This window comes from Lissotriton vulgaris, chromosome 6, assembly GCF_964263255.1.
Source record: "Lissotriton vulgaris chromosome 6, aLisVul1.2, whole genome shotgun sequence".
Classification (NCBI taxonomy): Eukaryota; Metazoa; Chordata; class Amphibia; order Caudata; family Salamandridae; genus Lissotriton; species Lissotriton vulgaris.
In genome coordinates, this window is record NC_141694.1 from 612,448,100 (window position 1) to 612,592,278 (window position 144,179).

A 144,179-nucleotide genomic window follows, 5' to 3' on the forward strand; every position below is an offset into this window, starting at 1 on the left:
CACTGCTTGTCGGAATACGGCGCATTGTTTTCCCGACGGGCTTTCCAGGACCTATGCAACCTTGCCGGAATACAGTGCACCGTTGTTCTGCAGACGTGATTTCCATGGCCAACGCAACATTCAAACTTCCTCCCTATGCACCGTACAGACTGCTTAAAGTAACTTCACTGTGTTTATCCCTCTTATACAATTTTTATCCCAGTTACTCCTTTCAACTGAGTCACAGAACTATGGACCCGATGGCTTGTAGACGGAGAGATGCGAGCTGATGGACTGAAATTTGATATTTCCCAAAAACTACTTAACGGATTTACACCATTTAAACAAAAGCGTGCTTTCTGGACCACAACCTTTCTCCCTGCAATTTTGGCGTAATTCCGTTCAGCAGTTTTACCTGTAGCCTTGTCTAAAGTTTCCTATGGAAATTGCATGGAGAAAACAAGTTTTAGGACACCATTTTTTCTCAACCCCCCCTTGATCAATCACCTCCAAACTTTCAAGACAGCAGCTGACCAAGTAAGAGAACTTTCTGGAAAATTCTGTAAAGATTTGTCAAACTATGCTAAAGTTATAAGCACATGAAGAAATGCTTTTCTTATGGAAACGTGGTCCTAACCATAACTACCTACTGGTGACAGCCAGTAGGTAATATATATATATATATATATATATATCGGTAAAAAAGCCACAAGCCGCTCTGATCAGCAAAATTTTGTTTACTTTTTGGCAGAAAGAATACGCATTTCGACCACAGCGCAGTATTAGAATATGAGAGATCATAAGAAAACAATAGCCAGCCAGGGCAAAAATCTGGATCCCAAAGGATACAATGAGTCACAAAGAAAGATAATATTTAATTGAGGTTTCAGTATCTCAGTACTGTTCAAAGTAGATGAGGAGGATTTAGGGTCTAATTACAATCTTGACGGATGGGACACTCGGTCACAATCTGAAGGATATCCTGTCTGCCTTATTGCAATTCCGTTATATCCTATGGAACTCATAATACAGCAGAAGGGATATCTGTCACATTTGTGGTGGACTATCCCATCCACCAACATCATAATCTGGCTCTTTGTTAAAAATAGTCAAACCAAATGTTATTCCTTTTAATTGCTAGAGTATACAAACGCATACAAAAAGTGATGGATGGAATCCTTGAATTAATCTCAGCCACTGGTAATTACACAGGGCTGAATACCAATCCAGGTCAGGCTGGACTGTTCCAATTCAAGCAGAGTCAAGACTTATTTTGATATAGCTGGGTCCAAACTGAGTTGGTATGGTGTGCAAAATAATTATGGATTGCTATGCAGCCCTGAGTAATTTCCAGTGGCTGAGATTAATTCAATCATTCCATCTATCACTTTTTTTTTATACTTTGATGTGTTGTCATGCACTCCGTGTCACTTGAACCAACCTGTACCCTGCATATGAGACCATACCTATGGTGAAACCGATCTTTGGTTGCTTGTGTTCTTGTTCAGGGAAGGTCTGGCTTGGCAGTTTGGGCTGGAATGTTCCCATAAAACAGGGTCAAGAATGATTTGTATATAGCTGGGTCCAAACTGAGGTGGCATGCTGTGCAAAATAATGATGGATTGTGGTGCTGCCCCAAGTAATTACTAGTGGCTGAGATTAATTCAATCATTCCATCCATCACTTTTTTTTATATACTTTGATGTGTCGCCATAAGTGGGATGGGTATGTTCAGACGTGGGTCCCAGGAACACTGTGTCACTGGAACCAAGCTGTACCCAGGTGATGAGTCAATAACTACTGTGAAATCCTTCCTGGGCTGCTTGTGTTCTGGTTCAGGAAAGGCCTGGCTTTGCAGTTTGTGCTGGAATGTTCCCATTGGAACAGGGTCAAGAATGATATGCTTATAGCTGGGTCCAAACTGAGGTGGCAGGCTGTGCAAAATAATGATGGATTGTGGTGCTGCCCGAGTAATTACTAGTGGCTGAGATTAATTCAATCATTCCATCTATCACTTTTTTGTATACTTTGATGTGTCGCCTTAAGTGGGAAGAGTATGCCCAGATGTGGGTCCCATGCTCACTGTGTAGGAGGAGTATGCCCAGATGTGGGACACATGCTCACTGTGTCACTTGAATCAAGCTGTACCCAGTTAATGAGTCCATAACTATGGCACACCTGGTTCTGGTCTTCTTGTATTCTGATTCAGGAAGTACCTGCCTTAGCAGTTCAGGCTGGACTGTTCCCCTTTGACCCGGTCCAGACTGATTTGCACGTAGCTGGGTACAAACTAATGGTGACAAGTGGAAAAATACTGATTGACCGGGATTCAGCCCTCAGTAATTACCAGTGGCTGAGATTAATTCTAGTATTAGATTCATCAATTGTTTGCATATTTTTATTACTAGAGGTATACACGTCAAAGGAATTATATCTAACCTATTTTACACTGTTGGACTTGGCCCTCTCTGCAGGGTCACCCCAAAATGTTTGCCTTCACCCCTCCTGTTTTCAGTGCCCGTTTTTATTGGCTTTTAGCACTCATTGCAGTTTACCACTGCTAACCAGTGGTAAAGTGCAGGTGAGGAGAAGGGTTCCCCATGAGTCAGCCCAGTGGCTCAGGGGAGCTGTGACAGAGGGATCCAACTGAGTTCAGAGAGGCGTAGAAGTGACAAGGGCCATTGCATTAGAAGGCCAATGTTCAAGTTCTATCAACTGAGCAGGGAAGCCTATCAAGGTATTAATTAGTCTACACTGGCTTTTGGCTGGAGTGGGGTCAGTTTGGGCTTGGCCGTCACTCTAGGGTCACCACCAAACATTTTGCCTTCACCCCTCCTATTTTCTTTACCAGTTTTGCTGGCTTTAAGGACTCTGTGCACTTTTTACTTCTAACCAGTGCTAACATGGTTGTGCTCTCTCCTTTAAACATGGTGAAAGTGCCTTACACCCAATTGACCATTTAATTTTTGTGTAAGTCCCTAGTAAAGTGGTACTACAGGTACACTGAGCCAATAAATTAATTGCTACTAGTGGGTCTGCAGCACTAAATGTGCCACCCACTTACGTATCCTTTTAAAACATGTCCCAGGTCTGCCATTACAGTCTGTGTGCAAAGTTTTAAATTGCCACTTCGACTTGGCAAAATAAACCTTTAGTTTATTCACAGGCCGAAACTCCCCAGATAATAATTAGGAGAGGGCAGAATGTTTCATTCCACCTGTAGAATTGGCAGAATGTGGTGACTCCCCGTTACTCTTGTAATGTAGAGTTCCGGCCAATTTCCACCAAACGTGCATGGTGGGATTTTTTCCCACAAGGCTCCAGAAATGTGAGCGGGAGATTGATTGGCCATTCCTTAGCACCATTTTCTAGCACAGGCATTAGCAGGTGGTCGTGAGTGGTGCGGTTAGAGGGTTGCTTCACAAGTAGATTTGCTACTGCTTAACTACGTTTTCTAGTTGACAGCAGCAAAATCAACTCGAACGGCTGTGCGCTGTTATGAGTTTGTGTTGATTTTCCAGCTTTGCTGGTGCTGAATTGCAGTGCAAGTAGCATGATATGCATATTTCTGCCCATTGTCAGAATTCTGCTGAATCTCACTGAGTTTTTAAGGAACTCTATGTTATTCCATGGAGTGAAACTGCACAAGTTCCACCCACCCATGGAATAATCCAGAGTTCCGAAGGGGATGGGAGGTTAGAAGTACAGGATGCACCCTCCCTTCTACAATATCCTCCATAACAAGGTACCCCATAAATTTTGCTGTTCAACCTGGAAATGCGGTTGGATGGACAGTACACAAGTGAAGTGAAACCAACATCATTTGACACAAACATAGTGTTGTTAGGTAGGCCTGCACCACCCTATTGGTGTCATGATACATCATTGGGTCTAAACCTTTTTCTAGACCTGCATCTTCCTTTTTATTAATACATTTAAGTAATCCGTAGGTCTAGGTAAGCTTTTGCTTCAGTAGGTTTTCATCCCCTCAACTAAGAACCCAATTTCTCACATACACTATACTTCAATTTACTTTATAAGAAAATTTATCACAGTTATGCGAGTTTGATATCAATACCTGTAATGCAAAAGCCAGCAAACTATCTACCAGTTTGCCCTTTAAACGACATTTCGACCAAATAGCATAAATACCCCAAAATATATTGAGAAAACAAAAGGTACATACAATTCACAAATCTCAGTAAATATATGCCACATTTCAGACAAAAACCTCTAAAGTTTATGACAAAGGCTGTTAATACACTTTTCAAAATCACCAAGAACTAACTTATCTTCTCACAGAGTATGATTAAAACACTACATATTGAGCTTACCCTGACGCGGTAGAGTTTCTAATTCAATAAGAAAAGGAGTGTGATCCAAAAGCACAATAGCATCAATTACTGCATTAAATGGAGTTTGAGTAAGGACTTTGCTTAGAGAAATCCTAAATTCAGATTTATGAACTGCAAAGTAGAATAAATATTCTCTAATATTAGGATGTAATGTTCTCTATGAATCATTTACTGATCTCCTTGGAGAGATTTCTGTTCAAAATTTCCTGCTTTGCATTTGGGACACATTTAACTGTGGAAAAAGAATCCATGAAAGGGTCAAATATATATTAACAATCACCCTAAATAAATGTATCCAATACCTCATAATTTTAAATGAAACTCTTCACCTAGAAGGAGGTATCTGCAGATTAGAACCATAAACATTTAAAATGCATAATGTGATATACTCAACCCTGAGATAAGTCAAGACCCACCTACACCAAGACTCCTTTTCATGTGATAATACATCCACTTTGAAGCTGTTATGACATAAGATTGGTACACCAGCTACCCCTCTAATACACCTTATTACATAGTGAAAACGGAAAACAGAAAAATCAACAAGAATATTAACGGAAAGAATAGACTGAGAGAAAAAACTAAAAAATGAAGAATAAACATGAGGGGTAACAAGTTGGGCATCACAAAAAATTGGTAACCTACTCACAAGCCTGCAACTGTAGAAAAGAAAGTGAACCAACTATTAATGAAAACAGTGGTGAAATACCAGTGAAAGAAACAATGAAGTATACAAAAAATTACAATAAATAAAAAGCATGTAGACACCATGTCAGAATAATCCACATAGGCTAAGAATTACTCGAAGAATAAAGCACTGGCAAAGTCAATTGGTTTGGCATTAGCCACCAACCTTTTGGCTTTGGCAATTCATGTATTGTTGTGTCAAGGTTTTTCAAAAATGTTATTGTCGGGAAAGCTACTTGGCCTCATACGTCATATAAAAACATTGACTAGAGGCAAAAATATTTTTTATCTCAATAAAGCACACATTACAATAGTAGGCCCAGGCATCGAAGGGAACTACTTTGTCTGTGGAAGTGCTCCTTCTAACTGTGCAGCATACCCTTATTGACAAATAAATCAGCCAATGACTCAGTGCCCAATGCTGTGCACTGGAGTAGATGGAAGAAAAATGTGAATGACACAACAATAGACTAATAGATGAAGCCTGGCTGAAACCCCCAATAACTAACTATACAATAGGCAACGTTTTACTAGATTCAAATTGTCTTGGTTAACACCAGACCTAAAAAAGCCAATTGGTCTAGCATCAGCTGCCGGTCTTATGTATTTGATAACATTTTTGTGTCTGGAAAGATAGAGAGACAGTCAGGCAGGCAGGCAGGCAGGCAGGCAGGCAGACAGACAGACAGACAGACAGACAGACAGACAGACAGACAGATAGATAGACAGACAGACAGACAGACAGATAGATAGATAGATAGATAGATAGATAGATAGATAGATAGATAGATAGATAGATAGATAGATAGATAGATAGATAGATAGATAGATAGATAGATAGATATCCAACAAGATATCAAGTTGTAAAAATAGATAGACACACGGGTAGACAGACAGGTAGATGAATAGGTAGCTAGAGAGACAGATAGATGGGTAGATAGATACACAGAAAGGCAGGTAGACAGGTAGAAAGACAGGTAGATAGGTACATAGATTTGATTTGATATTGTTTTTTTTAGAGTTCAGCAATACCGGAAGGTTTCCTGGCACTGCAGACTTCTAAGAGGAAAAAAACTAAAAAATGAGAAAGCCACAGGAGAATTAAAACAAATGAGTTTTCAAAACTTTGCGGAACTTAAGTGTTGTACCAAACAGATGGCAAGAGGATTAGAGTTCCAGGCATTTGCTGTAATCACAGAGAAGGAACGACCTTCAACATGTGCTCTCAGAAACCTTCGGACATATACCAGTAGAGCAGTTGTCTGGGAGGAATATACCTTGTGAAATTGAAGATATGTAGTTCCTGTGTGTGGTTGGATGGACTGCCTTATGACAGAAACAGAGGCATTTTTTTCAGTGAGGAGCTACTGCAGTGAGTTAAGATACATCACAATGCTACCAAGTTTAGGAATATTCACGACTAATCCGGCTCCTGCATTTTGGATGACTTTTAGCCTATAAGATAAGTAGAGGGGAGTGCCATAAATAAGACATTGCAGTAAGTTGTTGTCTAAAATCGGTGGGGGGTGATGGGTAAGACTTTTTTAGTGTTTTGATAAGTAAACAGGAGGAAGTAAGTTTTTCGAATATAAGCTTCAAAGACAAATTGACATAAAAAAATGACTCCTAATTACATATATCAGTAGTGGAACAGGGTTAGCCCCCAAAGAATGGGGCTACCAGGATGAGGACCAGAAGGCAGAGTTTCCAAATACCAAAACCGCAGTTTTCCCTGAATTGAGTCAGAGTGAGTTGGGGTTAATCCACTCAGCAATAGCAACTATGCAAGATTTAAATTTGTATTTATTTATTTAAGGTTTTATAGAGCGCGAACCAGACCCGTGAGGGTATCAGAGCGCTTTACAGGTATACCAGAGGCACAGGAAGGGAGGATGTCAAGGGATACAAGAGTTATGTACATTATGTAGGAAAAAACCAAGCAGTCTCAACTTCGAGATACATTTTGTGATAAAAACAGGTAGAGTTAATATGCAGGTAGAGTTATTAAACAAGAGAGTAGGTAGGCTCAGCTCCTGGATGGGAAGCCCAGAGGGCCGGGAGGTATCATCCAGGAAAGTCAAGGATAAAGCCATCATGGCGGGTGGTGCAAGGTCGTAGAGTAGATTGAAATGCGGTCGTTAGCCAACAAATCTGCCCATAAGGAAAATGTTGTTCTCCTTTTTGAAGCGTGCAAAAGATGACAGCCTTCTGATGGTGGGCAGGAGAGAGTTCCATATTCTTGGAGCGGCCCCAGAGAAGGCCTGGTTGTATGTTTTCTTTTGCCGGAAACAAGCTGGTTGGAAGAGAAGGTCTCTGGCAGACCGTGAGTTTCTGATCCCTCCAGATATTACGAGTTTCTGGGCAAGGTAAGCAGGGGAATTAGAGTATTAATCCTTGTGAGTAATGCAGGCCAACTTAAGTTGGATTCTGGCCTCGAGAAGAAGCCAATTCAGGGCTTTCAGGTGGAGGGAGATGTGGTCGAATTTCCTAGAACCGGTTAGGAGTCTGGTGGCGGCATTGAGACATGCTTTCAGTGGGGCCAGAGAGTTTTTAGGAAGACCTGCAAGAGTAGAGCAGCCGTATTCTAGTCTAGAGATGACTAGTGCCTGGGTGTGACATTTTTAGGTCGGTAGGGTCGAGGAAGGGTTTCAAGTTTCTTAGGTAACTCAGGTGAAATCTGGCAGCTTTGACCATTGAATTGATATGGCCAGGCATGTTCAAGCTGCCGTCTAGAGTTATTCCCAGGGATTTAGCAGAGTCCACAATGGTAGGAGAGCAGTTTAGTGCTGTGATGGCCTTGATCCATTCTTGGATGTCTGGATTAGTTTTGGGTGGGGAGATAAGAAGAAACTCATTTATTTTTGCGTTAAGTTTGAGCTGGTTAAAGGTGAGCCAGTGGACAGTCAGCTTTAAGGCCTCATTCAGGGAGAGAATGTCCTTAGGAGACGAGATATTTATGTAGATCTGTGTGTTGTCAGCATACATGTGGTAGGCAATATTGGCAGTGCGTAGCACCTCTGCGAGAGGTTCCAAGTAAAGATTGAAGAGGGTGGGGGACAGGGTTGAGCCTCAAGGAACTCCCACCGTGATAGGGGAGGGAGCGGATAAGTTGCCGTTAATTAGGATTCTCTGTGTGCGATTCTGGAGGAAGGACCTGAACCATTCAAGAACGGTGCCATCCAAACCCATCCTGAGTTTGAGGCGTTCAAGGAGTGTTTTGTGGTTGACCATATCGAAGGCCGAAGATAGATCTAGGAGGATCAGGAGACAGGTATTTCCTTGGTCCAGAGGTAGAAGAGCATCATCCACAATGTGGAGGAGGGTGGTTTCGGTGCCGTGTCCATGTCTGAGCCCGGATTGGAAGTTGTCAAATAAGTGGAAGTTAGAGATGTGTAAGCTCAGCTGCTGTTGCACAATTTTTTCCAGAACTTTGGCTAGGAGTGGGATGTTGGATATAGGTCTATAGTTGTCAAGAGAGGAAGGGTCCAGCATGTTTTTTTTAAAAATGGGGGCGACTAGGCCAGCTTTGAGAGAGTCAGGTATCGATCCCTGTAGGAGGGAGGCGTTGATTATTGCAGTCCAGGAAGGGATGATAGCCTGAGTGGTGGTGGCTAGGCAGTTAGAGGGGAGAGGATTATTGAAGTGATTGTTTGGGTTTAGGGAGGAAAGAATTTTTGAGATGGAGTGGTCGTCATAGACTTTGAAGCTGGACCAATGGTCATGATTTTTTGGGGATGCCTGAGAGGGCAGCGCAGAGGGAGCCAACAGAATTAGGAAGAGAGTTGGGGATTCAAGTTTGTTTCCTAAGGCAGAGATTATGTTGCAGAAGTAGGATGAGAATTCTTTGCAAGAAATTAGCGATTTAGGGCTTTCTTTAGAGGTTTTTGCTAGTTTGTTGGATTGTTTTTTGTCCAAGTCGAATAATTTGCGAGGTCTATTTTTGGCGGTATCTAGTTCTGTTGTGAAGAACTCTTTTTTACAGTTGAGGATTTTCCTATTGTAGGCATTTCTGGCCTGTCAGAGAAGTTTTAGGTGGACTGCTGACGGGTGCTGTTTCCAGTTGCGTTTTGTCTGCCGAAGGGATCTCCTCTCCTTGTTGAGGTATTCATTGAACCAGGGATTCCGGTCTTTAGTCTGGGTTCTTTTGAGCTTGAGCGGAGCGAGGTCATGAAGAATGTTGGCTATGGTAGAGGAGTTATGTTCAGTGAGGCTGCGGACCGAGGTGAGATGAGTGCGGGAGGGAGGTCACATCACAGCACGCAGCCAATTGTCCGTGATCTAGGTTCTTGGTGTCTCTAACCCATCGTTTGGGGATTACGGGTTGTGGTGTCCATGTCTTTTGGGTACCGGGCAGAAGGCAGGAAATAGGGTGGTGGTCGGACCAGTCACATGGGTCTATAGAGATAAGACTTGGAAGTCTGATCTATCTTCCATGTCAAGTATCACCATGCAAGCATAGAACTGGAAGCTGAAGGATGAAATTAGGGATGCCACACAGAGGTTGAATAGGGTCAGACTAAGAGCAGTCCCCTGGGGAATTCTCCAACCTTGGACCATGAAGGATGACCAATGTGGGCCAAGTAAAGCCGCCTGTGAGCTAGAGCTCAATAAGGAGCTAAACCAATCAAGAACCATACCTTGCACACCAGCTAGGCAAAGCCTATCAAGCAAAATCTTATGAGAGACCACATAGAAGTCCACTGAGGGATTGAATAGAATGAGGGTCACGAAGCCTACCGAATCCTGTATCATTTGGATGAAATTGCTTGTGACAAACAACACAGTCTCTGTCCTGAATGTGAGTCTAAAGCCGTATTGGAAAATATAGATAGACAGGATGAAAAAATTGAAACTTACGCACAAAACCTAACTTCCACCTTCTCAAGCACTCCCCCTCCAGTAAAAGTCTTTAGCTATCTTCCCAGGTATCAAGTACGCTCCTTGCTGTAATATCATGATTTAGCTTTCTTTAGCCTGCTTTTCATTGTGTATTTTGGACAACATAGCTGTATTTTAGTTGCTTCCTGTTGAAGTGTTGAGGTATTTCAGTGCAACTTGCTGATGCTATTAGTGCTTCTAAGAGACATTAAATAGTTTTGAGGTGTCCCTATACTGAATTTCCCTTCACAATAGGGTTTTTCAATGGTTTTGGACTTATTGGAAGAACCAACAATTACAATACTTGTTGTGAAGATGTCCACACATCCGATTTGAAGTAAAAGATTTATTGTGGAATAACAACCCCAGCCAAAGGCGTTCAACCAGATCTAGCAGTTCTCTCCCTTCTCTGCCTGGACATTCTATAATACATCATAGATACCTTACCACGGTTCTACTACGAAGGAGGCAGAGAAAGGACAACAGTCAAATAACATTCCAGCTAAATAACATGCTAAATACCATTCAAATGTATTAAAACACAACACATCTTTCCCCTTAACAAAACAAAGAAAAATAACATTCTAATTACATTTAAACAACACATTACCCCCTAAAAAAAACTACACAGAAAAGCATTAGGACATATGATACAAGAAATATCAGAGAAGAAATCTTTGACAGAAAGAAAACTGCTAAAGAAAACTTTGGGTACAAAACAAACTGAATTAATCACAAATAAAATCTTGTAATTTGTTTGGCCTCCTTATTCTCCTTCCAATTTGACGTCCATGGAAAGCAGAAAGAAAATTACCTTGGAAGTTGATGGTACATGACCATCCTCCACAAAACAGCATGAAAATGAGGAGATGAAACAACTGTTATGTCCTTGTTCCACGCTATGATATAATGCATTACTATGATTCAGTGTTCCTTTACAACACTGACAATGAGGTGTTGAGGAGCCACGAACCTACGCATGATTTTGACATCAGCTTAAGGATTTTTTTTTATGTATTACGCTTTGCTTTGTCTGCTAGGATTGTGAGCAGAGTCAACAACTGCTGCGGAATTGGACACGCTTCGAGGTATTTCGGACATTTCATCGAAGAAGACAGCACAACTTTATTGGTGAGCAGCATGGCTTTTACATTCTTATATTAAGCTTTACAGCACAATTTGGCTTTACCATTCAAAGTTGGAACTCTCCTGAGTTCAAACGATTGTTGCCCAGTAATGCGCCTTATTCGATTCGGCTGGCTCAGAGCTTGCGAACTGCTTCACTCGTGCAAAGTTCTAGTGTCGTCTTTCTTGACACACCTCCTCAAGCATCATCACGCTCTTTACGGAAGTCACTCTACATGACCTCTCACAGCGGCCATCTTGGTTTCCTAATTACCAGCATTGGAGCATTGAGGCAATTTTAAAAGTGTTTGTCTGCAATTGTTTACATTTCTACGAGCATTTCCTTCAGTTCTTCAGTTAAAACGTATTTATTAAAATTGCCTAGCTGCTTCTTTTGGGTAAGCCTTTCTTTGCACTTTTTTTATTTTTTATTACACGTTGCTCAGTGTGGTGAAGTTAGGACACTGAACTACTCCTTAGGGTGAAGTGCGGACACTGATTAAGTCCACACATCATGAGCTGCCAAAGCTACAACATCAACCCCCCCTCAAGAATTTTGGATTTCAGATATTGAACCTTCATTGAAATGGCTGGAATGTAAAGCTTATTTTACTAATTACATAGAAGCTTTCGATGAAGCTGGCAAAATGATTGCTGCACAGAAGAAAAGACTGCTTTTACATTCTTTGTGACCCATAGGTTTAAAAGTATTTAATGAAATGACAAAACCTAATATTCCAGGTGATTTAAATGTGTATGCCTTGGCTCTTATTCACCTTGGCAATTACTTCACATCCAAGTTTTGTATTGGTATAACAAGGTTCAAATTTTTTTCCAGGAAACAGAAAAAAACTGAAACGGTTGACCAGTATGTTTCTGATCTTAAAAGATTAGCATTGAATTGTACATTTGGTGTCATACAAGACTATTTAATCAGAGACCAGGTAGTGATGCATACTTGTAACCCTGTAATGCAGGTCAGACTCAGGGTTAATGGCGATGCACCTTTGGGTGATATTCTTGCTGTTGTGAGTAAAGCAGAAGTTTCCAGTAGGTGTGCAAATGTTCTCAAACAGATCACAATGTTACCGAGGTTGTGGGTATGAGAAAAAGAAATCTTTCACTACCACCAAAGATAGTGCTAATGCTAAATTTCAACCCAATTGCTACAGATGTGGCAGTTTGGAACACTTAGCCTACAGTAAAAATTGTCTTCCTATTAAATACAAATGTAGTAATTGTGGCATCAAAGGCCATTTTGCTAAGGTCTGCAAGAAAAAAAGGACCAATGTTAGGTTTGTGAACAGTACTGATAAAACCGAGAGAGTGATGAAAATGCGGGTGATGTAAACAGTTTAGGTATGAATGTTCATAACAACTTGGCTCTCAATATTTTTAATGAGACGTACAGGAACAAACCAGTATGTTGGATGGAGAATGGGGGAGTGGAGATAAAAATCTATGCTGACTCATGCTCTCCATATAATATTAATAATGAAGAGCTTTGTGATCTTCTTTTGTACAAAAAGTAAGTAGCCAGTTATTGGAACCTGATATACACCCTGAAGTGTATGGGGGTGAGACTATTGATCTTTTAGGTGATCGTGGGTTTTCTTTCAAGTTCAAGGGGCATGAAAGCAGAGGCAAATTATATATTGCTAAAAATGGTCCACCAGTGTTAGGGTGGTTTGACCAAAAACAACTACATATATTCCTTGACCTCACCAGCAAGGAATAGGTCTTGGTAGTGGATGAGGATAGCACTGTTGTTGTCAATATCCTTAAACAATTTCCCAAGTTTTCAGCAAGGTGTTAGGAAACCTTCAAGGGTTTGAACACAAAAGTATTCTTAAACATGATGCTGTCCCAAAGGTACACAAATGTCGTAACATTCCCATACTGGTGAGAGATTAAAGTTCCAAAGAGTTAGGCAAACTGGTTACAGCATACATTATTGAGCGTATTGAAGAACCTGAATGGGTTTCTCCCATTGTAGTTGCCAGACTGAGCAACGGTAAGATTAGGGTCTGTGTTGATTTGAGACAATTAATCTGCAATATTGTAGTGGATAAGTTTCCATTACCAAAATTAAATGAGATGGTAACATGTTTAAACAATGCAAATGGTTTGCTACAGTGGACCTTTTGTCTGCTTATCATCAGATCTCTTTGTCTCCAGAATCCATGAAACTCACCACTTTCATCACCCTAATCAGGTGTTTCCTATTCAAATGCATGCCATTTGGACTAGCTTTGGCTGCTGCTGTGTTTCAAAAGTTAATGTTTCAACTCTTTAGCAAAGAGCATGGTGCCACCTTCTTTCAAGATGGCATTTTTGTTTTTGGTGCTGATGAGAAGGAACATGCTTTAAGAAAGGTCCTCAGCATTTTGGAGAACAAAGGGCTTACTGTGGAGCAAATTTGCACAAAGAAGCGTTACTTACCTGGAACAGGTTATTGATGAGTCGGTGTTAAACCCAAACCTACCCTTGTATCGGCTATTTCAGAAGCTCCTGTTCCCACTTGAAGAGTATGACGTCCGATCATTCTTAGGAATGGGAGAATTTTGTTCAAAGTACGTACCTAACTTTGCTGAAAAAACTTTTAACATTCGCCAATTACTCAAAAAGAATTGCACTTTTGTTTAGTCCTTGGCATGTGACAGTGATTTTAAGGTCATTAAGCTGGCTATTGCCAATGCAACTGCACTTTGCAGTTTCTACCCTGCTTTAAACAGTGTAATTACCACTGACGCCAGTAACAAGGGATTAGACGCTGTATTATCGCAGATGGACAATCAAGGGAAAAAGAATATAATTGCCTATGCTTCAAGATCACTGTCTCCTTGTGAGGATAAATACCCCATTATTGAAATTTTTAAATCTTTCATTTGGGGGAAAATTTGTACACTTCGTTGGGATCATAAGCCCTTAGTCAAAATCCTAACTACGTAAGGTGCATTACTGCTTCTGCAAAGTTAGTTAGAATTTCCATGCGCGTGCAACATTTTGTTTACAAGGTCATTTATATGCCAGGAAAAAACAATGTAGTAGCAGATTTTCTTTCTAGGGTGCCTGTAATGCTTGAAAAGTGTGAGGATGGTGAATGGAATGAATTGCAGGTAGCCCTAATCCATGATCATGGGTTCTCTGCCATTGGCAAAGATGAGTGGATTGCTGAGTACACAAAGGATCCTTGCCTTCAATCTGTAATTTCACATGTTTTGCATGATTGGCCAAAAAAAATAACTTTTGGATTTCTCCATTAGACCCTTTTGGGAAGTAAGGTCAGAATTAACTGGGTGGAGGGTACTCTATTGAGAGGTGAAAGAGTAGTTCCTCCTGAGAATTTGTGCAAATGCATTGTTGAGTTATGTCACAAAGGCCACAACTCATCAGGACCAAATCAATCATCAAGAGACTGTTCTGGTGGCAAGGAATGAATTCCCAAGTTGTAAAAATTGTACAAGATTACATTTCTTGTTCCACACCTGACAAGCCATTACGAACCTTTCGCCCACCGATGAGTGATGGTTTGTTGCCTAAGAACACTTGGGAAACTATTGCTGTGGACATTTTGTGTACAATGGTGAGTCTCATAACTGTCTTTTGGTTCTTATTGATTTGTTCTCTAGATGGCCTGTGGTCTAAGTTGTCAACAATAGCTGTTACAGACTCTGTTTTAGAATTTGTGGATGAGGTTTTTGTTTCTGAAGGTATACCTTGTACTATTCTAAGTGACAATGGCTTACAATTTTTATCATTTAAAGTTAAAGCTTATTCTAAAAAGTTAGGTTTTTATCCATAAAACTACTTCTCTCTATAAACCTAGCGGAAACAGAATGGTGGAGAATTTAATAGAGTCCTCAAGGTACATTCAATTTGCACTTAAGAGTAACCACGATTGGTTCATTCAATTGGCAACACTTTTTGGGCTTCCATGTCACATGCAACAATGCCACAGGTGTTTCTCCTTTTATGTTAATAAGAGGTAAAAAACCAAGGTCCAAGTTTACCCCAACTTGGCTTTTTCCTCCCTGTACAGAATTTTGGTCCACTAGGGAGGAACGAGATTGTGTGGAATGAATGCACAACAAGAGTAATATGTATTATGATGGTAAACATGGCGTTAAAAATCAGTAAATTAATATAGGTGACTGGGTGCCAATCAAGAAACCTACATGGGTACCTAAAGGAGAAAGTCAATATTTTGAACCAGAAAAAGTGGTTAAGGTTCTTCTCAATGCTGTAAGAGTGAAAAGTGGCAAAGTATGGAATTTAAACAGAGTTGCTAAAAGGAAAGCCCCAGTTGCTGATCATAATGTTGATTATGATTGGATGTCAGAATAACTTAGCAGTGGTGTTACGGAGGGTGTGAATAATCCTTCTGCCCCATCAAGTTCAAATGAATGTGATGTGGAGTCTGATTTGATTACAGTTTCTACCTGTGGAAATGTTGTTGAAATTCATAACCACAAGAGCCTCCTTCCAGTGTAAAGGGTGAGAATAATTCTCTCGATAAGGAAAAGGATGGCTCCGCCGTGGTCGAAAGATTATATTGTCAGTAACATGTAATATGTTAAAACTTGCCTCCTAGTTTTTCTTTCTTTTGTTTGTTTTCTTTTTTTTGTGTGTTATCATTCCTTTCACCATATTCACCTCCTTTAGAAGAAAGGGGGATGTGTTATGTCCTTGTTCCACGCTATGATGTAATGCATTGAATGCCAGAATATAGTGTATGTTATATGGAATGTTTGTGTTCAATTACTTGGGCAGTTACTTGTAGCTTACTGGAGCTGTGGGTCATGCTTTTTACTTGCTCCTCAACTCAATAAAGGAAATTACTTCATTACCATGATTCAGTGTTCCTTTACAACAACAACTTTTAAACCTTCCTCAAGGAAGGCACCATATGCATATTGTTGTTGTGGTTGATGTGTCACATTATCAGAGAAATTATCAAGCAACCAATTGGAGTTTAAAACGTTGGCTGTACTTTGACGCTCTTAATTTAGTATCACCAATCTTACTTTTATGTAAGGAAATCTGCCCCGTGTGCCAAATGTTGCCATCCCTCAATTTCACTGAGTTACTGAAGACTTTTTCAACTTGTAAAGGGATAGTGAATCTACCTCCAGTTCTCCCACATATTCCAGGTTTTTTACTCTCACCCAATCCCCAATGTGAAGAACCACATCCTTGCACTTATGCTTTTCATCATATTATGACTTACATTTGCCTTTAGCTCCAAGCACCTGTTTTTTAACTACTAAAGGATTTATTTTATCTTCTCCATGCTCACCCCCGAGGGAGTAACAAAGGTCAGACCTTGCCCTTAGGCGGGTGCGACAATAGGTCTCCGCAGTACATGATCCATTTTGTAATGTTTTGCAGTTTTTACGAGGTACCGAGGAGCCTTTTATAATCCCACTTTGAAAATCCCTACATTTTAATCAAGTACGTCTTGCTTTTACATTTTGAGCCCTCCTCTCAGGGTCCACGTTATGGTACATCCTGAGCTTTTTAAAGGCGGGAGTTAGGCTCAGATGGATCAAGCTGTGATTAGAACTCTATGTTTATCAGGTTGCTAGATCTTTTTTTATACTTTTTAACTTATAATATGTGTGAGATATTTGTATGTTATCTGTTGACTGCTTATATTATTTAATTGGGGGCATTTCCTTTCATTCCTCTTCTTTTTTTTATTGTACTGTCCTACTTGCGACTTTTATGGTTTTTATCTGCAAAGCTGAATAAAGTTTATGGTGATGATGAACTACTAAAGGAATCAACTCATCTTCTTTGTACACTTCATCCAATCAATATTATCTTTATTATATGGAGTTCTTCCACTCATGACTTCAAAAGGGCTGAAACCACTCATGGTGTGATCCTGTATGACCGCACAGTTTTCCAGATATCTGTTATCCAGCTAACACCAGCTTCTTTAGCTAACTGTATAGTGTTTTGAGGACTCTATTAAAGCGCTCGACAGTGCCATTACCAGCTAAATGGTAAATAAACGTCAATTTGTGAACAATACCATTTCTACTAAAAATTCCTTGAAAACCTCTGAACAGAATTGAGGTCAGTTGTCTGTAAGAGCACTGGCAGGAATACCCTCTCTCAAGAACAATTTTTCTAAAAAGGCTATCACGGCATCAGCACCCACCTTGTTGACCACTTCAATCTAATGCCACTTACAAATATGATCCACAAACACTATTGCATATTTCAGTTATGATCCAAACTGAATAGGCCCTAATATGCCTAGACTTAACTTTTTACATGGCATGTCAGGACACTTAAGGGGACACAGGGGTGGTTTCAAGGTAATTAAGGTTTCTCTGAATTAATGCATAAAGTGCATTCTCTCGCAAAAAGAACAAGTGATGGACAGAATGCACAACAATGTCATACATTCACCCCAGTACAGAGATCTGGGCCTAAACCATTTGTTTTTTTGCTCACCATGCCATTCCATTTTTGTATCTAGACATATACAAATCAGTCTTGACCCTGCGACCAATGAGAACAGTCCAGCCCGAACTACTAGGCCAGGTCCTCCCTGGTCTGGAAACAAGCATCGTAGGACCGCTTTCAGCCCTCATCAGCCAGGATAGATTTACTCCATTGGCATGGAGATCACGGGACCCACGTATGGGCAAAACCGTCCCACTTGGGGTGACAAATGCAAAAAGAACAATTGATGGACAGAATGCAGAACAAAGACACAAATAAAGTGCATTCTGTCACCATCCTTTCTATCTGTAAATCTATGCCTGGCCGCTAGCATAATAATTTCATTCTGGATTTGGTTTTGGTAATCCCTAAATGGCATTCATGGCAAATATCCAACAACCTATCTTTTTAACCTTCAGGAGGAATCATTCTCCCGTCATGCATCAACATATCATTTTCAACAGTCAATTATTGTCTCAGCTCCCAATATGAACGCAACTCTTTCTCAATTTCATTCTTGATGGGCCACCCAATTAAGATGTAAACAAGTTTTTGTAAAATACCATCTTTTTTGGTACCTTCCACCCACTCACATTCTTGTATACCACCATTCGTAACCTCAGCAACGCACCAGTCATCACAGCTACAATCTGGTTCATTAACCAAAGGTAACAGTGACCTGATTAAAAAATCAGCAATTCTATTTTTAACTCTTGGTACATAACACACGTCCTAATTGAAATCGAATAATCTTATTGATGAATGTGCCAAACTTGGAGAAGCTCTCAGGAATCCTTCCATGGTTAAAACCTTTGTAAGAGCTTTATGGCACTGCGTAGCATGAACCTAGACCCCCACACAAAGGCTCTAAAATGCTTTAAACCCCAAACGCAGGCAAGGGCCTCTTTTTCTATAACTGAGTGCCTCTTCTCCGTTGGAGTGATAGCACTGGAAGCAAACGCAATAGTCAGTTAATTGCCTTTGGCATCAACTTGAGTGAGGACAGCTCCTAATCCCTTCCAGCTGGCATCAGTTGTCACAATGCTCCTTAATGCAGGATCAAAACCTTTAAGTGCAGGTGAGGTGCAAATGCAATCTTTGATTACATAAAAGGCAGTTTTACATTCTTCTGACCACAGAAAGTGAGATTTGATCTCAATTAACTGTCTTAAGGGAAATATTTTGCTTGAAAAATGCATGACATACTTGCCATAATATGCTACCATTCCCCAAAAAAACCTCACCTCGTCTTTATTTGATGGTTCAAGTGCCTTCTTGATCGCATCAACTATAGATGTTTTGGGATCAATACGTCTTCCACTCACTTTGTGTACCAAAGAAGTGACAGATTTATAAGCAAACTTGCACTTAGCTAGATGAGCTGTCAACTCATTTTCATGTAGTAAACCTAAAGCATCCTTTAGAATCATATTGTGTTCCTCCTTGGATTTCCCTATAAACAAGATGTCATCTTTGAAAAATACAACCTTCTTTTAATCCTTAAAGATCTTAAACATCAGTCTCTGAAACATCACAGCAGCAGATGCTAACCCAAATGTTACCCTTACGAACTGAAAAGAACTGAAAGGAGTAGTAAAAGCAGTCAATCTTCTACTTTCAGGAAACAAGGGCACCTGGTGGTAGGCTGATGTATAAGATCAATGGTGGAAAACCACTGAGCACCTTTAGCAGCAAGAATTTTGTTAATCCTTGGTAAAGGAAATGGATCTCCAAAGATATTTTTATTTAAATCTCCCAAATCTACACAGAGCCTAAGCTTCCCATTGACTCGTCTCGCGATAACCAAGGGTGAAATCCAGTCAGAGGATTCTATAGGCTCAATGATTCCAGCATCTAATAGCTTATCAATGTCTTTTGAAACATCTTCCCTAATGGAAATAGGAATGTTCCTAGCTTTGTGAATACGTGAAACAGCATTTTCTTTAAGGATAAAGGGATGTTGGAAACCCTTCAGTTCCCCCCTCACATCAGAAAACACAGAAGGAAAATTCTTGAGAATGTCATCGACCTCTTTCTTGTCATTGTGTAACGAGAGTACTGGCTCAGGGCTATTGGGATTCAAGATTATACCTAACTCCCCTTGGTACCACCATCCAAAAACCAAAGGACCAAATTTGGTTACGTACAATTTGCATTCAGCATTACGATCTTTAAACTGAATCATCAACTTCCTGCAGCCAAATAATGGAATAGGTTCACCAGGTAAATTCAGATTGTCACCTAAAATGGTCTTACATTTCTTATCTCACACTGTTTTGTTGATAATTGTGTATGGAGAACCTGAGTCAGCAATAACACATAATAAAATGCCACCAATGTAAATCTCACATTTAGTTTTTTCTTGCACTTTGTATATCCAAAACTGGAGAGTCAGAATTAGAGTCAGAATAAGACTCGAGCCCTGACAAAAGCCCAGGACTTATTTAGGCCAGGTAAGAAGGGCTGAAACATGTTGGTGCTGAATTTTGGGTCATAGGAACATCACATCCTAATTCCTGTTTGTATATATTTTAACCTTCCCTTCCACTCCACTATTAAAGAATTCTTTAGGAGAAGGTGAGGAATTTTATCTTTAATGGTACACCATCATACACAATATCTTTAAATACTCCCTGAAATAGGGTTGAGCTCACCCCGACCTTTAGGAGATGGGGTTAGCCCCATGATGAAGCATGTCACTATTAGAGTGAGTGAGGGCTATTAAAAGAAATGGGTCTCTTTCCCTTCCCACCCGTAACAACGGGTTGGCTATACATATAATTTTCTCAAGAATTTTGCTTTTGAGAGAATTACCATCATACACTTAGGAACCCCCCACCCACCGTTGGTTGTCTTTTTGTTTTCCTCCGCCTCTGGATGTTATAAAAATTAAGCCGCAGAAAGGACATTCTTTTGGTTAAAAGAAAAGTCATCATCCTCATCAATGGCTGCCAAATAATTTAAAAAATGCTCTTTCCACTCATTCCATTTGTGAACTTCCTCTCCTTGTGCAGGTATGAATGGTTGTGGATGGTTTAAATTTAAGTAGAAAGGCATGTTTGTAGTAAAACAGTAAAATTAAAGAAAAAAAAACAAATAAGTTATCACTTACTGCAAAGTCTGTGCAGTGGTACAAACATTGCTGCTGAATAGTGGAGTACTAGAGCTAATAAATAGAAGAGAAAAAGAAAAAAAACTGACACGATCGGAAAACAGATTTGTGAGTAAGAGGTAAAGCAGTTTGCAGTTGCCAATTACATAAAATGGGCACGAGCGTAAACAACGTGCTTTTGATGGGAATTCGGCCTTGTATTATGTGTCACGCAGGCCAGAATGATGTCAATTTCTGAATGCAGAATGAAGAAGGGTGCGTGCAGTGAGCAGCGCATGTGGAAATGAAGGTAATTGCAGCACATGTTTGGAACGCAGGCAGCATTCAAATACACACAGTCACTGACAGCTTACAAAATCCGCTTAAACTGTAGCTTGCCTTGAAATCAGATAAGGCAGCTGAAAAGTAACCGCTCACCAGCACACAGTTAGTAGACAGGAACCGACCGCATACCGGCACACAGGTCGTAGCCTGAAACCGCCCGCACACTGGCACACAGTTCATGAAACGCATAAATACGTTGTTGGACTGCTGTGTGAAGTTGGTGCTCACCGAGCACAATTCCAGAGGACAAGCAACAGGCTGGATTCATGTAGGTTCATGGCTGAGGTTGCTCGTCGCCAAATTTGTAGTGAAGATGTCTACATATCCGGTTTGAAGTAAAAGATTTATTGTGGAATAATGACCCCGCCAAGGTGTACAACCAGCTTTAGTAGTTCTTTCACTTCACTGCCTAGACATTCTAAAATACATCATAGATACCTTAACAAGGTTCTACTACTAAGGAGGTAGCGAAGGAACAACCGTCCAGCAATAACATTCCAGCTAAATAACATGCTAAATAACATTCCAATATATTAAAACACAACAATACTGCTAGGCTTTTGGAGAGCTATGGAGATCCCCGCCTCTCATGTAGTCCAGGGGAACGAGACTCCCCCCCCTGGATGGAAGACCGATGGGACCCTGTGGCGAGCAATGGTGACTCCAGAGAAAGCGACTCCAGAGAAAGCGAGCTGAACACAAGCTGAAATCGTCCTGAATAACCTTGAAGACGAACAGGACTCGTAAGTGTTCTCCGTTTTCGGCGGCAAGCCAAGTCAGATTCCAGGCCAAACACCAAAGCAGAACCGAACCGAGTGCTGCGGCTGGATGTAAATTACTGCTTCATTGCCGGGTGTTACACTGCATCTTCCTCGACCGGCAAAAGTGGTAAGAGCGGATCTGAGCGGTTCTGAGGCACTAGCACTGAGGCGTCTATAACATCAGGCAGCTGCCTCGTGAAAGGAAAAAAATATTGCTTGGCGCCAATAATCTCTTCTCTTGCGCATTGAGGACATTGCAATACTTAAAGAGAGGCAAATACAAATATACATAGTGAGCGGTGGTGGCTGGGTGGCATTTAAGACCTTTTCTTTTCGACACTTGACATTGGTGAATTGGTGGGCAGCTGGGAAAATTTGAAAGATTTAAGCAGGATGGGAAAACATTTAAGACAAGTCAACGCTGTGGCAAGGGTCGATGCAGCAACATGAATGAAAGTAAAAAAACGGAATATGGAAGCTAAGAGGGCACTAGCCCCGGCAAAAGCCCTAGGCGTCTCAAATCACTCTGGAGTGATCTCGAGCTCTGGGAGTTCCAGGAAAGAGCTGTTTGAGTCACAAGTATTACTAACGGGGGAAGACTCCTTCTTTGCAACCGATGGAGCCCATGAGGGGCAGAGTGAACCCACACAGTAAGCAATAAGGCTGAGCTAAGAAACTGCAATGATTTTCCACTATTCTTCAAAAAAAGCATTCAGCCCTTACAGCTCCCTGCAACTCTACTCCCTGTACAAGCAATTGCAGTCAGCACCACCAGAGGAGGATACAGCAATTAACTATTTTGAAAGGCTGCACATCTCTTCACCCACTGAGGCCCCCCTGCTGGCCCGGCCGCCCTCTGTCCCACCTAATCTTGAAGAGGGGAGATCACCACCCTGCCAAGCAAATACATCCACCGGAGTGTTTCAGCTATTGCTCTCAGATCAATTCTCCCTAGCAGTAAACAGCTCAGTACAACAGCTAGAAAGCTCGCAGCAATTGCAGGAACAATCTGGTGTACCCTTAGAGAAGGCTCAGGAATCATCAAATTAGATGAGCAATAATGGGAATAAAAACTCGCAAGAGGAATCGGAACTTCCTTCTTCCAGGGTCAATTCACAACAGATGGAGGTGAAAGATTTGCTTAATCTCATACTGGAGGAGATCAGGGAAATGTAAAAAGTCCCAGGCACACGAGATAGCCGTTCTACATCAAAGGCTTGAAAACAATCGAGGAATCAGTCTCAGGCATTCCCACAAGGCTCAAGGAGGTAGAGTCAAACATAGCTCACTTGGAGGATCAGATGAGCTCCACAATTCAGAAAATGATTGAGGTGACGGCAGACAAGCTTGCCTTAGAGACCAAATTGGAAGATTTGGAAAATCACTCACGCCGCTCCAATCTTCGAATTGTGGGAGTGCCGGAAGGGAGTGATGGTACCAACACCCTTCGTTGGGTTGAAATATTCATTAAACAAAAAGTGCTTCCAGATTTCTCTGGGGATCTAACAATAACCAGGGCACATCAGGTCCCCCCGCATCCAATTCTGAATTCCAAATATCCTCGCACAATTTTAATTAACTTTGCCAACTATAGAATTAAAGAAAATGTGTTGAGTAAGGCAATCCAGCAGAAACAGTTTGCTATTGATGAGGGTACTAAATGCCGGATTTTCCCAGATATGTCAGCAGAGGCAGCTCTTAGACGTAAAGAATTCTTTAAGCTCCTGTTTTTGTTTAAAGCAAAAGGGGCCCAGGCAACTATTGCACAACAATCGAAGCTAAGGGTGTTGGCCAAAGGCAAATTTCATATGTTCTCGTGGATAGAAGAAGCTTAGGAACTGTTGGGGGATATTACCACTTTGAGATGAAACAGTTCTGAAGAAATTGTTTTGATTTAATTTGCAGAATGAATAATGTTTAAATAGCTATCCACTGGGTCTTATCCTCTGTGGGGGGGACGGGGTTGTTCACCTAGGGTACAGAACTAGGACACCCCATAAGCCTGAACATGGAGGGAGAATAATGGGTAGCGGGGCTAGAGGGGGTTCCCACATTTCTTGGGCAGGTTTCAGGGTTAGGGGTTAGAGGTGGGTTAGAGGGGGATCACATTTTGGGGAGTGGAGAAGGGGGAGGTAGAGTAAAAGCAGTAGTAAAATGAGCCGTAGCAAGGAATTTACTGGAAGGATTGTCAGGATTGTGACAGATTTTGAGGTATTTGGTATATTTTATAGATATACTGATAGAACATGATAAATAAGTGCTGTATATATTCTGTGAATGTTCATGGGATACTAAATAAACAGAAATATATAGTATTAGTTAGATGGTTAGCTTCCTCATCACCCCAAGTCCTATTTTTGCAGGAAACACATTTATAAACTAATTGCCCAAATCTATTCCTTCCTAGATGGAATTCACATGCCTTTCTTGCTTTGGTAGGACTTGCCAAAAGAGGGGTAGCTATATAGTTTTGTAGGAGTCTTCCCTGGGATTTTGGCAGAATTCTGAGAGATCCCCAGGGAAGATGGATCTGGGTTGAGGCCAAGTTAAAGGGCACAATATTACATTTTATAAATTACTATGGTCCTATCCCAGATGATATCACAGCCCTACTTAAAATCTGTGAGATACTTAGGTGAATACCGGGGAAAATAATTGTGGGTGGTGATTTTAATTTCATTTAAAATTTAAAGAAAGATACTTCGAATAAAAATAAAAAAGAACTAAAACCCCAAACCAAGAAAGTGATTGCTGGATTAAGGCAAGAACATGTTTTGATAGACCCTTGGCGTGATGCCAACCCAACAAAGCTGGAATTTTCCTGCTATTATAATTAATTTCAACCGGTATCCAGAATTGATTTTTATTGTTTTATCCCAATCCTTGGGCTATAGAAGCATGGAAATTGAGATAAACCCACTTTCTGACCATTCCCTTATTAGGCTTGAAACGGGAATTGAGGATTGCAGGAGGTCAAGACCCAGGTGGCAGATGGATTGCCTTCTCCTACAGGATCCTCAATGGGTGACTAACATGAGGGAGTGGATTGTGGAGTTCCTCAATATAAATGAGAATACAGCAGAAATTTTTTACGTTTGGGGTAGGTTTAAGGCTGCCCTTTGTGGGCAAATGATTGCACATTCATTTGCTTAAACTAAACAGAGGAGGGAGAAAGTCCTTAAACTTCGGCAGGCCGTAGAAAAGGCAACGAAAGTTAGGAATACACAGCCTGCCGTGACGGGGGATGCCAGGGTTCAGTTAGATAGGGCAAAATATGAATTAAAGGAGTTTTTTATAATAGAAGAAATTGCTAGCTCCAGAACATATCAACAGCAAGTATACGAGGAGAGTCAATTGGTCGGCAAAATGCTTGCTGGAAGCAGCCATGATTACTGAAATCATTGACCCCAAGACAAGAACCTCTTTAACGGATAAAGAAGACATAGCTCATGTTTTTTTAGAGCATTACTCGCAGTTATATACTACTCAATATGAAGTAGGAGCGTACCAGATTAATAACTATTATGAGGAGGTAGATCTCCCTATTCTTGCAGGGCCAATGGAGGAACAGCTCCAGCTGGATATTGCGGAAGAAGAAATTATAAGTGTGGTACAGTCTATTACAGGGGCTAAAGCTTGTGGAGCTGACGGGCTACCAATTGAATTTTATAAAACCTTTGTGAAGGTACTGACCCCCTTTCTGGCGAAACTGTTTAATAATATCAAACAGGGATCATACTTTTAAAGAGTCCATTCTGGTTAGTTTTGTTAAAAAGGGGAAAAGACGATAGGCCAATTAGTCTTCCTAATGCTGATTTTAAAATATTAATGAAAATCTGGGCACAACGTTTTACTCCCATTGCTCAAGCATTAATCTACCATGATCAGACTGGGTTTATTGCAGGAAGGTCGATGTCCACTAATACTGGGTTTTTAATTCAGGCCCTTGATTACGTGACTAATAATAAAATACCTACTTTTATTACTATGGTTAACGCTGAAAAAGCGTTTGACTTGGTTAATTGGGATGCATTTTGTGTTGGTTTAGGAAAATTTGGCATCCCAAACCAAATTTTTAGAATGTTAAGAAACACATATCAAGGTGCCCAAGCCCGGGTTATAGTAAACGGTGACTCAATAGGGGTAGTGGAAATAAACCGTGGGACCAGACAAGGTTGCCCGGTGTCACCTATACTTTTTTTATTGAATCCTTGGCTATTAAAATTCACTGAAATCCCCTGATTAGAGCTCCAATTGAAGGGATGGCTAAGTTGAAACTTTTCGCAGACGATATAATTATGTACTTATGTCTGGATAAACAGAACCTGGAAGAAGTTCTCCTAGAATTTAATTAAGTTGAACAAATAGGAGGGTACAAAATAAATCAAAATAAAATGGAAATCTTAATACTTATTGAGGATTATAACTTCTTACACCCTAATTTAAAACTCCAGGCATTGAAAGAAGAACCGATTAGATATCTAGGTATTTTCGTCTTTAACCAAACTGCTATTTAGTTTGAATTATCTAGCCACAACAAATAACATTAAATCACTTTTGGACAAATGGACCCTTTTACCTCTGACTTTGATTGGCCGTGTAGCACTTTTAAAAATGTATATTCCTCCCTTATTAATATTTCTTTTTATTAATGTACCTTTAAAAATCAATTCAAAGTATTTTAAAGAAATGTATTCAATGTTTAGGGAATTTGTGTGGAATAAAAAGGCCTCTAGGGTTAAATTGCCCATATTACAACTGGAAATAGACCAAGGGGGTTTAGCCTTACCAAATATTCAAATTTATTATGAGGCAGCAATATTAGACCTTACAGCACGTCTACTAGAATCTAATGAATGGATGGACATATATTTCTTTGAAAAAATGATTTGTGAGTCTGGCACGCAAATTCAAATCTCCTTAAAAACATCCAACCTACCCAAAAAATCCCATTATAAAACAATTTGCGATTACTCAGATCGAATCCAGTCCTTTTTTAAACAAACGGACTCTTCAGGGTTTATTTTTCTGAAGTTAGAGGAATGCAGGGCTTTTGGTTTGCAAATTCAGTCCAGTCACCATAAGAGATGGAAGGATAGTGGCTTTGAGGATTTGGGCCGTTTTTTCATTGCTATGATACTGATTTCATGGGATGAGGTTTCAAGTAGATGAAGCCTGGGTTCCTGGAATACTTGCAGATCATAAACTCTTTCAAAAAATACAATCTTCTCCCAAGCGACGTGCCTACTGACCAGGTCAATGCCCTATATGAAGTCAGATTAAAGGGGGTAGGAAACTGGTATTCTCTGCCGATAAAACATAGGGCACTCCCTTAGGTTGAGGAATTTTTAGGAAAAATAACTCGAGAGAGTAATAGCTCTTTTTCTCACCAGGAATGGCAGTCTATAGCCCAGGTAGGGAGTAAGGCCCTGAGAGCAGCCAATTTTAAAAGAAAGGCTTTTTTCTCACCATGACTGGCCTACTATACCCTGAAAACATTAAATAAGCGCTATCCGGAATTGGAGAATATATGCTTTTGATGCCAGTCACATGGCGAGGGAGACTGGCTTCATACATTTTTTACATGCCCAATGCTTGAAATTCTTTGGAGCAATGTCTTTTAGCTATAAACCTGGCCATTAAAAAGAAGATCGATCCGGAGATAGAAATGGCCCTTTTCGTGTTTTTGAAAGCAAGGTCAGATTTGACCAAAGCTGAGGAGGTGTGTATTACAATTTGCTCCATAGTAGCATGCTCTTTAATTCTCCAAAACTGTAGATCGGAAGAGGTCCCCTCTTATCCTAAATGGATAAATAAAATGCAAAGGATAAGGAGATTTGAAGAAGCATATGCTAAACGGGTTGGGGCAACAAAAAAGTTTACAGAGGTTTGGAAGTTTTTTGATAATTGGGATATATTGACAGAAGTCTAGCACTTTAGCACATCGCACATTACACTTTAGGTTTTCATACTTGAAAGGTTTGACTGTCTTTGTCATTGGGATATATTGACAGAAATTTAGCAATTTAGCACATTGCACTTTAAGCCCCTATATTCTAGGGGATGTATGAGTGCACTGTAATAATGTCCATTTTTGCACAGTTAGAAGGTTTTAAACAGCTATTAATGGATTTCTGTTTTATTGATCATTTAAAGCTATGTAGTGACCATGAGAAGAAGTGCTTCTTTTTTTCTTTTTTTTTTTTGCTTTAATGTGAAGATACTGTACTGTTATATCTGATGGTAACTAGGCACAAGTAACTTTAGGGTCTCATAGTAAAGGGAAGATGCTATTGTTTCCTGATGCTTCTCGAATACGAGTTATGATTGGCTGGAGGCTTTTTATCGTATTTGGAAAAACAACAATAGAATGTTGGATGTGTCCCAATTTATGCACTTTAATGCAAATAATGTTTGTAATTACATGTTTTAAGGTAGTCTGCATTTAGAGAGCACATTAGTAATGTGGCGGTAAAAATTCTAAATGATTATATGGCTTGCTAGACTTATGTGTTATTTATTTATGTTCATCCATATTCTATGGATTTCAATTTGACAAATGTATAGAATGTGTATCTCTGAAAAGTGTGGATTTACTTCTGCCGACCAATTGACCAATTGTATCATAATGCTGTTTTGTCCTTTGCTCTGCTCAATAAAAAAAATGAAATAAAATACTACCAGGCTTTACATTTGCTTTCTTTTTTAACTTTATCTCAACACCCTAAATGGGGCTCCAAGCATAGAAGTCACAAATATTTTAAATTCAGCTTCATTAGAAAACATGTCTGAGTCTGCAGAAAAATATGAATTGAAATAATGAAATGGGGGCATATGTATCAACCCTTTTTTAGTCGCAAGCGCTGCGATTCGCAAAAAAGCAGCGTTTGCGACTAAAAATTCGCAAAAGGGTATGTATGACTCAAATCACATCGCAAAATAAGAAATCGCCCTTCTTACTCAAATTAACTGCTCCCTCCACTTCCCTCAAATCTATTTTTCTGTTTAAATTAAAGGCTTCTGCATCCTCAATGCTTCTAGAGCCGTATTGTTCTAACCAAACAGACAACGAAGAATTCTGTGGAGACAGATCTTCTTTGTACACCTGTTCAAAATGACTAAAAAAAAATTCTCTATCTCCAATGTATTATCTGAGGTATCCCCCCGATGTGTCCAACTGTATCTTCTTAATCCTATTCCTTACTTGGTGCTTCTTCGTTTTCCAAGCCAGAAGCTTCCCACTCGCTTCACCATACTCAAAATGAGAGAGCGAGCTGGCCTGCCAACACTTCCTAAGCCTAGAATCCAACACATCCTCCAACTGTGCCTTACAGGCTGCTAGTTCTTGCAAAGCGGATGGATCTAGATGGTAATTCTGAGCGGACTGATCGTGTTCTAACCTAGCTATTTTAGCCTCTATTTCAGAAACCATAGCCCTACATTTTTTTTGCCTCGTTACCTGAATACTTAAAATAACCCCCCTCAAAATAGCCTTATAAGCGTCCCATACCACTTCTATTGAGGCAGTACCCAGATTTAACTCAAAAAAGCCTTCGAAAGCAGAAGACAGAGATTTTACTCTACCATTGCACTTATGGGTAGAACATATTCAGGATGTCGAGCTGGAGAAGTTATGGCAAGTATCTTTTAACATACTACACACCACAGTTTCTCCCGCCAATTTAAAGTGCAATCATTTTTTCTGTCTTTACAGAGTATATTGGTCTCCCACTAAACTTGCTAAATTTGCGAAGGAGACTGTACCCCATTGTCCTAAATGTAAGATGGAAAAAGCAGATGTTCTCCATATGTTTCTAATATGTCCTGCCTTGCATAAGTATTGGTGTGCGGTATCTGAAGGTATGGAAAGTATATTGGAGTTAAATATACAGATCAGTACTTTTCTTGTATTTTTTGGCATTACTTTGAATTTTGAATCCCTTTCAAGAGCGACAAATAAACTGCTGTTTTATTTAATTATATTAGCGCGAAGAGAAATTTGCAAATTATGGATAAAAGATACTGCACCAACATATTTGGATTGGGTTAACTCAATTAAGTATACATTGAAATTAGATAGTGTAAATTGGAAGAGAAAAAAACAGTTTTGGTCTCCATGTATTTTTTGGCTGGATAAGCTTTATGTTTTAAGGATAATGTCCAATGATTATGCCTTTTTGTAGGTTTAAAAAACACCCTAAGATCAGTTCTATGGTGGACAGTTAGAGGAACTGAATCGAAGTATCTTGGAGGGGTATCTACAAAAAGTGCTTCCAATAAGATCTTCGGAAGATATTCCTGGTTACATTTGGTATCAATGGTTGGTGACAAGGGAAGGACTTTCGAGAACATCTTTTGGCATATGAGGACAAATACAAAAATATATATATAAGAAAACGCAAACATTGCGATTTCTTACTTTGCGAGAACATGAAATCTGCGAACAATTTTGTGATTTCTTAATTTGCGATGTCCTCCGTTTGCGAAATTTGCAAACTGGATATCGCAAAAAAAGAAATCGCAGTGACATGTAACAAAAATGTGCAAATTGCGAATTTGTGAAAATCGCAAAATAAGAAATCACTATTACTACCAAGTGCATGCAGGTGGTGACCAAGTGGAAGGTATAAAAAGCAGCCCACAATGCAACTGAAACTTTCACAATGGCAGCACTATATGTGACAGCCAGGAGGCTGCGAATCCGTGCCCATGCACAGAGGAGACTGAGACAGAAGCGCATATTCAAACTGTGCATCACGCTGTTCCAGCAGACTGAAGAGGACATTCATGAGAAGTACAGGCTGCATCCACACACCATCTTGGACCTCATTGAAGAGCTGAAACCCTTTTGGGTACACCCAACACGCAGGACACCACCAATTCCCACCCATGTGCAGGTATTGTGCTCACTGCACCTTCTGGCCTCAGGGAGTTTTCAAGGAGTCATAGCAGAGGTTGGCGGGGTGTCACAGAGTGCCCTATCTCGCTTTTTCCTTGCCTTTTTGGATGCAACGCTGACCAGGCTAGCACATCATATATACTTCCCCAGCACCCAACAGGCATTACAGCAAACCAAACTTGACTTCTATCAAATTGCACGTTTCCCCCATGTCATTGGCTGCATTGATGGTACCCATGTCGCCCTGACACCGCCAGCAGCCGCAGAATATGTGTTCATGAACCAAAAATGCTACTATTCCCTGAATATACAGATGGTGTGCAATGCCAAGTACATCATCAACGACATTGTGGCAAAATACCCTGGCAGTACACATGAGTCTTTCATCTTCGGACATAGTAGGATACATAGAAGTCTGAGTGCTGGAGAGTTTGGAGAGGGATACCTTCTAGGTAAATCAATAGCACTCATACATCCATCCATCCACTACTCATTTTGGGGGGGGGACATTGACTCCCCTTTCCTTTCCATCCATGCAGTGCTTACGCAGTGCGAGACTTCATCCTAACACCGTATCTGAATCCCCAAATGCAAGTTAGAGGAGGTATAACAGGGCACACAGATCAACGCGCAGCATCATAGAACACACCTTTGGCATCTTGAAGAGACGTTTCAGATGCCTACATAAAAGTGGAGGGGCACTTCAGTACAGCCCTGAGACATGTTGTAAAATAGTGACAAGATGCGCAATGCTCCACAACATGGCAATGAGGAAAGGCACGAAATTGATGTGAGCAACTCAGACACATCGGATGATGAATGAAACTTATATAGATGAATGAAACTTATATAGCGCACAACTTACCCTGGGGCATCTCAGCGCTTGCTTAGGGAACCCGTCCTGGTATTCCCCTGTGAGATAACCCTGGCAGGGTATCCACAAGGTGAAAGCCAGGCATCCCGCCGCGAGGGGCCGTTGTGGAGATTAAGCAAGCTATTGCCCAGAGTCGCAGAGTGTGAACCCGTGAGTCGAGGAGGCACCGGAGCGAGAATTAACGAGTCCGTGGAATTTTTGAGCCCAAGACCCGCCGAGGCGGGGAATTGAACCCTGGTCCCGGGCCGAACTCAAGCTCCAGGTCTGCCGCCTCTAACCCCTGAGCCACACTTCTCCACACTGATGACTGCACACCTCCCCCTGGCAGGGCAGCAGCAGGAGTAGGGGCAGCTGCTGGACGTTAGAGACAGCCTGAGATCACACACAACTACTTTTAGGTAAGAAATAAATATAATGATCAAGAATAACTTTTGTAACATGTGATGTTTTTATTCACACCACACACAATAATGTTAGCAGTACTCAACACATGTTTCAACACAGTGATAGCACTGATGACTAATGTCCATGAATCAGTTAAGGGTGGTTGCTTCACCCCTTTTAACAATAGTGGCATTGTCTACTTCACCTCTTCCGGTGACGGCTTGGGGCAGGGCAGTTTTCTGCCTGTGTGCCCTCTGTTGTATGGCTAGCTGCAGTACCATGTCTGCCACTGCGACATTGTGTAAGTGGCAATGTAGGAGTGATGCTTCTCCTACTGAAGGTTTCTTCACTCTCCACAGAGACCATTAGTGTGCTGCCACCAGAGTTAGCAGTTTGCATCTGTTCCACTGCATTTGTTACTTGTTCTAGCCCTCTGGCAATGTCTTGGCAGCAGTGTGTCATCTGAATCTGCATAGTGATACTGCAACGTGTTAGGTTGCTGGTGGTTGTGCAGAGGCGGTTTACTGCCTTAGTTTAATTGTGCATACGTGCATTGGAACGTTGGGCAGCCCTGTTCCTGGCACTTTCATTTCGTTCTAGTGTAGCGCATAGCTTTTCAATGGCACCTGCCATGGCCATCATGCCCTCACCCATGTGCCGCTGATTTCTATTTAAGATGTTCATCTGCCTGTTGATAGAACACAGTGCTTTGTGTTGCAGGTGCTGCACTTGAAGTATGTTCTGCTCCAGTCCTGCAAAAAGAGTGTGCTCTTGAACATTGCCACTGCTGCTCCTGGGTGTGGACCTACATGATGCATGTGCTTCAGACCTTTGTTGTGGTTGCAGTTGTCCACGACTGTCACATACTTCCTGACTGTCAACTCTATTGTCACTTGCATCCCCAGTGCCATCTAGGTCATCCTCCAATGGAGCCAGTGAAGGCACATATGTACGCTTCCTGCGCATAATGGGTGTTTGGTTAGATTCATCACTGCTAACCCCTTCATTGGAGTGTTCCAAATTAATTTGGGAGTCCTCTCCCTCTGCATTGTCCCCTGGTGCCCTTGATTGTGCTGTGGATGTAAAGGGGGACATATAAGTTTGGGTTTTGTCATGCATTTTGGACTTAATAAATTTTTCAACTTTTAAGTTGTCTGAAACCTGACACTGTCATTTTGCCTTCACTGCAACCCACAATCTATGCATGATTTTATAAGTCTCATTCACAAAGTATTATTCATCCAACTACAACTCCCATAATGCATTTCTGTGTGTGCTTTAAGGAGTGGACCGGAGTGAAAAGTGTTTTCTCATGTCATTCATTCTACACAGTGTGCATGCTATGTGTAGCTGTGTAATGATTATTTGCCATGCATCTTACCTTGACTACTGGATGCAAAGTCGGAGCTGTCAATCTCAGCCACTCCACACACACACTCTCAGGCAGAAGAGTGGACTCCACCAGCTCCTCATGGGGTGTTGGCTGTTCTGCTGTTGATGTTCCTCCCCCAGTCTTGTGTGCCTCCTTCAATCTGGCTGCCACCCTCTCCTTTGACCTTTAGCGCATATCATACCATCTTTTGCGCAGCTCATCAATGGTACGGTTGGTCACTCCCACAGCATTGACCTTTTCCTGGATTTCCAGCCATATCTTCCTTTTCCTTGCCTCGGGTACCTTCAGGGCTTTTTTTCCAAACAGGAGTTTATGGCTGGAGACCATTTCTTCAATTAGTACCTCCTGTTCTTTCTCAGAAACTGTGTGCTTTCTTTTCTCAGGCTCCATGCCCTCCTGTGGCCTCTGTGAATCCATTATAGAGCTTGAAATGCTGTGCAGCCTCCAAACACACTCCTAACTGCCTCTGGGTGTGGCTCAGGCAAATAGGTGCAGCTAATAACTCCCACTTCCTGGTTGTGATGTCATCAAGCTGCACCTGTATTATAGATTCTCGGAATTGCAATTTCTTAATTTGCAAAGTTCGCAATTAAGGAATCGCAAAACAGAATTTTGCAAATTATTTACAATATTTAAGAAATCGCAAAACGTTAGCGATTTTTTACATACATCCCCTTTTGCGAATCTGAAACTGTGAATCGCAATTTCTCACAATTTGAGATTCGCAAAACGGAATCTTGATACATCTGCCCCCTGATGAGGTAGTGATAGTAACGCTGGGCGTTTTGAGCTCATCTGTACCAATACCAAAGCGAATAATAATAAAATATAAGCTGTGGTACTGCTCCATTAGAAGAGCTAGGCCACATTCATTCTGAACAGGATGGCAAAGGCTCCCTTAGTACATTTACTTAAGGACAAGCTTCCCTTCCCCGATGAGGCCAGGCAAGGCTGGAGTTCCTAGTGTTTCCACTCAGAACGGAAGTGACCTAGCAGTTTGAGCTAGAATGTTACTATTGGATCAGGAAAAATGCTGATTTGCATCCGTCTTGTTGGTTGTCGTGAAGAGAACAGAAAACAATGGATTGAGAATCCAGTGGCTGAAATTAATTCAAAGACTGCATGCTTTGCGATGTTTTTCTCTTAGGAAAAAAGCTGAATCATTTCGAATTTGGTCGCATTTCTCTCTTGCAGAATTGAGTTTTAAGAACTATCAATGTTTATACTTAGAGCTGTTAATAAAATACAGTTGTGTTTAATTGAAGCTTTTTGTAGGCCATCGATCGCAGAATTGTGTGGCATTGAGTAAACAGCATGTTTCAATCTCAACAATAAGATATTGCTGGCAGAGAATTATGGGATTGCTAATGAGCCCCGAATATCCCTTCCACTGCAAAAGCTTTGCTAAACTTACATGTGTTTAAACAAAAAAATTAATGCATTTCATAAGTGCTCGGGGTTTCCCGTGTGGTGAGAGAAGGGCACTTGAAGCCTTCAACGTTATTAATAATAATTAATATTGGCAGTATCACGCTGCCCGTGTGGTGTTAAACACGCTCTAAATCGCTTCATTAAAATGATATGTAGGCCGCAGTTGACTGATTGGCCTATAATCACACTTACAATACTGTGACAGCTGAAAGAACTGTAAGCAATTTAATCCCTTTACACATTGCATGGGGCCCAGCTGCAGACAAAAAAAGATCTCCTAGGTGCGGCACATTTGCTCAAAGATCAAATATGTTTTAATATCAACATCAAGTAATGAGAAAAGGACAAGCGCACATGTCTACAGATGAATACGAAAAGGCAATGATTTTTTTCAAGAAAAAGTATTATTATTTTTAACGAATGAAATGATAAAAGTTCACTCCCAACATTCTAATGGCCTTTTCCATGTAATGTCCTTTTTTAAAAACCACTTTCTCAAAATTACAAATGCTCCAAGTAGAAAGCACTGTCAAGGGAGCATCATAGACACACATCCCTCCCGTTCCCCACCACCCCACCCCACCCTCAGGTAAAATCCCCCTCCCCCTCTTCTAATTATATTTGCTGCAGCAGACAGGTCTGCAGGAAGAAAAACTGGAGAGGAAGAGCAGGCGGAGAAAAAAATGGCTTCTAAAAAAGACCTAAAAATGAAGTGTTTTATTAATAGCGGCCTCGAGCATGATGGATGAGAAGAAGGCCGGCTCCCTTTAATCATAAAGCGCTGAGATTCCAGCAGGGCGGGAAAGTGATGGGAGCTGTGAAACCGTTTGAGACGTAAACAGATGGATTGAGGAGGGTTCCACTGGGGGCTCTTGGGCAGGCTTCAGGAGAGCAGCCTGATTAACTATTGCACAAGAGGCAAGTGATTGCTCCAATCAATAGTCTTTTACCTAGGCATATTTGGGATATAATGTGGAAGCGCAGCAGGCGCGCGGCTGCGGAAGGAGGGGTGCAGCATGCACCAGACTGGCTTTAGATTTAGTGCCACTACAACCTGGGAATTTATCAGCCAATCATAAGCACGACTCTTTCCAGTACATATACGTTTTTATGTTTTGTTTTTACCTTAATGACAGGACAGATACATGCATGCCTATGACATTAAGAAGTCTCTTTGCCAAAAGCATTTTTGGAAAAAAGTTCTGAAAGCTTGCAGCGAGCCTCCCAAAGACACAGGGCCTGTGTTGCTGGTGGTTTTGCTTCACGATGAGCGAAAACAAACAGTAGCCTGTGCCACACATAGCTCACTCCTGAGCGTCTTGCACCAATATTTTCAGGTTATATAGATTGAGTGGGTTTTTGCATTCGCATTTCTGCTTCTCAAGTGCAAAAACGAAATTTAAACTAAATAATGACCAACGCACCATGGGCCTCATTTATGAAGGCCTCACTGGCACGTCACTTTTTCCCATTTTAACCGCATCGCTGCGGCGGCTTTTCCCGCTGTGTGCGGCATTTTTTAAATTACCGCGTTACGTGACGAGCTCAGCTGGCCATCCGCACACGGCAGGTAAGCCTGATGACGAGCTGAGCTCGTCATCAGCATCGAAGGGGTTAAAAGTGACGCACCGTTATGTTATGTTATGTTATTTATGGGTTTTCTATAGCGCAACGGCTACTCCAAAGGAGTGTCCCGGCGCTTTGTGCTCCTAACCCAGAAAGGAGACTGAAAAACATAACCGTCGGCGCAAGACCGTCATAAATAAGGCCCCATGACTTTTTAGCAGCAGATACCGAGTCAAATGTCAATGCAACCTTAAGAAGCCATGTAGTCCGGAAATACTCACCAGCACTGCTACATTCAATTTAATCCGATCTTTCATTAACAAACCATGCATAAGGAGCAGCCTCATATACTTTCATGGATTATTTTGACAGGTTATCAGTTCTCAGTTCTTTGAACCTGATGTGATAAAATGTAACAGAAATCATGGATACGTTTAATTTTATGCAGTTTTATTAAGGCTAAACCTCCTCTTCTAGATTCTTCTGAGTGATGAATGTTTGCTTGACACAGCAGCATACATCAGGTAGAATGGTGGTCAGAGTTGATCAAATTAATCAGGGATTGAAACTGATAACCTTCGCTCCTGATGTATATAAAGCATGGATTTCCTATTTAAGGCAATTTTCAAGAGTTTTGTTTGCAGTTGCTTTCTGAACAGCACCTAATTTTCTTTGGTTCTAGGGTACCTGACCTTCCAAGGATCACCCTCCGTGTGAGCTGTTTGCAGTTTAAATAATTCTGCAGTCAATGAGAGAAGTCTCCAAGGTCATGTACAGTGGGGGTCAGTTTACACAGGAGTTGTAGGTCTTTGCATCAAGGAAACAGACCTCCACATAAGGCCCCCCAACCATGAGGTCTGAGGTATTACTGGTACATTTCCATGGGTAAAGCTATGACCAATGAATGATTGAATGAATAGCCAGACCTTTTGCAGGAATCCATATGATCTACTTTAATAGTGTGAGTCGTTTTGATCTGATTTCACCACACTGTGTTGTGCCATACTAAAAATGAAGTTTTATTGTTTATCCGTGTTATTTTAAAATAGTAAACCTATGCTTGATCCTCAAAAAAGACGATCATTAATTTATCAAAGAACAGGGTATTGTAGAACACAGGATGGAAAAGTCTTTGCTTTGCCTTCATAACTTTCCAGATCAATTCCCTCTTGCTAGAACCCCCCTCTTTCCATTTAATAGTGGCCACTCTGTTTCTGTGATCTGCCTTGCGCTGGTCTTTAGTGTAGACTGTACATGACACAGTGTTGTTTCTAGTATTCAGTGTTTTGCATCTTCCCTTCTTCTCTGCCTTGCTGCTCAGTTAGAGTGGATGTATTATGGAATGCTGGTGAATGTGAGGTAATGGATTGTTGGGAATGCCTGGTGGATGAGTGTCAGTTGGGAGCAAGGGAGCTGCTCCTGGTGGGGCTCGCATTATAATCTACAAGGCTCACCTTAAGACCCACAATAAACTTTCTTCATTGATCTACACCTCGGCTACATGGATTTATTTATCATTACTACACACAAACAATTTTATCCATCACATAAATCCATAATCCTAAAACTGACTGGGCTCTGTTCGGACCACAACACCCCCTTAATATTATGGGGCATCATGTCTCTGTTAAGTCATGCAAAATTAACAAAGAAAATGCTCAATCATTTAGTTTTGGTTAAAATACAGAGTGGGAGTGACGCATGTAGTTCATAACTGAGGCAAAGTCCACTAAACAAACAGACATTTGATTTGATTCAAAACTGTCATGGGAAATGTATGGAAGCAAAGGTAAGTCAGTGAAAGCCTTGACCAATGCTCTAGAGGATTTCAATAACTATTATGGCAGCATATTACTTTCCCCTATGGTAATAGTTTACAAGGCACAAGTCATTTCTTTGTTGATTGATGTCTTTGAAATATGGCTTTACATTTTCCTTGTGTACTGGACAAACGGAAGCCATGGTTTGGCATTTATTATTACCAACATGTTTTAATAATCCAATTGAATTTGTTCCATTGAAGCTGGTGGGTAGTACATCCCGGGTCGTTGTCCTGGTTCATTTTCTCTGCTGGGTCTTTAGGCTGAATAGATCCACCGAGGATATGATTCCCTAATGGATTATGGCCAAGCATAGGGCAGAGATCTAATCATCAAAAAAATGTTGTTCAATTCTGTGTGTAGTGTCTGACATTTGATTGGTTATCTTACTTCGGCAATGTTATACTTTGAAGACAGACTATTGGTATCTGCTTCCTAAGGGTTGTTTTAATGAACCATGAATTATAGTGGTTGTCCTTAGGCTGCTGACATCCTGCAGGATGTGTTGTCTAAGCAACTATGGTAATCAGGTCCTATATAAAATATTAAATTATTGATGCACTTTATTGCTCATTTGCACAATGGTACTTGTTGTTTAAAGTTCTAGCATTAAGGTAATTTTAGTTGACAGGTCTCAAAGCCCATAGGGACATCTTATTTTAATTTGCTCTGTGTCATATATTGATACAGGTTCATGCATTCACACACTTTATAGCAAATTTGCACAATGTAATTTAAGGTTAATATCTCTTATTGTATATTTTTGGAAATTTACCAATAATATGCTATCAGATCTTTGATTACATCGTGTCTGTGTTAAAAAAAAATGTACACGTGGTGTTAATGTTATAGTACGGCATGTAATCATAGATTTTCTTTTTTGTTCAGAAGAATATTGTCTATTGAATTTGGGAATTGTTTTATTTTATACTTTGCCTGATGTTTTATGGTGTCATTTGTAATGATTTTAGTTAATCAAGCAATAAAGAGTTGAAGGATACTTAGCTGTATGTAATAGAAGATTGAAATGGCTTGCACAATCAGCATCACAAGAGGCAGATGGAGTGGTGATAATTGAGAGTAGACCATTTAGTTGCTGTGCTATAATTGCAACCCTCAAACTATGCTATAAGAAAAAATAAGTTGACCTTTGGCGATCAAAAATGCTTAATATTAAGGAAGGAACAGTTGCAGTTTTTAAGGTTCAGCAAGCTTGAATAGTTGTTCAAAATGATTGGTGAGATTGACGCATCTGCCATCTTTAAAGAGAGTCTTTGCGGCATAGTTTAGTAAAATGTTAGGTTTGTAATATCCAGAGATGGAAGTCTGTGGTGCTATGTACAACAGTCTTAAATCTTGACACGCAAAATTGTCTACAAGAAACTTCACATTAGAGGAATACTAACTTTGCAACAATACAATGAGTCTTACAGAAGGGGCCAATAAACATCTGCAGGCCCTTCATTTAAACCAAATTGCCATAATAGCGCAAAATAGGTGTTAACTCGCTCTTGGGGCAATTTCAAAATTACACCCTAGACATGCGTTTTTGGGGCAATTTCTATATTACACCCTAGACTTGTGTCCTTGGGGTAATTTCTATATTACACCCTAGAACTGCGCCCTTGGGACAATCCTATATTACACCCTAGAGTTGCGTTCTTGGGGCTATTTCTATATTACACCCTAGACACCTCATGACGGAGCCCTGGGAAGGCTTGTTGTCCTGGGGTTTGGTATTATTAAGGACAGAGTACATAAGAAAGCATTTTAAGACTTAACATTAACAAAAGTGCCATCTCTAAAATGTTTGGAAGCATAAACTGTTTCAAAAGGCAGCTTTAATGGAAAACCTTTTATAGCCGTACTTGTCACTCATTAGCAAAGGACATAAGTAATTTTCTTCTGATTCACAATACAATACATTGCCCTATTTTAGACATGCAATGGAGAAGGACACTTTTCTCTGTGTCACATTAGGCACCCTACAAATATTTTATTGGGCATTTATTTCAATACACATGCTGGGCATTTATTTCAATACACTTGCTCTCCGGGTTTCGGGACTTGGGGAAATGTGATCATTGATGTGAACATAAACCCTAAGGCTAGCACCACTCTTTTCTCAAACCAAATCCCTATTCCTTACAGCAAGTCTAACCCTAAACATCACCGTATTCCTTACTCTACCCTAACCAGAGAACATGGGCTGAACCTAAGTCTTTTAGTAATCAAAACATATTTTGTCGTTTAATCATATCCTAATTCTCACTACAGTTCTTAATTTCCCTCTCCCCTTTAACCAAATCGTAAATCAAACGCTAACACTAACACTGATTCTAAAAATAACCTTTAGCCCTCACTTTAAATCCTCATCCTGAAAAAGAAAGTAAAGTAAGAACAGAAAACTAGCCATAAATAATAGTTTCCAGGATCTGTATCCCATGAATGGTTTTGTGACAATGTATCACAGCATACACAGATTCGTGTCTGCAGTCTTTGATTTAACCGAGGATAAAAATTGTTGTTTTTCTTAATTCTGTTGTCAAAAATTGCGCAGTGCTTGCATCAACATCACATCGTACCCATACCATAAAGTTTTTTAAAGACGCCAGCAATGTGTTTTTAATAAATAACATTTCGCACCACAAATTAAATTCCCACTGAGAGCTTTTAATGCAAACACATTCAGACAACACTAACATATATCTGTTAGCATTGTACGGCCAATACTTCCAACAAACTCTTCCAGCTCAAAAAGATTCAACTGATATGGTCTCACGCCTCTCAAGTTCTTTGTCTGAGGATATTATGTCTACCTAGCTCCCTATACTAAAGTTTTTTTAAAGATTTTCCACTAAGCTTAAATTAATTAAAATATCACGTCACTCTGTTTTACCAAACATTATTCACTATTATTGAATGCAGTAGACATATAAAGCATTGAGCAGACAATACATGTATGTATGTAAATTATATTATCTGCAATAATTTCAGTGCACACTTTCGAAGCAGCACATCAAACACACACCTGTGTTCAGCCTTATGAATGGATTGTGTTCTATTTGCGCAATTAACACATTCTTGAGTGCAATTAGCACCAAAGTCTTAGCCCACTTTTGAGTTTGAATGAGTAAATGTATTCAAATGGGCAACACAGCCTCCCTTTTCGGCTGAATGCAGCAGAGACAAGAATTCCAATTAATTATCGAAGCGTAAGAATCGCCAGAAACCTATGTGTGGAAATCAGACACCAAGCAAGTGTTTAAGAGCCATTCCAACACGGCATGTCCCACGGGAAGGCAATGCAACCTCGAGTCTACCACTTGCCACAGCAGTTGACTAAGGTGTGCATAAAATAATTGAAGCCTTCAGCAAGTCTGTCAGGATGATTGCAGTGGTTACTCCAGATCTAAATGATCAGAATTTGTATTTATTGTTTTTTTTTGGTATTTATAAAACATCATGCAGCTGACAACCACCTCAGAGTTTGTTGAGTGGTACAAAGAGGCAGTTGCAGGTGTCCATGTCGTTATTAATTGAAAGAAACATACAAGCCACTCCTGGGAAGTGCTCAGAAAACCTGGACTACTCGGGCGTTCATGGTGGACACTGTCTAGTAGTGTGTTTAGCGTTTGCACTAATGTATTGCTAACACTAGTGTGGCTCCAAAGCTGTGTGCTGTCCTTGTTGGGTGTCCGTTCACACGACCAAAGCGGCCATGCTGCCCCAGCATTGTAGCCAAGTTGGGAATCCATACTTAGGAATCTGAGAGGAATATGGTGCATCAGAGATCAAGAGATTAGCCTCACAACTCTGGGATAAAGGTGTGATCTTAATAATAGGCCAGTTGAACAATTTTTCAAACTGAATCACAGGCTGATTCAAAGAGGCAGGCTTTCAGTCCTCTCCGAGATTAAGAAATACTTTGTCGAACATCGAGTGTGCTCTTTTTATGCCACACTGTGGTGACTTAGATTCCACAGATGTTTTTATTCTTTATTTTATAAATTCCTCTGTGAAATGCCCAATGCAGAGCTTGCACCCTGATGTATTTGAGGAAGCGGTGACATGATTTGTATATATTGCATGCTCCGCTATTCTCTAAATTATAGGACTTACTCTTAAATATCACATTGAGAGTGAAGTTATTGTCATGGAAGGGTTAAAGCTGGGTTGGCCCAGCCTGGGTTAAACCTAAACTACTCAGAAAACTACTAACTCAATAATTAGCTCTCAGCAGAGTTCACTAATTGAAAATATTTCGCTCTTGCATCATTGTCTATGGAATATTGATGCATTTTTTTCTCAGAGGTTCACTTTTAGAAACATGCATCTGGAAATGACTATTTTAAGATCTTTTCTAGGCTTTTTACTTAAAATACATTCGATGTAAAGTCCCATTTAATGTTGTAGTGTAATTACCCCCAAGTCTGACTGCTAGCATGCTAGGAGTTCTTTTGTGAAACTAGAAGCAGAGATTGGGTCTGCCAGCTGAAGACTTGCTGCTATTAAACAGGATCTCGATAGCTCTTGATCCAACAAGAGAGTTCTTTGTGTCAGTGGCGTAGCATGGGTGCCATAGACCTTAATGCAATTAAGGAAAATTGGCCACTCAGCCATCGCTGGGTAGTAAATTACAGGTACAATATGGGTGCAGAGGCCCCCTCACACCACCAGACCCCTTCATCATTCATAAACCTTTAGATGCCATATAAGGATGCTATCTGGGAGATTGTGAAGACATACATGGAATTGCAGTTTACACAGGCCATCGCAGGCTGTTGCAAGATAGTAGAAGCACTCTAAGAGTGCTACAGACAGCTCTATCATTCGCTCACATCTAGGCTGGTGACAGGGCTCCAAGAAGTCACGAAGCAGCTTCCTCACAGCTTCCCTGATGCTACTGACAAGGGGGCTGTAACGGAAAGGTCTCGGTGAAGGTGGTGTGCACACGAAGCAGCGGGGAGACCCGCAAACAAGATGGTGGCGCCCTGATTGGGCTTTTTCTCCGCGAGGGCTCCAGCAGCGACATGGTGGAGACAGGCAGATGAGCCTCAGTGATTGAGGCCATGCATGGGTGCTTTCAGTTTCCCTCCGCCCTCCACCCCGGAATGGGAGAAGGGACAGAGAACTTCAGTGGTTGTGCCAGAAGTGACGACGGGGACCAGAGGTGGCCCACGTGTCTACACACTCCCTCACTGAGAGCTGTGAGCTTGTGCGAGCTTAGTGGCAGACTGGGGTGGCTTGGCAAGGTGAAGAAGAGTTACAAGTCACTGCCAATGTTGCTCTTGAACAGAAGGAGTGTCTGGCTACAGCGTGGATGGGAGCGGATGAGGATTGGTTTCATGCTCCCGACCTTGCTTGGTGAAGCTGCTGCGGCCAAGATGCCGGGCCCGCGGCAGTGATGAGAGCCCCTTGAGGCAGCCTTGTTGCCTGTGACATGGATATATCTGCATCCTCGCTTCAGTTGACTCAGAGGGATGGGCCCTGCTGACTCCTACATGATCGCGATGGGCTGGCTAAGCCTGCCTTTTCTGGTCATAGCAGTGCCACGTTTGGGAGTCGCTGTTTCAAGGCAATCCTGCTGTGCCAGGCGGGCCCCTGCGAAGACCGTGAGATATCGACGTGGAGAAGGTTGTGGCGGCCCCACTCCTGCTGTGGCCTGAGAGCAGTACACTGTGCATGACAGGCCCCCCCTAGGCCCTGGTTCTTCAGGACTGTAACTGTTGGGGTCCTAGACATGGTGCAATGCAGTAGAGTGGGCAGCATATGTGCAGTGGACCATGACCGGCCTGTGAGCCTCTGACCTGGTAACCATCCCTGGATCTGGCAGATGTCCCTTCCTGGCCCCTCCTGCAGGTATTAGTAGCATTGCAGCGCCTCCCTCTTCTTGTGTCTGCAGTCATCCGCCATACCTATGGTCCCCCGGTCCTTGAGACCTTGAAGAGTGCCTTGAGATTAATCGGGGACCAAGCTTACTCCTTTTTTCTGTCCTTTGGGAATGTCCAGCTCCTTGGAAGCTATATAATGCGCACCACTTGAACTGGAACCTGGGTGGCGTCCCCAGGGTTGACTAGTTGGCGCACCTGCGGCCAACTTTGACACACTGAGACTGCATGCCACTTTGTCCCTAGGCTGCTGAACTGCCTGACTGCCTGGAGCTGCAGTCCGTCTTCTACCCGTGAACAAGAGTTGCCCCCTGATTGGAACGCCAGCACCAAGAATCTGTCTACATGCCCAGCTGACTACCCTCTCTGTCAAAGACACCATGGGCATGGGCAAACTGGCATGCCCTGCAGCATCTCAGATGCACATAGAGCAGTGCACCACAAACCAAGGTAATGTTGCCAGCACCTCACCCAGCAAGACCACACCATCCGAGGGTGACTTCCCCACTATTCTTCAGACTATACATGCTTCTCAGGCCTCAGTTGAAACCAAAATCGGGGGAAGTGCGGGTAGGCATGGCAGTGATACGGCAGGACCTTCAGAAAGCAACGGCACAGAATACTGAGGCAGAATCCCGCATATCCACTGTGGAGGTCAACGTCACCAACTGAAGGCATAGGTATCCAACCTCCTCTCACACACAGCTGAACTACATCGCCTGGCAAAGGATGCAGAAAATCAATTTCACCGTAATAACCTCTGCTTTATTGGCATCCCGGAGGGAGTAGAACCGCTTCAGGCAATCCCCTTTCTAGAAGACTAGATCCGATCATGGATGTCCTCAGAGCGCTTGTCCCCGTGGTTCATGATAGAGCGGGTGCATTGTGACTTGACGCCAAAGCAACTGCTGGGGCCCCCAACAGGTCCATGATAGCCTGAATTCTCAACTTTAGGCATTGGGGGCCATTCTGTTGGAAACTCCTATCGGCCCCCATCTCTCCTACCAAGGTCACAAGGTCCTAGTGTTCCCAGGTTACACCAGCGAGGTGCAATCTCAGCGTCAATCATAGGTGGCAGTCAAGCTCCAAGCTCAAGCCAAGAGAGGGATTTTACTGTCAACTTCTTCAGCAATTGCCAATCGAACTGCATCTCGTTTGCCCTTGGGTCCGCTCGACGCCGACTCAGGCCAGCATAGCCCTTCAGAGCATGTTCCTAGCTCAATGGCCGCCCAGACTGATGACACTGATCTTTCCAGGAACCCCGTAATTGAGTGATGTGCTAGGTCATTGCCATTATGTCAACCAAGATTTTCAACAGCTGCTTGGTGATCCTGAGCCCTGTTACCTCAAATGTAATTCTTCAAAATGGAGGGGTCAACCACTCCGTTCCCTAGTTCAGACTGAGTTCTAGTTTTGTCCTCATTTGTGGGTTGACAGATGCTTCTAGGGTCGAAGTGTGGGGTGGTGGTTGGTTGGGGGAGTTGGGGAATATGTTCTATCAGAATTGTTCCCTCCTTTTTGCCACATCATAAGATCCTTACTGATGCTTTCTTCTCACATGGTTAGCGCCACTCTGAAAGTGCAATACTGGTCTCCCGATATGACACGCTTCTGCCCCCAAGCAGCCTGCCTAGGCTTGCCCACTCTTCGCACCCTAGCCATATGACCTCAAGATTTGTGCCCTGGAGCCCCTCCAGGTGCGCTCCTGGAATGTCAATGGACTACTGGATTAGGCGTAGTGCAGTTCTGAAATACTCTCATCGGTTACTGCCTGCGGTCCTGATGTTGCAGGAGACACACCCGATGGGGAACCATTGTCCCTTTTTAGGGATCGAGACCAGAGGAGGCTGAATATTGAATTTTGTTTCGCCTATGTGCTCTCAGCAGCCCTAGATACATTCCTTCATAACCTCTCCGATACGACATCTAAGCTTCCAGAGGGACTGATGGTTATTGGGGGTGACTTCAATGCAGTAATTGCTCCCCACCAAGATGCCACTGGGACCCCTTCGACAGGGAGGTGTCTGAGTGCTGGATGACTCGTGGACTGGGCCACTGCATTGGGTGTGTGCGATGTGTGGAGGATATGCCATCCTCGGCAGCACTAGTACACCCACACGTTGGCTTCCCATCATAGTTAAGTGAGCAGAGATTTTATATTTATGCCGTCCCCGGACAGTGGGGCAGTCAACACATTAAATTCCTTTTTTGCAGCATCTCGGACCATGTCCCTATCCTTCTTCATCTGGAAACCCCACTGGGGAGCTGTGACCCATGTGGCTACTAAACGCCTGGATTTTCCAGGATGAGAAAAACAAACAGGCAGTGGGGCAGATATCCGGACATACTTTCAACTTAATGACGGCATGGTTCAATCACCGGGCATTCTTTGGGCACCTGGGAAGGCCATCATCAGGGGGTATGCCAAGGGATACCTTTGTAAGAAACGTCAGGCCCAGGACCACCACCTTTCCCAATAAGAGACTCAGGCCCTCTGCCTGGAGGGAAAATTGGCCACTCAAAGCACAGTGGACAGAATCAGGTTATGGTCAATGCTTCTGAATCAAGGAATAGAACCCCACTTGTAAAAAATGTATTCTCATTGCACTCAGGCCTCTCCGCCAGAGCACATTTAAATTCTTATGGTGAACTTTCCTCTGACTTTCCCATGAAGACTGGAGTACGACAAGGGTGCATATTGGTCCTCTTATTATTCATTTTACATATAATTGGACTAACAGCCCATTTAACCTCTCACCCCATCCCAAGAATAGCACTCTCTCTGATCCCCGTGTTACTGTATGCTGATGACGCGGTATTGTGAGCCCTTACCCTGAATGCATTGAGGTTCCAGATAGACCTCTTTGCCTCTTTTATGCCAAACTTGAATTTGAAAACTAACTATACCAAGTCAAACATTATGTCCTATTGACCAGGTAAAATAAGGCTGAAGGAAATCAGTTTAAAGGAACAGGATTTGACAACTATTGACAACTTTCGTTAGCTAGGATTAACATTTAGGGCCAGATGTATCAAACAGTTTTAACCATTTTGTGTCTATGGGAAAATGTGTTCGTACGTCTGGTCCTTAGCTCATCAGGGTCCTGGAATCCTCATCTTGTGAGGGCTAGCTCAAAACTTGGTAGATCATCAGGGACTGTCTGTAACTTGATTAAGGCAGAAAGTAGACGGTCTGTTCTTCCCCCATTGAAGGTGTACAATATGCAGTGTCCAGGGTTATCATAAATGTAACTGGTTACAGACTGAGGAAAACCGTTTCCTATGGAGGTTGCTGAGTTTACCACCTACTACTTCCAGTTTTATTATTCATTCAGAGCTAAATCAGGGTTTCATATCAGACAAGGCCCATTTGGCCCCTCTCCTACTATGGGTCAGCGTCTGGGTAAACCCAGGGGCAAAGCTTTGTAAGGATATTATACTTGATTGCTTTGCACTGGATAAGGCCCACTATATCCCATGGCTAAGCTATATTCAGGTCACCCTAGGAATCATTGGTTTATCTGCCTGGTTTACTAACAATATGGATAAAACTGCTAAGGCAAAGGTGAAAGCAGGATTTATGGAGCACTGTGCAGATTCAAGATTGGAAACCGAGCTAGCAAAACCCTCCTTTTCAAATTACCGTAGATCTTTACTCTCAGGCGAACCTGAAATATTTGTCTTAAGATTTTACAAGGTGGGAGCGATCACTTCTTTTCTGTTTCAGGGCTGGATCAATTTTTTGGTCCTTGTTTTTTAAAAATTCCCCAGATTTAGAGGGAAAAACAAAATCGATTTGCCACTTTGATAAACAATTCACACAATCACTTTTGCATTTTATGTTTTTTTTCCAGATTTTATAGTCTAGCTTGCAAGCACTTTTGAAGCCTTTGTGACACAAGTTAGGTTTTCGTCAGTGTAGAGTAGCTTTACAGTTTTTAAGATCACTTGAAACCACCTACCTCGTCTGTACCTTCCTGAAAGCAGCCATCCGGTACAAAAAATCTATGGAAGGCTAACTTTTTTGAATTATAACCTAGTCATGGGTCATTTAGCTGGTCAATCTCCATGTGAATTCTTCTTTTTCCATGCTTATGTGTTCACGCTAAATAAGTTAAGCCCCACGTTGAACCCACCTTTGATATGTGGAGTTGGGCTGAGGTTTCCCTATTTCATCTTCGTATGGGTGGGAGTACATGGCGGACCCTATTTGAAGTTTATGTTCTCTTCTCTTGTACTATTTTTGTTTAACCTTGGCCAACTGTGAAATGTGGGTAGTGATGTTAAAAATATTTTATGGAAAATTGTGCTTAAGTTCTTTTTTAACTTGTCCGAATGATGAAATTGGTGAATTTAACGTAGACTATTGTGAACATATTTTTAACTCTTTTTACAGTAATGTAAATTTGCGCTTATACTACTGATATATTATGGAATTGTATTACATTTTCTTGCTTTTATGGTCTATTTTTAATCAGACGGAATAAAGGTATGGCATTAAATTGATTTTTTTTGCCTCCCGTTATAATGAAAGGTTGAGGTGATGGTAAATTCATTGTAGCCATAGTGTCTGAACAGAAAGAATAACATTTGCATGAAGATTAAACTGGATAGCAGGAATTAATGGAGCGAAATCAGATAAAGGATACTCTGTTTTTTTAACTTATAATCTTTTTATTGAAAAGCATTTTCAAAGATCAACAGAGCAATCAAGAAATGAGATTTGTTCAGGCATATTAACAGAGAAAAACCCTTTGCATCCTAATGTTCAGGCATATTGACATCCATCTCATTGCAAGTCGTTGTAATGATTTGCGTTATAATGGAACTCGTGGTAACAACACAATTGCGGTATTGACTACTTTGTTAAGCCACGTGTGGTTTTAGCATGCGTGGTTACAGATGCTATTCAGTATACATATTTGGCACTGGTGGAAAATTTCACTGAAACAGCTCCAAAGGATATTTGTAAGAAACTTCAGAAAATTCTTTTGGCACCATACCTTTTACTATTTCATTAAAGAGTAAGGCATACCCTTGAGGGGCAGAGCACTGTGATGTTCACCTCTAGCAAATCTGTACTTCTTGGGATTTCAATAGTCCATTTGACGTATTATTGGAACCTTGAAACATAACACAAAACAGGATCTGTGATTCAAGAACATGTGACACCTTGGACACTACATTGCCTTTTTCTCAATAAATGTTCCCCTTAATTTCTGCATTTCCAAGCTTTCATTTGAAGTGTTGTTGACTCAAACACAGATATGATTCTAAGCATACACTATTTGTACATGCTATTATAAAAGGATAAAATGCACACGATGACTGCCCACATAGATTGCTTTTACTTCATTATGATGAGTATTCAAAAAGGGTGGTTATTAAAAAAGAGTGAGTTTTTAAGTCATAAATAAGGAACCACACAGGAGTAGTTTATATCAATACAGTGTATATTTAAAGTATCACTGATGGGCCAGTAAATTGAAAGTTCATATAGAATCCAAGTTTGGGAATATTATCAGAGTTCCACTTAAACATCACATACGACCCAAAAAGCGTTTTCGTATATGTATACGGGGGGCCCCCAGAGTGAAGACCGCCTGCCTTTCCGTGGCTGCATTCCCACCACAGAAATGCATTGCACTCTTGCCATCGTAATATGGCTGGTGGTGTCTAATAGACACCGCCACCATATTAAACATTTTCCACCCGGCCGCAAGCATACCGGGGCGGAAAAGTGGCGGGCGGTGTTTTCTTCCATCGTGGTCCCCCCGCCATACTAATATGGCGGGGGAAATACAGGGAAGGATGGTGGGCGAATTGCCCCCGCCAGGCTGGCGGTGGCTACCGCCAGCCTGGCGGGGGCAATCTGCCCGCCATCCTAATGGACCCCTTAGTGTCTGAGATTCATCATCCTATTGCCTCCTCTTGCATTCGGAGGGACTCTATCTACCGCAAAGTAAGTTAGGGCCAGATGTCGGTAAATACCATTTACCAATTCTAAAATTCAGAATTTTACCGATTCGGTTTTTTAGAATGGGTAAATGGTATGTAGGTATTCATTCGGTAATTTCTACCGAATCAGTAAAATTCGGTAAATACCGAATCAGTAAGAGAGGGAAGACCTACAAGGGTGGCAGGGTGTCACATTGACACCCTGTTGCACCCCTGAATAGTGCATGGGTGCGCATGTGGCAAACATACATGCCCTAAGGACATGTATGTCTGCCACATGGCACTGATAAAAAAACACAAAATTGCTTTTTTATTGGTTTTCGTTATTTAGCACCAACTTGTAGTTGGTGGTAAATACTGAATCCTTACAAGTGAAAAGCACTTGAGTGCTTCCTACATTAAGGATTCAGTAATTTACCGATTCAGTATTTAAGAATTCGGTAATTTACCGATTCCTTAAATTACGGATTCAGTAAATTACTGAATCCCTAAATTAGGCCCCTACATCTCAAATGCCTAATACCGGTCGGTAGCGGCCGAAATTCAGTCATTTCGGCCGTTACCAACCGGTATTAGGCTTCCTACATCTGGCCCTTAGTAATCGTGTATCACTTTCATGTTGGTCATAAAAATGCCTTGCCACTGAGTAGGTGAAATCATGATTTCTAATCGCTCGCTAGTGTTCCAATATACGCTCTTCAGTGGGAAGATAGTGCTGTTGCATACATTAGATGACAAGGACAAGGTAGCACACAAACACCATGGTCTGTATTGCAGTTATAATCCCCATTCACCCTTCTTTTTTGTCCATCTGAAGACTGAAACACCAAAATATTTGTAACCATCCTACAGGCTTTACAGTGATCACATTTGAAAAATCCCTTGGTGGTGGATAACCAAGTGTCTGGTTTACAGCTTTTTGTGTAGTAGCTGTTTGTTAAAGTGTCTCCCGCCTTTCCCATATGTAATCGGAGGTACTGATGGTAGATCTTACCCTATTACTGTATCGCCTTTCACTATCTGCCAGTGATTTCTCATTATTTGATATACTTTAGAAGACATAGAGTTAAAACAAGTAATGAATCTGGTGATCGAATTCTCCTTATTCAGTTTGGTAATGGTATTCCGATACAGTAACTGAATCCTAGTAATATTTTTCGATTTCAGTTTTGCTGTGTTTAGTGTTTTAGAGCAAAATCCTCTCCTTTGAAACCTCCCATTCATTTTTACTAATTGTTTGTCAAACTCTTGCTCCTGACTGCAAATCCTTTTTGATCTCAGTGTTTCACCATAGGGGATGCTTGCTTTCCGATTTTTTTCAGATGTTGACTGTTAAACTGCAAGAAGCTATAGCCACCTGTAATTTTTCGATAAACTGTGGTGTTAATTTTACAATACCTTACTTTACTTGTAACAAAATGCCTAAGATGGTGATCTCGCTGGAACTCATGTGTGACGTAAAGTGCAGGTTAAACCTGTTGTCAATGAGAATCCTTATATACTCTTCAGCCTTTGACTAGGACCCATTCCATAATAAGAATAGAACATCGATGTAAGAGGCCCAAATCAAAGTATTCTGTACATACTCAGAATTTTCATCAGCCCAGGCTACCTGCTTCTCCCACCAGCCCATCACCAAATTGGCGAACCTGGGGGTGAAGCTAGTCCTCATGGCAGTCCCCAACTTTTGCTTGTGCATGGTCCCATCATGCATGAAGATATTATACTTCAAACATATGCAAATCATATCAAGAAGGAAACATGCCAGACTATTTTTTAAAAAGTATTCACATGCATGTACCCCAAATTCATGATTAATGGAAGAATATACGGCAGTGACATCCAGTGTAATCATGATGTATGAATCAGCCCAAACAAGATTATGAATCTTGGCGAGAAAGTCACCACTATCCTTACAATACGAGAGAAGTGTTTTTTACAAAAGGAAAAAGGAAGGACTTGATAAACATGGCCGTATTTTCTAGGAAGTTCTCATTTGATGAAACAATAGGTCTCCCTGGGGGGTTATTAAATATTTTGTGCACCGTCTGCAATAAATATAATGAGGGACTTCTAGAATCGATTCATCATACCAGCTCCAAAACTGTTACACAGGTCTTATATTCATCCATAGAGATTACCTCATAACAACTAGTATCCCTCAATTGTCTCATGGTTTCCTGATTATACATATCCGCATCCATATTTCCAACATTCCATCCTTAATCACTCTTTTTGATAATAGAGGTATCATCATTCAAGGTTTGTAATGCCTTTCTGAATCCTGCAGTGAGGTTATCAATGCATATCTCACCACTCTTTCTCAGCCTCATCAGATCTTTAATCACAATTTCATGGAAGACATCCAGATTATCATGGGCAGTTAGGGGAATAGAATGTGATTTAGTGTTAACACCACTCCCACTGGCTGATCTAATGTCAATCCCCAGATTTTCCATCAACTGTTGCATCTCAATATGGGGACCTCCTCCCTTACTTTCTCAGTACAGGGTTTCCAGGGCAAGGAGTTCCTCTGCTTCCCTAATCTGTAAATCACAGGATGGTACATTTTTTATAGTAATGCACGATTGGCTTTTGGATTTGTGTATTTTGTTCAATTTTAATTTTCTGATGAACAAAAGGTCAATTCTGACCTGCGTGTAATCAAATCCTGAGGTGGTACAAAATGAAAGTCCTAATTCCAGCAGTAATGTTTCTTCTTTAGTGAGATTTCTTTGGGATAGATTCAGAACAGTCAGTCTGTCTTCTAAATGTTCTTCTTCTGGTGCAAATTAGGCTTGCCCTGTGTTAATTTCCCTATTGTCTCGTAGGATCCTGCATCTTTGCTGGCGTCTTTTCCTCTTCCCCTCCCCTTTCCTCTTCCTTGGTGGGGTTTGTCCTCGTATGGTCTTTCGGCCTGTCTCAGTAGACGAGATTCGCTGTGAAAACCCTAGGCACACAATCTGCCCGCCGAGTTATCACCTTCATCGTTCTCTGTGCTGACATTCAAACTCGACCCAGATCACATCCTGGCGTCTCTGCGAATATTCTTGGGGCAGTTCCTTCCTATAGATGTCATATTTTCTGGTAAACATCAGGATAAGTCCTTCCATATAATCTCTTTTGTCCTTTTGATATTTTTGTTGTTTCTTGAGTTTCACCTAATTTTCATGTTTCCGCTGGCGTTCCATGATTTCATCTTGGAATTCTTTCACTACCTATTGGTTGTCCATATTCTCAATTTCATCTTGTAAATTCCTCAATTCCTCCCGTAATTTTGCCAGATCTCAGCCAGCATATTTCACCAGATTCTCAATCATGCTTGCACTCGATGTAGCTGTAATTATGCCCACTCTTCCAACAATCCTGGGTATGAGACTTCAGAGGTTGGAATTGTGAAGATTCTCAACCCTCTCGGCACCCTATTAACTTCCAGATATCTTCTCAGTGAGGCCAACTCCCACCATTTGCTGATTTCCTTCTTAGACAACTTTTCAAACTTAAATAAATTTTGCTTTATTGTTGGCGTACCTGCAATACCAGCCGTAGCACCTCCAGTGCTGCTCCCACTGACCTCCTCCGTATTGTCAAAAACTTGTTTTGCTGCCTCTAATCGCTTCCGGTCAAAATCCCTTACAGACAACACTGGCTCCTGTGTTGTGGTCATAATTTCCTTGTTTCGCTGTCTCTGGGACATCTCTTCCCCTCGAGACTTCGGCACTGGCACTGCCGCACAATGTTTTCATCCTGTTCTCTCTCTTCTAAGAGCTCCCTCTTGAGCTTAATTACAATTAATCAGCCTTTGTTCCCCACATACAAGAGCGGTCACATTCATGACTATACCGGTAGTCCCAACATGGCGGTCGCGATGGCAGGGATCGCTTAAAACTGCAAAGTGGCTCTCTTCTTGCAGACTCCGTACTGCGATCTTGTCCACCTACGTGCGGGTGCACTACAGCAGGAATGGCTCCAACCTCCACATCCTCCGCCGATCTCTTATAAGAGAAGATGTGGGCACTCCAGACAAGGTGATGATTTTTAATACTTTATTGTACCTTATCCCTTCTGATACGTTTCATTCAGCTGGTACCAACATTTTTCTAAGTTACACTGGCCTATGGCCCAAGCGAGTTTTAAAGGCACAGCAAATCATGGATATGGAAGACATACCTCCAAGTTTAATAAATCCCTCTTCATCTATTAACCATAATTTTCTGCAAAACATATTGATTGTTTCACATTTTGTTACAATATATATTTTTGGGGGGATTTTAAATTGTTCGCTGTTCTTATATTTTTCTAAAACTCATTTACAAAAGGAGAGTCTTATGCTCCTATCAATTTGCAATTCATTGTGTATGGAACTTTGACATGGGAAATCAGATGTTTAGTCAAGGAAATCAAAGTTATACATATATATGCATACAGATCAAACAACCGCAAAGGTGCACCACAAAACATGAAACAGTAAGTGCAGATGACGTTTAAGCACAATAAGAAGATATTCCTCAGAGATGTTGGAGTTCTTCTTTAAATCTTTATTTTCAAAAAAGCAGTAAGACACATACAGCCGACGCGTTTCGTCCCAAACTGGGACTTCTTCAGGGCTTTAAGTCAGTTGGACGTCGCATGTGGGGAAGAATATGAGAGGAAGCGGGGTCCAGGGGTCACCTTCCCGGCTACTGTAATCCTGTTATATTGGTTCTTTCAGAGGTTGATTTTACAAGCACAGACCTTAATATAGGTATGCTTAGCGAGCAACAGAGGAAAGGTATCCTCCGAGTTCTTGGGTGGTATAAGGAGTCATGCCACCTTACTGATATGAATGTCTCAGTCCGTATGCTGAGTCAAAAATAGAACTGGTGATGGACTGAAGGTCCTGTTAGTCCAATGGAAGAGGGTGTGGGCACTGTATCCCAGTAGGCCGTTCTTGATAAAGCGGCCGGCGCCCATCCACAGCCCTCGTCCTGACGAAACACCCGCAGCGACGTCGTTAAGGTGGCATGACTCCTTATACCACCCAAGAACTCCGAGGATACCTTTCCTCTGTTGCTCGCTAAGCATACCTATATTAAGGTCTGTGCTTGTAAAATCAACCTCTGAAAGAACCAATATAACAGGATTACAGTAGCCGGGAAGAACTCCAACATCTCTGAGGAATATCTTCTTATTGTGCTTAAACGTCATCTGCACTTACTGTTTCATGTTTTGTGGTGCACCTTTGCGGTTGTTTGATCTGAATTAAAATTCCCTAGGGAATAGGCACGGTGACGATGGGTGCCATTCAGTGTGCACACAACCCCCTTGATTAAACTTAAGGGTCAAGATACCTCACGGGGGAAAGTTAGTCAGGTGCTTACTCTAGGAAGGGTCCATCATTTATGCAATATATATGCATACACTACACCTCCCAGCACTTCCTTTCGGCAAACTTGAAGAAAACGGACCACCAGGTCAATCCAATGAACAATGTTTCTTTATTCCTTATTTTTCACTCCTCATCTCATGACACGTTTCGGGCATCCAGTGCCCTTGATCACATAATGGGAAAGCAGTACGCCATGTTTTTTTATATGCTTTTCTTAATGCAAGACCATGTGATAATAAACAGTGAAGAAACACTATGGTTTGTTACTTCTTTCCAGTTAATGCAAGCATTTGTCTTGTAGAGGTAGCATATTGCATATATTGCACACACTGTTTTAGAAATTTCTAATTTAACACATATATTAAAGTATTTCAAAATATATATGTAAACTTCACATTTTAAATACTGTGTGTATCAAAAAAAGTATAATAAATACATTGATTATTATAATTAGTTAAAACACAATAAATATGTAGAAATATTTAAAAATATAGATATTATCACATTTTCATAAATATGGATATAAATATCAAACCAATTGTGTGCAAAATACGCAAAGAACAACGTTCAGCATAAATGCCAGGATAATCCTCATGTTCTTGGTTAATTAATATCTGCCAATTGCAATAAAATTAGCTACATTTTATTTTTCAAATCTTTAAATTAATAAAATGACTGCCTAAATTCTGTTTTAATTTAAATAAAAAAAAATGTTTTGTCCCTTTTGATCAAATGCATTGATTTATAAAAAGCCTAAAAAAGACATAAGTGTTTCCATAATTACTGTGCAAATAATTAAATATGTCATTGGCGATCAATAGTGCCTAGTGCAACTATTGTGAATTAAAAAATCTAAACCTATTTCTTAAAAATTATATGAAAGGTGTTGTAAACAATGTTTTTTTTAAAAAAAAGAAAAGTGCTTTAAAAAGAGAGGCAAGCTGGAAAATACCCTTAAATTTTTCAGTTAGCACCGGACGAGTTACATATATACAAGTGCTAATATACCCCACAAGCCTGTAGGATATGTTGACTTATGGAAGAGTGAGGCGGGTATGGATATGATCTAGATTTATAAAAATGTGTGCATATCCTCTGTGTTGTTAAGTCGGTTCGGGAATTTACTGTTCAGTTCTAAAATACATTTTGTCTCCCGTTGTCTTAACATTCTCTCCCGATCACCCCCTCTACTTAGGGCTGGAATGGAGTCAATGACAAACTATGATAAGCACTTAATGTCTTTATGTCTTTATTTATTTATTCATTGAAAAAATATGCATATATATATGTGCATACGTGTGCGTGTAGAGAGAGGTAGAGAGGCTAGAGGCGTAGAGGTAGAGGTGTAGAGGTAGCGAGGTAGAGAGGTAGAGGTAGAGAGATAGAAAGTAGTAGAGAGAGAGGTAGAGAGTAGTGAGTGAGTACTAGAGAGTAGAGAGTAGAGATTGAGTAGTAGAGAGTAGCAGAGAGTGGGTAGTAGAGAGTAGTAGAGTGAGTAGTAGAGAGTGAGTAGTAGAAAGTGAGTAGTAGAGAGTGAGTAGTAGAGAGTAGTAGAGAGTGAGTAGTAGAGTGAGTAGTAGAGAGTAGTAGAGTGAGTAGTAGAGAGTGAGTAGTAGAGAGTGAGTAGCAAAGAGAGAGAGTAGTAGAGAGTGAGTAGTAGAGAGAGAGTAATAGAGAGTGAGTAGTAGAGAGTGAGTAGTAGAGTGAGTAGTAGAGTGAGTAGTAGAGAGAGAGTAGTGGTAGAGAGAGGGTAGTAGAGAGTGAGCAGTAGAGAGTAGTAGAGAGTGAGTAGTAAAGAGTGAGAAGTAGAGAGGGAGTAATAGAGAGTAGTAGAGAGTAAGTACTAGAGAGTGAGTAGTAGAGAGTGAGTAGTAGAGAGAGAGTAGTAGAGTAGTAGAGAGTGAGTAGTAGAGCGTGAGTAGTAGAGAGTAGTGGAGTAGTAGCAAGTGAGTAGTAGAGAGTAGCAGAGAGTGAGTAGTAAAGAGTAGCTGAGAGTGAGTAGTAGAGTGAGTAGTAGAGAGTAGTAGGGAGTAAGTAGTAGAGTGAGTAGTAGAGAGTAGTAGAGAGCGAGTGGTAGAGAGGAAGTAGTAGAGAGCATGTAGTAGAGAGTGAGTAGTAGAGAGTAGTAGAGAGTGAGTAGTAGAGATAGTAGAGAGTGAGTAGTAGAGAGAGTAGTAGAGAGTAGTAGAGTAGTAGAGAGTGAGTAGTGGAGAGTAGTAGAGAGTGAGTAGTGGAGAGTGAGGGGTAGATTGTAGTAGAGACTGAGTAGCAGAGAGTGAGTAGTAAAGAGTGAGTGGTAGAGAGAGTAGTAGAGAGTAAGTAGTAGAGAGTAGTAAAGTGTAGTAGAGAGTGAGTAGTAGAGTGAGTAGTAGAGAGTAGTTGTAGAGAGTAGTATAGAGTGAGTAGTAGAGAGTGCGTAGTAGAGAGTAGTAGTGAGTGAGTAGTAGAGATTGAGTAGTAGAGAGAGAGTAGTAGAGACTGAGTAGTAGAGAGTGAACAGTAGGGAGTAGTAGAGAGCTAGTAGTGGAGAGTAGTAGTAGAGAGTGAGTAGTAGAGAGTAGTAGAGAAGTAGAGTGAGTAGTAGAGAATGAGTAGTAGAGAGTAATAGAGTAGTAGAGTGTGCATAGTAGTGAGTAGTAGTGAGTAGTAGAGAGTGAGTAGTAGAGAGCAGTCAGTCAGTGTCAGTCATTGTTAGTCATGCAGTGTCAGTCAGTCAGTGTCAGTGTCAGTCTGTGTCAGTTAGTCAGTGTCAGTCAATCAGTGTGAGTCAGTGTCAGTCAATCAGTGTCAGTCAGTGTCAGTCAGTCAGTGTCAGTCAGTCAGTCAGTCAGTGTCAGTCAATCAATGTCAGTCAATCAGTCCCAGTCAGTGTCAATAAGTCGGTGTCAGTCAGTCAGTGTCAGTCAGTTAGTGTCAGCTAGAGCAGCTCTGCTGACCTGGTTCTCTGGCTCTAAAGCAGTTCTGCTGACCTGGTTCTCTGGCTCTAAAGCAGCTCAGCTGACCTGGTTCTCTCTCTCTAAAGCAACTCTGCTGACTTGGTCCTCTCTCTCTAAAGCAGCTCTACTGACCTGGTTTCTCTGGCTCTACAGCGGCTCTGATGACTAGGGGTGGGCGTAGTTCATGAAGTAGCGCTACGCGAAGCTACGCGAAGCTACGCGAAGCTACGCGAAGTGCACTTCGCACTACCCGAACTTCACGTAGCACTACGCGAGCTGCGTAGTAGCATGTTCGCACAATGCAAGATGCGTTTTCAATGATTGCACAGTGCGGACAAGCATCCGGCACTGTGCAATCATTGAAAACGGCATCTTGCACAGTGCGAGCTGTAGTTTTCTGCAGCTCGAGTAGATTATTACTCGAGCTGCAGCTTTCTCAACGCGAACTGGTAGTTTCTCATTGTGAGCGGTCGCGAGCATGCGCAACCACTCACAATGAGAAACCTTACCTCCCCGCGTTGAGAATCTCGCCGGGATGTCATTTTGCTTGCTCGCGGTCGCGAACATGACTTTCAGGACCGCGAACAAGCAAAAAATGAGCGCTGCACCACGCTGCGCTGCACTACGCGTGTTCGCACTGTGCTACGTGCTGCTCGCGTAGTGCGAAGTTGAGCAAATTTCGCAAACTCCACGGGCGTAGCGTAGTGCTTCGCCCAGGCCTACTGCTGACCTGGTTCTCTGGCTCTAAAGCAGCTGTGCTGTCCTGGTTCTCTCCCTCTAAATCAGCTCTACTGACCTGGTTCTCTGCCTCTTGAGCCGCTCTGCTGACCTGGCTCTATGGCTCTAAAGCAGCTCTGCTAACCTGGTTCTCTGGCTCTAGAGCAGCTCTGCTGACCTGGTTCTCTGGCTCTAAAGCAGCTCTGCTGACCTGGTTCTCTCCCTCTAAATCAGGCCCGCTGGCCTGGTTCTTTGCCTCTAGAGCAGCTCGGCTGACCTGGTTCTCTGGCTCTAAAGCAGATCTGCTGACCTGGTTCTCTCTCTCTAAAGAGCTCTGCTGACTTGGTTCTCTGGCTCTAAAGCAGTTCTGCTGACCTGTTTCTCTCCCTCTAAAGCAGCTCTGCTGACCTGGTTTCTCTGGCTCTAGAGCAGCTCTGATAACCTGGGTCTCTGGCTCTAAAGCAGCTCTGCTGACCCGGGTCTCTGGTTCTAGAGCAGCTCTGCTGACCTGGTTCTCTGGCTCTAAAGCAGCTCTGCTGACCTGGTTCTCTCCCTCTAAATCAGGCCCGCTGGCCTGGTTCTTTGCCTCTAGAGCAGCTCGGCTGACCTGGTTCTCTGGCTCTAAAGCAGATCTGCTGACCTGGTTCTCTCTCTCTAAAGAGCTCTGCTGACTTGGTTCTCTGGCTCTAAAGCAGTTCTGCTGACCTGTTTCTCTCCCTCTAAAGCAGCTCTGCTGACCTGGTTTCTCTGGCTCTAGAGCAGCTCTGATAACCTGGGTCTCAGGCTCTAATGCAGCTCTGCTGACCCGGGTCTCTGGTTCTAGAGCAGCTCTGCTGACATGCTTCTTAGGCTCTATAGCAGCTCTGCTTACCTGGTTCTCTGGCTCTTCAACGGCTCTGCTGACCTGGTTCTCTGGCTCTAAAACATCTCTGCTGACCTGGTTTCTCTGGCTTTACATCAGCTCTGCTGACCTGGTTCTATGATGGCTCTAAAGCAGCTCTGCTGACCTGGTCTATGGCTCTAAAGCAGCTCTGTCCACTCCTACACTCATCCTGACAGAAGCATGTTCTTATCTAATCACTCTGCTGAAACATAAGTGCGTATAAACGTATCCTGCTGTCAACTACTAGCAGTCTAGGAACCCAATCACTGTCTAAGCACTTGCAGAATGACTCAGGCATTGGGATAAGCAGTGGTACAGTCAAATGTGCACAATTTATGCGGTCCCTTAACCTCTTGCAGAGTACTGAGTCAGTCCTGCAAAAGTCCAGGTAATAGTCCTGCTTGTCTGGAATCACACTGTGAGTCTGTGTCCACTCCTACAATCATCCTGACAGAAGCATGTCCAGTTGCAGAATGACTCAGGCATTGAGACAATACCTAAGCACTTATAAATTAACTAAGCACTCTGTTTGCAGCACTGTCATCAATCTAGTTACTAGTGATGTTCTTATAGAATGACCTAGGCACTAACACAAGTACACATACAATATTCTGTGCACAATCCCTACAAACCTCTAAGCAGATACATACTATTGGTACACTCCACTAAATACTGAAGTAGTACTCATGCAGCCTAGGGTACCTCCTGTCAGTCTCATGCAGTTTGTCAATCAGCCATCCAGCACTATGTTCCTATTGTATCAATCTGCCAATACCTAAGCACTTATGGGGCAGATTTACAAGCCCCCTGCACCACCAGTACATCACCTTTTGTAACGTAGTGATGGCGCTGGGGACTACTCCATATTTACAAAGCGAGGAAAAGCAACCCTTCGTGGCTTTTCCTCTACTTGAAAATACGACCCATTCAAACTGAGCACTTTGCATTGAAGGGGCATTCCATGGGTGTTGATGTGTCTGTTCCCACACAACACACATGGAACAACACATCTCAATAATCACAAGAAAGTGTAAATCTGTAGATACGTGTGAATGGTGCACCACCCTAGACGTGATGTAGCGAGGCACAACAAAGAGAAATGTTTTCATTTCTCCTAGTTTTTTCCTCCTTCAGTGCATGCTGCATTCCACAGCACACGTTGAAGGGGAAAATGCCTTTAGTGATTGTTTGTGTGCAGGAAGTAGTCTTTTCCTGCACAAAAATAATCTCCCCATGACACAGATACCCTGCCTGCGTCACTGCATGGCTGCAGTTTGTGTGCTAGTGCAGAGGGAGCAACGAATTGCGACATATTCATGTAAATATTTTACATTCCTGTGCTTCAGAAGTGCCACAGCACGGTGCAGCTAAAGGGCTTGCAGTGTCACGCAGCAGCACTTCCTCATAGATCTGCCCCAATAAATTCACCATACTGTACTAATGGATTCTTTCAGTCAATCATACTCTACACATACATTCAACCAAACTTTCAGACATTACCATGCAATTATAGTTCTTTTTTTTAACCAGATAAGGTAGTTCTGAACTTTTTTTCCTTCTGTTTTTTGTTTTCTATTTCTTTTGTAGTTTTTTAACAGTTCTGTACTTGTTTGGGTGTTTTTTTAAACAGGTAAACAGTTAGCTTTTGGAATTGAACATCATTCCAAAAAAAAAAATGCATTTGTGGTTCCGTTGAGCTGCACAAATAGCGTCCACTGACTGTTCACCATAACACATGATGGTTTTGCACTTAGTGCAGTGCTGCTGCAGAAAAGCAAATTCTGGGCGAAGGTCTATTGGTGGTGCTGAAGTGGACGCTCCGGAGGTGCTAGCAATGCCTGGTGGTGGATTTTTTGCTGCATGCCTCATTTCTTCTTGTGTCAGATTCTTCAGGTGAATGGTCCAAAGATGTTTATACATACTCGCTGTTCCACAGGAGTATTTCTTGTCACTGCCTCGCGACAGGACCCTGTCTCACAGCAAGCATGTGACTTATCTTGCGTTGACCTTTTTTTCTCCGGCAGGAAAGGTGAAAAATGTCCAAAGACACTGATTCAGGCCTCTGCTTGGGTGGATCTTCCTCCAAGGTATCTTCATCTGAAGAATGATGAGGAGCTTGCGAACCAAATGCCATTTCTCCAATGCAATTTTTTAAAAACACCCAAAAAATTCCAAAACCAGCACTGGAAGAAGAAGAGATGTCTCTCATCAACTGCTCCAAACCAAATATTTAAAATGGGTGGCGTCCTTCAATAGTTACAGTGGGAAATGTTATGAACCAATTAAATCTTGGTGTCATCAGTGATGTCATTGGACATGTCATGAAAGATGTAATATGTGACATCATCAGCAGTGCATTGGAGGCAAGCAAGTTATAGTTAGCACAACTAACTATAACAGATGAATTTCTATGGTTTTGTATGACTGAAATATCCAGCTAACTATAACACTCATAAAACCTACGGTTTTTTTCAGTGAAAAAAAAATATATATATATATATATGTATATATATATATATATATATATATATATATATATATATATATATATATATATTGCTCCCACACCAAACTTCCAATAAAAGACGGCGCTGACTCCGTGAATCTGAATCCAATTGATTTATTAAGTACTCAGTTGCTGCTTAGACGCGTTAGAGCATTGTGTCAGGCTCTATATACACACATACATGACCTCATGAGTTAATTGCCTTACAGGTTTAGACTAGCGGTTGCTATGGTTACAAGGTTGAAGCACTCATGGAAGGACATAGAAGAGTTCATGACTTGCACATTACATTAACATGGCAGTCTTTTTACACTTTTTCCTGAAGGTTCAAATACACAAACATTTCCGTCTTTCGGATTCGTCCCTAATATGCTGAATGCTATGTATCACATATGCATATTTACAACTGTAACACCCTAGTGAAATAAAAATAAAATTACGTTACCATTATTTACACAAGTCAAACTCAGTGCGTGTATTACTGCTCATAGCTCAGAGTCGTGTGCGCTTGGTGCTGCTGGGATTGGCCAACAAGTAGCAGCTTTTCTTTATTTCTCATGTTCACGGGAGTGTGGAGGCAAAGGCGCAGCTGTCTAAATTAAGAGTCTTTTAACACATGAGTGTTTAAACGCTGGAAGTTGTGCATAATCAGTGCTGCTTCACTACTGTTAACGTTATGATGTCTCGTGTGCCTGTGCATTCTACGAGGACATACGCTGCTAAATTCACGAATTGAAACATTGACATTCCCGGCGCCATGGACACAGTTATACAACCAGAATCCTATGCTTGGTGCTGTGTGTGTATAACCTCGCTCGAGCCTACCATTCTTCCCTCTTAGGTGTTTGCTCGCCCAGGCCCACTGCGCATGGACTGCTCTTCTCCAAGTGGAGCTAGTGTTTTACGACTTGTGTAAAAGGTGTTTAAGTGAGTGGTGAGAAGGTGAACACGAAGGTGAAGTGAGCTGGTGAATATTGGAATAAGTGACTGTGGTGTCCTTATTTACATGTGATCAAAGTTACTGTAATTTTAAGTAGGTGAACAGCAGATGTTCAAAAATGGTACTCGGGAAAGAGACAATACAGACTGGATTACAGGTGTACATTCAGGGCTTTATCCGCATTCAAACCGAAAGGGATTTTGGAGTTCAGGAGGATTATGTATCTGGACTCCAGGCGGCGTAAAGCCAGTTTGCGATTTCCTCCTCTTATGTTTCTGGGTATGCTATCAATGACATGGTATGTTAAGTTCTGGGCATTCCCCGCATGTAGCTGGTTGATGTTCCTCGCCACAGGGTATGTTGGGTCATTGTTAACAATTGCCCGCAACTACTGCAAGATTCTTACATGTGCTGGATTAATGGTTGACCCCACGTATCTTTTGCCGCACACGCATTTCAACACGTATACCGCATATTCCGTTTTACACGAAAAATATGCCCTGATGGTGTATGGCTTCTGTCTGAAGGGTAAATCGACAATAGTAGTGTTAATGCCATGGTTAGAGGCCTTGCATTTGCTACATTTCTTGAAGCCTTTCTGGGATTGTAGCCAATTGTTTGGTTTCTTTATGGCAGGGGCATTGCAGACTAACTCACTGTGCATCGATTTGGCTTTCCTAAATGATACTAGTGGTGTTCTCCCTACTGCCTGGCCTATGGTTGGGTCATTACGTACCAACGGCCAATGTCTCCTTAAGATTTTACGGAGATTTGTGTGGTATTTGTTAAACCCAGTAATTAACCTTGGAGGTTGTCGTTCCGTGTTGTCAGTGTTAATTTTGTACCTGAGGAAAAAAGGAGTTCCTGCCTAGATTTAGTGTTGCATTTCAACTCCGCATTTCAACAGGTCTTGTCAGAGTATCCCCTCTTTCTGAGCCTAGCGAACAGGTTCTTTTTTGCCTCTGTAAGCCCTTCTGTGGTGCTACAGTTTTGTGTTATCCTGAGGCACTCAGTGTAGGGGATGGATTGCTTTAGTGGTGTGTGGTGAAAACTTTGTGCGTGCAAGAGGGCGTTCCCTGCTGTTGGCTTGCGAAACGTGCGTGTCTGTATTCTGTTGGTATAGACAAATAACTCTAAATCCAGGAATTGGATAGCTGTGGTGCTGGTGTTGCATGTGAATTTTAAATTAAGTGCGTTTTCATTCAACACAAATTGTTCTGGACTCTCTGTACTGCCCTGCCACAGGAAAAAAATTTCATCAATAAACCTTTTATACACAACAACATTATTACTGTCCAAAGACACGGATTCAGGCCTCTGCTTGGGTGGATCTTCCTCCAAGGTATCTTCATCTGAAGAATGATGAGGAGCTTGCGAACCAAATGCCATTTCTCCAATGCAATTTTTAAAAAATACCCAAAAAATTCCAAAACCAGTTGTGGAAGAAGAAGAGATGTCTCTCATCAACTGCTCCAAACCGAATATTTAAAATGGGTGGCGTCCTTCAATAGTTACAGTGGGAAATGTTATGAACCAATTAAATCTTGGTGTCATCAGTGATGTCATTGGACATGTCATGAAAGATGTAATATGTGACATCATCAGCAGTGCATTGGGGGCGCGCGAGTTATAGTTAGCACAACTAACTATAACAGATGAATTTCTATTGTTTTGTACGACTGAAACATCCAGCTAACTATAACACTCATGAAACCTATGTTTTTTTCAGTGAAAACATATATATATATATATATATATATATATATATATATATATATATATATATATATATATATATATATATATATATATATATATATATATATATATATATATATATATATATATATACATAAACACTCCACACCTCCTCCGAGGCTGCCGGGACTCCATGACAGCGGTGCATCTCACTGTCGGAGGTCGCCCTGTCGTCAAATCTCCAGTTCCCAAAGCACAAAAAACAATGTATGCCGATGCACTCCACTCCAAAAAAGGTTCGTCACTTCAAATTCGTAGTTGCAGAAAGGAGAGTTTATTTAGCAAAATGTAAGCATGGTATATCGAGTGATGGAACAAACACCCAACGCTTTTCGACGATGAACTCGTCTTGCTCACGGGTAAACTCAATGCAAAATTTGCTGTGTCAAATAAAGTTCATTCAAAGTCTCTGCACACACCAGTAGTGTTAACATAAACAAAGGACTTGACATCAAACATATTTGCAAACAGCGGCCATATGTGAAAGTTGCTCTATTATGTCTGACCCAACCAAAGAAACACAATTTCCTGTATTGGAGACTGGTTATTCTTGATTTAAGTAAAAAGAAAATTCTCAATTCACTAGATCAAATAATGTATAATCAAACGCGACTGAAATCATGTTTCAACAATCTTATCGCTGAATTGACATATGCAATTAATTGCGTACAACATATCATCATGCATTATATTGTCATCTAAGGCTTCAGTAATTCATCGTGACATTGTCAATTTGTATTTTTTGTTCTTCTAGAGCAAAAACGACCTTAAGCATTTTTTAATCTTATCAATTCAACAGTTAATTTAGCTAACGTGCTAGCTCCACACTAACACAATTGAAGTGCCTATCCCCAGTGGGTAACGACAAAGAAATGATCTATACTTTGAACTCCCAAGAGGGAATACTTAAATGTGTAAAATACAACTATTAAGCAACATAGTCGTCTTGATTCTTCGGTCGAGTTGATCCGAAAATTTTGCAATATTCCATAATGTCACCACTTGTTTACTTCCTACGCCTAGACAAATAAAACAAGAAAACCAGCCTTGGTTACACCTATGGAGACTCAAGCAATGTATACTATGGTCAAAAGGTTGCAAAAATACATAAGACAAAACAGTGATCAACATATTTACGTGAAAGTTAAAAACAGTTAAAGGAGCACATTGCAGGAGGCGCAGCAAAAAACAAGTTAAAGCCAAAAAAAGCACAGTAAGCGTTATTATTCATAAATTGCAGAATCAATAATCAGAAATTAGTCATACACGAGATCAATCGCCCAGATGCCAGGCTAGCTCCTCCTCAGAGTTAAGCCCTCCAGGTATATTTGTGTCTAAATCTAATATATAACGACTCTCCAATTTTCGTAATTTTCGTATCCTATCACCTCCTCTTTTCATCAGGGGGGATACGGTCAATGACAAAGAACTTTAACAGATTGCGATTACTTTTGTGTAGTTCTTCGAAATGTCTCGCAATCGGAGAGAGTTGATCTTTATTTTGGATTGCCCGCATGTGTTCGAGAATGCGTTTTTTGCTGGGAACATCGTGCTCCCAACATACTTCTTAGCACACCGGCAAACCAAAACATATATGCATTAGTCTGGCAAACAGGACAGATGTTTGTTGATAGTTCTGTCTCTGTCTTCCACTGGAAAGTGGACCTTTTTAACATTGGAGCTTAATTTGGATGCCTTACAGGCCATGCACGTGAAGAAGCCTTCAATGTCAGATTTCTTATTCTTAGAGGAGCTTATGTCGTTTTTACTCAGCTTATCTTTTAGAGAGTTGGCCTTACGGTATGTAATGTCTGGATTGCATCTCAGTGCATCCTCAAGTGTAGATTCAGTACTAAGAACTTTCCAATGTTTTCTCAGACTTTTCTGTACTTGCCATGATTTCGAATGATAAGTAGATACATACCTGACTGTTTTACCCTCTGTTATAGATTTTTTCTCTTTAGCTGTTAAAAGTTCAACATGACTGATTTTGCTAACTTTCTCAAACGCTTCATTGACAATATTAGCCTGGTAACCTCTCTCAATGAAACTTGCAGTCATACATTTACCTTCCTCAACAAAATCATGTTCAGAACTGCAATTCCTCCGCGCCCGGAGGAATTCACCAAATGGTATGCTTCGGACAAGGGATTTTGGATGGCCACTGTCTGCATGTAGTAGGGTGTTTCCAGCAGTTTCTTTCCTGAAAAGTTTAGTGACAAGTTTCTTATTCGACACCTGGACAGTAAGATCTAAAAATTCCATGGTGCAATCACTAATTCTCCCCTCTAGAATCAAATTCAGATTGTTTTGATTCAGTACAAAAACAATGGAGGAGTTACCCCTCAAAAAATGGAGAAAAGAGATTTTCTCACAGTGGGTTAAAGTGCTCAATTTAGCACAGTCTGTCCCAACCTGTCAGTGGATAATGCATATCCTTGTAGAAGACCCCTCACTCACCAACCTAGTTGGTGACATGCTTCATCATCGGGGTCCCACCCCATAGGCCGAGTGCCTATAGGGTGTGCTGCGACACCTGATTACAGTGGAGCGGGTTGTTTTCTTTTATGTGTTCAAGGCGATCAAATAAATGAATTTAAAAAGGGCCAACACTACTCACTGCAAGTTTTTATTCTTGAGTGCTTGAACCCTAATAAAAAATGTGTAACACCTATGCCTAATTAGGTAGACTTCGGTGTAAAATAAGAAGTGTCATTAAAAATAGCTAAGTGTGCTGTGTGAAGTGTGATTACTGCTATTGATTAAAAAGGTCTACATGTTTCAACCATTGTATTTATTCATTGGTTTTCGTCAGGACCGTGATATTGAACTGGGTGGTCCGCACACGCTAAGGTGCGTCCTGCCCTAGTCCAAGTTGGAGTACACAAATTGTGAACTCGTGTAAAATTGGTGCATTTTCTTTTATTCAAAGAAAAAAACACTTCCTTGCGGAATTACCGCTTCATGGGCACCAGCGCTTCCAAGACGGCAAGAGTCCGTCTCTTGCAGCTTCTGATCTTCAGACCGTAAACCTACTTGGTTCGACCGGCGGCGCCCCGAGGATTCTAGGGCACGTTTGGCAATACGTGCCCTAGAATGTGACCCCTCAATTGTGATCCGCCAGTCGGATAAGGGGGGAATGTTGTTATCTTGGATACTGTGAAGTATATACAGGAGGGTATGCGTCAACTAAACTGTTCAGATTGCTATGAATTGGCCACATTAGACAGAGTTGAATGTTCTAACAAATTGTACTATGAGATGTTAAAAAATTGGCACACAGTAGGTATCCTGGAGTGGAACGAATATTCATTTCTACTCAATCGCAACCCCAAAGTTGCGATTTTATATCTTTTACCCAAACTTCACAAAAATCCTGTTGAGGCCCCGGGTAGACCTATTGTTTCCTCTATGGGTTCCCTACTAGAGAAAAACTCCAAATATATAGACTACTTCCTTTGTCCGTTTGTAGAAGAACTTCCTTCCTATCTGAAAGATAGTAGGGACTTTACCAATAAGATTAAGGACATACATTGGAAAGACAGCTACCTATGGATCACCTTAGATGTATGTAGTCTATATACATCGATTAGACATGCTGATGGCATTCAAGCCTGTCATCAGTTCTTGAAAGCTCGATCAATCTCTTTTTTGAATCATACTGGGATGCTACTTCAGATGATGACCTTTTGTTTGGAACACAATTTTTTTGTCTTCAATGATATCTACTACAGGCAACGACAAGGGACAGTGATGGGAACTTGTTTTGCTCCCAGTTTTGCCAACTTATTTATGGCAAGCTGGGAGCAGCAAGTGGCCCGGACTCAAGATCTATATCGCAGCCATGTGAAAATCTGTCTGCGATATATAGATGATCTTTTTATCATCTGGGATGGTCCACAAAGTCTGGCTGAACAATTCATTCAGGTACTGAATCAAAACAATCTGAATTTGATTCTAGAGGGGAGAATTAGTGATTGCACCATGGAATTTTTAGATCTTACTGTCCAGGTGTCGAATAAGAAACATGTCACTAAACGTTTCAGGAAAGAAACTGCTGGAAACACCCTACTACATGCAGACAGTGGCCATCCAAAATCCCTTGTCCAAAGCATACCATTTGGCGAATTCCTCCGGGCGCTGAGGAATTGCAGTTCTGAACATGATTTTGTTGAGGAAGGGAAATGTATGACTGCACGTTTCATTGAGAGAGGTTACCAGGCTAATATTGTCAATGAAGCGTTTGAGAAAGCTAGCAAAATCAGTAATGTTGAACTTTTAACACCTAAAGAAAAGAAATCTATAACAGAGGGTGACACAGTCAGGTATGTATCTACTTATCCTTCGAGATCATGGTAAGTACAGAAAAGTCTGAGAAAACATTGGAAAGTTCTTAGTACTGAATCTACACTTGAGGCTTCTTCACGTGCATGGCCTGTAAGGCGTGCAAATTTAGCTCCAATGTTAAAAAGGTCCACTTTCCAGTGGAAGACAGAGACACAACTATCAACAAACATTTGCCCTGTTTGTCAGACTACTGCATATATGTTTTGGTTTGCTCGTGTGCTAAGAAGTATGTTGGGAGCACTATGTTCCCAGCAAAAAAACGCATTCTCAAACACATGAGGACAATCCAAAATAAAGATCAACTCTCTCCGATTGCGAGACATTTTGAAGAACTACACAAAAGTAATCGCAATCTGTTAAAGTTCTTTGTCATTGACCGTATTCCCCCGATGAAAAGAGGAGGTGATAGGATACGAAAATTACGACAATTGGAGAGTCGTTATATATTAGATTTAGACACAAAGATACCTGGAGGGCTTAACTCTGAAGAGGAGCTAGCCTGGCATCTGGGCGATTGTTCTCGTGTATGACTAATTTCTGGTTATTGATTCTGGAATTTATGAATAATAATGCTTACTGTGCTTTTGGTTTTTAACTTGTTTTTTGCTGAGCCTCCTGCAATGCGCTCCTTTAACTGTGTTTAACTTTCACGTAATTATGTTGATCACTGTTTTGTCTTGTGTATGTTTGCAACCTTTTGACCGTAGTGTACATTGCTTGAGTCTCAATAGGTCTGACCAAGGCTGGTTTTCTTCTTTTATTTGTCTAGGCATAGGAAGTAAACAAGTGGTGACATTATGGAATATTACAAAATTTTGGGATCAACTCGACCGAAGAATCAAGACGACTATGTTGCTTAATAGTTGCATTTTACACATTTAAGTTTTCCCACTTGGGAGTTCAAAAGTATAGATAACTAGCAGCCCGCCCCGGCGTTGCCCGGGGCAGAAGGGGGCTGGGGGCAGCATCGCAGCAGGAGAGGCGCAGCAGAGCGTCCTCGAGCAGCAGAGCGTACTTACAGTGTTTCCTTGCTTCCGTTTTCTTGGTCCTGGCCGCTCATGCCCTTGCTTGTGTCCGCTGGTTCTCCACGCTCGTTTTCTTGGTCCTGGCCGCTTCTGCCGACTCTCCTGTCCGCTCTTATTCTGCGCTCCCCTGGGCATGTCGACCCTCCTCTACCCGCTCCAAACCTTGGAGGGTGTCGCTTCCGCTGTTTTTCCGCGTTCATTTTCTTGGTCCTGGCTGCTTCTGCCGACTCTCCTGTCCGCTCTTACTCTGCGCTCCCCTGGGCATGTCGACGCTCCTCTACGCGCTCCGGACCTTGGAAGGTGTTGCTTCCTTTTTCCTGTCCGCTCCTACAGGGTGTTGCTTCCGGCTTCCGTGCTCCCCCGTGATGTCAGCGCGCATCAGCACGCACGTCGTTAGCTGGTGCTACTTCTAAGGGACTACTTTCCCTTAAAAATTACGTTTCTCTTCTAACATATATTTTTTGTTTTTATATAGCCTATGTCCTTCTGCTTGCCCTGACGTTTTCAAAGATGTATTGGGTGTTTGGATTGGTGGTGTACTTTTCGAGTTTACCTGGCTCAAAGGACACAGTTCTCTCTTTATAATAGTAGTATAGATTTCTTTGTAGTTACCCACTGGGGATAGGCACTTCAATTGTGTTAGTGTGGAGCTAGCACGTTAGCGAAATTAACTGTTGAATTGATAAGATTATAAAATGCTTAAGGTCATTTTTGCTCTAGAAGAACAAAAAATACAAGTTGACAATGTCACGATGAATTACTGAAGCCTTAGATGACAATATATTGCATGATGATAGGTTGTACGCAATTAATTGCATATGTCAATTCAGCGATAAGATTGTTGAAACATGATTTCAGTCGCGTTTGATTATATATTATTTGATCTAGTGAATTGATAATTTTCTTTTTACTTAAATCAAGAATAACCAGTCTCCAATAGAGAAAATTGTGTTCCTTTGGTTGGGTCAGACTTAATATAGCACCTTTCAAATATGGCCACTGTTTGCAAATATGTTTGATGTCAAGTCCTTTGTTAATGTTAAGACTACTGGTGTGTGACGAGACTTTGAATGAACTTTATTTAACAAAGCAAATTTTGCATTGAGTTTACTCGTGAGCAAGACAAGTTCATCGTCGAAAAGCGTTGGGTGTTTGTTCCATCACTCGATATACCATGCTTAAAAAAAATAAACTCTCCTTTCTGCAACTACGAATTTGAAGTGGTGAACCTTTTTTGGAGTGGAGTGCATCGGCATAAATTGTTTTTTGTGCTTTGGGAACTGGTGATATATATATATATATATATATATATATATATATATATATATATATATATATATATATATATATATATATATATATATATATATCAAACAAACGCTACCAACATGATACTGAACAGTACCCCAAGGGAGAAACGGACACTCCAATCAGGATTTCGCTTGTTGCAGAATTCTTTTTATTGCAGTAAAAAGTGAATCGTACGTGCCTCAATCTGACGCGTTTCGGCGAAACCACTCGCCTTGCTCACCAGATGAAAGTGATTAATTCCAAACAGTTTTTTAAAACAAATAACCACCAATGAAAAAGATAGCTGTCATGTGACCTTTGATCAACATAATTAACAGACTTATAGCCTTGGGTTAACTATCGGAAGACAGACTAGTATGTATGGGTCCAATTTGAACAGTATTTTTAAACATTCAAATACATTTGAAAAATTGTAAAAACATCTAATTTACATTTTGCATTTTACAAGTGCAAAGAAAGAATAGATTTCATATGACTGTATCAATACAGAATTATCACTGCCAAAATTAATTATACAATGGAAAATTAGCTCCATATTAAAATCACATTTCAATCTTGAGCATATATATATATATATATATATATATATATATATATATATATATATATATATATATATATATATATATATATATATATATTCAAAGAATATTTTGGGTGGCAGCAATTTGCCCAACACTGATTATCTCTCAGTTACTGGTCCCCACCAGTATATTCATTCTAATACAAAAAGCCAAAACTTTTTACTGAGTGTTTACAAACAAAGACATTAAGGGGCGGATTTACAAGCCCCTTATGTCACTTTTGCGCCGCCATTGCATCACTTTTGTGACGCGGCAGAGGCGTAAAAGTTGCGGCCCTTTTACAATGTGACGCATCTAGGGAGATGCGTCACATTGTAAAGCCCTGTGTCACATTATACCTGTGTCAGGTATAATGTATGCAGGGTGGGGGGTTCCCACGCAAACAGCCATGTAGAACTGACGCAGTGAAATGTACAACATTTCACTGCGTCAATCTATGCCTTCACGGCGTCAAAATCCCTACGCCTGCTCAGACCAGGCGTAAGGAATAACACAGGGCTTTTTAAATGGGAGTCACCTCTCTGTTGTGACACATTGCTGGAGTTGTGTCACTTTCATGAGCAACTCCAGGAATGCGTCACTTTTGGGTCAACAGATGCGTCAGAATATCTGACGCATCTGTCAATCCTTGCAAAATGGTGTGCCGCATTGTAAATACGGCGCATCCATGGTGACGCAAGGGTTTTGCAGGATGGCGCAGGGAAAGTGATGCATCTCTACAGATGCATCACTTTTTTGTAAATCTGCCCCTAAATATTTTCACTGATTTTCACTTGTTATTCTTTATTCTTGTTTCCTCAATGTTTTTTCGATGTGTCATGCATACACAGCAATATTGTCTGCAGTCATCAAGTGTTTCGCACACAGACGTGTTTCTTCAGGGCTGTTACAAAAAAGAAATATATATATCAGTTCCTTTAATTAACTTAAACATAAAAATTAAACAAACTCACAGCCAACATATTTCATAGCATACCCTGGTATGGTATGTATCTTTCACCCTATTAAAACAATGCTCATAAACAATTGGCATCTCCCTGTGCATCAAAATATTTTTAGTAGCGTTTTGTTCTTTATACACTTTAAAATGTCTTGTTTTATATTTATTTGTTTATTATGTTTTTACATTCCAATACCATGTATACTACTTATACTCATTCAGTCCACAATTAAATTTCAACCATATTGATCTAGACGCTAGAGGAGTGATGACCTCATTAATTATGTTATAGCTTCATTGTCCAATCATCAATTTGGATAGATTGTATGCCATTCTTGAAGGGTTTTACGTGAGGGCCAGCCAGCCTGTGAGGAATCCGGATCATTTACAATTTTGAATTTATCTTATATTTATTTTGTTTGATAATTGTCACATTTTGCACACAAGGGGTGCTACCTTTGCCGAAAGAGGAGTATTGCTAGAATAGATAAATATAATTGTTATGATATACATATATATACAAAATTTTGATTGCTCGCATTGAATTGCATAACTTTATTGTTCCCTGCCATTAACGAACATTAGGGTATGAATAGTTTCCTACCAAGATTAATTCTGGAGGCATAGGGGTACAATATTGTTACTCGAAAAAGGCTCTTGCCGAAACACATCCTCTTTGTGCATACATAAATATTGTTATGCTGTCTAGAGGTGTGCCGCTGTGTTTATTCTTGGAGCTCCAGGAATTACCAAAAGGATATTATATTAGACGGTCATTATCAATGCGGGAGGTTTAATCAATGAATGATTGATGGTAATAGGGGATAACTCTCTGAGTATGGAAGAATTAGAATAATACATGACATGGGGACCAGCTATACATGGCAGATTTGGAATGGGATGTGCCATGGGGTAGATTTTACAGTGTAGCCTTTGAGATATTTATTTGTCAGAAGTAATAGGACAAAACATATCTTTTTAATTTGAATATGTATAGCTTCTACCCTGGAAGACAATTAGGGGAAGAATTCTAGGATATTTTTATTTTATTCCTATAGGGGCCAATGAACAGCAATATCTTTGAGAAAATAGTATTTTTTAGTTGAATTTTACAACTTAAACTTTTTTGTTGGTGTCGTCTATAGATGAATTAGGGGGTATTACACCAACCAGAAAAGAGACTCATCTCACATGTGGAGATTGAACTGAAAACTCAATTGTACACATTAAAAAAAATGTTTCATGGAACGCACAAGGACGTGTAATATTGATAAAAGTTAGATGGATAAATCTGTTCAATTTTGAGCCTTCACTGAAATTTTAGGGCAGGTATAATAAGATACTGCATTTTTAAAAACCCAAACAAAAATATGTAAATAGAAAATTCACTTGTTTCTAATGTCTTTTAAGATTGTATATAGGCAGGGAATTAGGTTACATTGGGCTATTGTACAATGCAGTATGGAAATCATTTGGTGTATATTATAGGAATGATATCTAATTGTGGATAAACACTATATACTGGTGTGGCATTTTTTGCATGGGTAGGGAGTCTTAGGGTATTTAAGTAATATGATGGTATTGTGTTAACAAATATGTGCATGCAGTACATATGAGAATAAAGTGTAAATTCATATTGCATAGTAGTGAGGTATGTTCTTTCAACTTACATCCCTAATGAAGCCCTAAAGGACGAAACGCATTGGCTATGCTGATTGGAAAAAGCTATTTGTCTTGAACATAAGTAAAGTTGAATTTTTAACCTGTTTGCAAGACTCCTGAAAATTCAATCCAGGCAGACTATGTATGTTTAATAGATGTGTGGATGTTTTGGAAGTTGTTTGCTCAAAACAGAGCATAAATATATCAGACATAATTGATGCTCCTTTTTAAATTGTATTGTTGAGTATCTGATTGGGTCTGTGTGTGGATGTCTGAGTGGTCATTGAGTGTGTGTGTCAGTCTATGAGTGGGTCTGTGAGTGGGTGTGTGTATGTCTGAGTGGGGTAGTGGTTGTGTGTGAGTCTCTCAATGTGTCTGTGAGTGGGTGCAGGAGTGTCTGATTGGGTCTGTGAGTGGGTGCATGATTGTCTGAGTGGGTTAGTGAGTGTGTGTGTCTCTGAGTCGATCTGTGAGTGGTTGCATAAGTTTAGGAGTATGTGCATGTGTCATAAGTGTCTGAGAGGTTCTCTGAGAGGGTACATGAATGACTGAATGGGTCTGAAACTGGGTGTGTCGGTGTGTGAGTAGGGCTGTGATTGGATGCATGAGCTTGTGAGTAGGCCTGTGACTTGGTGTGTGAGTGTCTGAGTGGGTCTGTGAGGTGGTGTATGAGTATCGGAGTTTGTATGTGAGTGGGTGCAATGAGTGTCTGAGTGGCTACATGAGTGGGTGCATTAGTGTCTGAGTGGCTATGTGAGTGGGTGTGTGAGTGTCTGAGTGAGACAGTGGTTGTGTGTGAGTCTCTCAATGTGTCCGTGAGTGGGTGCAGGAGTGTCTGATTGGGTCTGTGAGTGGGTGCATGATTGTCTGAGTGGGTTAGTGAGTGTGTGTGTCTCTGAGTGGATCTGTGAGTGGTTGCATAAGTTTAGGAGTAGGTGCATGACTATATGATTGGGGCTGTGAGTGGGTGCATGATTATCTGAATGGGTTAGTGAGTGTGTGAGTATCTAAGCGGATCTGTGAGTGGGTGTGGGAGTGTCTGAGTGGGTAAGTGATTATGTGCATGAGTCTCTGAGTGGGTTTGTGAGAGGGTGCATGAGTCTGTGAGTGGATGTGTTAGTGTCTGACTGGATCTGTGCTGTGAGTGGGTGCATTTATGTTTGAGTGGGACTTTGCATTGGTGTGTTACTGTCTTAGTGGGTCTGTCAATGGGCACACGAGTTTGTGAGTAGTACTGTTGGTGTGTTAGTGTTTGAGTGGGTGCATTTGTCTCTGAGTGGGTCTATGAGTGTGCCATAAGTGTCTGAGAGGTTCTCTGAGGGGGTACATGAATGACTGAGTGGGTCTGAAACTGGGTGTGTCGGTGTGTGAGTAGGGCTGTGATTGGATGCATGAGCTCGTGAGTAGGCCTGTGACTTGGTGTGAGTGTCTGAGTGGGTCTGTGTGGTGGTGTATGAGTATCGGAGTTTGTATGTGAGTGGGTGTATGCCTTTGTGAATGGATCTGTCAGTGGGTGCATGAGTGTCTGAGTGGCTATGTGAGTGGGTGCATTAGTGTCTGAGTGGCTATGTGAGTGGGTGCATGAGTGTCTGAGTGGGTCCATGAGAGGGTGCAGGAGTGTCTGACTGGCACTCTGGGTAGATGAATTAATGTCTGAGTGGGTGTGTCAGTGTCTGAGTGGGTCTGTGAATAGATGCATGAGTGGTTGGGTAGGTCTGTCACTGAGTGTTTGAGTGTCAGAGTGAGTCTATGAGTGGGTGTGTTAGTGTTTGACTGTGTCTGTCAGTGGGTGCAGCAGTATCGTAGAGGAGTTCAAAGGGCATAATTGTCTGGGTATGTGAGTGTGAATGGGTCTAAATGGGTGCATGAGTGCATGAGTGTCTGAATAGGTCTGTGAGTGGGTGTGTGAGTGTCTGAGTAGGACTATGAGAGGGTGGATGAGACTCTGAGTGGGTCTGTGAAAAGTGTACATGAGTCTCTGAGTGGGTCTGTGAGTGGGTGTGTTAGTGTTAGTGTTTGAATGCGTCTCAAAGTGGGAGTGTCACTGTCTGAGTGGGTCTCTGAGTCAGTGTGTTAGTGTTTGAGTGGGTCTGTGAGTGGGTGTGTCAGTGTCTGAGTTGGTCTCTGAGTGGATGCATGAGTGTCTGAGTGAGTCTGTGAGTGTGCCATGAGTGTCTGAGTGGGTGGGTCCACCCCCCCCCCCCCCCGCCCCCCCCCAGCGCCTTGAGACCCCACGGGTATGTAGCGCGCTTTATAAGTGTCACTGATTGATTGATTGATTGATTGATTGAGAGGGTCTATAAGTGGTTACATGAGTAGTTGAGTGGGTCTGCAACTGGGTGTGTCAGTGTCTGAGTAGATATGCAAGTGGTTGCATGGGTGTCTGAGTGGGTGTTTGAGTGGGTATGAGAGAGTACGAGTGGCTATATGAATGTGTGCTTGAGTGTCCAAGGTGGTCTGTGAGTGGGTGAATGAGTGTCTGGGTCTATGAATAGGTATAAGGGTGTGAGTGGGTGTCTGAGTAGGTGTATGAGCATCTGTGGGGGACTGAGTGGGTGCATGAGTGTCTGAGTGGGTCTAAGAGTGGGTGCATGAGTGTGTGAGGGGTCCATGAGTGAATGCATTAGTGTCTGAGTGAGTGTATGAATATTTTGTTTTGACCGATATTCACAAATTTGTCTAAACATTACATGGGGGCTGAACTGAGCATTGCAATGCATTCACAAATATTGCATGAGGGAAACAATTCTCAGTGTTTTGAAAGCATAAGGTGTCACATAAATACCCCTATATTCTAGCCAGAGGGTTAGGGGACCATATCCCATTACTTAAAATGGTGGCCACAACTATCTGCTCAAGTTGCAGCCAACCAATCAACGATTTAGTTGCGACCCTAGATATACACATTTGAATTTCTTTTAATTTCTCTAAAACTACTGAACAGATTCACACCAAGTAACATAAAGTGTGCTTTCTGGACCAAAAGCCACCTTTCTGCAAAATTTGGTGTAATTCCATCCAGCGTTTCGGGCTGTAGTCGTGTTCTAAATCCCTATTGGAATTAACATGGGAAATGCACAATTTTTTACCCCCCTCTCCCTTATTCTCGGACCATGCTTGACGGATCTCCTTAAAACTTTCCATGTACAACAAGACACTAGAGGACATTATTTTGGGAAAGTTTCATGAAGATTCGTCAAGGGTGCCAAAGATGTAGCCAAATCAAAAAATGCTTTTCCTATGGAAACTAGGTCTTAACTATAAATACCTACTGGCAACTGCCAGTAGGTAATATAACATCTTGTTTTCTGCCAAATTTGGTGAAATTCTGTTAAGCGGTTCGGACAGTAGTCATGTTCAAAATATGAAAAATCCCCATAGACATAACGTAGGGAAAACTTGTTTTTGTACCCTCTTTTATCTCGGCCTCTGCTACTCTGATCACACCTAAACTTTCAACACAGCAGCTGAACAACAAAAGAAACGTTTTGTGAAAATGTTGTGGAGATTCATCAAGCAGCACCAAAGTCATTGACAAAACAAAAATGCTTTTCCTACGGAAACTTGGGTTCTAACTATGACTACCTACTGGTGACCACAGGTAACCATCAGGGAAAATACAAAGAAATGGAGGGGCCTTGTGGATCCCCTCTGGATCCCGGGGAGCAGCACCTTCCTAGGGCAAAATTGTTTGAAAGTGGAGGGCCTCGTAGACCCCACAGGCCCCAGGACCACCACCTTTCTGGGACTTAATTTACATTTTAAAACTGGGAGGAGGTCCGTGTGGCTGAAAATTTCTGGAAGCCAAGAAAACTCCTGTTACCACCAGTAAGTACTACACAGTGGGATTGCTGTGAGCTGGTTGGAGGCCCTGTCCCCTTTCTTCACCTACTGTACAGACCCATACAGCCACACACATACTCACAAACCCATACAGCCACTTACAAACCCACTCACACCCACACAACTACTCACACACCCACTCACACACTCGTACAGTCACTCACACACCCACTCACAAACCCATACAGCCACTCACAAACCCATTCACACACCTACTCAGCTACTCACACACCCTCATAACCATTCACACACCCAGTTACAGACCCATACAGCCACTCACACACCCACCTAGGGACCTATAATGCCACTCACACACCGACTCTGAAAGGTTACAGGTTACAAAAATAAAATAAAAAAGCCTTCAAAATTTACTAAAAACACCAAAGGTTATAAAGACATTAAAGTTAGGAAATAGTTTTTAAAACCTTAGGAATTCACTGAAAAAAAAACAAAAGTTATGAGGACGTTATAGTTAGGCTCAGATTTCACTTGTACAAAGCCATTGAAATTCAACAGTGACCATGTCATTAGTGATGTAATATATGTGGTCATAAGTAGTGCTTTGCGGAGGCCCAAGTTATATTTAACTAGGGTAACTATAGCTGCTGAATTTCACTGGTTTTGGACAAGTGAAACTATAACGTTTCTATAACCCTTGTTTCTTTCAGTGAATTTCTAAGGTTTTTTAAATTCCATTCCCTAGCTATAACATCTTTGTAATCTTTGGTTTTTTCAGTGAATGTTTCTGTTTTTAAATTGGTTATCTTTACTGTAACCTGTCACCTTTGAGAGTGGGTGTGTGAGTGGCCGTATGGGTCAGGAAGGGGGTTTGATTGGTTGCATGGTTCTGTGATGTAGTGTTTGAGTGTTTTGGTGGGTGTGTGAGTTTGTGTGTGTATGGCTGTATGGGTCTGTGAGTGGATATGTAAGTAGCTGTATAGGTTTGTGAAGGGGTATGTGATTGGCTGTGTGGGTCAGTGACTGGGTGTATGAGTGGATGTATGGGTCTGTGAGTGGATCTGTGAGTGCCTTAATGGGTGTGTGAGTGTGTCTATGGGTCTGTGAGTGGGTGTGTGAGTGGCTATGTGGGTATTTGAGTGGCTCTGTGAGTGTGTGAGAGGGTGTGTAAGTGCCTGTGTGTGTCTGTGAGTGGGTCTGTGAATATCTGTCTGGGTATGTGAGTGCCTGTGTGAGTGGGTGCGTGAGTGCCTGTGTGGGTCTGTGAGCAGATCTGTGAGTGCCTGTGTGGGTCTGTGAGTGAGTGTGTCTGTGATTGCCTACATATGTCTATGAATGAGTGTTTGATTTGTGCTATGGATTTTTGCGCACTTGCATGCTTAGAGTTTTTAAAAGGGAGAACCATGCACTATGCTCTCACCAGGAGACGACAAGAAAGAAACCACTCATCACAGTCACTATACATTAGAATATGCTGCAATAGATCAACAATTAATTCACCTCCATTAAGGATTTCATATTTTTTTCAACATGGCATACGAGAGGAAACATTGACTTCTTGATTCACCACCATTGCGCAGCTGAAAAATCAAAGCCTCACCGCGGTGCGCCCGATGAATCGATGCAGCGCCTGCAGTGCGGCTGAAAAACTACGATAGCCCGAGTCCCGAGCACCATATCACCAATGACCATGGCACCTGCTTCGACTCCGACGCAGTTCCTGCTTGCGGCAGAATAATTGACGCATCTCCAGCTTTATGGCTGTGAAATCAAAGTAATACCTGCTTTGCCACTGCTGCATCGACACAGCACTTTGAGATTCTCGATGCATCGTCCCTGGGCGCCGATTTCTTCATTGACATTGCCCGGTCGTAAGGAACCAAGACTTTGTGTCCAGAGATCAATGCATCACCTCCCCTTTCAGTAAGGAACCAACACATCACCTCTTCTGTGCAGCAGTAAGGAACCAAAGCATCACCTCTCTATCAGTAAGGAATCAATGCCTCCCTTCCCCTAGGAGTAAGGAAGCAACGCATCGCTCTGTTTTTCTGGCATCTCATCTGCCTGTTTTCGTCTTACAATTTTGACACGTCCCAGGTAGTTTGTGCTAAAAGTGGGGCATCCATTGATTTCAATGGACTAAACTTGCTTAACTTTTTAAAAGAGATATCTTTACTTCTGTATGTTGGATTTTTGTCATTTTGGTCTTGTTTGATTCAGATAAATATTGGTCATTTTTCTAAACTGGTGTGGACTCATTTTATAGTGTTTTCACTGTGTTACTGTGTGTGTATGTACAGATGCTTTACTCATTGTCTCTAAGATAAGCCTGACTATTCGTGCTAAGCTAACAAGGGGTGGGCAGGGGTTATCTTAGTTGTGTGATCCCCTTATCCCTACTTGGACAAGGTGCAATCCACTGCCAACTTGAGACCTCCTTTCTAACACATATACACACTTATGCACCAAACATAAATATCACAACCTTCATTGTACAGAGGGAAGCCTCAGAGACACCAGCAATGTTAGAACTGCTGCCTTCCCTCATTGGCTGATATAGGGTCAGCCAATGAGGGAAGGCAGCAGCCCCTCACTCCTCACAGAATGGGATGGGGTCAGTGAGACTGCTGACCCCACCTCTCTCTGTAACAAGGTGTCACTGATTGAGACTCTGCCCTGGGCACTTTGGGCTTAAAACTGAAGCGCCCGGGTTGAGGCAATTAGGGCCTTGTGGCAGTTTTGCCAGACTGAGGTGGTCATGCCGACAGGGCGGTGAAATTCTTAGCCTGGCAAAGTTCAGCTCGGGCAGCCAGGAGCAGGTGTATTTAGTGCATGTTTAGCTCCTGGCTGCCTGACGAGTGTCTGTCAGACAGACCTTTGTTCATCCTGACTGACACTCTTCCTGCCGGGGAAAAGCCCCGCAGCCATACAGATGGGTTGCGGCTGAGGCTTATGTCAGAAAAAGAGGAAGAACAGATGAAAAGCTCTGTGGTATATGATATGCCTGAATAAAAGAGTAACAGCACCATAGGCCGCTGCTTACATTTTCACCAACACCAATATGTGCAAAAACGTAAAATTAAAAGAAAAGGGGTTTCCACTTACTGTATTTTTATTCAGGCAATGCTATCAGTTCTGGTATTTAGTACAAAAATGTATGCACACAGAGAGCAGATGCACGCCTTTGCATTTTCCATATTTTATTGTAATGTATATTTACGCTCGCACACAGACCCAAATAATATGGTTATCACACGTACAGTTTCTTTTCATCCTCTTCCCTTGAGCCATACTAAAAAAAACGCCGTGGTCCAAGTCGTGTGACTGCTGCATCAAAGAGAATTCGTGTTTGTTTTATATCCTCAGGGTTTATTACATCAGACAAGCATCGAAGGGGCAGAACACACAGGATTGAAAAATAACACCGCTGCACTTTGCCGCCGAGTGCTCGGTGGCGGCCTGTGTTTTGTTGTCCATGTAATACTTTTCAATAAACAAAGATGTCAATCAAGTTTCTTTGCGGCACATCACTTTTCAGACTTAAACCACTCCAGACACATTGCTGCCCCGAGCTCACGCATTTAACAGATAAAAATGCAGCTCTCTGTCAAGGGGGAATGCGGTATTGATTGCAGACTGTATTTAGGCAAGTGTCTGTCGGAGCCATATTACCTTCCAACTCGAAGAGGGAGTCCACCGTGGATGCCTGGCATGAAGTACATCTCATTTCTAGTATATTTCTCTTTAATGTTTTCTATTGATTAGAGGAGCAGTCAGGAAAATAAAATGAAGCAAGCGCCATGGTAGGCAGCAGAGCAGTAAGGTATTATGACCCATACACCTGCTAGCAAGCACAACAATTTTTATTACATTTCCACACGTCTGTTAAATTAGCATCATTATAAAAGCATGCATCGTTAAAAATCATGCATGTGTAAAAGTCCATGTTCCAACCAATCGCTACGTAAACTTTGCAAAATGCAGCCTGGTTTCATGTTCGTGTCAAGAAAATGGGAAGCCGTGTTTACTGTTCGCGCAGGCGGCAGAAATAGCAACTGTTCCCTGGTTTCTGTGTATTTTGCTATTTATCCTCGCATCTACCTGCATGCCTCCAGGGACTGCCAAAGGTTAGATACCGTGTCACGTCTAAGCTACTGGAAGATTGGCGCACAATCCCGCTAAATCTCCAACTAATTGCATTTGAATTTTCGGTGTCACAGCTCGTTTGACCTTTGAAGGTTGACAGAGAAAGTTTGGCTCCGCTCAAATCGCTTTCTAGCATTTTGAAATAATTGAAAAGAGAACTGAAAACAACTTTAGACATGATGTGGTTTATAGGTAGATCTTGAAAAGCAGACATGTGGTTTCAACAATGGTATTTGAACATTTCTCGGCCTCTGTAGTTTGCTGACTAACCTTAAAAGCTGACTAGATTTGATAACATCTTTTGAACTACTTATTATGTGGGCGTTGGACAAATGGCTAAGTAGAAAAGCCTGTGTTATTCTTAAATGTCCTCTTCAGTGGTCTCTATCGGCTGCTAACTGTCTGTTCCACGGCTAAGAGCCACACCAGGATAAAAGGGACACGATCACAGGGACATCTTAAGGATTTTGGGGGCCGTTGGCCAAACGAATTTTTGGGGCCCTTTTTCGGAACACTATTCAATTTATGATCCAGTTTCAGTCCTTTTATTCACTCTTTGGCCAGGTCACTGACAGTGCACAGACACACTGGTCCAAATTCTAAATGTGTTTACATCAAATATTCAGGGACAACTCGTGTTTTAAATATTGTAATACAGCAGCTGCTCACTAATATTACTGCAAATTATGTCAGTGACACCCTTCCATTTCTCATATGCGAAGTCCTGTTTTGATCTAAAATAACTTTTTTATGGATGTTGCATGAATCAAAAACAAAACATTTATCTGCAAAATGTCTGTAATAGACTCTCACACTTCACTCACATTAAAAATAAAATAAGGGAAAACGGTATTTAAAGAAATAGGTTTAAGAATTATTTAAGATCATTGGGCAAGACTCTGTAAAACAGAGCTGGCTCTATCAGGGGGCACCCTGAAAACCTGGGGCCCTGGGCCGAACCCCACTTTGCCCATGCCTTAAAACGTCTTTGCACAAGCAGCAGCAGCCTGTCACCTGCCAACTTAGCGGAGGCGGGACGGAGGAGGGAGCTGGCGGGGAGGGGGCTGGGGAAAAGGGGGGCCGGGGGGACAAAATAAAAAAATAAAATAATAAAAGACACTTATCTGATCGCTGCCGCTTCTGCCTTCTACTCAATTGCGCTCTTCTTCCTGCTTCTGGGACAAAGTCCCAGACTACACTGCGGCCAATCATGATGCTGCATGAAAGCAGCGTCAGGATTGGCCTGAGCCCTGGGACTTTGCACTCCCAGGCAGGGGGGGAGCCTGTGCCTGCTTTCTCCAGCCCCACAACGCAGCTGGGGTTGGAGGTAAGGTCACTGCACATGAGGTGTTTGGCCTGCCTGAAACGGCTGACCAAACACTTAATGTGCAGTGAATGGACAAGGGAGTGCACTATCACTCCCTCACCAGAGTGTTATCCCCCTGGACCCGCCCTCAAGACTCTTCAGAGTTCTGGCGGTGGGTCCAGGGACATTAAAATAAAATGATTATAAAACAAGTTTAAACCCTGTTTTATTACAATTTATTTTGCAAGTAGTGGCTGGGGGCTGCGCTCCTCCGCACTAATGGAGGGGCACCACTGCAAATGAGGGCGGAACAATTAACAACTCTTAACATCATTAAGGTTATGGCCAATAAGATTATTATGACCTGCAGGGCCGGACTGGGAACCAAAATCAGCCCTGGCAAAGTGCTCGCCCGGCCCCCCACGCCCTCCCTGGGGAGGGGGCCGCCGAGCTCTTTGCCAGGGCCAGTTTTCGGCCCATTTTGTTACAATGACGATTTTGCAGCGATGCTGCAAAAATGGCCCTGTAACAAAAACGTTCCCCAGGGGCCCCAAACCGGCCCCCAACCGTGCGGCGCACCGGGGGATTGCCCGGTGCCCGCTATGGCCAGTGCGGCCCTGATGAACTATCCCCATGACCTGGGCTGTGATATATAAGCACTATAAGGCTGAGAATTCTGCACATAAAAACATAGGATGCCCCGATTGTGGAGGCTCCGCAGTCTTAAAGTTCTTATTAACTCGTAGTTTGTGAATACTAAAAAAAGAGGAACCTTATGCAAGTTTACCTTTGTGAATCAGGCCCTGTGTGTTGACTAATGCAAACACTGCAAGATCAAACACTGTGTAAGAATCAAGAAGTGTGCTATTACCAGCATACAGTTTCAAGGACAGCCTATTGTGGGAACATGCATCTCCTAATTTTCTCGAACTTTTTCAATCTATTCAAGCCCTCATAGTAGACTACTCAGTAATTCCAGGCAGTAATACCAGCTGTGAACAATACCAATACAACAGTTTTTCCAGGTCAAGTATTACTCCCTTATTCTGAGTTCTCCTACACAGAATAGACAATAATATGGAAATAGGGAATGTTTTCACCCTTTCTGAGCGGCATTATCCACATAATTGATTTCCCCACTCAAATTTAAGCACGTGTTATCTGCCAAAATGCGTGCAGAGAAACCCCAAGAGGTCAGTGCAGTATTTTTACATCACTGCATCCCCATTTTGGGTACAAATACCTCTTTGTACCCAGATTAGGATCGCCAAGGGCCTTCCAATGAAGGACATGGTGTTTTATTATGTTATGCTGCTACTGAAACTAATTTAAATCTGTGGTATTGTTCTTCCCTAAATATGAGGTATTTTGGGATTAGAGTGATGAGTACATAAACCCACTGAACTACTAGACTATCACTTGCCACTTATTTTGTTTGTTTGGGTAACACCTATCCAGGACAATGGGCTCCATTCATGCAGACATAGGGCCTGTAAAAAGTCTGTTTAAGCTGACTCTATTTTGATGCACGTATGATGTTAAATATACTGTCTCAGATTTACTGCTTTTGTGTCGAGATAGTGTCACTCTAGTGGTGCAGAAAAGATGAAAAATCCTATTTGGTATTTATCAAACCATACAAAGTAATTTTGCATGACTTTGCATGGTTAAGTAAAATATCGAACCTAAAAATATCGTCATACTAAAATATTGTGACATGAATATCAATGTGAAAAATATTGTCATTGTCATGTAAATCAAAATATCGGGAAAAAATATTGTTGTCACTGATATTGTTGTCTAAAATATAGTTTTTTTAAAAAGTATATACAAATTTAAAGAGTAAACATTAAATGTGGTAAACAATTCGAATAATATAATACAATTTTAATACATTTAATTGATTTTAAAAGAAATATAACAATTACACTTAATCTCAAAAATAAAAACACATATGTATTATATATATATATATATTTATTATGTATATCTAATTAAAATTATTATTAAATTAATAATGTATATCATAACGTAATACTTTTTAAAATGTAATAATATGACAAAAGTATATATATATAATGCAAATAAGTTTAATTACAAATAAAAAAGTAAACAACATAAAAAATTACAATTTACAAAAAACATATTACATATTACAAACATTAATAATTATAAACATACTTTTAAATACACAAAAGCATATTAATATAAATCTAAGTAATATAAAGCAAGCTATAAAACTATTATTTTGATGTCGGGCACTGCCACGGATATGGATCTGACCGACCTCTGGTCGGCGGTCTTAACCGCTGAATTTTGATGCAACGCACATGGTGCGGTTGCAAGCTCCTTTTTCTGTATGAGAGCTTGTGTTGCAGTTAGAAACCAGCAGCAGCACAATCTCCCATACAGAAAGGGAGCTTGTGTTCATCCCTGCACCACGTAGCAGGCACCTCATGGAATAAGTTTCTACCCTATACTTTTACACGCTACAAAACACATATCTAAAATTAAAATGATATTATTTACACATTTTACATCATTAAATATTCATTAAAATATGAAAAATAATTAACAATTATTAAAATATTTAGATTTAATTACCTTCTCACCCGTTATCCACACAAAACCAACAACCAAAACATAATGTATAATTAAAAGAATGTTATTTGCATTATTTTCATAATTCATTTTCAACAATACAATTATTATTAATAATTAACTAATAATAAATGAATTCTATATAATTAACCCCTCTCTGATTACCCCTATGAATGCAACAACTCACACCTATGGGTCGATTCCAATGCTATTTGGAGGGGCTCCGAATCGAATTCGGGTTTGCCAAATACGATCCGGAGCCCTTGTTTTCAGCAGACTCGTTCCCAGTTCAGCATGACCAAGTACGATGCCTGGAAACTGTAGGGGCTGTCAGAATTGGTTCAGTAAGGCATTCGGACAGGATGAGCCATTCCATATCCGATTCGTACAGCTCTTTGGGCTCGGTTTCTGAGAAAGCGAGTACGATGACCGATTCGGACAGCCGTTCCGAAAAGGTTTCTCCGGAATGAGACGGCTGTCGGAATCGGACTTTGGGGGCCCATAGTATGCCACCCTTCTCCAGGGCCCTCCAAATCCGGCCTGTGGGGGACCAATGGGTTCCCTCTTCCCAACCATGAACAATGTGGCAGGCACCATGGGGTGCTCGCAACAGCGTGTACGATTTTCCCAACCACCCCTTCCTTCAGTGGGAGCCTGCGTTCGCGTTCGGTACACAGGCTGCATTGAAGTCATTGGGAGCCTGAACAAATCGTATCTGGATGCAACGTACTTGCTCAGTCGGACCCCCCTGATCCGAGTCGTCCTGAAAGGATTCCGGAACCGATTCAGTCAGAATGTTTTCCAAACGAGATCGGAATCAACCCCATAATATGTAACTTAACGAACATCTTAATTACATATAATACATGATTATTTATCATTTCAATAATTATTGTAAATTAACATTATTTCTGAATTATTAAAATTAATTTCCTACACACCCTGCACCCATACAAAAACAACAACAAAACAACACACACCCAAAAATTATTACACACTTTATCAATTAAATTATTAAAAATTAGTTATACATTAATTATAATTAATTTACTTCCCTCCCAATACTCCTGCAAAATACAAACCACACACCTAAAACTTCAATAAAAAAGAATATACATTTAACATAAATAATTGTCAATTGAATAATTTGTGTTAATTAAAAAGTATGTATTAATTAATCATAATTGATTAACTTATCATGTTATACCCCTACAAAACCCACAGCACACACATGAAACTTAACTTTCCCAAAAATGAATTATACAATTACCAGAAATAGTTATCAAATAAATAATTACTATTAATAAAAAAATAAGTATTAATTATTTCCAATTAATTTACTTCCCACCATGTGCCCCTATAAACCCCACAACCCGCTACAGTACTAAAAATATCAAAATATTTATCAAATGAAATTTCTAAATTCCAAAAAAATTAAAAACAATATTAGAAAACATTAATATTAGAAACAATTTACAATAATTATACAAACAATTTATAACGTATACAAACATACAAAAATATTTACAAAACGATAATATTTCCAATATTTTTGTAAACTATATTAATGATTTCGATAGTGCTAAAATGTATATTAGTTATGTTAAAATAGATATTCTTGACAACGTTATGCTTGCACACAATATTTTTGTATGATGACATTTCAAACTTGATATTTATGCATGAAGATACTTAATTTTCGATATTTTCTCTCAATACTGTAAATAGGAAGTAACACAATGCAGCTCAAAGCACTGCATTGTGTTACTTTTCATCAGGTAGGTTCGACATGGGCGGGGTATGGAGAATTGCATGCATCCACCCATGCATTTCAGCAGAAGTCCAGATTTGCAAAGACTTGTAAACCTGGGTTTGCACCAAAATGGTACACATACCCTACAGAGACACAAGGAGAAATATCTTTATTTCTTCTTGTTACTTTTCCCTTCTGTGTGTCATGCATTCTGTAGCACCAATGGAAAGAGGAATATGCCTCTAAGAATTGTTTTATGCAGGAAAGACTTCCAGCACAATCAAGCAATCAATACGAGTACTTGTAAAGTGCGCTACTTACCTGTGAGGGTCTCAAGGCGCTGAGGGGAGGGGGTGCCGCTACTGCTCGAAGAGCCAGGTCTTGAGGAATCTCCTGAAGGCGAGTTGGTCCTGGGTCTGCCGTAGGTGGTTAGGGAGGGTGTTCCAGGTCTTGGCGGCGAGATAGGAGAAGGATCTGCCAAAGGAAGTTGTTCATTGGATGCAGGGGAGAGCGGCGAGGGTGAGGCTGGCGGAGCGGAGCTGGCGGGTGGGGGTGTAGAAGCTGAGTCTGCTGTTCAGGTAGGCTGGTCAGGCATTGTGGAGTGCATTGTATGCGTGGGTGAGGTGCTTGAAGGTGATCCTCTTGTCGATGGGGAGCCAGTGTAGGTCTCTCAGGTGTGGGGTGATGTGGCTGCGGCAGGGGACGTTGACGATCAGTCAGGCGGAGGTGTTTTGGATGTGTTTTAGTCGTCGTAGGTGTTTGGCTGGGATTCCTGCGTAGCGTGCGTTGCCGTAGTCCAGTCTGCTGCTGATGAGGGCCTGTGTCATCATTCTTCTTGTTTCGGTCGAGATCCACTTGTAGATCCTGCGGAGCATGCAGAGGGTATTGTAGCAGGAGGAGGAGACGGTGTTGACCTGTTTAGACATGGAGAGGGAGGAGTTGAGGATGAATCCTAGGTTGCGTGCATGGTCGGTGAGTGTCGGTGCTGTTCCCAGTGTGGTCGGCCACCAGGAGTCATCCCAGGCTGAGGGGATGGGTCCGAGGATTAATACCTCCGTCTTGTCCGAGTTCAGCTTCAGGCGGCTGTTGTTCATCCAGTTGGCAATGTCCTTCATTCCTTCGTGGAGGTTGGTTTTGGCGGTGTGCAGGTCCTTGGTGAGGGAGAGGATGAGCTGGGTGTCGTCGGCGTAGGAGATGATGTTGAGGTCGTGTTGGCGGGCCACTTGTGCGAGGGGGGCCATGTAGACGTTGAGCAGCGTCGGGCTGAGGGATGAGCCCTGGGGGACGCCGCAGATGATGTCGGTGGCCTCAGGTTGGAAGGGCGGGAGGCGAACGTTCTGGGTTTTGTCGGAGAGGAAGGACGTGGTCCAGTCAAGGGCCTTCTCTTGGATTCCGGCTTCTAGGAGGCGTGTCGTTAGAGTGCGATGGCAGACCGTGTCGAAGGCAGCTGACAGGTCCAGGAGGATGAGGTCTGATGTTTCTCCATTGTTTAATTGGTGCCTAATTTTGTCTGTGGCGGTGATGAGGGCTTTCTCGGGTGGTGGTTTCGCCTGAACTCAGACTGGGACGGGTCCAAGATGTTGTTGTCTTCCAGGTGGCGGGCCAGATGCATGTTGACGATTTTCTCGATGACCTTCACTGGGAAAGGGAGCAGGGAGATGGGCCGGAAGTTCTTGAGGTGCTTGGGGTCCGCCTCGGGCTTCTTTCCGGGAATGTCGCTGTTTCGAAGGAGATGTTGAGGACCTTCCGTAGTTGGGGTGTGATGGCAGCGTCTGCTTTGTTGAAAACAATTCTCTCTGTCAAGTAGGCATCCTAGCACTATTGTGAAAGGTTGCCTATATTGGCGCTCAGCAGCACATAGTGCGCCAGTCCAAGGAGAGCAGAAATGCTCCATCTCTTTAAAAATATGGAGCATTGGTGCTCTCATACTTTCACGCAATGCAGCAAACAAGTTTCCTTTCTCCACCGAGGTGCCTGAAATTATAGTGAATGTGCCCATAGCGTTTATGAAACATCACAATTTTAGGAGGTTAAAACAACAAAATAAGTGCTTTAAAATAATCTATTTCCAGCGAGAAGTTCAGTCAAGCAACACAATCACAAGCTACTAATTTTATATTAAATAAATAATAGCTAACATGAGCTCAAGTGCACGTAAAGCGACCAAAATATGTTTTGCAAAACTCACATAAATACATTTGAATCTGTAGTGTGTAGTTAAAGTGGAGTACTGTATCGTATGGTAATGGATAAGCTGTGCGTTAGTGCATCTTCCTAGAACAGACGACCTTTCTCTGGTCTAATAGATCACCCTTGCAATGTCAGGTAAACAAGTTAGGCCAGGAGAAAGGATCGCAAGGTTCCAAGTTACTCTGTACTAGTGGCACCCGAGCTCTAAGAAGGCTTGGGTAGTATCAAAAGCCAATTACTATATAAGTTTGTATCTATATAAGTCTGTGTATTAGCGCTAGCTGAATTCTATGTCAGTCTGATTCTTATCAGAATAGTTTTGAGTGTATATGGGGATAATCAGAAGCAAAGCTCTGTGTAATGTTATACCTTCAGGTGCAGAGCTTTGATTGAGTCTGATTACTGTCAACAGCATAGCTCCGAGTAAGTATATGTATTAAAGAAAGACATCTGATTAAATCTGGGTAATATGGAAAGCAGAACTCTAAGTATTTAGGTGCAGTATCAGGACTAAAGTTAGGAATGGATCCTTAATACCAAGCAGATATATAATTGAATATTTTTCAAAAGGATCACTCTGAAAAAAATCTGTGTGTTGTCAAAGCAGCTCTCTGAGTAAGTCTGAATTTTATGAGAACTGGAGCTGCTGAGGGTACTGTAAAAAGCTGAGCTCTGGTTCATTCTGTCATCAAGAGCAGAACTCTGAAAGAGTTTATGTATCATCAAGAGCAGAGTCATGAGTGAGTCTGGGTGTTTTTATGAGTAGTTCTCTAATTGAGTTGTGCATGCTCAAATGCAGATCTATGTGGGAGTCTGGGTAACGCAAGGAGTAGAACTCTGCAGTGGTGAATATGTTACACAAAGCACCGCTATGGGTGACTATGTCTCAAAAAGTGCACAGCCCTGAAAGAGTATGGGTGTTATTAAGGATAGTTGGTTTAATAGAGGAGCAGAACTCTGGGTCTCTCTGGGAAAGGGAATATCACTTGGATAACTGAGATATTATTAACTATAAAGCACTAGATAGGTCTTGTAGCATATTGGCATTATACGCACTAGGACCCTTGGTGTTCTGGGGCAGATTCTAGACATGAACTGCGCAATATTTTGGGAGGTGTCAGGGTGTTGTTATCAGAATAATATGATGCAATGAGAAGTGTGTGGGTGCATGCTGAGGAACAAAGAAGTTTTTAACTACAGCTCCCATGTGGTGCAGTTGCTCTGCTTGTTCCAGGGCTGGGGATGACGCTACATCTAGTGACTAGTTGGGGGATATGTGTCCTGAAGAGAACAAGTTTGGTCTCCCGAGAGTTTGCAACGTTACGGCAAACTGCTTGTACTTGCCACGTTGCCTGAGATCGATAAAAATCAGTCTGCTACCAACATAAGTCGAGTCAAGGCCCAGCTCCAGACCTTACACATCCAAAGAAGAAGGTGAAAGCCTTGCAGAGCAGCACATTCAAAACACCCACCAAACTGCTGGTGAAGTGGTCAACGGAGACTTGCGCTATGTCCCAAGTATGGAGCAATTACTCAAACACAGCAGAAAGATAACAGCAGCAACAACCAGGTACATGAAACACACAATTTACTCACTGTCAAAGACAAGTGAAGCATTCTCTGACTTCAAATTGGGAGTGATGAACCAAGTGCAAGCACAAGGTTTCTGTATGCAAAAGTTACAGGCAGCTGGGTACCTCAAAAGCTGTCCGAACAGCACTTCCGCTCAAAGGCAGAAAAACCGAGCACAAAGTATAATGCAGCCTTGTTCCTGAAGCCACCATTAATCTCCGACAATTCTAAGAAGCAGAACATTGGTGCAAGGTGGACTATGTAGATCGAAACATTTGATGACTTGAGCTTCCGTAATTCTGAACCCGTTTCGTAAATGTCATGGTATCGTTACAATTTTGGTAGTAGCGAACCACAAATGACGAGTGCAGCAAGCACGAGTGTTTTTGTCATGTTCGATCGATGGATTCACTATGTATTTAGGGATTTCGTACTGAATCTTTGGGTTCCATTTTGTGTATGGCAGCCATTTTGTGGTTGCCCTCACATAGGCTGATGACTACAGCCGAACGAGTCTTTGGGACACGTACACCTTTAGTTGACTTTTAGATGACCTGAGTGAACTGACCCTATGCCTGAAGCTAACCTTGATGAGCCAGTTCCTTGTCCAGTAGCTGGTCGAGATAGAGATCAAAGAGCAGGACATTGCTGAGTTTATTGTACACGCACACACCCCTATATCTTGCTTCACATCTGATTCTGTTCCTTCTTTTATGGCCTGTTTATGGTTTGGGTTGTGGTCTTTTATTATGGGTTTGTCCGGCCTGTCCGAGCAAGAATGTTGGGCTTTCCCGTGTAATTGATGGTGGGCTGGACAACTGAAAAGTGGGTTTGTCGTTATGCGATACCTTTTGCAATGTCACCTATGATTGGATAGTTCATAAATAGTGGGTGGTTGTCAGGAATGTGATTTCTAGCATAAAAGACGATGTCTCGCAATATGAAAATTGAGCAGTCTCTAGCTAACCTACCCGTGTCATACTTCGTAGATTTCTGTTCCTGGTTGCAGCCAATAAATTTGATCTTTGACGTCACCGAGAAGTATCCCGTGTCTCTGTATTCTAAGACAAGTGAACCCGAAGACTTTGGGCGGGCCCCTGGCACCGCTGGGTTCTAAAACCCGGTTCTTCAGTTGGCGCCCAACGTTGGGCAACTTCAGTGGTACCGGTCCAAGCCTGAAGATTGTGAGGAGCTTCGTGAGAAAATTCTGGAGGAAGGCCAACCACTTCATCGACCCCTGTATGTCGTCGAGGTCCGAAGGTTTTTGCTGCGAGGTTCCCCACTTTCCGACGGCTTTGAAGGACTGCTGCCCTGACTATCGCCCTGTCTTGGATCCTTTGACGATTTGTAGAGCGAGACGATAGACGGGTCTTCTGGTGACGTGATCGATACCTCAGTTAAGTATAAGTGGAGCGTCTCCCAGTCCTTAGTTTTTGGGTATCCTTCGGGATCTTTAATTTGGAACTTGCAAGTGCCAAAGCAGAGGGACTCGTTTATTTGCGAGACTATCGAGTTTGGTAATTCCTTGAAGTTTGAAGCTAGATTAGTGAGCGAAGATGCCTGGTCTTAGCAAACTTGGAAAGATATTTTGTTGTGGTTGTAACAGGGATTCCCGATTGGAGGATTTGTGTCCGATGCCTCCGGTTCGAACTCCGACTTATGAGCTCTATTCGAAACATGGTGTGGGCCCCATTACGTATAATGTAGTATGGGTTAGATACACTAGGAAGGATGGTGTCCTAAAGGGGCCCCAATATGGTAGCTATGACACTGAGATTTTAGATAATCTGGTAGTTAAACTATTTAAGACGAAAGCCCGGCCGGCGATGTTTGACTCTTTCCGCCTCTGGCGAAAGGAAGCCAAACAGAATGAGATTTAACTAGCGACGAGAAATAAAAGAGAGATGGGTATATCGATAATGCAGGCTGCTATACAGTTTAAAGATAATGAAGAAGAACAAGCGAGTGAGCAACTGTAAAGGCAACGTAAAATGGCTATCGATAAATGTTATCCAGCTTTGTCACCTCTTCCACAAGGTGCGACGAAGGACCTTGAAAAGGATCCTTTGATGTCACATTTGTTGAGTTCTCCACCCCCTTATGTGCAGAGTGCTACAGCACCTCCGCAACCTTTAGTTGCGCAACCTCCAGTTGTGCCTCCGATTGTTGTTCAACCGCCAGCTCCTCTTCAGTTGGCTCCTATTCCGTTGGCGCAGCCTTCTCCAGGGCCGCCGACTTTGCTACCAGTTCTGCCTCCACTTCCTACGACTTTTTCTCCTGTATTTCCTACTTCCTCTGATACTCCTTCTGCTACTACTTCTACGTATACTTTGTCTCAACCTGCTTTGCCTCCTGTCCTTGTGGCAGCTTCTCCTTCTGCTCGACAGCGAATGACTGATACTGTTACTGGTCTTTTTTCTCCTTTCTTTGGGTCATTGAGTATGACCCCTGCTTCTGCGCGTAAACAGTTGCATAGCCAGATGCCTGGTCCCGAAGAGTGGGCAGTATTGGATCATATGTAAGTGGGTTGCCAATTCTTCGAGATATGATTTAGAGTCGGTTATGGATGTTCTCCGTCAATGGGAAGCACCAAAGCAGAGGTATGTCTTCGACATGATGTGTACTTTCCTCCATGAGGAATGGGAAGATGGTGAGTTGGGACATACTCAGTCAGAATTGTTCCGTGTACAGTCCGAGTTTGTGAAAGGTACGATAGTGGGTCTCGAAGTAGCAAAAGCAGTTGCGACGTTGCTTTCATTTAGGAATGCATGTCCTTCTCAGTCGTTGATCGAGCCTGATTCTTGTGTTAGAAGAAAAGCGCGACAATATCCAATGAGAGAGGTTCCTCCGGTATGGAAGGATACAGTGCCTGCTGGTGCGAACGATAATCCTCCAGCTGTACCGGCTCATTTTCAGCGTGTTTGGGTACATGTTCCGTGGAAGCGAGCTGAAGTTTTGGCTCTTAAACAGACTTTACCTGACCCCCGTAAAAATCCTGCAGGGTACTGTAAGGAGTTATCACATACTGCAGACTCATGTATTATGAACCTAGCCGATATAGATATGTTGTTTGGGAATGTGGTTCCTCAACCCTTGTGGGGTATGATTCGTCATGTGGATCATGCGCAAGAGTTAGGTTACACATGGACTAATATTGCTGCTGCAGATGGTCTTCAAGGTGGAGGAGCTAAACCTGAAGCTTTAGTTTCAGAACTCCCTGGTAGGATCATTAATTATATGAAGACTTTAATGCCTGCTGTATGAGTAAATTGGGATAAGTTATCAGCATGTAAGCAGAAGAAAGACGAAAGTGTGTCTGATTTCTTTACTAGGTTTGGAGAGACGTTTATCGACCATAGTGGTCAAGATATGAGTATGGAAGGTGGCCAACGGTTGTTCGTCGATAAGTTTGTGCATAACCTGCTTCCCGAGTTGTGTACTAAGTTGAAGGATTCAGAGAGTTCATGGGCTGTTTCTTCGTCGGCCCAGATATTGGCTACTGCACAATATTATGAGAATTGGGATAAGGATGAGAAAGAGAAAGCGGATAGAAAGACTAAAGATTTGAAGACGAAGGTTCTTTTGCAGCAAGCGTATCCGCCCCGTAATAATCAGCGCAAATATCAGCAACCTCAGCAGTTTCAGAGAAATTCACAAAGGTTCGAGTCTTCTCAACTGCGTTTTCCTGTAGGCCCTAATCAGTGTGCGTATTGTAAAGAAGGGGGTCATTTCAAGAATAGTTGTCCGGTTCTGTTGCAGCGTATAAATGGTGCTTCTGGCGTGAGAGGTCGAGGTGTTCAGCAAGCTCCTAGAGGTAGAGGAGGTGGTGTGTTCCCCCAGAATGCCCGATACTTTCCTCCACAGAATTCTATGAACTGCTTTGATCAACAGAATGGTGCGTCTGGTAGGACCACTCAGTACTATGCTGACGACTACTATGTTGAGGGTGAGAATGTTGACGGTAATGATTGCTAGGACAACCATAGACAAAGAGAGGGAGTTGTGTCAGTTCCAGTAGATCAGAGTGGACCTTATGTTGAAGTGATTACATCAGGTGTGTCAGAGCCTTTTCTGTTGGATACTGGTGCTGCGAAGAGTTCTATCATGCACTCTAAACTCCCTGGTGCACCTTTGTCAGGCTTGACGAATGTTTCGGTAGGTTTTTCTGGCGCCCCAGTTTGTAATCCGGTTTCTAGTCCTTTGTCTCTTTCTGTTGGACCTTGTGAATTTGAAGCACCCCTCATTTTAACGACAGATTGTGGTGAGAATTTGTTGGGATTGGATTTGTTAAAACGATGGAATGCGACACTACATTGTTCTCCTTCAGGACTACAGCTTACATTGGGTAAGGGAGTGATCTCTCCGATGTATTTGTCCAAAGACCGACTTCCATTGGAATTGCGTTCTCTCCCTGATACTCTTTGGGCTACTGGTCCTAATGATGTGGGTCTTTTGGAGATCCCACCATATGTTGTGACGTTGAAAGCGAATGTTAGATTGCCACGTATTCCTCAATATCGGATTTCTAGTGATGGTGAAAGAGCACTTTTAGCGATCATCTATGATCTAATTGAGAAGGGTGTGATTGAGGAAACGAGAGGTAATGTGTGCAATAGTCTGGTTTTGCCTGTTCTAAAGCGTACTGATTCTTCACAACCGCCTGTATAAAGGTTTGTGATTGATCTCCACGAAGTGAACAAGATTGTAGTACCGCAATTTTCTGTTGTTTCGGATATCACTGCTTTGCTGACCATGATTCGTGCTTCTTCTACCTGGTTTTCGTTGATTGATCTGAAGAATGCTTTCTTCAGCATCCCAATTGCCGAGGAGAGTAGAGATATTTTTGTCTTCTATTTAGGAGGCCGAAGCTTCTGGTTCAAGCGCGCTCCTCAAGGCTATTGTGAAAGTACATCCATCTATAGTCAGGCTTTGAAAACACAGCTTGATACGATTGTCTTACCTGATGGTGCTGCTCTTGTTCAGTATGTTGACGATTTGTTAGTTGCTGCTGATAATGAGGAGATTTGTAAAGAAGCTATTCTTTCGTTGTTGCGTCATTTGTCTGACCTCCATCATAAAGTGTCACTTTCGAAGTTGCAGTATTGTCGACAAGAAGTGACCTACTTAGGTCATCTCTTATCGAGGGAGGGAAGAAGATTGACTCCAGAACTAATTCAAGCGATTGCGATAATGAATGTGCCAACTACACAGAGAGAAGTGCGTGCTTTCTTGGGTATTACTTCATACTGTAGGCAATGGATTCCAAATTTTTCTCTTCTTGCGAAACCTTTGTTAGCACTTACTGTTAAGGATACTCCGAATCCTCTTCCTTGGACTGACGAATGCCAGAAGAGTTTTTCTGAATTGCGTGATGCGTTGTGTTCGGCTCCTGTGTTGGGTACCCCTGACTACAGTAAGCCTTTTACACTCTATGTTCACGAGAGAGAAGGATGTGCATTGTCAGTCCTGACACAGCAGCTCGGCGATAAACAACGTCCTTGTGCATATTTCTCGTCGACTTTGGATCCGGTAGCTAGAGCGTTGCCGAGTTGTTTGAGAGCTACAGCGGCAGCGGCTATTTCTATTCGACAGTCTGCTGGTTTGGTGATGGATAATACGTTGATTGTGATGGTTCCACATGCAGTGGATACCTTGTTAAACAGGACCAAGACACAGCACTTAACTAGTGCTCTATTGTCAGGTTACGAGTTGACACTTTTGGCGAGTCATGTGCATATAAAGAGATGCAACACGTTGAGTCCAGCTACGTTGTTGCTGATTTCAGTAGAGACAGGTGTTCCTGAACAGCATGATTGCTTTCTTAGGACAGAGGAGGAAACGAAGGGTAGGATAGACCTTAAGGACACTCCTCTTTCGAAGTGTGATGGTACATTATGGGTAGATGGTTCGTGTTTCAAGCTTCCGAATGGTGATACGACTGCGGCATATGCTGTTACGACTTTGCATACGATTGTTGAAGCTACACGTATCCCACAAAATTCAGCCGAAGCAGCAGAGTTGATTGCATTAACAAGAGCGTGTGTGTTGTTGAAAGGAAAGAGAGTGACTGTGTATACCGATAGTCAGTATGCGTTTCGTGTGGCTCACAGTTTTGGTCGCCTGTGGAAGGAACGTGGGTTCCTCACGTCTCATGGTACGAAAATTCAGCATGGTCAGTTGGTGAATGAACTTCTTGAGTCTCTTACGTTACCAATGCAAGTTGCGATCGTGAAATGCAGTGCACATAAGAAGGTTACCGATGACATTGGTCGTGGTAATGCGTTTGCTGATGAAGTAGCGAAAGATGTGGCGAAAGATGTGATGAGTCGAATGTATGTTACGGGTCCAGCGAGATGGGTTCCGGATAGAGAAATGTGTGAAGATACGATAGAGAGTGTGAAGTCAATTCAGGCTGAAGCTACAGAGAAAGAATTGAATGTATGGAGAGAGATTATGGGAAAATTGGATTCGACTGGTTGTTGGATTGACTTGTCAGAGCATCAGCGATGGTTGTTACCTGATGCGTATGCGCTTGCAGTGGTTACAATGGCGCATGGAATGGCTCACATTAGTGCGAAAGGGATTTGTAAGTTGTTGGCTCCAGTATGGCAGAATGCTGGAATTCCTAAATGTGCAGAGAATCTGGTTAAGAATTGTATGGTTTGTCTGATCCTGGCAAGGGAACTCCAACTCCAGCTGGTCATTTCGCGCCTCTGACGTATCCGTTCGAGGTTTTGCAATTAGATTTTATCCACATGGAGAGATGTAACAACTTGAAGTACGTCCTTGTGGTTGTGTGTGCCTTTTCGAGATGGGTAGAAGCAAATCCCCTGAAAGATAACACTGCCTTGTCCACAGCTAAAGCCCTAATTAAGGAATTTTTCCCTAGGTATGGTTTGCCAAGATCGGGTTGGAGTGATAACGGGAGTGAATTTGTGGGTCAAGTCATGAAGAGAGTATGTGAGGGTTTAGGCATCAGACAGAAGTTCCACACTGTAAATCCCCCCCAATCGGCAGGCTTGGTTGTATGCTATAATGGCGCCCTAAAACTGAAACTAGCCAAGATTCACGCGAGCTCTGGTCTCCAATGGCCCGATGCATTGCCATTGGCACTTTTGTCAACCAGAACAACAGTTCATTCTCGAGTGGGCCTTAGTCCCTACGAGATTGTTTTTGGTCGCCCGGCAAATATATGGGGAGTACCGAGGCCGACAAAGTTTAGCGAGATTGAACATCCTGTACTGATTGACTAACTGTATGAATTGATGGCTAAATTGCGTGTCTTACACCAACAGGTTCATGAAACATTGCCACAAGCATCTGAAGATCCAGGACACGCCATCGATCCTGGCTCGTGGGTACTGATCCGGATTTTTCAGCGGACAAAGAACGATCAGCCCCGCTGGACCGGCTCATTTCAAGTTTTGTTGTCAACGCGGACTGCCATAAGAGTGCACGTTAAAAAGAACTGGATCCACGGCGTATATTGTAAGAGGGCCCCTTTGCCTCTGCCGTACGACCGGTGAGTCAAGGAGGGTGTAGGCGATTCAGAGACTGAGGCTGTGCCACGTTTTGTGCCATTCAGCGATGCACGTTTAATTGGGACAAGTCCTGAGCGTGAAAACGATGACATTTTGCAAGAAGCTGTGCCTCCATCAGTTCGACTGGACACCACTAAACATGAGCTATTGTTTCGAGAACAGACATTGCCTGGTAAAGGCCGTTATAATTTACGACCGAGAGTCGTTGGACTAATAAAGTAAAACTTTTTTTGATATTTTTGGAACTACGCTCTCTCATCTGAGAAACTGTTTCGATCTATTTTTGTTTTTCGAACCGCCATCCGGGTTCAGCTGTAGGGTCGCGGTATAAAGACTCAGGGCCCGATTCACAGAATGAACTTAAGACTAAATACTAAACTTACTACTATTTGGTATTCACAGAATGCACTGACTACTTTCGGGATTCACAAAGTGAACTTACTACTTTCGGGATTCACAGAATGGCCTGGAGGCGGAGCTTCGGGCCGGAGGCGGGGCTTGCGGCTTGAAGGCGGAGCTTGCGGCACGGAGGTGGGTATTTAGCCATGGCTGAAATCTCCACCTCCGGGCCGTAAGCTCCGCCTCCAAGCCACAAGCTCCGCCTCCGGCCCGGAAGCTCCGCCTCTGGGCCGTAAGCTCCGCCCCCAAGCTGGAAACTCCGCCTCTGGGCCGGAATTTACGGCCCGAGTTCGCACGTAAAGTTAGTAGTCTTAAATCCATTCTGTGAATACCGAAAGTAGTAAGTTCGTTCTGTGAATCCCGAAAGTAGTAAGTTCACTTTGTGAATCCCGAAAGTAGTAAGTGTATTCTGTGAATACCAAATAGTAGTAAGTTTAGGATTTAGTCTTAAGTTCATTCTGTGAATCGGGCCCTCAGAGTGTACAGCTGGAAGACACAAGGTCGACAGTTCTGGTTTGTTCTAGGGCGTTCCCTGGAACATTCAGAGGTACACTTGAGCCGAAGAGAACCAACTGCCGCGAACAGCACGGTTAGAGGATGGAGTTTTTCAAGATGGAGAGAGCTGTTGAAGAAATGAACTTTAAGACAAGATTATGTAAAATAATGAGTAGAAAATGTTTTCTGATAACGTGTCTTTTAATGCTACTTAGCATGACAATGTTTTTGATGGGATATGTTATTTTCTCTTTTCAAGTGACGTTTGCACCCACTGCACAACCTATGCCTTTTCCTGCTATTTCTTTGCATTCTTTTCATCCTTTGCCTGAACATGAGTCCATTAGAAGATTGGAATTTGCTAACAACTCTTTTGTTCAACTTTTACACCAGCATCAGTTAGTAGTGAACACCACTAATTGTTGGGTGTGTGGTCTTATGCCTCATACTACTGATAAAGGTATTCCTTACCAGGTCCTGCCATTCAGTTGGGCATTCAGAATGATGTTCATCTATGCTCGTGAAGTTTACCCCCTGCGTTCTGTGAAAGACAATCTGAAGAATAGTGCTCTAGTTAAGGTATTAGCAGGCATGATTAGAGGAATTAACTCCTATGAGACTATCCCGAGAGATGAGACACTAGCGTATATTGGATGGAACGTGACTGGATATGGTGTTAGTCTGAGTGGAAACCAGCAAGCGAAAAGATCTTCCCCGATTTGGATCGTACCCCATCGTGGTCATTTTTGTCTGCAAGGTAATTGCAAGAATCCGAGAGCTCAGTTAGAGAAGAGTGTTTGTACTGAGATGTATGTTTTTGCATCCCAGACTTCCCCATTGTTGATAGCAGCTAAGGGTACCTATTTTGTTTGTCACGATAGAGCGTATACATGGTTGCCCCCTGATTTTTCGGGAACATGTTATGTCTCGTTCCTGTTGCCTCCTACGTATACTGCTGCGGCAGATTACCATAGAACGAGAGTTGCTAGAAGTGTCTTCAGTAAGGAAGATACTGCTGGACAAGAATTAGGAGATTTTTTGAAGGGTTTTCTGCCGTTTTGGGGACCTATGGTTAACAGCAGGAACATACGGCAATTGACGAGAGTGGTTGAGTCCACCATAGTTGAGACTGCCGGTGCCCTTAGTAATTTGACTGCCGAGCTCCAATCGGATCGCATTATGACTCCGCAAAACAGAGCTGCGTTAGACGTCATACTTGCAGATAGAGGAGGGGTATGTAAATTGATTCAATCGAGCTGCTGCATTTTCATTCCAGACAACGCTCCGACAGTGTACCAGGCCATTTCCAAGCTACATAATATCTCCAAGTCTATACATGTGGACGAAGGAGATTGGTCGTTAATGGGATGGTTTTGGGGATTGTTATCCACTTGGGGATGGAAGATTCTGATGATCATAGTTTTGTCTATCCTTTTCCTGTTCTGTCTTTGCATACAGTGTGCTCCTGCTATGTGTGGCCTTTGTGCTACTTTGTGTGCACGGAGACCTGTCCAGAGAGAGCTACTAAGTAATAGGATGATGCTTCAGCAACATCTTGATGATCTGATGAATATAGACCTGGATTCAGATTGACGTGATTTTAGGTTATTGTAAGGGCAAAACGAGGGTCTGAGGTTCCGTAATTCTGAACCCGTTTCGTAAAGCTCATGGTATTGTTACGATTTTGGTAGTATCGAACCGCAAATGACGAGTGCGGCAAATATGAGTGTTTTCATCATGTTTGATCGATGGATTCACTATGTATTTAGGGATTTTGTGCTGAACCTTCGGGTTCCATTTTGTGTACGGCAGCCATTTTGTGGTTGCCCTCATATAGGCTGATGACTACGGCCGAACGAGTCTTTGGGACACGTACACCTTTAGTTGACTTTTAGATGACCTGAGCGAACTGACCCTGTGCCTGAAGCTAACCTTGCTGAGCCAGTTCCTTGTCCGGTAGCTGGTCGAGATAGAGATCAAAGAGCAGGACATTGCTGAGTTTATTGTACACGCACACACCCCTATATCTTGCTTCACATCTGTTTCTGTCCCTTCCTTTATGGCCTGTTTATGGTTTGGGTTGTGGTCTTTTATTATGGGTTTGTCCGGCCTGTCCGAGCAAGAATGTTGGGCTTTCCCGTGTAATTGATGGTGGGCTGGACAACTGAAAAGTGGGTTTGTCGTTATGCGATACCTTTTGCAATGTCACCTATGACTGGATAGTTCGTAAATAATGGGTGGTTGTCAGGAATGTGATTTTTAGCATAAAAGGCGATGTCTCGCAATATGAAAACTGAGCAGTCTCTAGCGAACCTACCCGTGTCGTACTTCATAGATTTCTGTTCCTAGTTGCAGCCAATAAATTTGATCTTTGACGTCACCGAGAAGTATCCTGTGTCTCTGTATTCTAAGACAGGTGAACCCGAAGACTTTGGGCGTGCCCCTGGCGCTGCTGGGTTCTAAAACCCGGTTCTTCAGACTTCATAGATGTACTTCATAGATGTACTAGAAAAAGCAGATGAAAAGAAGATTGGCAAATACTTGGAAAAAACAGCAGATGATGAGGTGAAAGAAGCGCTAAAGAAGATTTAATTAAAAGCCAAATTCAATCAAATGCCGAACATTGACTAAGAAAAGTATATCCACAGCCAAGTACGGCAACCAGGTTGTGAAACAATGGATGAGTTTATCCAAAGACTTGATGCACTCATTAAACATTGCATATTCTATGACTTCACCGATGAAGAAGCCATGCGTCTCAGAATCATCCCTGGCTGTCTTTTAGACTTGTTTATAAGACTCATGTTGAGCGAAATGCACAGTCTAGAGAACATGTTGATGGCTGTGAGGGCAGTAGAATGAGCTGACAGACACGATGCTGACATGAAAGTAGGAAACTCTCAAAATAACTCAGCCCATACTGAGAAAAGCAAGCATCTACAGAAATATAATGCACATAAGTCGCCATCTATAAATAAATCAAAACTATGCTTTTTATGTGGATTTTAGTTTCCTCTTTCGGAGCCAATGGATGCCCTAAGCTCTGCTTCCATGAGATTGTGCTCTTTATAATGAACATACCCTACCTACCACATGATAGTCACCTCTTGTGCAACATGAGCTCAAAATGAATCAATTTACTTTTAGGACCTTATTACGATTGTGTTCGGATGAGCGTCCGGCCACCCTGGTTGCGGGATGGTAACCACCCAACTAGTAGTTTGCGGTTCCACCTGACATATTTCAATGCGATCACCCTGTAGGTGGTCATAAACATGCCCTTTTCTATTGGGGCTTGTGCTGCAGTCTGGAAAAAAGCTGAAGCACAAGCCGCAATAGAAAAGGGTATATTTGCAAACATCCATTCACCGTGTGCCAGGCACCACGGTGCATGGATATTTGGGGGCACCACATGTTCCCGCATCTGGCAGCAAAGTGGGGGCCCACGTGGGACGAGTGCCCTGCAAGAGGCCCCCAAAGTCCCTTTCTGGCTGCCTGTTCGTGGCATTGGGACCACCATGAACAGACAGTCGGAAAGGGATATCCTAATCCTACGGTGGTGCCTGCGCACCGCCCAATTGTAGAGATTAGGAATCCAACAACGTCTTGACGGGCTCCTTTAAGCTGTCGGAGGCAGCAGTCTGTCCCCCAACTTAACTTGCTCCTAGCACCAGAATCATAATCCAGTGGCCAGATCGATGGAATAAATGTTAGTGGGACTGCCACCGGCAGCTTGTCTGTGGTGGTCCCACATACATCAGAATGAAGCCATTAGTTAAAAAGTACTAGGGAAATTGCTTCCCTGCCCCTTTCAGAGACTCACAAAAGCACATAATCTAAATTCGAGCAGGGTTATACACAAAGGTGACTTATACTTGAGTAAGTTACACATGTAAGGTTTCTCTTACACCTTTGAGTGACTTTACTACTGTACCCTATGGTTTTTACCCTTCAAGATATTTACCCCTTAGTCTTTACCAGATATAATTGATTCTAATGGGTTTTTACTTTCACCCACCACCTTTACCACACTGTACTTTTTCATTTTTTAAATAACAATATTTTAACGTTATTTTAAAGAAAAAAGGGGTAAAGGTGTGGATAGAGGTAAAGAGGAATAAAGGCGATTATAAGGGTATGGGGAGGGTAAAGGTAAAGAAGGAAAAGGGGTTGTTAATTGAGGGGCTCTTATTAAAAATGGAGACCTAAGGGTGTTACCTCCCAAAACAGAACAAAAAAGGGGAGGTGGAATTTGCTTACAAAACAACCCAAACAAGATTTGGGGTTTAACCAGACAAAAACAAATGTATATGTGCCTGTTTTTTTTGTTAACTATTAAGGAATTGTATACTTATTTTAAATATTAATTAATTACATTTTAAATTCTAAAATAAATTCCCACCTAAAGTAATAAAATGCTTTTATTTGATAAGTATCAAACATAATGTATAGAATTAGTTTAAATTAATTAAAACATTTTAATACAAATTGTTGTTACATTAATATAAAAATTCAAAAAAGTTTGTGCTGTGTATATTTTCTTTACTGTTTTCCCTTTCCCAAAATTCAGGATACACCAGCTCAATTAGGCAGTGCCACGGTGTTTTCCTCTATTGATTTAAGAGCAGCACATCACCAGGTGGAACTCACAGAGGAATCACGTTCCCTAATAGCATTTTGGCACTCCTTTGGTGACTTTAGATTCCTTTGGATGTCATTTGGGTTTGCTTATGCGGCATCCGTTTTTCAAAAACTGATATTTGGAGACTTCAAGAATGTGCTTTCTGATAATTTGTGTGTGTTAGAAAGTGTATTGTGTGTGTTGGAACAACATGGCTTTATGGTAAAAAGAGAAAAGTGTAAGTTCTAGGTGAAAGACTTAGAGTACTTTGGTCATCATATTTCAGGGGAAGGAATTACACCTAAATCAGAATAGTCCTGCACCTGTTGATAAAGATCAGTTGAGGTCTTTCTTAGGACTGTGTAAGTATTACTCACATTTTATTGACAACTTTGCACTTCAAACTGAGCTGTTGAGGAGATTGTTACTGAAGGGTGTGCTTATGTTTGGGGAAATGTGGAAAGTGAAGCTTTTGAGAATTTAAAGGGTCATATTTCCATGGCTCCAGCTCTTTTGGCCTTCAAGGATGATGTTCAATCTTTTGTGACTGTTAATGCGAGTGGGGTTGGTCTGGGAACTATTCTCCCTTAAACGGTAGAAGGAAAGGAACACACTATAGTGTTTGCTTCCAGGTCTCTTTTGGGGGCTGGGCGCGACTATACTACAGTAGAAAGGGAGGTATTGGCCTGTGTATGAACTACAAGGCATTGTTCCACATTCTTGTGGGGAAAGAAGTTCATCCTTGTGACAGATTATAAGCCATTGGTTTATTTGCTGCTGGAGAAAACTCTCACCAGTGTGGGTCCAAGATTGGTCAGATTTCTTTCTAAAATGTATGATTTTAATTAAATTGCTAAACAAATACCTGAGGAAACAATTCTTGCACAGATTTTCTTTCCAGGTGTCCATTATATTCTGGAAATTATTGTAAAAGGGAAGACATCGAGTGATTGGTAGGGTTGGTGAATGGTTTGATTCTCATGAAATGTGTTATAGTCTTACAGCAATGGAAACCGTGTTATGCATGCGATGTTTGTCAGATTTTGTTGATGAAATGTTTTTCTGAATGATGGCTGAAAGAGAGAAATTTGGGAAATGGAATTGATCTTTTTCACAAGATGAAGGATGAGTTGACGATAGAAGGAGAATTGATTATCAGAGGAAGGTTGTGAGTTCCGCCGGTAGAGTGAAGATCACGGTTGGTTATGTTTGCTCATCAGGGACATATGGGGACGACTTGGATCAAGTAAAGAATTCAAATTTACTATTGGTGGACTAGGATGGACGCCGAAGTGGAAAGATTTGGGGTCAGTTGTACAAGTTGCAAGGAAGCACACACTTTGGTTAGAATGTGTAATACTCCTCTTTGTCTGGGGGAATTCCCAAGTGGTTGTGGGAAAATTGGGAATGGATTTCACTGGCCCTATGTATAAACTTTGTGCTGTAATGAGGTATGCTTTGGTGTTTGACCAATTTGGGAATTGCAAAACATATCTGAGACGCTGTTGTACATAGGGTTTTGTGACTCACAAAGTGTGAGTCACTAAAAGTGCAATTTGCAAGTCACAAAACCTGATGGCCATGCATGTGTCCCTTGATGCCACTGCCTGTCAGGACATACCAGTTTGTTAAATATTCTATAAATAATAAAAACATGTATATATTTAGATGTTTTTTAACATTAAAATATATATTTATCTTTTTAACTAGTTTAAACATGTTAATTTAATATAACATAACTTCCAATGAGGTTTTATTTTAAGTACCTACCTCCATTAATTTTAATGGCAGGGTGTTGCAGTACAAATGGTTGCCCATATGTGGTATTGGATCGAGTTGTGAATAGCATTTTGTAGTACTTTAGTAGTTCTTTTGTAGTATCACTAAATGTAGTACACAATGCAGTTTGTGAATAGGCCTCATTGTTTTTGCACATTTGCTAGTCTTGTTTAGTAACACTAGAATGATTCATACGATGTAACTTTGGAGACATGACACCGTTCTTCACCACCCTCAGACTGAAAATTGTTTCAGCACCACTGCCCCTTTTACTCTTGATTCAACTTGTTATTTTAGTTTATATTTCATTTGGCATTTATATATTCTGTAATTTTGGCTGTGCTGCTTTGAGTTGCACTTATTGGAAGAGTGACTGATGATCAGCAGTCTTTAATTATAGTACGATCATTCTAACAACCCATGTGCAACTTTTAGCTACTATCGTGGATTAAGTGACACTGATTGGCTTGCTTGTTGACAGACCATCATGCCTAAGTTGGCTTCCTTTATTTTCACCGTAACTGTTTCTGAAAGGTGGTGTGCTCAACCTCACCATCCGTTTGTTTACATTAATTTAAATTATTGTGCATTTTTCTTCTTTGTAACTGGGGCTGCATAATCACTTTTACTCCTAATTTAGCTTTCTCATGTATTTTAAAATGCATTTTTCTGTTGGCTTATTTGGTAGGGCTGCCTGTCCTGCCTGGAGCTGGGCAGAGAATGTGCTTAATGCAGGAGTGAAGAGTGGGCAGCCTTTCAATGGCAGCCACTGTGCAATTCTTCCAACACCTCTTATGACACTTGGTTTTTGCTGCTTTCCGTTGTTAAAATAACAGTTGATGGACAGAAGGCAGAACAATGTCATACATTCACCCCAGTACAGGGATCTGGGCCTAAATCCATCGTTTTTTTGCTCACCACACCACCCCAGTTCAAACATGGCCATATGCAAATCAGCCTTGACCCTGTGCCTCTTGGGAACAGTCCAGCCCGAACTGCCAAGCCATGTCTTCCCTGGACCGGAATCAAGCATCCTAGGACCGGTTTCTGGCTATCAGCCGTCTTCAGCCAGGATAGCTTGACTCCAGTGGCGTGGGGAGCACGGGACTCACGTCTGAGCATACTTGTCCCACTCGGGGTGACAAATGCAAAAACAACAGTTGATGGACAGAATGCAGAACAATGTCATACATTCACCCCAGTACAGAGTTCTGGGCTTACATCCATCGTTTTTTTGCTCACCACACCACCCCAGTTCAGACATGGCCATATGCAAATCAGCCTTTACCCTGTGCCTCTTGGGAACAGTCCAGCCCGAACTGCCAAGCCATGTTTTCCCTTGGACCGGAATCAATCATCCTAGCACCGGTTTCTGGCTATCAGCCGTCTTCAGCCAGGATAGCTTGACTCCAGTGGCGTGCGGAGCACGGGACTCACGTCTGAGCATACCCGTCCCAATCAGGGGGGACAAATGCAAAAACAACAGTTGATGGACAGAATGTAGAACAAAGTCTTACATTCACCCCAGTACAGAGATCTGGGCCTAAATCCATCGTTTTTTTGCTCACCACACCACCCCAATTCAGACATGGCCATATGCAAATCAGCCTTGACCCTGTGCACATTTAAATTGGCCTTGTATATTATATTCTATATTGTTTTCACCCTGTGGCTCAAAGAGTGATTGGACCTCACTTTCCATGTTTTTATTATAATCAGTTCAAATTATCTTACATTTTATTTTATCTTACAAGTAGCCTTGCATGGTCCCTTTAACTCTTGATTTAGATGGGCATTTTAATTTATATTTCACTAGGAAGATTGTTTCCTTGGCCACTTTGCCTGTCAGGCCTGGAGCTGGGTGTAGATTATGCTCATTGCAGAAGAGATGCTTAGCTATCCTTTTAATGTCACCTGCGGCGTGGATGCAATGAAGAAACACTCAGGGCAAGACTAAGAACTGGGGCAATAATACATAAATAGGCTTGTTTAATTACCATACACCAGTAGTCAGTGCTAGTCATGTGATTAGCAATGTAATACTGGACCATTCACGTCAAAAGATAAGTTTACATAATAGTGGCTTGGGAGCCTTGATAGAATACTTAGGGGGTCATTTAGAGTTTGGCCTAGGGAGACTGCAGGGGCACACACTGGCTGTTCTTCTTTAGACATGGATGTGGTGGGGTTGACAAATGCTAGGAGCTCTGCAGTCTTTGGAAAGTTTCTGCCTCTTACAAAAAAAGGATTGTATGGCTCTGATGAATCTTAGTTAGCCAACTGGATCCCGAATAGATATTTGTCACATCAAAAAAACTATAATAGACTCTAGTGTCCTGTGTAAATTCTGGCTAATATATTTCCTACCCCATCCAGCCAAATAGCTACAGAAAGCTGCAGTTTCGAAGCTATAATGAAACATCATGACTACTAGATAAATATTAGGCAGGTATTCTTCCCAGAACGGGTACAAAGGTGGTGTCAACCTTAGTAGTTGATAATCTACGAATGGTGGTTGATGGGGCTGGTATCAGCGAACCGATTTTCCTAGCTACCAACAACATTTGACACTGTTGGTTTATCAGACAGCTCAAGGATAATTTATTTCGGGGCATTGCTTTGGATTGAATAATATAATCCTGAGCAATACAATTCAGGCAGTTTAGCTAGGCTGATTTGTTTTGGAAAGCATACCAATGTGTTAGTCAGTGTGCCAGGAATCAACATGGTCCCATTTACTTTTTATCCTGTACTTGCACCCCTTGGCTTAGCTGCTTGGTGAGTTTGGGCTCATACTTTATATCTATGCAGGCAACAATTAGATAATTTTAAATTTTCACAGATAAGGTTCTGAGATGTCAAATACATCCTATGTGTGGTAGATGCAGTACAACGGTGGCTGAGCTAAATCAGACCTCAACTAAGATTTCACTTACAAAATAATTACCCTAGGGATCTAGGGGCATATTACCAACAACTATAATTATCGCTATGTTGGTTTAGCGGCGATATTTTTATCGCTGAGCTGCAGCGATTTTTATCGCTTAGGAACCTTGCTATTATCAAGGTTTATCTCCTAAGCAATAAAAATCAGCCGAAATGCATGAATATCGCTGAAAAGTCAGTGATATTTATGCATTACCGAGCTAATGCTCTTAGCCATGTTATCCACCTACCATTGGATAACATGGCTAAGAACTGCTCAGGGGCAGGTGTTAGCTTTTGGAGATATTTGCGCTTAGCTCGAATATCTCCAAAAGTTGGTAATAGGAGATAGCGATGTTAGCGACTGTTTCCAGTCGCTAACATCTTGGCACGCCCACTTTGCATGTCATTAGTGATAAATATCACTGACATGCAAAGCGGGGCGCAAGATGGTCGCTATCTCCTACTAGCTGTCGCTAACTGGTGTTAGCGACAGCTAGGTAATAGGGAGATAATTTTATCTCCGATTTCTTGGCTTTTAAAGCCAAAAAAGCGGAGATAAACCCCCTTGATAATATGCTCCTCGTCTCTAGCAATTAACTCTTGGAATTGTCAGGCAACCTGTTCAAGGTGAGAGGAATTTTGGAAGAATGAATGACACTAAGCTCTTCCTCTCACATCAGAAAGTGATTAGAACCAAAACCTGTTTTGTAAATCCTCAGAAGGGTTACTTCATTTTTGGCAGTCTTGCTGAGGGTCATGGATCTGGATGCCTCAATACTATGATGAATTGACTTCAGGAATCCAGTTTACTTGGCTCTCAAAAAAAGACATTTCAAAATGGTATTATATTTCAATACATCTGATAGAACACTTCTCCATTTGGAATGTTGCACAGCAAATGAGAGCACAGGAAAAGATTTTGGCTACATCAGGCACATGAAGGGGCCGCGGCACTTAGATCATTGTTTAAGATGTATGAACATAGTGGTTGTACCTTCAGGTGTACACAAATCAACCCCTGATTTTCACATGCGTATTGGGGTAGATCAACATATGTCTACATGTCTACACGCATAGTATGGAAAGAACACATGGCCAGATCTACAACCATTTTTTTTTGGGAGTCACTAATTGCGATTTTTTTATGTGGCTCGCAATTGGGGACTGGCAAAATGCAATGTACTAATATGTCTCAGACACATTTATCAACTCCTAATGGGGTCACAAATGACCTACCTCATCACTATTCATGAGGTAGGTTGCAATGTGTGACCCATTGGGAATGGCCTGTAGTCTCAGGGATGGTGGTCTACTGGGGTCAGCAGACCTCCATGTCTGTGATTCCTTTTTAAATCATGGAGTTTTTTTGGGGGGGGGCTTCCCATTTTCCTTAAAGGAAAACGGAATGCAACAATTAAACATTTCCTTTTATTTTTTTAAGAGCAGGCAGTAGTCCCTGGGTGACTGCCTACTCTTAAAAAACATTGGTGTCTACATTCACAAAGGGTAAGGAGTCCCTACCTCCTCCTTCACAGAGTAGGTAAAATATTAATGTTTTGAGACTGCATTCATACATGCCCCTGTGACTCACAATTAGGAAGGGACACCCATGAAGTGTCCCTTCCTAATACCAACTCGCAAACCCTATTTTGCGAGTCAGTAATAGGTTACTGACTCGCAAAATAGGGTTAGCACTTGTGAAAAGACTTTAGCGGTCACAAATTGCCCGATTCTCTATTTGTGATTGCTTAAATGGGTCATACAGCTGGTCCACAGTTGCAAAAGGCGGAATATTATGTGCACTCCTATGTGTACATAGTATTATGTTCAGTTTTTTCACTCTGTGACTCAGGCCCAGTGAAATTACATCTAGGAGGCTCCGTTTATTTTTGTACGTGTAGATGACACTAGGATGCTTTCCTAATTTTACATCAGACTCGGGCGCTAGAAGAGTATACAATCAAACCCATGGAACCTATTTTCACAGTCCCTCTGATGAACAACGACAGCACATTTAGGCCAAGATGTACATGAATGCAATTAGAAAAAATCCTGTGATCTTTCTATTTTAGTGAAGCTTATTCCGCTCTTTTAAATGTAAATGTACAGGAATTTATATAGCGCAAATCACCAACTGGTCTCTAAGCGCTTGCTTACGGAACCCGTCTTGGTATTCCCCTGTGAGATAACCCCAGCAGGGTATCCGCAAGGTGAAAGCCAGGCATCCTGTCACGAAGGGCCGTTGTGGAGATTAAGCAAGCGATTGCCCAGAGTCGCAGAGTGTGAGCCGAGTAGGCACCGGAGCGAGAATTGTCGAGTCCATGGACATTTTAGGACTCAAGACCCCGCCGAACCGGGAATTGAACCCTGGTCCCGGGCTGACCTCTGCTTCCAGGTCTGCCTCCTCTAACCAGTGAGCCACACTTCTCCACTTCTATTGCTTTTAAAAAGCAATAACTTTTATTTTCAATAGTACCTTTCGTTTTAAGACCGGCATCTTGTGAAGTTTGCACTCCACTTTAACAAGGCACACTAACCTGTTTAGATTATGAATTTATTGTATGGTGCATGCATCTATGTCTGATACAGCAGTATCCTAAAACTGTTTTTTATTTTTTCCTTATGCTTCGTTAATTACCATTGTTTTATTATATCTGTCTACATGTATATGATGTTGCAATTTTTTATTTATCTGGTATTGTATCAACATTTATTGGTGGAATTACTACTTTTTTGCTCCTAGTAATTAAAACAATTACTTTCCATTTAAAAGGTAACACATCTTTTCTAACACAATATAGAACAAACAACACTACAGCAATTGCTTTGAAGCCAGCCCAGATTTTTACAAAGCATTGGAAAATCCATCGTTCTCGCTTTGGTAATTCTTGCTTGTTTGCTGTCACAATTGGTTTTGCAACTTTGCACAAGCATTGGCAAAACACATAGAGGCACCAGCCATCTTGAACTTTTTTTTTGTTATACTTCCACTTGTGTATTTACAAGCAGTTGCAAAGACAAAAGCAGTGAGTGGTGACTGGTGGGCCAGTATGGAGAGGGGATGAAGAGTCAGCAGTGTCTGGTGTCAGGCTTGAGGGCAGGGAAACCAAGGGTATGTTGGGAGCGGGAAAGAGCAGAGAGAGAGAGAGACAGCATGTGAGAAGAGTACATAGGGAAGAGAGAGAAAGTGTGTGTGAGAGAGAGAAAGAGAGAGATAGGGGACAAGAGAGAGCAACATGCACTCACATCGAGTGCGCCCACACAAAACAAACAGAAAGAAAAATAGTTCTCTGATGTCAGCAGTGGAAGGACACACTTATCCAATCAAATAAACCTAGATGCTCCAGGGGTTGGACAAAAAAAAAGGATATAGAGGAAAGCCATTAAATCAGAAGCAGGCAAATGAAAGAGAAGAAAAAGACATCCAATAATGAACGAGGGGCAAGCACAAAGTCCATTCTAAGTACATCTTAAATTATTGATTACAGGACTGTCTGCGACAGACAGCTAATGCAGTGTGGATAGAGACTGGAGCAATTGTGAAAGAGGTAGTAAATCACATAATGTAAGCTTTATTGGTTTAGTCGATGTACATATATATGCAGCTATACGTGTCTTTGAAGTTGCTTTTCATATTTTAACATTGCTAATGAAGGTTTCATAGTATTCAGTTCAAATAAACTCTGTTTTGCTCTTGTCCTATTTCTCCAGTCTCTCTTTTTTTTTCTCTCTCTCTCTCTCTGGCTGTCTCTTTACTTCTTCCTGTCCATGTCTTTTTGTTTCTCTCACTTCCTTCACTCCATTTATACTTCTCTTTCTTCCATTTCCATCCCAACCTCTGTTTCCCCTTCATCACTTCCTCTATATAAATATTAAGAAAAATAACACAACTAGAAATGTATCATTATGGGAGTTTCAAATGTCTTGAGACAATGTGAAATCATGGGTTTCCATCAATCACGCTGTACAGTGGCGATCAAATAGGTGCCTATGGATGTAGCCAGTTCTAGTTAAGCCCAATAAAAATAAAAAAAATATGCTTAGTTTGGAACCCTTGAGAAATCAGTCCAACACTGGTGTGATTGCTTTTTAATTATTTGAGCCATTATTCTAACCAAGGAGGAGGTTCACGTATACCTAGTTTAAAATGTTCAATATATGCAAACATTCCTATGATATCATTTACATTCTAGGCCATACTATAGATGATGAGTATTCAGCATTGGTACCTAAAAATGCATAGTTGTATTATGACATCATGTACAGAATCCCCACTCATGAATATGAACTCTTGAGTCAGAATCTTCTACAAATCCAACCTCTATATTACAAAGACAACAATATTAGCTAGAATCTGAAATTCACAAGATATATTTGAGTAGAAGGCTAAAAGATTTAAGCAAATTAGGAGCTGTGTTTATTTAGACCAATACTAATCGTCAAGAAGTAAACATATTGCACTTTAGGCTCTGCCCTGATCCTGCCCTGGCCCTCCTCAACTCCTCGTTGACATCAGGGGTTGTTCCTGAGGCTTTTAAGCAGGCCATTGTGTTACCTATCCTGAAGAAGCCTAGCGCAGACCCCCTTGTGATGAGTAATTACCGACCCATCTCTCTCCTCCCCTTTCTGGGAAAGATCTTGGAGACATATGTAACCAAGTGCCTCAGCTCCTTTGTGGAAACTTCCTCCTTCCTGGACCCTCATCAGGCGGGCTTTCGCCCACTACATTCCACAGAGATGGTGATTGCTGCAGTGATGGACACTCTTAGAACCGGCGCCGACAATAACATCCCCCAGGCTCTTGTCTTGCTAGATCTGTCGGCGGCTTTTGACACGGTCGATCACACCATCTTGATCGACCGTGTCAACAACGCCGGCATCCGTGGGATCGCCCTTGAGTGGGTTCGCTCCTTCTTACACGGCCGCTCCCAGGCTGTCCACCTCTCCACTTTCTCCGCCCCTTTTTCTCCCCTCACTTGTGGTGTTCCCCAAGGTTCAGCCCTCTCCCCGCTCCTTTTCAACTTATATATGCAACCACTTCTGGCATCCCTTCGTCACTCCCCAGCCACTATTTACAACTATGCAGATGATCTGCAACTGATTTTTCCCCTGGAAACTTCCCCTACCTCCCGTCTTAACATCCAAACCACAATGTTACGTATTTCTGACTGGATGGCTCATAGCCAACTCAAGTTGAATCCGTCCAAAACGGAACTCGTTCTGGTGGGCGGTTCCACTAACCCCTGGAATGACAACTTTTGGCCATCTTCCCTTGGCGCCCCCCCTCGTCCAGTCAGTACCGTGAAAAGTCTAGGAGTGATCATCTCAGAGGATCTATCTATGAAATCTCAGATCTCTGCAGTCACATCGTCCTGCTTCTTCCAGCTGCGCAGGATTCGCAAGATCTGTAGATTCTTAACCAGAGAGGCACTCATTCTTACCATCTTGGCCTTGGTCATTTCCAGGGTTGACTTTTCTAACATCTTGTATGCGGGGATTCCCGCCTACCAGCTTCAAAAACTCCAGCTCATCCAGAACCAGGCGGCTCGCCTGGTGTTTCGTCAACCCAAACATCAGCATGTCTCCCCTCTCCTGAAGAGCCTTCATTGGCTCCCTGTGGCCAAACGGTGCTCCTTCAAACTCGGTTGCACCGTATTCAAGTCCCTTCACAACCACGCCCCCGAGTTCATTTCCTCCAAATTCAGGCGATACCTCCCATCCCGCAACCTTCAATCCTCTGTCGACAATCTCCTTTGCATTCCTTCGATTCGCCGAAAAAAACACGGTGGCCTCCGGTTCTCCTTTCTGGGCCCCACTTTTTGGAATTCCCTTCCTGTGCCCTTCCGTCACTGCCCTACTTATGATTTGTTCCGTAAAACCCTGAAAACCCACCTTTTTAAGCTGGCCGTTGAGTAATGCTCCCTGCCTCAGTTTGTTATGTCTGTTATGAGCGCCAAGAAACCGTCTCGGTGTACGTGCGCGGTACAAATATTTTAACATAACAACATAACATAACACTTCAAGAAAATTAAAGAACACATTCCTGTTTCAATAGACAAATAAGGTAACAGAATGTCACATTCTGTCAAATTACATGTATACCGATTCGATTATAAACATGTATAACAAAAAGTCCAACTGAGATAAAGCAGTACGTTATCCTGTCAGAAATAATGATTACTAGTGGTTGCTTCGGGCATATGTACAAAACAATTACTTATTGTTATTCAGTCACAAACTGAATATCAGTTGCAAAACAATGAAATTATAATGTAAGAAATGCATTCACAGTCCTAAATTTAGTGTTGCGAATGGTTTACGATTCACAAATGTATTGACTACAAATAGCAAATTGCAAATAAGAAATCATAATTTGTGATTCGCTATTCATATGTTCATCACAGTTGCAAATGGTGAACATTAACAAAAACATAATTTTGCACATGCAATTTACCACCACCTCGACCCATGTGGTACTCATGCGCAAACTATACAAAGAGACCCAGATAGCATCTGATTTTTTTATGTCATGGCAAGTTCAAGTTCAAGTTCAAGAATTTATATAGCGCACTACTCACCCAGAGGGTCTCAAGGCGCTTGGGGAGGGGGTTCATTATTGATCGAATTGCCAGGTTTTAAGTTCTTTTCTGAAGGAGATGTGGTTCTGTGTAAGGCGGAGGTGAGTGTGGAGTGAGTTCCAGGTCTTGGCCGCCAAGTAGGAGAAGGATCTACCTCCCATGGTGGATCTTTGGATACGCGGAACTGCGGCGAGGCCTTGATTGGAGGATCTTAGTTGGCGGGTGGGTGTGTAGAAGGATATTCGAGAGTTGAGGCATTCGGGCCCTAGTTTGTAGAGGGCCTTGTGAGCGTGGGTGAGGAGACGGAATGTTATTCTCTTGTTGACGGGAAGCCAGTGGAGGTCTTTCAGGTGACCGGTAATGTGATCTTGGTGAGGGATGTCCAAAATGAGTCTCGCTGATGCGTTTTGGATGCGTTGGAGTTTTTTCTGTAATTTGGCTGTAATTCCGGCGTACAGGGTGTTTCCGTAGTCTAGTCGACTCGTAACCAGTGCGTGGGTGTCAGTCTTTCTTGTCTCAGTGGGGATCCAATGGAAGATTTTTTTGAGCATACGAAGTACATTGAAGCAGGAGGATGAGACGGCGTTGACTTGTTTGGTCATCGAGAGTGAGGAGTCTAGGATGAAGCCAAGATTACGTGCGTGGTCTGTGGGTATGGGTGCAGAGCCCAGGTCCGAAGGCCACCATGAGTCGTCCCAGGCAGAGGGGGATGATCCTAGGATGAGCACTTCCGTTTTGTCTGAGTTAAGTTTAAGGAGGCTGTTTTTCATCCATACGGCTACTTCTTTCATGCCTTCGTGAAGATTGGTTTTGGCGATGTTGGGGTCTTTGGTGAGGGAAAGGATCAGCTGGGTGTCGTCAGCGTAGGAGATGATGTTAAGGTTGTGTTGACGCGCTATGGAAGCGAGTGGACTCATGTAAACATTGAAGAGGATGGGACTGAGTGATGATCCTTGTGGTACACCGCAGATGACTTCGGTGGCCTCTGATTTGAATGGGGGAAGTCGGACTCTCTGAGTTCTCCCAGCTAGGAACGAGATGATCCAGTCCAAGGCTTTTCCTTTTATGCCGATGTTGCTGAGGGGTTGTATGAGGGTACAGGTTTACAGACAAAGCGGAAAAGACAGGAGAGAATATTCAGACAGAAGGTCACACGTTTTCAAAAACAGAGCTAGATATATACACTAAGTATAGGATAAATAGTGCATTCATATTCGATCTAACTGCTGATTTAAAGCCTCAACTTGAGAGGCACACCTTATGCAGTACGACCATCCTCAACCATGTTGAGGTGTTATGCAGTTTGCATCTATTAGCATCTACTACCTATCAAGGTGTGATTGCATCAGCTTGTGGTGTGCCCTAGAGTGAAATATTGCTTTTCTCTCATGCGTTTCTTGATGCTTTATTAATGTGCATTAATAGCTACACGTTTCCCTAGAAATGCACAAGAATTGTATGCCACCAATTGTATCGGATAGTCAACTTTCCGGTGTGTTAGGATGTGTAGATGGTCGACATGTTAAAATCTGCCCACTTTCTGCCGTTGAGTATATATTTCACAACTGGGAAAATATTAATTCTATAAATATAAAAGTGGTGTGTGATGCAAAACGTGATTACAGACATAGTAACACATTTCCCAGGGAGCACTCGCTTTTCATTCATATTCAGAAACATTGACATTCATGCAAGGCTACAATGAGGAGAGTTGGACAGATATATTTTTCGTAATAAGTCTATGTTACATTTTTATTGCAATAGAAAAGTACACAATTGTTACTGTTACGTGTAACAGTATACATTGCTCTGTCAGGTTATAGTGCATGTGCCGTGCCATATGCCCATGGATAATGACTCCATATACGAATATATCCATAACCATTGAGCATTGTTACAATGTGTCACATGAAGAAACCAGAGGTATAATTGAGTGCACATTTAGAAAACTGAAAAGTAGATTCAGATGCCTGCACAAGAGTGACGTGCCCTATAGTTCTCTCCCGAGATCTGTTGCAAGATTGTAGCAACTCGTGCGATTATACATAATGTAGCAACTTGCAGAGGCTTAAAAGTTACTGTATCTGAAACTGATGATGAGGAAGTACAGCTCCCCAACGTAGACAACATGATGCATCAGCATCAGCAGAGGGTAAAAGGCACCGTGCTGCCATAGATGATAATTATTTTTCTAGGTATGTGAACTATTAACACAATAATAGAAAATGAAAATCAAAGGCTTCCTTGCAGGCAAACAAAAAACAACTTTTATTCTTATTTTTTGCTAGGAATGTAATTAGAGAAATATGACATTACATCATGTCACAAGTATTGTTCAAAATGTTTGCAATATGTGTAGAGACACATATGAAATCCAAAATAAACATGAGAATAACATCCTATAACTTATGTTTGTTACAAAGATGTTCTAGCACCCATATTTTCACCTCTAGCACTGCAACGTCTTGTTTCATACACAATCATAGTGTCTCTGACAGATATGCCACTAATACTAGATTGGTCCTCACTCTGTGGACATAGTACATGACTGGTAACTTCTACTTGAGTAGTTTATAATGGGTTTACAGCATTTGTTATGTGTATCAGTCCACAAGCCACTTCACCCCTGTAGGGCCCTAGTTTCACTTGGAGGTTGACAGTACACCTTGAGAACACAGATGTTGCATTTGCAAGTCTGTTGACAGATCCTGTCAATCCATCAGTGCCGGCTTACTGTTGATGTTCCCTGTCTCTAATGTACATAGTCAGTATTAAGATCTATACATAAAGTCTTTATTGCATCTGTGAGTTTATCAGTCTTTGCATTAATGGCACTTTGATTATCAGCTAGGGTTGTTGCAATATTTTCTAATCCTAATCTAATACTTCTCTGTATATTGGTAAGTATTGTATTATTCCAGCTTTATTTCCCTCTGTTGCAGGTGCCGATTCTTAAGTATTGATATATTAAAAACACGAAACATATGCACATTTTTAGAGATGCAACCACTTTCGTTGTTTTTTGGATGGAGTATTGGCAACTCGGCAAGTGCTACATCTACATCTTCACTACGGTTCTCTTGGCCTGACTACAAGTTCCTTTTCACACTCTGTGTGCTTCTTCCACACACTTCATTTGCTGGCTGTGCTAGTTCTTACACTGTGTGACTCATTAGTTGAACTTTGATTGTTGTGTCATGGCTTTCAAAATCAAGTGGCTCTTCTGGTTGCATATGGTAATCCTAAAGCCCCTCGCCTTCAGAAGCATCACTACCATGAGCATTAATGTTTGTTTGAAAATCATGATTATTTTCTGTACAATTGCTAAGTGATGTGTGTATAATTTTGTTGTGTTGCAAAAATAAATTTCAGAAAAGTAACATCAGCTTATGGTGGATGCACTGCACCTCACATAATATGCTCTTAATATGCAAGGGTCACCTATTTTTAATATACACACATTTAGACATTTACAGAACAGAATATCATCCATGTGAGAAACTGTCCTAGCTGGGAAAGTCCAATAGTCTGTTACTATGAGTAAAACATGGTATCTTGTTGACTTGGTAGCTTGCCCTGATGATAGTGTGACTCTAGAAGAAAATGCACATATAAATTGCGCTTAGCAAAAAATTTGTCAGGCATGGATATCTGTTCTGAAAAGCTTCAACTCGTACAATTTCACAGAAAAGGCTTTCCCTAAAGTGCAGTTAGTAGGAAGTTTGATGTTGAGACTTAAAAGCACTTTAGGGGTTCAAATTGCTTGAGAAAGTCAGGTCTCAAGATGATACTCGGTAGAATGACTTTGGAATTGGATAGCTTTGGCCTGTCATACTTTGAAACTGTTCTTGGAAATCTCCAAAGCTCATTGAAGACCCAAGAAGTTTCAATGGATTTGGTTCCAAGGTGGATATACAGGTTTAATGTCAAGCCATTTCTGGGATTCAAAATGGATTCTCCTGATTACATATCTTTAAACAGTAAAGCCAGTTTTATCTTCACCATGAAAAATCTTTTCGGAAGGTCTCCAATACCAAAACCAAGCTGGGTGGCTGCTGACACACTCTTTCAACACAAACAACCTGTCCACAGGTGTGAAAATGTTCAGTGTTATGATCCTTTCTATTACTCTAGTCCACGGAATGTAAAGTTTCACAGTAATTTATAGCAGGCTGGTTCAATTCTCAGCTAATCTAATTTACTCAAAATTCCAGCACTTTCATTTAATTGGAAGTCCAAAAGAGTTCAGCAGCTTCCTATGAAATCAAGAGACCTTCGCTAAGCAAACCATTTCCAACAGTTAATCCCCTAATGGGACAAAAATAATATCAATAAACACTCCGAAGTTCAAAAAAGTAGATTGACCAGTTCCAAATGGTTAACTGGACCTTTCAAGCTGGACTATCCAAATGACATCATTGGGAAACTGTCTAAGTATTTTCTACATGGATACAACTGAATTTGTTCTGAGCATCACCTCTTCAATCTTAAACCTCTAGAATAGTAATTGAACAGGAGCATTGAGAAAATTATCCCACCATGTCTTGTCACTAGTTGAAGATAACAACCTGAAGGAAGTGGCCCGTTTAGGGTCACCCGGGTCACCCGTGACCACCTCTCAGCCTTCCATACAAATGAAGAGTCAGTCAGACAGTAGAGAATACAAACCAAAGATATTTATTAATGATACACTCAAGTAGAGTCTGGTCTGACAAGCCTCCTTAGATTGTGGCAGAGGGACTGATTTCTGCCAACATGGTAACAAATAATGCACATCTTCAGAACCACTAAAGACACGCCCAGGCCAGAAATTTCCAGTTGGTAGCTGGTGAACAAAGGAAACACAGAAGGATGAGTTGCAATCCTGGGACTGGGTACATGCTATCTCAGTATCAAGGTTTCTTTGCCTGCGCCAACCGTACTAAGGGTGGAAGCAGGAATATCTACGGGGAAAGGTATACAGTAGCAAAAACAGTGTGTTCATTAGCACAGCGAAACTCAGCCTTGAAGAAAAAGGAAAACTATTGCAGCTGCTTTTTGCTGAATTAGACATAAAGTGAGAGAGAAGTTAGTTTTGATCATAGCTCATAATGGTGGCTCAACTTAAAATGATGCAGCGAATTCTAACTTCACATAGAGCATTATGCAAGCAAAATTAATGCATAACATTTACATTTCAACAAACCCTCCTTTTAGCAGAAGCAAACCATTTAAAGTTGAGAAAATAGGGAGGGTAGCATAGCATGTATACAACGAATAGTCTTCAGAATTAAGAGCAATCCGTGCATTCAGCATCAAGGGAAGAGGAGTCCTCAAATATACCCTTGTCTATCTGCATAAAGCTATCTATTTCCTTCTGAGTAATAATCACAGCATTAGTATCCTCTGCTTTGGGGTGAGTAGTGTGACACAATAAGAGCAACAGGCGGGAAGACATTGTATGCAGAGGCCACATGTGAGGAAAATACCAGCAACTAAAGCTAATAAAGCAAGGATGATCCAACCCCAGGACGCAAACAGATCCCAAAACCACCCAGATAGGGTGCAAGTGCAATTTTCTTTGTGTATGTCAAGTAAAAGCCTATGCAACTTCTATATAGCAGCACATACATTAGGGGCGTGGTCTGGTATGTACACACAGCAGCTACTGCCAATTATGCAACAGGTCCCTCCCCGATCAGCAATAATGACGTCTAACACCATCCGGTTTGTTTTGTAAGGTAACAAGAATCATAGCCTGAGGTTCAGCAGTGATATTAGTCAGAATTCCTGCTGTTGTATAAAAAACCACTTCTACAACTCTTGTGAGCCTATGAATGTTAAGGCTATTAGACATGGGGCCCAAAAAGGGTACCGTAACCTCATGGCATCCTCAAACTGTTGCAAAGTGGTATTTGTCTGATTGTCAGGCCCAGGGGCGCTTGCGGTCTAGGGCCCGCCCCATTTGGCCTTCGGCCATGTCCCAAACGTTTATGTGGAAAGACTCATGGGTCTTCCCCTGATGGACATTGGTGGTTGCTTTGTTATAGGGCTAGGGCAGGCTAAACTTTGGAAATGTATTTTGCCCTAAAAATTCCATTGATTCCCTATGGTCCGCGAGATGAGTGAGGTTTGGCAGGGTACGCGAGATGAGTGAGGTTTGGCAGGGTACGCGAGATGCGTGCACTTGGGCAACCGCGTACCGCGGGATGCGTGCAATTTGGCATGCTGTCGCATTTCAACGCCGCAAGCAGGGGAAATTACGCGGGTGTGGTTACGTTGATGTACGTGACCACACCCAAGGATCTGTGCTCACTATTCTGGAGATTTCTGAGAAGGAGGTTGATTCCAGGCAGGCTCTGTGTTTTGGTATGCTGTTTAACCCTTTGATGCAGATTCGTGTGTGCCGCGCTGGAGCAGACCTTTCCGGAGGAGCTTCTTGAGTTGGTAACTTCTCCGGCAGTCTTTGAGAAGGTGGTTTTGGACCGGATTTCTTCGAGGAATTTCTTCCTTTGGGGTCCAGAGTTTGCAGATGAACCTATAATTAAGAGTAGGTCGTACTCTTTAGGTATGAAGGTGATTTAATGCACAAAAGGTTTTTATTTTTGTATTTACAGAATCTAAAGAGCAAGAAAGATTTAAACGCTGTTTCAGTTTTTTATATCATGTTATTTAAGGAATTAGAAATCTTCAATGTTTTTGGTATGAAGTAAACCCAACATAATATTTCGAATTGAAAGTTATTGTTTTAGCACAGAAACAAGATAAATCTCTTGCTTATGTTTTCTACATGTAACTTGATTATGAAGCTATAACAAGACAAAATTAGAGTGTTTTGCAATACACAGTTTCGTGCTATGTGAACAAGTTTAAAGGTTTTGATACTATCTAACAGTGAACAATTTACAGAAGATAATGTAAATCGTGCTATTTTTTCTGAGAGAGTTTTATCAGAAAAGTACAGATGTTTTATGTGCAAAGAAATATCAAGCATTTGGAGAATAATTAGTATAAAAGGTCAAATTGCAAGAGGTTTAATTGCGATATTATTCCACAGAATTTTGTGAAGTGAATCTAGTTTTACATGAAAACTCCATGCTTAGATTGCTGCTTGCATTAAGGAAAACTTACTGAAATATAAGTAAATAGGTATTAGTGTGTGTCTAACTTTTTCCTTTTCAGATCTCCCTCCCAGCTTTTCCCTTCCCAACTCCCCTTTTCCCCCCGCTTGATCACTTCAATATTCTGTGTAATAATTACAATCAGAATTGAGGTATCGAGAGGTGGGCCCTTATATCATCGCATCAGATTCCGAGGAAGACTTCGTCTGACAGAATAGTGAGCCCACAAATTATTTTTCTCCCGATCTGACTGTGTTGACATAATGGCCAACATGGATGATTTACTTGCGGCAATAGTTAAAATGCAGGCAGATTTAAATGAAACTATGGCTGCTACAGCATTGTTGTCTGATAAAGTAGATCATATTCAGATTTTGAACACTCCCTTTCCAGAGGAGGCGCAAGACACTAGAGCTTCCACAAATATATCAGTAACTGTTCCACCACAAATTCCTCTGGCTGCGCCAGAACGTTTTTCAGGAGACCCTTCTAAGGTTCAAATATTTTTAACACAAATAGAATTGCATTTCTCTTGTAGACCTGCAGCATTTCCCACCCCTCAATCCAGAATAGGTTTTCTAATTTCTTATCTGTCTGGAGATGCTGCAAATTTGGTAGTTCCGCTAGTACGTCAAGATAGCGCTCTATTGTATAACTGGCGGCGCTTTGTAGAAGAATTTGAGAAAGTATTCGACAGACGAACAGTAACTTTGTCTGCAGATCGAGAACTGTTACAATTAAGACAAGGAAATCGAGATCTCATTGCCTACTTGTCACATTTTAATAGATTGGTCGCAGAAACCTCTTGGCCTGAAGAAAAAAGAGCAGCACTTTTCTATCGAGGGTTGAAGGACGATCTGAAAGATGTGTTAGCTCAAATTGACCCACAACCAACAACTTGCTCGGATTTAATTAATCTAACTTTGAGATTGGAACACAGACTATCAGAACTAAGGGGTGAAAAAAAAGAGGAGAGAAACCTAATTGGAAAAGTGAAACTAAACCCAGAACTCAGTTCACACATTCGGAATCTAGCTCTGAACCAATGGAAATTGGAACCCTTAGACAACCATTGTAAAAAGACAAGAAAGAGAATAGACGCAAAAATGGACAGTGTCTCTATTGTGGACACATAGGACACTTTGTGAAAGATTGTATGTTGAAACCTAAGAATAAAACTCCAACCACAGGTAAAGTGTCAGTTTTGGAAACAAAAGACTTTGAGTCGGGAAACTAACATGCCCAGGATTGGTAGAAGGGGATATCTTGGGAACCATTGCTTACCCTTCAATAAACTCTTGTGTAAGTAATTACAAAGCACATTTTCGATTAGCAGTTCAAATACAACTGATTCACAAAATCTGGCAAATGGAAGATTTAATTGACTCTGGGGCCACAGGAAACTTTGTCGATTTAAAAACCGCCCAGCGATTTAGTATCATCTGTGAGAAAAAAGACACTCCTGAAATAGTCCAAGCCGTAGATGGAAAGGTTTTGTCCGGAGGTCCAATCACCATGCAAACCTCAAAGGTAATAATGTGTTGTGAAGACTCATAAAAGAGATATCATAGAGAGGAGGTTCAATTCGATGTAATCCAAGCACCTCAATACGGCTTTATTTTAGGAATGCCATGGCTCTGTCTACATAATCCAATTATTGACTGGCAAAAGAGAGAACTTGTATTCCAATCTGATTGTTGTCAATCATCTTGTATGGGAACTCTCACAAAAACAATCAGTCAAATTGCTACTGCAGAAGAAAAAGAGACAATTCTACCCAAATGTTACAAAATGTTTCAGGAGGTATTCAGTGAAGAGAAAGCAGCAGTCCTTCCTCCTCATCGCAGCTATAATTGCCAAATCAAACTCATGCCGGGTTCATGTGTACCGAACTGTAGGATTTATGCACTCTCTGAAGCAGAAAATCAACACTTGAGAGAATACTTGGATCAATATCTTGAAAATGGGTTCATTCGTCCTTTAAAGTCACCAGCCGCCTCCCCTTTGTTTTTTATTCCAAAAGCAAATTGTGAATTAAGAACGTGCATTGACTATAGGGCTTTGAACAAAATCACCATCAAAAACAAATATCCCTTACCATTAATCCCAGTTCTTTTAGATCAAGTAAAAACAGCAGTAATTTACACCAAGCTTGATCTAAGAGGAGCATACCATCTGGTGAGAATCAGACAAGGAGACAAATGGAAAACTGCATTTAAAACTAGATATGGACTGTTCGAATATTTGGTAATGCCGTTTGGTCTTTCTAATGCGCCAGCATCCTTCCAGTTTTTCCTCAATGATGTTCTACGGGAATTTCTAGATTTATTTGTTATTGTCTATATAGATGATATCTTAATTTATTCCGATTCAGAAGAAAAGCACAAAGGTCATGTCAAACAAGTTTTAAAGGCATTACAATCACACAATCTGTATTGCAAGTTATCCAAATGCGATTTTCATGTCTTTGAGGTCGAATTTCTTGGAGTACTGCTCACACCAACGGGCATGAAAATGACTGATAGAAAAATAAAGGCAGTAGCAGAATGGCCAATCCCAAAATCTGTTCGAGATGTGCAATGTTTTTTGGGGTCCGCAAACTTCTATAGACGATTTATCAATCATTTTTCAGCAGTCGTAGCTCCCCTAACTCGTCTGTTACGAAAAAAGGTGAAGTTCGAATGGACTACAGAAGCAAATGAAGCATTCCAAAGTTTGAAAAAAGCTTTTACTGAAGACCCAATTTTGATGCATCCTGATGTGAATGAACCTTTTATAATCGAAGCGGATGCCTCAGATGTTGCAATTGCAGCCATTTTATCTCAGAGACATCACAAAACTGGTCAAATGCATCCTGTCGCTTATATGTCTCGTAAATTGAATGCAGCTGAACAGAATTACATAATTGCAGAGAAAGAGTTGCTTGCAATACTTGAAGCATTCAAGGAATGGAGACATTATATTATGGGAGCAAAATTCACAGTAACAGTGTATACAGATCACAGAAACTTACAATTCATGAGTTCAGCCAGAATGTTAACTTCACGACAAATGAGATGGATGATGTTCTTTGCAGAATATGATTTTATAGTAACCTATCGACCTGGACGAGACAACAAAAAGGTGGATGCTTTATCCAGGAAAGACTCAACATTAAATAAGTGTGAAGGAACTCCACAAGCAATAATAGAACCTGACAAAGTGATCTGTTTGTTGAATGCTGATCAGTTCTTAGACAGTATACATGAGAATTTTCCTCCATCACAATGGGAGAAATGGAATAACAAGAAGAAAAACCAAACAATCAAAGAAGGAATACCATTTCATGGAAAACAAGTCTACCTTCCAACCAAGGAATTACATGAGACGGTCTTTAATTGGCTACATTCCCATCCTATGGCAGGACATCCAGGTCCAAAAAAACTGTAGAAAAGATTCAAAACTTGTTTTGGTGGCCAACTCTCAAAAAGGATGTTTCTTTGATGGCTCAGAACTGTGAAACATGCGCTAGATTTAAAACTGATCATAGCAAACCAAAAGGTTTGTTACAAGTCTTACCAACACCAATCAAACCATGGGAACATGTTTCTTTAGATTTCATCACGAATTTACCACTAGTGAATCTTCATTCAGTAATTTTGGTAGTAGTGGACAGTTTAACAAGATATGCCCATTTCATTGCTTGTAAAAACTTGCCAACAGCAGGACAATTAGCGCAAATACTACTAACAAACATTGTGCGATTACATGGTTTGCCTTCAGTGTTACTGTCTGATCGAGGGTCTCAGTTTTCATCTAAATTCTGGCAGCAATGGTGTTAAAGTCTACAAATCACATCTAATATGTCAACTAGTTACCATCCCCAAACTGATGGTCAAACTGAACGATTAAATCAGACATTAAAGCAATACTTAAGATGTTACGTAGAAGACTCCAAGAGATCTTGGTATGATTTGCTTTGGATTGCAGAAATGGCTTATAACACATCACCGCATTCTTCAATTGGGTCATCTCCATTTGAGGCTCTCTATGGCTATTTACCAAACACAATTCCTTTAGTATTGCCCAAACATGTAAGTGATACACCTGCAGTACAGGATGCTATACAACATATGCAAACTGTTCACCAACAAACTCACCAACGTTTACTACAAAGTAAGGAAAAGTACAAACAGCAGTATGATAAACATCATAGACCTGGTCCAAGATATGTTGCTGGGGATAAAGTTTGGTTGTCTACCAAGAACTTAACCTTCAAAAGAAAAAGTATGTTTCATCCTAAGTTTATTGGACCATATTCAGTACTTCGTCAAGTCAATCCAGTAACGTACAAATTGTTACTTCCAAAAACTTTGAGAATCCATCCAGTGTTCCATACATCCCTTTTGAAACCAGCTAGACAAAATGTGGCAACTAGGCCAGCGCCTGTTTTGGTTCAGGGTAACTGGGAATACGAGGTAAAGGACATACTGGATTCTAAACTAAGGAGAAGCAGATTGTGGTATCTTGTCTCCTGGAAAGGTTACGGAGCTGAGAACGATTCTTGGGAACCGGCAGAGAACATTCATGCCTCTCGCTTGGTGCGACGTTTCCACCTCCTTCATCCCTCGAAGCCGGGCCCTAGACCACTCCAGGGAGGGGGGAATACTGTCAGGCCCAGGGGCACTTGCGGTCTAGGGCCCACCCCATTTGGCCTTCGGCCATGTCCCAAACGTTTATGTAGAAAGACTCATGGGCCTTCCCCTGCTGGACATTGGTGGTTGCTTTGTTATAGGGCTAGGGCAGGCTAAACTTTGGAAATGTATTTTGCCCTAAAAATTCCATTGATTCCCTATGGTCCGCGAGATGAGTGAGGTTTGGCAGGGTACGCGAGATGAGTGAGGTTTGGCAGGGTACGCGAGATGCGTGCACTTTGGCAACCGCGTACCGCGAGATGCGTGCAATTTGGCATGCTGTCGCATTTCAACGCCGCAAGCAGGGGAAATTACTCGGGTGTGGTTACGTTGATGTACGTGACCACACCCAAGGATCTGTGCTCACTATTCTGGAGATATCTGAGAAGGAGGTTGATTCCAGGCAGGCTCTGTGTTTTGGTATGCTGTTTAACCCTTTGATGCAGATTTGTGTGTGCCGCGCTGGAGCAGACCTTTCCGGAGGAGCTTCTTGAGTTGGTAACTTCTCCGGCAGTCTTTGAGAAGGTGGTTTTGGACCGGATTTCTTCAAGGAATTTCTTCCTTTGGGGTCCAGAGTTTGCAGATGAACCTATAATTAAGAGTAGGTCGTACTCTTTAGGTATGAAGGCGATTTAATGCACAAAAAGGTTTTTATTTTTTGTATTTACAGAATCTAAAGAGCAAGAAAGATTTAAACGCTGTTTCAGTTTTTTATATCATGTTATTTAAGGAATTAGAAATCTTCAATGTTTTTGGTATGAAGTAAACCCAACATAATATTTCGAATAGAAAGTTATTGTTTTAGCACAGAAGCAAGATAAATCTCTTGTTTATGTTTTCTACATGTAACTTGATTATGAAGCTATAACAAGACAAAATTAGAGTGTATTGCAATACACAGTTTCCTGCTATTTGAACAAGTTTATAGGTTTTGATACCATCTAACAGTGAACAATTTACAGAAGATAATGTAAATCGTGCTATTTTTTCTGAGAGAGTTTTATCAGAAAAGTACAGATGTTTTATGTGCAAAGAAATATCAAGCATTTGGAGAATAATTAGTATAAAAGGTCAAATTGCAAGAGGTTTAATTGCGATATTATTCCACAGAATTTTGTGAAGTGAATCTAGTTTTACATGAAAACTCCATGCTTAGATTGCTGCTTGCATTAAGGAAAACTTACTGAAATATAAGTAAATAGGTATTAGTGTGTGTCTAACTTTTTCCTTTTCAGATCTCCCTCCCAGCTGTTCCCTTCCCAACTCCCCTTTTCCCCCCACTTGATCACTTCAATATTCTGAGTAATAATTACAATCAGAATTGGAGGTATCGAGAGGTGGGCCCTTATATCATCGCATCAGATTCCGAGGAAGACTTCGTCTGACACTGATCTATATCTTATGTGTTACTAAGCAAACTAACTCAGTTCAAGTGTACACTCCGCCACTGCAATTGGGGATCTTTATGGTAACTGGGCGGGGCAACATACACCGGGGGGAAAAGAAAACAAAAGGTATGTCTGCTAGACCATCCCCTAGGTAGACAGACATATGCCTGGGATCTACAGACAAAATAGACGTTTGGAGGTAAGATTAGGTGGGGACTTTTGAATGTGCTGAGTGGGTAAGTGAAAAGCATCTGCTTTTCCCCAAGTCTATCTCCCCCTTCCCTTGGACACAAAAGGCAGCTGTAGAGCTTACTACAAATACCGGTATTGCTTTGCCCTTAGTGACATTACGGTCTTGAAATAATTGGAAGTACTCAGAGGTATTAAACTTCTCAAAATCGGCCATTTCCATTTGAAGCCATGTATTATTCTTCACTTCATCGTGTTTGCTCATACAGGAGTCTGGGGACAAAGTACCAGAGATATTTTGACCTTCCTTGCCTATAGGAGTAAACCCATGATGAAAGAGTATATAATCAACCACAGTGCGAGAATCAGCAGATGTCATAACCTCAGTGGACTGGTGAAAATGGTAGTGAACCATGACAAACAATTCAAACCATCCTTCACAACTTCCCAGGTACAACAAAGGCATAGACAACAATGTATTGTTTTTGTGAGTAACTGAGGAGAGCATGCCATAGACCCAGCAATTTGTTGTGTTATACACATCATGAGCTTCGTGCAACATTTGTTTAAAAACATTAAAACATTATCAGTGTAAGTCTTTCAGTGTTCCCCTTTATGAGGAACCAAAGTAACAAACATGTGTTCAGGGGAAAAGGAGTTGTCCCAATCAAAGAACGTGCAGGATACTTCTCCTCAAAGTACCACGATATCCCTAATGCAAACATCAATGCTATTGCAATTATGGATGCAAAAACTATTATGCTTTTAGTGGACCAACCCTGCTCTAGGCACAGGGTGTAAAGGGCTGTTCTTCATCAGAAATGGGCCGACCAAATGGATGTGGAACCAGAGATAAAGGAATAGGGATGCAATTAAACTTATGGCATGGACAAGTGTTCCTAATGTCCGTCAGAGCCTCACTCCTAGACTCCTATTCTTCATCAACGTTGGCGCTCTGGAGCACCAGCGGTGGAGCTGTTCGATCCTAGCTTTTGGAAAAATCCCACTTTGTCCAGGATTCCATACCCCCCTCCAGGGAAGCACATTCAGTCTATCCTGTCCGAACCATTTCACCACTCCCTAAACTACTGTTGGTACCATAGGCAGGATGCACCCTGACTTGCTCAGTTCATTCCTACTAATATGACTTCTCCTTTGGTGCACTGTTCCTCCGTAGGGACGCAATTTGTACCTGGCGACTCCAGACACAGAAGGGTCAGTAAAAAGGGGCTCAGACACAGAGGGGCCAGTGGAAAGGGGCTCTTGAATCGCCTTAATCTTCGGGGGCACTGCAGCATTTAGTACCTCATGGTTCTCAGCCTCTGTTTGGGTCAACATGAGCTTAACATCCGAAAAGGGGACAAATTGTGGGATTTGCTCCCTCTCTGAGTGCCCAATTCCTTCCTTAACCCACTGATCAAAGGGCAAGGATAGAGACACTCTGCTGCAGTGTTGACTCTGAATCCAGTTCTTTCGGCCGGTGACCTTCACTGCAGTGTGGGTGGCAAGGAGGACCTGGACTGGTCCCTTCCACCTTGGCTCCAAGTTCTTCTTTCTCTGGAAATTCCAGATTAGTACAAAATCACCAGGCCGAATACCATGCCCTCCACCCTTGGATACTAGCGGAAGAGATTCCTGTATCAGTTGGTGAATAGAACGCAGACTTTTAGCTAACTCATACAGATAGTTCACTAACAGAGGATATTTAATTTCGGAGAACCGACCAGGATACGGGACGCCCAAGACTTTTGCCGGGCGGCCGGAAATGACCTCGTAGGATGACAGTCCTGTCATAGAATGCTCTGTAGTTCTTGTGGATAAAAGGGCTAATGGTAAAGCATCTGTGCACTGCAACCCTCTAGCCCCCTTAATCTTTGCCAATTTCAGTTTGAGAGTACCATTGTACCTCTCAACCAAACCTGCAGACTGGGGGTGGTTTGCAGCATGAAACTTCTGCCTGGTATGTAGTCCCTCACAAACTAACTAAATTAGTTTAGCATTAAAGTGACTTCCATTATCACTTCAAATCAAATGGGGCAAGCCGAAGTGAGGAAAGAACTCCTTCAGGAGTCTTTTTGCAGTCACTATTGCTGTATTTTCTTTTGTGGGATAGACCTCAACCCATTAACTGAAAGCACAAACAATCGCTAGCACATATTTCAAATTTTTGACTTGATCCATCTCTATATATTCTATCTGAAGGACCTCAAAAGGGAAATTGGGAGGTGCTAAATTAACAGGTGGCGTAGGGGTACCTTTTCCAAGATTGTGCATCATGCAAATCATACAATAGTTGACCAAATGAGCGTCAGTCTTTGGGATATTATCATTTTGCCATACAGGGTCCAACAGCTTAAAAATACTTTTAGCGCTGATATGAGCTGGCCCGTGCACCATGATGACTACAAGAAGAACATATGCATCTGGTAGCATCCATCTCTGTTTCCCAGAATTATCAGTCCAACCCCCTCCTCATCCAAACGTGCTGCGTTTTCCTGCCATATTACTAATTCCTCAATTGTTGCCTCACTCTCTATCTCCTTGACATTCTCCAGCGTATCCTCAAACACAGTGACCTCAGGCCCCCACCTTGCGGGACCTGCTACAAACATCCTTTTCATCTTCATTTGGGCTGTCTCCTTAGCTGTCTGCTATGCAAAGGCATTCTCCTTACCCACATTGTCAGTAATTGCCTTGTGGGTGCTGCACGTTACTATCACTAATTTCTTGGGGAGTGTCAAAGCCGACAAAAGCCTATGTATAAGAAGGCCATGCTGGATCTTCATCCCATGGGAAGTGAGGAACCCTCTCCCTTCTCAGAGCCATCCAAAATTATGGGCATCTCCGAAGGCATACAGACTGTCAGTATAGAAATTGACAGCCAGTCGGTCACTCAACTCAAAGGCTCGAATAAGGGCTATGAGCTCTGCAGCTTGGGCCAACTGATAGGGAACTTGTGACATCTCAACTACTGTGTACAGTGTTGTGAATGCTTATGTGGCGTTTGTAGTGTCATCTGGTAACTTAGAACAAGATTTAGCATATCAAGAGGGAGAGAGAGGACTAGAAAGCTTGTCCCAATCCTCTGAGGTTTATATGTAATATCAACAGGGATGTGTGACCGTTGATGGACTCTGAACTGTATTTTCAGCAGGCATCTAGTCGGTGTGTTCATGAAGCCCTCACCCACCAACCTAGTTGGTGGCATGCTTCATAATCGGGCCTCACCCAGTGACATCTAATACATCCCGGGTGTGCTTCGATGCCTGATTACAGCGGAGCAGGTATTTTTACTGAGTGTACAGTGAAGTGAGTGATAAAGTGAGAGTTAAAACGCTTCTTGGTGGTCCCAGTACCTGCACGCCATGACGCAACAACAGTCTTTGCCCTAACATGCATGTATCATGCCAGATGTCCTGAAACCGTGTGCACACCGTGCCCACTTTCCCATATGTTATGCCAAGCGTAATGACATCTTGCAGGCACGCTTTGTCGCAACAACAGACTTTGCCCCGAAACCCGGGGTAATTTACCTATAATGCATGTGTTATACTAGATATCCAGATACCGCAATGTAACACTCCGGGCAACACTGGGCGCATACACTGCTCATCCAAATCTCTAACTCTGCACGTGCGCATCAACATCTCGCCTCTGAGCATGCCCTAGCACAATCATAGCGCACCTAGTTAACGCATGCGCACACAAGACCCGCTACCGGCAAATGAGTCTGTTTACCATTTCCCCCTCTCCAGGTGCCGGCACTTACTGGACACTATTAAAAGATCACCTCAAACCTCAGTCGGGTTCCGGAGGTCGATGGCAGCATTTCAGGTACTCGGCAGGCTCTGACTGGAAATCCCGTGAGTATGAGATTCACCCGACTCAACTACAGGTAAGCGCTTCTTCTCTCCCACAGGTTGTTTAACCCCCAATCCTCCCTCCCTAGGGTCAATCTCCTTACTGCATCACTCCAGGAAGGCAACGAAGCTAATCGCTAGCGTGAGATACTTACCCTTACGTCATTATCACTTTAGAGTGTGTGTGATGCTCGTTTCTTAGCCTCACCACGCCAGATTTCCTGCATAAACCACTAGCAGCAACACCATTGCTGCTACACTCCCCCCCCCCCCCCCCCCACGGAGCACTTACTACCGGCAATATTTTTCTGTGACCTTAAAACAATTGCTAAATGACTCTCTACCCTGTATGTCCTGTTTTGTCACTTTATGTTATGTGTTCAGGTATGCGTGGTGAGGGAACCCCCCTCACACATTTAGAGCACCTTAGTGAGTACAACACATAGTCTGTGCAACACTCACTTAAATATAATTTTTAACTTTCACCACTTATTGGTCCTGAGGAAAGCCAGCATTAATAAAGGCACTGGCTGAAACATGTCAACCTACACTGGATGTAGGTGGTCTTAACTTAACCACCACACATCCCCTTGCCTTGTTGTTAACTGCTCTTGGAGGCCCAGTCATTAAACTTTAATTTACCCTCGGGCACTGGGACCACCAAGAAGCGTTTTAATTCTCACTTTATCACTCACCTCACTGCACACTCAGTAAAAATACCTGCTCCACTGTAATCAGGCGTCGAAGCACACCCGGGACATATTAGATGTCACTGGGTGGGCCCGATGATGAAGCATGCCACCAACTAGGTTGGTGGGTGAGGGCTTCATAAACACACTGACTAGGTGCCTGCTGAAAATACAGTTCAGAGTCCATCAACGGTCACACACGGCTAGTCCCTGTTGATATTACAACTTAAAACAAGAGCCATCAACATATAGTTCCCCTTGGGGGTCAGATAAGGGAACATCAGTCAGAGCTACCCGTCCTTTTGTCTCCTCCTCTGTCTGGAAGGTACAATCATTTATGTCAATTTCCTCACTCTCAGAAGGGAGGGGTAGCAATGTGGCTGGGTTCAGAGTGGCACATCTTTTAATTGTGACATGTGTTGCAAAGAGAGTTAGCTCATAACTAGTCACACTTGCACTGGTGAGGTGCTGTGTCTTGGTCTTATTCAAAAGAGTATCCACAGCATGGGGTACCATGACTGTAAGGTCAATATAAAGTACGAATCCAGCCGATTACCTTATTGAGATGGCCACAGCCGTGGCTGCTCTTCGACAGCTCGGGAGGACTTTTGCAACAGGGTCAAGAAGAGCAGAAAAATAAGCACATCTCCGTTGCTTACCTCCAAAGACTTGTGCTAAGACAGAAAGCGCAAAGCCAGCTGTCTTGTGTACGTACAGCACAAACGGCTTCGAATAGTCAGGCGTACCAAGCACAGGCACAGAGCAATGCGCAACTTTTAATTGCTCAAAAGACTGCTGACATTAAGGCATCCAAGGCAAGGGATTTATGCACATCTTTGGTGGGTAATACAAACAGGGGTTTTGTTAGTAACAAGTAATTAGGGATCCATTGGCGACAATAGGAATTAATGCCCATAAAAGTGCACACATCCCTCTGAGTTTTATGGATAGGAGTTTTAACAATGGTACTGATGCTCTCAGGGGTCAATCTCCTACCCTCCTTTGACAGTAAGTGGCCTTAGTAGGTGACTTACTGTTGACAATATTGAAATTTGGAAAAGGACACTTTAAGTCCGTGGTGTGCCAAATGCAACAACAATTTATCTGAACTGTCATTGCAACCCTTTTCAGTGTCATAAGCGATTAGAGGGTCATCTACATATTAGAGTAATACATTACCTCAGGGAAGCTCGAGGGAGTCCAATTGGGCTTTTAAAGCTTGACTATATATACTAGGGCTCTCAGTATAGCCTTGAGGAGCTTGACAGAATCTAAAGCTTCTGCCAGCTAGTGTAAAACTGAAAAAGTTCCTGCTATCTGGATCTATCGGAATACTAAAGAATGTATTTTTTAGATCAATGACAGAGACGAATTTAGCAGTAGAAAGAATCATCGTCAAAAGGGCTGTAATGTCAGGGACCATCGGGAACTGAGGAACCACTATCTTATTAACTTTGTGCAAGTCAATCACAAAGCAATACACATCTGGATGATCAGCAGAGGAGCTTGAAGGTGCCCTCTTAAGAATGGGAAGAATGGGGTTATTATACACATTAGCTCTTCAACAACTGACTTAATCCAGTGCTATATAATTTGCAACAAGGCTGCCCCCCCTGTTTGTGGTATTTTGTACTGAGGAATATGAGGCAAAATGGCACAGTTTTTAATTTTGATGGGAACTGGGGTTATAGTCAATAGTCCTACGTACATGTCACCCGTTGCCCACAACAAGGGTGGCACATCCTTAAATTCAACAGGGAGGGGTGCATCTTTGGACAGACACTGCTTAGTGCTGACCACCTTCAGGGCCATTGTCATGTAATCACCTTCCGGGGAACAATAAATGGTAGCATGCAACTTCTTCAATAAATCTAAGCCCATCACATTTTCTCTGCAATTAGATGCCAACAAAAATGGTGAATCAACAGTAAAAGGACCTATAGTCAGTGTAAGAGGTTTGGAAATGGGGCTTACAACCGGTACACCAGAAAATCCTACCGAAACATTATTATGGCCAGACAGAGGTGACCCGGGAAGCAGTGAACGAGAAATAGAGCTATTCATTGCCCCTGTATCCACCGAAAATTCCTATGCTGAGCCATGCAAATCTGCAGTAACATAAAGACTGCGCTGATCTACAGGTATCTGAACTGGTCCCTCACTCTGTCCCTGACTGTCCTAGCTGTGAGATATTCCTGTCACCTCATCTATGTCATAGTCATCATGATAATACTGTCTGCCCCTATTATCATCGAAGTAGGTACTATCGGGATGATCCTGTGAGGCTGTGCCATGCTGAGCCCTGCCCTGTCCACCATCTCCACAACCCGGTCCACGAGAACCTCGTCCTCTAGGGTCCACGACTTTCTGCAACAGCACTGGAGACTCGCTACGCCAATGTCCCTCCTCTTTACAATATGCACACTGATTTGACCCTACATGCGTAGTATTCCGGCTAGTACACAGAAGCTGCCAGTCAAAACCACCACGTCCTCTACCATTCCCCCTAGAAGCCTGCTGCAACAACACCTTCCTTCATCTTCAAGTCTTTATGCTTTTTCTCTGTCTTTTCCTTGTCCTCATTTTTCCCTATGCTCATAATACTGTGCCATGTTCAAAATAAGAGGGAAAGAAGTGGACCAAGTACTTTCAGAAGCCTGCAACTGAGTCGTGATCTCTGGGATTAAATTCAACACAAACCTATTAACACACAATTGGACACCTTCATCAACAGACATGTCCTGCCCACTGCAGTCCAAAAATACTCCTACAATCTGAGTGAAAAATCTGACACACTCTTGTCTTTCTTCTGACCACAAGCTGAGAGCTTGTCCCAATCTACCTTTCTTGGCGGGATGAGAGAATGCATATAAGTAATAATACAGCCTGGCAAGGCAATTATCTCCACTCTAGGCTTCTCACCAGGCTTCCTCTTCTGATCCCATGCCTTTATTTGATCCCTGGTACCCCCAAATTCTGCAACATGATCTTGCGTGTGCACTTGTCTCCAAATATCAACTGGAACCAACAAGCCAAAGAACATCTCAATATCCACAAGAGTCACAACCGTCGAGGATGCAGCCTCAGCCAATTCTTTATAATATGCTATCGGGTTCTTCCTAGGATCAGGCAACTGAGCCTTAAGGGATAAAACTTCACTCCTTTTCCATGGAGTGTAAACTCACTGTTCTTGTCTAGTAACTATGTTATGCTGATATCGTAACTCAGGTATTTCAGGGTGGTATGTGTGATAGACTTACCTCATCGGAAACTGGGATGCTTTCTTTGGGCTCTACTTAAGCAGCCTATTCCGATAAGAGATCAGCGTAGAAACATTACTAAAAACCTCACCAGGTGCCATATCAGCAGCATATACATGATCCCTAATATCATAAATATTATGGGGTACCACATTATTAATGCACCGTTCCCACAGTACAATCAAAGTAACCAACATGTGCTTAAGGGCATGCTGCTGCACAAATGGCTCATAATCTTTCATCACACTCCACACATCTTCCACACTGTAAATGGGGTTACTGAGCCCACTGGGCAGCCTGATTGGCTACCACCTTTTCTTCATCTCATACATCCGATCGTATCAATGTCCACCCAAATCGATCACTGGCTGTTGCCCAGTCTCCATCCCCTAGTCCACGTACAGGTGTTCCACTACTCAATAACATCGGGGGATGGAAGAACTGGGTGGGACTGACAACAGAAGTAACAGGCACCAACGTTGCCGCTGGCTGGGACGTAGGTGTAAGGGCTGGCAAGAGAGATGCTGAAACAATAGGGGTAGCAGGGAGAATGGCAGTCATCGTAGCAATAGAAGGCAAAGTCAAAGAAAGGGCAGAAGGTACCGTGGCAGAAACAGCTTGATCTATAGCAGAAGAGACAGAAACAGCAGAAACAGAAGGAACAGATGATTGAGACTGTGGCATGGTAGGGTATATTTTCTGCGGGCGTATGTAGGTGGAGGACGAGTATATAACAATTCCTCCACAAATGTGTCATTTTCTTCTCTGGCAACATAAGACTTTTCACATTGTAATCATAATCTCTTATCAGCACCCTATATTCCTTTTTCTATTTTCTCTCTATCGTGTGTTACAACTTTCTATGTCAATGTCTGCATTCTCCCCTTCCGGGCCTCTTTCACTGCTTTCAATCATCTCTGTTTAGCCTTCTTTTGCTGTGTTCTGAGGGAATCAAACATTGACTGCCTACTCATTTTCAAAAACAATTTCTCCTGTAGAAAATGTATTTTCTGCTCATCAAAAGTGAAAGTCAACGGCAAGTGCAACCTGCCATTGTCCCTCGTATTATTGTGCCATAACATACTAAACATAATAGGGCCAAGGACATATTTCACGTACATATAAAAATTTGGGGTGCCTTCTGGAGGCGCTGGCTGACTTTCTTCCAATCGAACATCAGCAGAACAAGAACGACAAACCAAACAAAACACTTTAATAAGTGTAACAGGGGAGCGGGGTCGGATACGGAGGAGGGTCCACCTTTAACATTGTTTGACCCCCCCCTCTTGTCTCCGCAGCCTCCCCTCAATCCTGGATGGTCAGAAGGCGAGAGATATAGTTGCGACGAGGAGGAAGGATGGGGTCCCTTTAAATGGACCGACGCTCTGATGGAGGAGGAGCCTAAAGACCAGGTAAAAGGCGGCTCCGATAATCACCAGGTGTGTTTTTTCACCGGAGGAGCGGACAGAGTGCAGGAGAGCGGAGAGGCGGGAAGCAACGAGTCGGACTGGAGAGGAGCGGAGCTGTGGTTACAGGAAGAGGAGAATCGGATCGGGACGGAGCGGTGGTTAAGCGAGGAGAGCCTACAGACGCCGGCGGAGGAAACAGAGCAAGATTCCCCAGGAACGGAGGTTGGAGCAGAGAGCGCCGGAGAACCAGAGACGGGACCTGCTAAGCCTGGAGGCCATCACCGCGAGCCGCCCAGCCGTGCGCCAGGAGGTGTACGGCTAGCAGAGGTACGGGAACGATTCCTGGGGTGGTGGAGGCGTAAAGGCCGCCGCAATACTAGTTAAACCTGTAAAGAAACCACCTGTAGTTTCCCTTCTCACCTTTTGCACGAGTTTTGCACATACCCTAGCCTAGCCAGGGAAGCACTGTGTGTTCCCCTCACGCCCCTCACTTCCCCCCCCCTCAAAGACCTTGGATGTAAACGCCAAAACACTTACGTGTCCTCTCACTTCTTTTCTTCTTGGTGGCCGGCGAGGGCGAGCATTACGGAGCCTCCAGAGCCCAGCAGTCGGAGGAGGAGCCCCGTCAGGAGGAAGGAGGAGGGACCTCGACGAAAGACCCGTCCCGACAGGAGCCGGTCCCCTAGAAAGGGAGCTGTCAGAAAGACTTGTACCGATACACTCTTTGATAAAATAAAAGCAACTACTACCAGAACACGTCTACTGCCTATTCCTGGTCCCGCCGTCACAGTGGTGGAGAATGCAGGCACCCCATCCGTCTGTCAACCAAAGATGGAAGAATTAGTGAAAGCTCTTGTGCAAGGTCAAGAACGCCTGGAGAAAATTGCAGAGCAGCAGTTCCTTGCAGCTGAGGCGGACAGAGAAGTCATTAAAGCTGCCGTGGTAACTCGTACTCTGGACCCTCCCGTAACGACAGGATCAGTGGCTGTGGGAGGGATACCCCATACGATAGGAGGAGTGTCACTACAAAAGTACCAGCCCGGGGAAGATCCAGACGCCTTTTTACTAAATTTCGAACGAGCTGCTCGGGCCTGTGGATGGCCCGTTGTGAAATGGCCTTTTTTCTTGGCCCCGTTACTGGTGGGGGAAGCCCAAGCCGCCTACCAGGTGGCTAACCCACGTGGAGACACGTCCTACGCGGACATAAAGCAAATCATCCTGGACCATCTAGGCCTTGATACAGAGGCCTATAGGATCCGTTTCAGGAAGGAGAGAGGCGTACCCGGGGAGACGCCAAAAACATTATTTGTCCGCCTGAAAATGGCTGCGGACAAATGGCTACGGCCCAACGAAAGCTCGAAAGATGAAATCATGGACCGCATATATCTCGAGCAATTCCTCGAGGCTCTGCCCTTCTCGACACAAAGGTGGCTAAAACAACATCACAATCTGACTACCTTACAGGCCGTAGAAATGGCCAATACCTTTTCCCGGGCTCCCCAAAAACCCCCGCTGGTAGGAGACACAGAGAGGCAGAAGCATCCCTACAAAACGGAGAAGAAACCGGGACGGATGCCGGAAGCGCCTAAACCACGTATATGGAAACCGGAACCTGTACCCCATACTGGGCCTCAGTGTTTTGATTGTGGGACCTGGGGACACATAGCCCGTCATTGTCCTCGACGGAAACAGGAGGAGGAACCCATGGAGGTCGGATATCTACCCCGGACCGTCTTATACTCCGCTGAGATGGGACACGCCTATAGAGTGAGTATAATGATCAATGGGAACCCGGTAAAAGCCCTGCTAGACTCTGGGTGTCGTCAGTCCGTTGTCCAGGCCCACCATGTACTGCCCCAACAGCTCCTTCCCCGAGAAAAGGTTTACATCCGGTGTGTTCATGGGGATGTGAAACAGTACCCCGTGGCGATCATACCTCTGATTCCCCAAACCGGTAGGCCGTCACGAGTCAAAGTTGGGGTGCTGACCTCTTTGCCTGAAGATCTAATCATTGGAACTGACAACCCTGAGTTTTTGGACATGTTCAAAAAAAGCCTTACTCCAGCGACTGTATCAAAAGACCCCCCTGGGAATAAAAGGAACGTGCCAGCCTTTGCATCCCCGGACCCCTGGATTTTGGATAGAAGTTTCCAATTCGCCCAAGCAAACGACGCTACTTTACTCAATGCCTGGGAAACAGCCCACCAGAATCAGAGCCAAAACCCCATACGGTACCCACGGTTTTTCATCAAAAATGACCTCCTGTACAGACAAGGAAAAGAGACTGACCCAGAACAGTTATTGGTCCCAGTATCTTTTCGGGAACAAGTATTATTCTACTCTCACTCCCACTTAGTGGCAGGCCATACAGGAGCCGAAAAAACAACACAAAATTTGTTACAATGCTTCTACTGGCCCGGCATATACAAAGACTCGATGGTGTATTGCCAGGAGTGCGAAGTCTGTCAGAAGCGGAATATGACTCGGCCGCCTGCCGTGCCCTTACAGCCTCTCCCAATAATCGGCGTACCGTTCGAGAGGGTAGGAATGGACCTCATCGGGCCTCTCCCCAAGACTAAGAAGGGTCACCAATATGTATTGGTCATCGTCGACTATTCCACCCGGTTTCCAGAGGCCTTCCCCCTGACAGCGACCACCACCAAGAACGTCGCTGACAAAATGTTGGAATTGTTTTCACGGGTTGGATTTCCGAAAGAGATACTAACCGATCAAGGTACCCCTTTTGTGTCCCGGCTCATGAAAGAAGTATGCGCTCTGCTACACATCCACCAAATCCGGACAGCCGTATACCATCCCCAAACGGATGGTTTAGTGGAGCGGTACAACCGGACATTAAAGACCACTCTCCGGAAAATGTTAGAAGTAAACGGCACTGAGTGGGATCAGGTGCTCCCCCTGGCTCTATATGTCATACGGGGTCAAAAACAGAGCAGCATGGGGATTTCCTCGTTTGAACTCCTCTATGGGCGACAACCCCGGTCCCTATTGGATATGACTAAGGAAGCATGGGAGCGGGAAACTCCCGAAGAGGTAACCAAAACCCTGGATTATGCGAGACAACTGAGGTCCAAACTGGGAAAGTTAAGAGACCTCGCTTTTGCCAACCTGGAGAAAAGTCAGAGGAAACAAAAGACAATATATGACAAAGGAAAAAAATGGAGAAAACTGTCTGTAGGTGATTGGGCTCTAGTACTATTGCCTTCGTCTACCCAGAAATTTAAAGCGGAATGGAGTGGACCCTACGAGGTCGTAGAAACCATTGGAAATACTAGCTACCGACTAAAAATACGTCCACGAAGCACACAGGTGTATCACATCAACATCCTAAAAAAATGGTTGGGACGACCGCCAGCAGAGATACACCTCACAGACTCTAACCCCCTTTACCACAAGACAACCCTTTCCAGTCTAGTGGTCAACGAAGAGCTAACTGCCCAGGAGAAACGACAGTTGGAGAAAACGCTACAAAAACATGCAGAGGTCTTTTCAGACCTCCCTGGAAAAACTAATTTGGCGGAACACCATATCCAAACCACGCCGGGTAAAATTGTTAAAATCAAACCATATCGAGTCCCGGAGTCCAGGAGGACCGGGATACAACAAGAAGTAGAAGAGATGCTTCGACTCGGAGTGATAAGACCCTCACACAGCGAATGGTCAAGCCCCATTGTACTGATACCAAAGCCTGATGGAACGAGAAGGTTCTGCATGGACTTCCGAGCGCTGAATGATATCTCCAGCTTTGATGCTTACCCGATACCCCGGATAGACGAACTCATAGAGAAACTGGGTGAGGCTAAATACATAAGTACCATCGACCTTACTAAAGGCTATTGGCAGGTCCCCCTAAAAGAGGAGGACCGACATAAAACAGCGTTCACCACCGAATCAGGCCGGTACGAATTCACCGTTCTTCCCTTTGGCCTTCATGGGGCTCCTGCCACCTTCCAAAGATTGATGAACCGAGTACTAAAGGATATTGCATCATTTACTTCGGCTTACCTTGATGATATAGTCGTCTTTAGCCCTGACTGGGACTCACATCTGAAACACCTGCACACGCTGTTCGAGACGCTCCAGCAAGCTGGGTTGAAAATCAACGCAAAGAAATCACGCATAGGTTTTCAGAAAGTAAAGTACTTGGGCTATGTACTGGGACATGGTAGGATTGAGCCGCAAGTAGAGAAAGTGAGGGCCATATCAGATACCCCCTTCCCGAGTACAAAGAAAGAACTCAGAGCTTTTCTAGGGCTAATCGGCTACTACAGACGATTCATTCCTGACTTTGCCCAGTTAGCCGCCCCCCTAACTGACGCCCTACAGTCTAAAGTCAAACAATCGATGCTACAGACCCCCACTTCGTCTATGTTGGATGCTTTCGCTGCCCTGAAGAGGACCATCACCTCCACCCCCATCCTTGCTTCCCCGGATTTCACACGTCATTTTGCCCTACATACGGACGCGTCCGACTATGGTATAGGGGCCGTGCTGTCTCAAGTGGGGGACGACGGAGCTGATCATCCGATACTGTTCATCAGCAGAAAGCTGTTCCCGCGGGAACTCAAGTATCCTACGGTCGAGAAAGAATGTCTGGCCATACGTTGGGCTGTGGAGAAGCTGGCGTACTACCTGGAAGGGCGTCAGTTCACACTCTATACGGACCATGCCCCCCTTCTTTGGATGGCCCGTAACAAGTCGAACAATGCCCGTGTCATGAGGTGGTTTCTTGCTCTACAGCCTTATTCCTTTAGCGTGCGTCACAAGAAAGGGGTCGACAATACTGGAGCTGACTTTTTGTCCAGGAATCCACTTCCCGAACGGAAGTGTTCAGGGGGGATGGTGTGTAACAGGGGAGCGGGGTCGGATACGGAGGAGGGTCCACCTTTAACATTGTTTGACCCCCCCCTCTTGTCTCCGCAGCCTCCCCTCAATCCTGGATGGTCAGAAGGCGAGAGATATAGTTGCGACGAGGAGGAAGGATGGGGTCCCTTTAAATGGACCGACGCT